Here is a 144,179-nt window from a genome sequence, read left to right on the forward strand (position 1 = left end):
AGCGCAGGCGGAAGGGAGGAGGGACAAGCGCCTGGACCGGGCACTGCCTCAGCAACCGGTGGGGCTGCCGGTGGGAGCAGCGTCTGCCCGCACCTGTGTGCGCCGGGCCGCGGGGAGCCAACTGCCGCCGCTGGTGCCCGAGGGCAGGCAGGGGGAGCGCCGGCCAGGGGCCTCGGGCTGGGGGCTTGCCCCCCCCCACCGGGAACTTGGCCACTGGTGAGCGCGGCCCGGCCCCAAGGGGGGCGGCGGCGCCCAGGGGAGAAGGGGGCTGCGGAACCGCCCGAGAACCCTTGGCCAGCTTGGAAGCTCCCAGTGGCTAGGCTCCCTTCGGAACTTGGATTCGCCCTCTGGGGGCTGCTGCTGCCCTTTGGGGGGAGGGAAGCCACTTGCCTAGGTTTTCTGCCGCTTCCTCCCCTTAACTCAGTGGGCTCCCTCCCCGTCTCCAACCTGACTCCCACTCCCCGCCTCCCCAAGCCCAGCCGCAGCTCCCTCGGACGCTAGTGATTTCCATTGGGTGAAGGAGGCAGGGGGAGGGAAGGAGGCGGGAAGGAGGAGGAGGAGGAGGAGGGGAGGGGAGGGGAGAGGAGGTGGGGGGAGAGTTGGGAGCCTTTCAAAACCCAAAGCTCACGCTGAGCCTCTCTCTCTGTGGACACTCCGCCTCAGAGACAGGGTCTGCCTCTGGTCTCCAAGATGTCTGGCAAACTTCTCCTGCTCTACCTGGCCATCTACCCGGCCCTCCAGATCAGGTGAGAGGATCGTCTTTTCTCTTCCGACCCCAGCATCCCGTTCCATTCCGCCCATCTGACCCCTTCCATCGAGGAGAGAAATATCTAAATGAAAAGCCAATCCTTCTCTCCTATCATCCCCCTCCATTCCCATCTCCCCTACACTGCTCCTGTTTGTCCCGAGTCCTTCTCCATTTCTCCTAGCACGTTAGTCCTGGAAGAGACCTTAATTTTCCTTTCATTTTGACCAATGGGGAAACTGAGTCCAGTCTCCCCGTTATCGCCTCCTTGCTTTCCTAATGAAGGGTCTGCCTGATGCCTGGGGGAGGGAAGCTGCGCGGGGCCCCAGCAAAATTCAGCTGGCACCAAGTAGCCCGCCCCCTTGGCTCTTTGAGAGCCCCCAGCTTTGAAGGCAGGGGATTTGGACGAGGGGAGGTCGGGGGAGCCGGGGGAAAGACTTGTGCCGGAGCCAGGCTGGGGGAGTCGGGGGACCAGCCTCTCGGCTCCAAGAAGTCCAAAGCTGAGTTGGGAAGGGGATGCGGGAGGAAGAAGGGGATGCGGGAGGAAGAAGGGGATGCGGGAGGAAGAAGGGGAGTGCGGTAATGTCACCGGGCGCCGGCTCCCTCTCTGGCCGCCTGGCTTTTTCCTGCCTGCGTGGCTGGGGGACCTGAGCGGCCAGCCACCCGGTCCCTCGCCCCGCCGTGCCCGCCCCCGTGCCCACCGGCGGGCCGGCTTTGGCCGGTCTCCGGCTCCCGTGCCATGTTCTTAGAGCCTCTCTCCCCGAGCCTCGGGCTGGGAGGGGGCGGGAATGTGCATCCTTTCTGCTTCCTCCAGCACCAACGGCGGCGCCCAGAATTCATTTCCACGTTCTCTAAGTGGGTGCACTGGCAGGGCTTCCCTCCGAGTTGGGGGGGACCGGATTGACCCCGACAGCCTGCGTCCCCGCCTTTAAAAAGGGACAAAGACGGGCTCTGGGTGCAAGTGGCGGCCAAACTCACTCCCTTGCGCCCTGTCACTTGTCGTAAGCCTCAGTCTCTCTGGCCGGGACCGGCCCCCACGCTGACTGGGGGGGAGGGGACGTGGGTCTCCGGGCCTGGGCTCCCCCTCCGATTCCCCGAGCATCCTGAAGGGAAGAGTGAGCCAGGGGTATTTGGCTGCCCTCCCCCGGGCAGAGGCCCCCAAGTTGGGGAGCGTGTGGGGGCTGAGGCTTGGCCGCCCCGGGACTCTGCAAGAGCCCCGAAGGGAGGCCGAGGTGCTCCCCACTCCGCCAGAGGCTGGCTGCCGGCCTGTTGCTCCCCGGCCTCCCCCCTCCCGCTTCCCCAGCAGCGCCCCCTCCTCCTCGGCTCTCCCCCTGACGTCCTCAGGGTGGGGCTGGCGGGTGCAGATGCCAGCTCGATGCGAGGCCGGCCTTTTGCCTCGCCGAGGCTTTGCTGTAAACAGCTCCTAGAGTCCAGAGCACACGGATTTTCAAGTTTTTTCCCTACTATCCCTAGCCCCGCTAGTGAGCTTAATGGCTGGATCGGGGAGAGAACATGTTGTCAGCAGATCATTACCCTCAGGGCTCCAGGGAAGTGGGATTTTACTGGCTGGAGCTAATTGGCAGAATAAGGCAACTTAATGCCCATCAAATCCCATTACCGATGCAGGCAGAGACTGGGCTGGGGATGGGACTGGGCCGGGGCCGGGCAGGCTGGGGGCTCCTCGGGTTGCGACTAGTGCAGCAGGCTAGGCTGTGGCCCTGCAGCCCGGCTCTTCCGGGCGGGCGCCCGTTGCCCACTGAGAATCCTCTCGGCTCTGGGCTCGCCAGCCCTCCCTCCCTGCCCTTGGCCCTCCCTCTGCAGTGCCTTTGCTCAGATTGATTTTTGTCCTGTCTGGCCCCAGGCTGGACCGTTGACTCCTCCGATGCCCTGCTCGGCATCTCTGGAGTGCTGGGTTTCAAAACCCTGGAGAGACCCCGGGAGACTTTAGGGAGGAGACCCTTCCAAGCAGGGCGTGGAGAGTGGAGAAGGCTTTGCCTCCCTCGTCGCGGGTGCTCTCTCTCTGGTTTGGGGCTACCAATGGTCCACCCAGCCCCGAATCTCCGATGGATCAGATAGAGCGTTGCCCAAGAGCCCCGGAAAAGAAGACCCGGTGCCCGGCTGCTGCCCGTGCCCCTGGCCACCCTCCTGCTCTTGCACTGACCCTTTCCTCAGGGGCTGCTGCTCACACTTGCCCTCTTTTCTGCGGGGGTACTTGAGTAGGTTCCCACATATCTACTCAGCCTCCCGGGCCAGAGATTTGAGTTGGGAGAATTCCTCTTGGCCATCTCTAGAATACCGACTGACAGTCATTTTGGTGAGGGAGAACGAGCCCATTCTCTCGTAGAACATGGTATACCACTAGTGGGCATTCTCTCCACGATAGCAGAGGGGAGGTCCGGGGATATAGCAAAATTTGCTTTGAGGTCTGGTTCCTCACATCCTAGGTATCGTACCTCTTCTACCCGAGCTCAAAACGCTACGCCAATTTGGCTTCTCTGGCCAGCTCCTTTCTTCCCCCTGCCAGGGACGAGGAAACAGGTACTCTGAGCTCCATCTGGTTTGCCATCCCTGAAATAGGTTGGGTTTGCAGAGTGGTTACCCCCCACAGCTACTGATTTCCTCCTGCCAGTCTAGGCTTGCAGTTCTGCTATCTGCCACCAAATGGGTAGACCCACACCAATGATTGAGATCTCCAAGATAATGTACATGAGCTGGCTAATTACTGCTTTTTACTAATAAAAGAACAGGATGACTGAGAGAGCAGATCCCTCCAAGAGATGAGTGACACAGACTTCCAAAGAGTCACAATCTCTCAGTGAGGGCATCCTAGCAAAGGAGATCAAAAGCCTTACGAAGCCTCGGGAGATGGATCTCGTGAGTGGTTTTGAGCCCAAACCTTCATCCCCTGGTAATTGACCTGCTGCTGCTGATCCGCCCTCGCATTTTGCCAGGCCGGTCTGCCGACCACAAGGAGTGTGGTCCGTGGCCAAGCTGGTAGACGAACCCTTCCCAGACGGGTAAGCTTAACTAGGGCTTCACTGTGGTGGATTAGCCTTCCTTTACCCAGGCCTACTTCCAAACTACAATGAGGTATTGGAAAAGGCCTTTAGTATCATAAAGATGAAGATTTCAACTAAAAAACTTTGAAAATTAAAAAAACAATGGGTATTCTTTCTATAGGAGGTTCTTCACAGCAACTGTTCCAACCTTCTTCATCTTTCTGCAAGCTCTCTCAGCAAGGGGACTCTTCTCCTTTACTGAGAGAATAAATCAGCGGTCTCCCAAATGGGGCTATCCCACCCCGGGTTGTGGTAAGACCCCAAGGGGTACGTTGTTAACCAATCACAGAATGGGGAGATGGGTCACAGCTGTATCCTACCGTGAAAGCCAATGGGGAAGGGGGCTTATCTCCAACACAGCCGTGCCTTCCAAAATCATCCCTCAACACTTCTTCCCTCTTCTCTCTCCTTTTGCTATGAAACCTCCCATCCCATCCCTTTCTGAGCTGGTCATTGGCCCCTCAGAATAGTTAATATCGAATTTTTCTCAAGAGCCCTGCCACATCAGCTGTGCGCATGCCATAAGAAAACCCTTCCCTCAGATCACCTGGCTGGCACGGTGTGCTATGGGGACTCTGGTAACTGACCCAATCAGGACAGAGTAAGTTACATACAATGAGCAGTCCCAGAAAGGGTGTGATCTGCAAAGAACTCTTTCTGTTCCTCCCTTCTCCATCCCCCTTCCAAATTTATCTCTATCCTGCAGCTTCTTCATCAGACTCCTAGTCTCTCTTTCTCCCTCTCCTCTAATCCATCTCCAAAACAGCTGCTAAAACAATCTCCCTAAAACCCAAGTCTGATCCTATCACTCTCCTGCTTAAGGACCTTCTAGAGCTCCCTATTGCTTCTAGAATAATATACAGTGTTCTTAGTATGGCATTTGAAGCTCATCACAAATTAGTTTCAGCACTGTATACCTTTTCAGGATTCTTTCATCTTATTCCTCCTTATATAATCGCCATTCTAGGCAAATTGCTGCTTTGGAAACTTTGGTGTTCCATAGCTTGCCTTCGTTTGACTGTTCTCCCTCTTTATTTCTGCTGCTCAGAAGCCCTGGCAAGGCTCTGTTTGGTGCCACTTCCTGTGGGAAGTTTGCCATGGTTTCCTCTTCCATCGGGGATGGGAACCTTTTTTCTGGCAAGGGCCATTTGGATATTTATAACATCATTTGCCGGCCATTCAAAATGATCGACTAGAAGAATTCAAGCGCCGGGAGGTTATTGTACCTAGCTTTCTGTTCATCACTGCCCACAGTTGCCTCATCCAATGATTTCGAGGCCCAGATGTTTCCTAGCCCTGCCTTAAAAGCTAGATTCCCCCTTGAGGGAAGAGAATAGTATCCAGCCAGTTACTTGCACATAGTAGTAGCTCCTAAATGCTCATTGGATTCTTATAAATTATCAGTGGACTAAATCTCATCTTAGGGTTTCTCTTCCTAGAGGCCCGGAGAAAGGCTGTGCTCACCTGCAGCTACTGAATATTTGCCTTTACCCTGATTCCTTTCTCTCCCGAGTCCATTTTGGGGCTCCCAAAGCCTTTAGAGGTGGTCCTTTAGTCTTGTTTAGAGGGAGGCAAGACCTTAGCCTCCTTCTCGGCAAGAACACCGAATCCCCAGGGTATCTGCTCCTTTGGCAGAGTCACTAAAGCCTGGCTGGTCTAAGTCCTCCCTATGATTCAGTGGAAAGTGTGAGAAAACCTCATGGTTCAAACTGTAGAAGACAGACAAGAAAGGGAAGGTGTGTGTGTATGTCCAAAAGCATTGCCTTTTTCTTTTGCCAGGGAGGCTCCTGCTTGCTCTTGCTACTAGGCCCTGACTTTGAAAGCCCAGAGCTGGGGTGAAAGTAGTTTTGCATACAATTGCTAGAAGCTACCTTGGGAAGCAAAGGGAGAGTGGACTTTAACTGGGGAATTTGGGGCTAAAGAAAGGTGATCTTTCTGGGGAGGGGCATTTGGGAGAGAGCTTTCAGGGAGGGGACCTTACACTCATTTGCTCTTTCTTGATCCTAGCTCTGACAGTGCCGAGGAGTATGACTATGACTACCTTGGTGTCAACAAGACTTGGGTCCTGACTCCTAGGGCCCAAGAGACTGATGCCACCCAGATCTTGAATACCCTTCTGAAGGACTATGACAGCAAGCTGAGGCCTGACATTGGAAGTAAGTATCAGAGAAACTCCTGTCCTTTTTCCTTAGATCAGAGTAGAGGGAGAGATTGGGGAGAGAAGAAAATGGTGGTGCGAGCAGATCCAAGAACAGCACAGGAGAGTGAAAGAAAGAACTGGGTCTGAGTAATAAGGACTCTGACCATCCGTATACAGAAGTCACCAGGACCTGATGGAGATCTTCTAGACCAAAAAGCCAGGTTAAAATCCAGGCCGAGGACCATCTTCTACATGAAGCCCATCCTGATTCCCACTCCCATGCCTAAATCCCTCCCCTTGGATTGACCTCATATGTGTTATACAGACACTTGTCAGGGTACGAATTGACTTTCCTATTGGAATGAAAATTGATCAAAGGTCGAGGAGACGCTTTTGTTTTTTGCCTTTGTGTCTTCAGTGCCTTAGATATAGTAGGTGCTTCTGTTCAAGTCAATATGTTTTCTAACTTGAATATTGGAGGGACCGGTACAATGGCTTAAGTATACATATGCGGTCTTCCTTCTGGCCATCTCCCCTTCTGAAGTTAACATTGCTAGCTTTTTACCTTCTTCTGTCTCTCTCCCCTTTCAGTCAAGCCTACGAACATTGATGTCGATATCTACGTGAACAGCATTGGGCCCGTTTCTGTCATCCAGATGGTGAGTACCAAAGGCACCAGCTGGGGGCTCCCTGGTCTGGCAAATCCATGTTCGTAGAGCTCCTATGCTTGGGAACAAGGTCTTTGTATCTAGAACCACACCGGAAGTGCGTGTAGGGATTTTAACTAACTTCTACCACATAACAATACCACACAAAGCAAAGTTACTGACCATCGATAGTCGCTTAGAAATAAATGTGAGGGTCTTTCTCAAGGGTATATTGGTAAATATTTAACAATCAGGTACCCTCCAAAAAAGTGTACTCCAAGAAACACTTTTTTGCTTATTCTGAATTGTTACCATTTTCTTCACTGCTTTCTTAGTCTGGAAATCAACAAAATAAATCAAATTCTAATTTATAGAATTCGCTAATTTTGAGACTTAAATATTCACATGGAAAATTTCCCAGTTGGCTCTCAGGAGCCTGTTGGAGCTGGTTCCAGCACACCCCTACTCCATTTATATTGCCCACTTCAAAAACGATTCTAGACCCTCCACTAAAAACAATTCAATTCAGTTCAGCACCTAATTATGTGAGCTACAGAGTGAAATATCAAAGATACAAAGAGAAGAACAGATGTGACTGCCAATGAGTCATCTTCTGAAATCAACCTGGAAACGGTACCTATGTTTTCATTGAGAAATTCTCTTGGTTTCTTTGGCTTTTGATCTTTCTTAAACTTCATTTGATTTTTATTGTTATTTTACGTTTTTGCATCACCTTAATTTCTGAATCTATTCCTCCCCCTCTCCTACCCAGCAAGATATCCTTTGTAACAAAAAGTGACAAAGAAAGTGGGAAAAAAAATCAGTTCAGTGAAACTAATCAACGCAGGAGCCGCATTTAACAGCATATGCAATGTTGCATAACCACAGTCTTCTATCTCTGCAAAGAAAGGAGGGAGAGAGGTATATATTCTCCTCTTTAAGTTAAGGGCACATATAGTCATTGTAATTACACAACATTTGATTCCTATCTTTTTTATTGTTTTTGGTTGGTTTTGTTTAGATTGTTGGAGTCATTGTTTTATATTGCTTTCCCGGTTCTCCTTACTTAACTCAGCATTCTTTCTTATTCTTCATCTTCATCGTGTCTTATGACACAATAACATTCCATTACGTTCGTGTACCACAACTGGTTTCGCCGTTGTTATTCAATGGGTACCTATACCATTTCTAGTTCTTTGAGCTGACATGAGTATTTTGGTACATAGGGTATTTTTGTTTTTGTCTTTGACTTCCTTTGTGCATAACTAGCAGTGGAATCTCTGGATCAAAGGATATAGACATTTTAGTTGCTTTCTGAGCTAGTTGGACCAATTTGCAGCTCTCTTGGTGTATTAACGTGCTGAGTGTTTCATAGTCCCTCTAAGATTGGTCAGTTTTTTCTTTTGTCACCTTTGCTCATTTCTTTGACGTCAGGTGAAATCTCTGGGTTGTTTTGATCTGTATTCTTATAACTAATGATTTGGAGCCATCTTTCACGTGGGTGTTGAGTTAGCAATTGTTTTGAGAAATATTTTTTCATATCCTTTGACTACTTTTGTACTAGAGAATGGTTTTTGGTCTATGTGTGTTTTATACATTTGGGTTTCTATGCATATAATTATCTATAAACAAATATGCATGTATAATTATCTAGCTAGTAAATGGTTTTGTATCCTGGATACCAAATGCTTATCAGAAAATTGGTCGCAAAGATTTACTCCTCAATAAATAACTTTCTTGCCCTAGCTGTCTTGATTTTATTTGTGTTTGAGCACTGCAACATCAAATAGTTGAAATTAGCTATTTTATCTTGGTGATGACTTCTATCCTTTGTCTGCTTAAGAACTCTTTCTCTAGCCATGGTTTTGAGATGTACTAAATTTTGTTCTCTTCTAATTTTATTTTTAATGATGTCAAGACAACAAACATTTATGTTCCTCTTCTAATTTTTTTTAAGGTTGTCAACAAGCATGTGTGTGCCAAGCACTGTGCTAAGCCCTGGGGATTCAAAGAAAAGCAATTAATATTCAGATTGTACATTTATTTGGAGCTTATTGTGGTTAGATGCAGGTTTTGTCAAATGGAGTGTTTTTTCAAGTAATTTATGTTTGCTGGTTTATTGAACAGTGGGTTATTAAATGTGATTGTTTCTGGTTTTCTTATGTAACCTGTTCCATTGATTTGCTTTTCTATTTTTAACCATAACCGAATAGTTTTGCTAATTACTGCTTTGTCATATAATTTGAGGTCCAACAGTGCTAGTCCCCCTTTATTCTTACTTTTTGGGCTATTATTTCCTGTGAAATTCTAGACATTTTATTCCTCCAAATGAATTTTGCTATTATGTTGTCTAGCTTCATAAAGTACCCGCCTTTGCAGTTTGAGTGATATGACATGAAACTTCTAAGTCAATTTACTATACCGGTACAGTCCAACCATGAGCAATTACTAGACGTCCAATTATTCTTCAAGTCATTATTTATTTATGATGTGTTCTTTAATTATATTTATATTTCTCTTAAATGTGTCTTGGCAGATTGACTTTTTGATAGATTGATATTTTATTCATTTTGTAACTATTTTGAATGAGACTTCCTTTTCTATCATCTTTTCTTATATTTTAAGAATGTATACTGACCCCTTGCCTAGAACTCTTGCAAAGTCCTTTGACCAAAAGCAAAATCATTCTGACCTGACCAGTCAGGAGGCTGTTAGTAAGGGGAAAAAAAAAGAAGGCCCTTGAAAAGAGAGCTCCAATGACCCTGAGAAGTAATCTAATAAAAGACCCTTATATGACAAGCAAAGAAAATGAGGTTAAGGGAATTGCCCCGTGTCATGCAGATAGTAAATGGCAGAGCTAGGATTTGAACCCAGACTTCCATCTCTCAGTTTTTCCACTGCACCATAGGCCAACCAGGCTTTGGAATTATTGACTATGCTTGAGGAATTTGGTCTAGAAACTTCTTGGGATTAATAATTCCTCTTCCTACCCAGCTAGATGGTTTGGTGGATATAGTGGCAGGTCAGATTCAGGAAGACCTGACTTACTATTAGCTTATTAACTTGTTAGGTATGTGACCCAGGGCAAGTCACTTAACATGTTTGCCTCAGTTTCCTCATCTGTAAAATGTGGATCATAATAGCACCTATCTCCCAGGCTTGTTGTGAGGATCAAAATGAGATTAAATAATTGTAAAAGCAGTTAGCACAGGGCCTGACACATAGTAAGGGCTATATAAATATTAGCTTTTCTTATCACTGTTGGAAAGATCCTTAGAGATCATTAGTCCAAGCCTCTTGTTCTCAGAGAAGGGAAAGGATTTGATTTAGGACATTAGTAATAGACCCAGGAACTAGAATCCAAATCTCCTGGCTCCCAGAACCAGGCACCCTCCTTAAGCTGAGATTCTGGTCCAACTTGGGGGTGGCAGAGGGAGAAGTGAAGGAGAGAGGAACCTGGCCTAGACCAGAGCCACACAAAGCTGGAATAAGGAGCAGGGCAGGAACCTGGTATTCTATAGGTCCCCCCATGGCTGTTTTTCCATAGCACCGTGTAATGTTCTAATAATTGTACGGGGCTTAGTGCTCATGATGTAGCATCAGGGCTGTTAGGGACCTTAGAGACCGAATCCATTCCCCTTCATTTTAACGAGCTGTCGTCCAGCCACATTTCTTCGATCCTCTATTTATGTAATTGATGCTTTGACCCCAAGTGTTGAATTTTACATTTGTCCCTCTTCTATCTCAGCTTCTTAGATTAGGGGAAGAGGCTTGCCTATAATCACATGGTGGGTTCATGCCCAAGGCCCGCTGAGTAACTCAGAGTTAAGCACTCTTTCCACCACCCAGTACCATCATCTCAGACTTCTCAGTCTAGTTAGAGGGAAGATATAGCACCTCCCCAGTTTCTAGGAGGATATTTTCTTTCTTTTTTAAATTATAGCTTTTCATTGACAGAACATACGCATGGGCAGTTTTTCAGCAATGGCCTCTTGCAAACACTTCTGTTCCAACTTTTCCCCTCCTTCCTCCCACCCTCTCCCCCAGATGGCAGGTAGTCCCATACATGTTAAATATGTTAAAGTATCTGGTAAATGCAATATATGTATACATATATATTTATACAGTTATCTTGTCACACAAGAAAAATCGGATTTAGAAAGAAGGTAAAAATTATCTGGGAAGAAAAAGAAAAATGCAAGCAAACAATAACAGGTAGAGTGCAAATGCTATGTTGTGGTCCATACTCATTTCCCAGTGTTCTTTCGCTGGGTGTAGCTGGTTCTGTTCATCACTGATCAATTGGAATTGATTTGGATCCTAGAAGGATATTTTCTAATTCTTTACTTAAGAGGCCCATTTAAGCCCTCTAATAAATATCTTAAAAATCTTTCGGGACCTCTCAGTTTTGTCATTTGTCAAATGAGGAGGTTGGATTAGATGTCTTCAAAGGCCTAATCTAACTCTAAACCGATAATCCTATCAATCAATCAAATAATATTGATTAAGTGCCTATTGTGCGCCAGGCACCATGCTGAGCACTGAGGATACAAAAAGAGGCAAAAGACAATCCTCATCCTCAAAGAGCTTACTATTTAATGGGGAGCCCACCTGCAAACAAATAATAACAAGGCAATCTATCCCATGGCCCATGGTCACTGACCATTTTGTATGCTGCCTGGTTTTCCAGGCCTTCTGGGAAGGAGGAAGTACTTCTAGATTCAACACTTCTTTCTCCACCCTCTCTTATACAAAGATCCTGGCCCAGCTCAGTAGAGGGAGTAGTGGTAGGGAAGCATATGTTTAAGAGAGAGGGACGTGGGCCAAGCCAGGGCCACACAAGGCAGGAACTTGGTATTCTCTAGGCCCTCCCATTGCTGTCTGTGTTCATCGTGCCCAGTGAACATCAAAGCAAAGGGCACAGCTTTGGAGGGGAAAACATGTTATAAGAAGGTAGCCTGGGTGTGAGCAAAAAAGGGCAGGGAATGGGAGAAGTACTTTGCACATGGGGATGCATCTAAGAAGATGAGGCTTTTTTTAATTTAAAAAACTGCCAATTCACCAAAGCTGATTCCTCCCTAGTCACTGGCCCCTTGCATTCGTCCAGCTACCTGAACTCCATAGTGTCTCGGAGGTCCCCTAGACTCTGCCCCTATATTTGCTATTCTCTAGAGCTAGCTCTGGCACTGAGACTATCCCCTTCTGCTCCCTTTGATTTAACTGCTACCAATAGTAGTGTGAACAGGGGAAGGGGAAAGAGAACAAGGCAAGGGAACGAGCATTTGTATAGGATCTACTATCTATACTACGCGCCGGGCACTTTGCTTAGTGCTTTTAACAAATTTCATCTCATTTGATCCTCACAATACTCCATGAGGTAGGTGCTATTGTTATTATCCCCATTTTACAGATGAGGAAACTGAGGTAAACAAAGATCAAGTCGTTTGCCCAGGGTCATATAGTTAATAAGTATCTGGGATCGGATTTAAACTTGGGTCCTCCTGACTCTTAGCCCAGCACTCTATTTATTGACTTTGCCTCTCAACTTCCCTTTGGACAGCTAGGAGATGTGGGGAGCAGGCAACGTGGAGGTAATGGGACTATATCTCCTCTAAATCTTGGGGTACACATAAGCTGTATCTATGTGTGTGTCTGAGGGGGATGATGAGTCTGAAGAAACACTAAGAATCAGGAAGGGGAATAACTCGAAGGCCTATCTTCTTGCCTATCATGTTATTACAAGAAATGCTACTCCTTAATCATCTCTGGGTCCATCACGGTGCCTAGCACAGGGTGTTGCCTATAGCAAGTGTTTAGCGAATATCTGTGGATGGATAGATTATTAAAAGGGATGTTTTATGAACATTAAAAAGGAAAAATAGTGATTACACAAAGCCAGCATGGCGGCTTCATCAAGAGCAGGTCCTGCCAGACTAACCTCATTTCCTTTTTGATAAAGTGACTAGATTGGGATCAGGAGAATGGCACAGATGTAATATCCCTCAATTTCAGTGTGGCATTTGACAAAGTCTTCTGCAATATCCTTGTCAACAAGGGGGAGAGAACATGTGATGATACAGACTTCAAAGCTGAGTGACCTTAATGAATGTCTGGTCAAACTACTACTGTGTTTTACAGATGAGGCCCTGAGGTGAAATGATTTGCTGAAGGTTCTATAGGTATTAAGTAGCACAGTTCGAATTTAAGCGGTGGTACTCTGACTCCAGATACAATGCCTTTTCCTGCTGTACTGGACGGGGATATAGTCAGATATTGGAAAACCCCATCAGAGAGCTGGAACCAAAGAGCGATGATCAGTCTTAGCCTGGTGCAGGATCTTTTTGCGGTCCTGTTCCATTAACCAGTTTTTAATCAATGACTTGGACGAAAGCAGAGGTGATACCCTTATCACATTTTCAGGTGATGGGAAGCTGGGAGGGATTGTTAATGCACTGAACTGGTATCCAAATAGATCTTGACTGGCTAAATCGATGGACCGAGTCTAAGAAGATACGATTTAATAGGTATAAATGGAAGATCCTATATGGGCTCAAAGCATTCATTTCACAAGTATAAGATGGAAGAGATGTCAGTAGACAATAATTCATATTGAGAAGCAGAATGGTAGAGTGGGAAAGAAGACCTGGATTCAAATCATGGTTTTGCCATTTATCACCTTTGAGATTCTGGGCCATTTTCTTCACCTCTTTTGACTTAGTTACCTTTCCTTTTTTTCTTTATTGAAGCTTTTTAATTTTCAAAACATATGCATGAGCTACACCCAAAGAAGGAATACTGGGAAATGAATGTGAACTATTTGCAATTTTGATTTTCTTCCCGAGTTATTTTTACCTTCTGAATCCAATTCTCCCTGTGCAACAAGAGAACTGTTTGGTTCTGCAAATATGTATTGTATCTAGGATATACTGCAACATGTTTAGCATATATAGGACTGCTTGCCATCCTGGGGGGGGGGGGGGAGGGAGGGAGGGGAAAAAACGAAACATAAGTGATTGCAAGGGATAATGTCGTGTAGAAATTATCCTGGCATGGATTCTGTCAATGCGAAGTTATTATTAAATAAAATAAAATTTATTATAAAAAAAAAAAAAAAAAAAAAACATATGCATGGATAATTCTTCAACATTAACCTTGCAAAACCTTGTATTCCAATTTTTTCCCCCTTCCCCTATCCCTTCCCCTAGATGACAAGTAGTTCAATATATGTTAACATAGTTACCTTTACTATACAATGGGGGAGGGAAGGTTGATGACCTAGATGATCCCTATGGTTCCTTCCAACACTAAGTCTGGGATCCTGATGAATCGCCCTCTTGTCACCTTCCCTCAATCCCTTAAGTCCAGAGACAGGCCCACTCAAGCTTCCATGTACTTGCTGAATTAGCACGTTCTATGGGTGGTAGAATGGGGATGGCTATTTTAAAACAACGATAACTAACATTAATATAATACTTACTATGTGCCAGGCACTGTGTTGAGCACTTACAACAACTCTGGAAGGCAGGGGGTGCTATTGTTGATCCAAATTCAAAAGACTGGATATTTTGGGGGACGACAACCACGACATGACAGCCCCAAACCCAAATCCAGACTTAAGCTGTAATGAGAGATACAGTGTCCATAATGAAGGAGGTTACAATGTACCCTGAGCTGACTACATCTAGAGATTTATGTTGGGTCCTTAGGGCCATGTTTTAGGAAACAAATGGACAAATTGAAACATGTCCAGATGAGAATGCGAAGCCTATTACTTGGGCCGGAAACCACATCACACGATGATCAGTTGAAGAAATTGGAGCTGTTCAGCCTGGAAGAGATGAGACTGGGCAAGGGGTGTGGTGGGGAGGCAGCAGGATGAGACATGATTGCTGTCTCCCAGCATTCTAAGGGCTATTGTCATGTGAGGTTGGCAGAGTAGATAGAACTAGGAGAATTGGACAGATGCTATAGAGAGGCTTGTTTTAACGCCACATAAGGGAGGGAAAGTGCTCATTAGTTTTACAAAATCTGTCCCAGAAGGTAGCGAATTCCCCATCTTTGGAGGTCTTCAAGCAGTTTAGTTGATCATCCCCTGAGTTTTTGTCCTTTTGCAGCTATGAGTTGGTGCACATAAGAGGTGCCAAACTCGTAGCCTAGGGCTATACTCTTCCTACTAGGCCTGCAGAACTCCTGAGGCCTAAACCAGACTAAAATGCAGTTGGGAAAGGGTAGCTTAGCTGGTGCAGTGGATAGAGCACGGACCCTGAAGTCAGGAGAAGCTAAGCATTCAAATCCGGCCTCAAACACTTAACATTCATTATCTGTGTGACCCTGGGCAATTATTTCACCAAGAAATGAAGTATAATTGGGAAATTTTTGACAAAATAAACGAAAATGTAATGCGACATGGAAAAGCATAAGTGAGCATTATCTAAGTCAACATGCAGCCCTCGGGGATCCTTTTCTATTCGAGTATGACCCCATGATTGTAAATGGCCTCTGAGGTCCTTCTGGAATTCTTCAGTTCTATGGCTGAATGAATAAATTATCATTTCATTCTCCATGTTCCTTGGGGATTAGGATATGCTGGCAACTCCAACTCGGCGGGAGAGAATCTCCAAGCCTGGGTTAGTACAGAAGTAGAGGGTGGGAGAAATTCTGTGTGCACCTCCGGGTTCCTGCCTTTGGGATTTTGGTATCGTTGGCAAATGTGTGATGACATCATAGAAATTTAGAACCAGAAGGAACTCGGTGATGATGTGGCCAACGCTCTCCTTTTTATAAAACAGTAACCTGAGGTCCAGAAAGGGGAAGGGGACTTCTATTCAAGACCACGCTGCCACTTAGCTGAAGAGCTGGCACCGGAGCCCAGCTATCCCAAGCCCATCCAGAACAAGGATAAGGACCAGTGTGGGGATGAGCACAGTGGTGGGGGCTGGGGAGTGGTTAAGGGAGGTGCCGGCCTTGGTTGGAAGGATGCCGAAGCCCTTCACAACCAGACAGGGAGTGGCCACTAGGTCATGCTAAGCCGGCTGCCTCTGTATCTTTTGGTTTTGAAGAGCCCTCACAGCTTCCCAGCAATATGTGGCATCCCGGCTGGCAGGAACACCACACAATCATAGGCTTTCAGATACCAGAATTAGGGCTGGGGAGCCATACAGACAGCTCTCCGGCTGGACCTTCAGGTGATAAATCATGCCAGGATGGGAAACTCATTTCGCTCCCCTTAAAAAATGAAAAGAAGATGTGATTTAAAATCTCCTTCTTAGAAGCTAGGCACCGGATCCCTATCATCCATCATCCAAATTGAACTATATTAGTTAAGAGCTGTTCGAAGGGAGACGAGCCGCAAATGCGGATTGTTACACAATGCCAGAACAATTGCCACCTAAGTGGCTCCTTTTTTTCATACTTGCCCTGTTAATTGTGTTTTGTCCTTGGAGTTGTTTTCTGTAGTAAGGTAGACCACCTCCACATAAAACTCCAGAGTTGAGATCCCTCTCCAGAAACCATCTCTGTTGCCAGATTCATGGAGGCAAGGCAGTTGAGCTCAGGGAGGAGAAAGACAGCTATTTCTGCCAGTGGCCCGAATGGGTCTGCCAGTTTCTCTCTCATTTTGCTGCTTCCTACAGGCTTCAGATAGAAGCAGAGAGAGAGCCCAGGCCTCTGAAGCTTTATATTGTGGCTGCAAAACTGAGCGTGTGTGGCAACAAGAAGGAGAACAAGATACCTGGGGGATTTCTGTGGAGTTTCTGGTTAGCTAAGGGGTTCATCACTATGGGTGTCTGTGCCCCTGTTCTTCTGTGTCATGTGTACCTCCTGTTCTGTGCTATGCAGTGCGATAAGCCGACTGAGGTCTTGGGCACAGGATTCATCAAAAGACTGGATGATGATAAGTCAGTCAAAAGCTCAGAGCTAGGTTCATCCTCAGTAGTACCTTTCTAGCCCTTCCCTATTCTCTCTGACACGATTGTATTAAAGGTCTTGGGATCCAGACAGCTCAAGTTAATGATATCCCCCTTCCTTTGGCTAACAGCCGCCTAGCAAGAAGGAACCTTCGTCCCATCTCACCTGCAGGAACTGCTTTCTCAAGGTCATGCCCAGTTGGCTTTAAGGGGGATACTCAGATACTCTGCTCCTTTCAGCCTGGCTCACCCTGTTACTTCGATCATAGAATGCTGTTTTGGGATAGATACCTATTTTCAGTATCTTCTGGGATAGCTATGCTAGGAACACAGAAGGCAGGCTCCTTTTTTCTCCCAGAAGGCCTTAAGGTTCAAAGAGATTTTGAGTGGTCAGCTAGAGCTATCCTCTTGCCTCCAGGCAGGAATGATCCTTAACTACCTCTGAAAAAATGAAAGACAGTGATACTGTGGCAAAGCCAACTGCAAAAGGCATCAGAAAACCTCTCTCTGAGACTTTTTATGCATGTAAATATGGTCAGGTCTATTTACTTCTCTGAGACGCATTTCCTCATCCATAAAATAGGGCCAATGGCATCTAGACTAACTACTTCTCAGAGGGGCAGCTAGGTGGCACAGTGAATAAAGCACCAGCCCTGGACTAAGGTTCAAATTTTCCCTTGGACGCTTCCCAGCTGTCACACAGCCTGGATTTCATTGGAAATGCGTCTGAGGTTTGAAGCCTGTTTAATCAAGGTCTTGAGTGCCATTTTAAATGAGGTACCTGCACTGGGCCTTATATCCCTGTGAGTCAGCTAAGTGATGCTAGAGATGTAAGCCGTGAAAGATAAGTCCTTTTGTTATCAGGCCCAGGTAGAAACTGTCGCGGCACAGACCTGATATGGATAGCTGTCATCTCAGCGAAGGAGGCGGGACAGGCTATGAGAACGAGAAGACAGCAAGTGCTGCCAGAAGCCATAACTAGGGGACAGTATCTTCCTTCCTCGGGCTACCTAGAGTTACACAGCAAATCAGCCCAAACTTCTTGGTTAGACATCATAGACACACGGTGGTTTAGATCCGATTTGATTGCTTTAGAGGATAAAACCCTGCTGCCAGAGCTCCCCAGGACAGAGGGCTAGGCCCAAATGGCCACCGATAGTTCAGTACTTAGGAGTCTGCCTCTGTTCTCAACTTTGCAGGGGTCATAGGACCATGAAAGGAATTCAGAGACAGCAGGGTGAAGGGGCTGGTTCTTCCTTATTGCCATGCATACCTAACAGGGGCCAGCGAGGGCATTTGGGAAAAACCCAAACTGAGAACACTGAGGGGCATGTAGCTGGCCCTTTCTCTGTCCCTCCAGGGCTTAGTATAGAACCTGGGTGCTTAATAAATGATCGTTTCCTCAAAGTCACTTTTCTTTCTTTTGGAAAAAAATGCTATTTCTTTTTTTCCAAAGATGTATAAAGACAATTTTTAACATTCACATTTATGAAATTTTGAGTTGGAAATTTTCTTCCTCCTTCCCAAACGCTACCCCTCCTAAAGACAGTAAACAATCTGATAGCGGTTTTATACATGAATTCATTTTTCTAGAGAAGCTTTTCTAGAAGTTTCAAATCTATCTAATGGAACTATCATGTAGGTTTCACTTCTCCATCTTTTCTACAAGATAACACAAAGTGCTTTGTCAAATGTTTTGACATCAAGGACCTTTAATCAAAAGGAGCCAAAACATATCACCTTGCGAAATCCGACCTCATTTCCTCAGATTGGAATAGGTACTGCTAAGTAAAGGGAGTGAGGCTGTGAATGCTTCTAAATGCCTACAGAAATAGGGAAATAAACAGGCCTAGAGGGAACAAACATCTAGCCTGAAGACAATCCCAATCCTCTATTTTCTGGGGCCCAGGAAGATTGGATCTGAGCTCTACCCTGGGGTTACTTTTGAAAAGCTCAAACTTGTTTCTTTTTTCTTTTCACCAAGACATTTCACCTGATACTTGAAGGAAGAGGTGTCACCAGGGACATATCATCCCCTGCTGATTCTGGCCACGCGTTGTTGGCAAGTAGGATCTGCCAGGGGTTTCTGGCTGATGAGAGGCTGCGGTAGAACGAGTCAAACCTTAGGCTCAAATCCCGTTCTGCTGCTTCCTACCCTGGGCAAGTCGTTTCACCTCTCTGGGCCTCAGTTTCCCCATGTGTAAAATTAAGTGATTGGGAAGTAGATGATATTTAAGATACGATTGCGTTCTAAATCGACAGCTCCATGTTTTTATGCATTTAACCGGATACCGAGTTTCTCAGTTGTACTCTGAGCATTGACCCCTCCGACTCAGAAACTTAATCATTAGTCATCCAGCCCACAAGAAACAATCCTCCCCTCCACAGCTATATCAGTTTAGGTTTTAGTGCTCTGTTTTAAACAGCAACATGTGAGTATATCTGAAACAATCAGTATTTTGTTAGCAAGCAATTATCGTCCCAGGAATTGCAGACAGTCCCAGCATGTCTAGTCGCGATAAGAAGTCTATAATGCCGCATCTAGCTGCAATAATTATTGGAGGGTGTACTCATTGAGCCAGTTCTTTAAAACAGAATCCCCAGGATTTCAGCTGCTTCCATATAGATGTACATTCAGGGTCCCCTTGTCAAACCCACGGCGGGGGGGGGGGGGGGGGGGGGGGGGGAGGGAATCGATCCATTCATTATCGGTTGATGTGTAATTAACTTACAATTGTTATCTTGTTAAATAGAAATTAAATCCTTGTTTGAAACACTTTATAATTTAGAATCTAAACACAGCATGAATGTAGAATCAATGCCCTGCTGGATGACTTAACAGTTCAAGTAACTGGGGAAAAAAGGTTTTTGGTTTCTAAGTTGGAGCTGACAGCAGCAGTCCAGTTCTGCCAGGCCCCTTCAGGAGCAATAAGGAGTCCCCTGATCCTGCAGGGAGAGCTCCTGATTGGAGGAGGGGCAGAGGCCAAAGGGCTCCTTTTGTCTTGTTCCACTAGCTATTATAGTCTTAGGGTTCCACCTACCAGCACTGGGGGAGGCTTTATACTGCTCTGTCCCTCTCCTCGATCTTTCTTTGCCTGCCCACATCAATTTGCTTAATTCACCACTGAATTATGTCTGAGTGAGAGGCAGCCAAGTTTCCTCCCCTAACAGGAGTCTTCTGGCCACGTAGGGAGTGGATGTTAGCATGGTGCTTTTGTTGTACTCAGATTAGCTCAGGGATTTTGCAGAGGACAAAGTGCTTTAGCTTTTAAAAGGGATGTTGGTACACATGTGGGTAGGTTGACATTTGCATCAAAATAAAATATTTGCATTATATTATATATTTAACTCCTCAGACCTGATTTAAATTCATATTTAAATTGTTCTCTAAGATTTACGAAGTTCTTTCCTCACAGCAGTTCTGTGAATCAAACAATGCAAGTATCATTAACCCCATAATACAGATAGCAAAGGAAAGATCAGAGAAGCTAATAATAATAGGTTGTAGTTATATGGAAGTTTAAAAAAATTGATTGTCTCTTTTTTTTTTTTACCATGACATCAATTTCCAAATCCCTTTCCTCTCCTTTACCTAGCAGGCCTTACCTTCTAAAAAAGATTTTGTTTTGAAGTTCAGAAAAATCTATGGATAGGTCCCCATAGCATCTGACAGCATATGCAACATTTGATTTGTATTACTTCCCCCAACCTTTCATCTGTCTTCAAGGCCAAGATTCAGTATCATTTTAATATTCTTTCAGTTTACATTGTCAATGTGTTAAATGTTGTTTTCTTAGTTCTTCATTCTGCATTAGTTATTTTAAGTCTTCCTATGTTTTTCTGAATTATTTATATCTATCATTTCTTCCGGCATCACAATTTGTTTAGCCAGTCTCCAATCTGTTGACATTTACCACATTTCCCATTATTTTCCGTCTCACACACAGTTGCTATGATTAATATGGTGTAAATAGAACCATTCTTTTTGTCTCCCACCTCTCTGGGGTCATTGGGATAGTTGGGTAAAAGGTATGGAAATTTCAGTCATTTCCTTAACAGAATTTGAAACTGCTTTCCAGAATGGTTGGATTAATCCACAGTTCCATCAATAATATATTATTTTGCCTTTCTTTCTACAACCCTTTCAATATTGGCCCTTTCTCTCTTTTGTCATATTTGTTGATTTGCTGGGTTTGCAGTGAAACATCAGATTTGTTTTGATTTGCATCTCTTCTCTTAGTGGATCGGAATATTTTTCATATGGCTGTTAAAAGTTTGAAAATCTTTTGATAACTGTTTATTCATATCCTTTGACTATTTATCTATTGAAGGAGTGGCTCTTGGGCTTATATATTTATGTAAATTTCTTAATTATCTTGTATATCAGACCTTTATCAGAGATCTTTGATGCAAAGACTTTCCTTAATCAAAAGCTGCATTGATTTTGTCTGTATAAGAGTATTATCATTTCCAATAATAAAAATTGTCTAGTTTATTCTAATTCTTGTTTGTTTAGGAATTCTCCCTCTAGTCGTAGTTATGAAAAAAGTCATCTCCATCCATTTGCCCTAGTTTGTGAAAAAATGATCTGGATGTATGTATATATATATATATATATAGTGTACATTTGGGACAATATGGTATGTAATATATAGAGTAATGATGCAGAGCAAAACTTTTTTTTGGGCCAAATCGCTTTCTAATTTTCCAGTTATTCATGTCAAATTGGGAATCCTTAGTCCTTGATATTCTTAGGGTTGTAGAACTCTGGGGTTTAATAATTTTATCCTTTCTGATTCTTGCTTATCTAGTCCATTCCACTCAAAGCAGCTCCATGTTGTTACTGGGAATGGAGTCAGATGAGGCTCACATGAATTAATAGATGCACAGCACTTTGCAAATCTTAGCTTTAGAAATGTCATTGATATTATTTGTACTATCGATGTTACTATTTATTATTTGACCGGTTCCAAAGTGTTTTCAGCATTACTTTGTAATTTTTATAGTATGAGGTCTAAAAGTGCTATTCTTCCTTCGTTCCTATTGTTTTTCTCATTCTTTCTTTTGAAATACTAGACCTTTTTGGCCCTTCAGATAAATTTTGATATTCTTTTGTCAAGCTTCATGAATGTAGAACTTCTCAAAAAGTTTTAAATTCGCTCATAATTCATCCCTATGGCAATCCTTCAAAAAAAAAGCTATTATTATTATCCCCATTTGATAGAGAAAGAAATCAAGGCTCATGAAGGGAAAGTAATCAGTAAGTGCCTGAGGCCACATCCAAATTCAGATCTTGCTTGTTTTAAGCTCAGCCCTCCTCTATCTACTAGAGCAAAAGGTCCCTTGGACTACTAATTATCAGGCTCTGAACTGGAACTCAGATCTGGATGCCCATATTCCAAGTGTGGTTCCAGGAAAGTTGTCTGACACTGAAACTCACAAGGAAACCTGGGTTCTAGTTCAATCTCTGTCACCATTTGACCTTGTTTAAAGTCACCTTTCCCACTCTGGGTCTACATGACCTAGGGGGTGAGGTAGAGAAGTGTCTAGCTCCTCTCAAAGGCCAGCCTAGCCTCTGACAGTCTTGGAGTCCAAGTTTTCGGGCTTTAGGCATTTGCTCCTCAAATTGCTTGCTGGCCTTTGGATGCCTGCTGTTTGTTTTATCTTTCCTTGTTATTGGTGGAATAAATCATCCCTTTCTCCTATTTCCTCCAGTTCAACTTCCTTGTCAAGATCTTTATAGGCCATTTATGGGGATGGAAAACATCCTTATCATCTAAGGTTTGTCTGTGCATGCATGCGTGCACACATTCAGGGGACAGCCGCCCTAGGTAAAAAAAAGAAAAAAGATCACCTTGCAAAACAAAAGCTGAATAAACCAGGAGTTTCTCTTGTGACTACAAGTTCTTCACTTCACAGTCTAGTTCTGAGGAATGAAGGCCTGAGCTTAATTGACATCTGAGCTCCTCAATCAAAAGCTGAAAGAGAAACCTTGAGGCATTTATCATGGGGGTGGTTTTATATGATTTGGAATTGGGTGGGTTTCCCCCCCTCCCCACTGGAATGGGTCATGGCAAGGGGGAAGCAACCTGGCTCATATTCCATCAGTGTCTGACACGGCCCTGAAGACCAGGGCACCCTGGATCAGGGGGTCAAGGCGACACCAAGCAATGATGCCAAGCGCGCGCCACTTAGACATATCTATGGAAATGGTACATCCTAGCCCCTGGGGATTGTACCTTTCCTTGCATGAGTGACTGAGACCTGAATTAATTTGGGATCTGGATGACAGAGACTCCCAGTTGTAATAAAAATGCAATCTCATGCCCCACAGAGCTCTAAGCAATAAGAGGAATTTACTTTGGATGCACAGAAGCCCTGACCATTCAGACCCTATGCTGGTCTCCAGTTTTGCCCCGTATTTGATGTGTGATCTTCAAGTCACCTCTCTATTACATCTAGGATCATAAGTGCTTATATATGTCAAGTTATATAGGACTTTAGAGGATATCTAGTCTATCTCCTCATTTTCCTCCCTAGACCTCCATTTCCTCAACATAGTTAAAATTCTGAATTCATAATATCTCAGTTCAAATTTGAGCCCCATTACTTAGCATCTGTGTGACTTCGGGCAAGTCGCTTTCTATCTCTGTGCCTTAGTTTTACCACCTTGAAAATGAAGGAGCTGGGCTCCGTGAGTTCTGTCTTTGAGTTCTGATGGTTCTTTATGTGATTAGAAGGTTGAGCTCAATGACCCCCTCATGCTCTTGATCATTCTAAAGCTTGAGGATTCTATAAGCAAGGGTTTCCCTTCTAGGCCAATTTCCCTTGGATATTGATGAAAGGCATCCATATGGCATTTTTCTCCATGGTGAGAAAGCAGAAAGGAGACCTTTACCCCCTTAGAACTGCCTTGAGTAGGAAGTGGTAGCTCAGCTGTGCTTCTAGAGAGGTGGGAAATGGGATGCTCTTCTGTCTGTAAACTTTGACATGAATGTGTTCCTTCAGCTTCTGGTCTAGTGATCAGAGCTTCTGGCTCTAGTTGGTGAAAGGAAAGGAACACACGTAAACACAGCACCTACTGTGTTTTTGGCACTATGCTGAGCATTTTACAGAGATGATCTCATTTGAGCCTTACAACCACCCTGAGAGGTGGGTACCATTATTACCTCCATCTGACAGTTGAGAAAACTGAAGCTGAGAGAAAAAAAATCACTTAAATGATTTGCTCAGGGTCTCCGAACTAGGAAGGGTCTGAGGCTGCATTTGAACTCAGGTGCAGTGCTCTCTCCCCTATGGCACCACCTAGCTGCCTAACATCTCATTAGTCCCACTGACCAGATGGTAAAAAGATACCAAAGAACACCATATAGAGGATTTCAGGAGAGCCTAAAGAGCAACTGACGGCATGCGGTGAGAGGGATCGTTCTGGCGTGGATTGTTCATGGCAAACAAAGGACCCACTGGACATTCAACTCAACCTAGTTCTTTTCCTTCCAAACCTTTCTCCTGCATAGGATCAGAGGTTTGTGGCTAGCTGAACTGTTCTAGTCATCCAATGCTATCTTATCATTTTCTAGATGGAAACAATTCAGCTCCAAGGAGGGTTAGTAAGTTCCCGATGTCATCCAGCTGGTCAGTGGCAGTGCCAGGATTTGAAACCAGATCCCATGCTCTACTTCTAGTTCTCTCTCTCTGCTCATATTACTCTACCTCCATCTTCCCCTGTATATATGTGTGTGTGTGTGTGTGTACATACATATACATACATACATACACACACAAATGCAAAGGCATACACACAGGAAACACGTATATGCAAGGAAACATGCATACATGTATACAATACTGAGTATACATACATGCACACATACACAGAAAAGTATGCACACATGCAGGAAAATGTAGACATCCATCCATCCATTTTTATATTACCTTAACTAATGTGTAGCTTTTTTTCCCCTTCCTACTTTGGGGACATTGTCCACATAACCAGATGACCTTGGGCCAAGTCATTTGCCCTGTAGGAGCCACAATTTTCTCCTCTTTAAAAGGGAGAGGATAGCCATTGGCCAGGCTCAAAGGATTATGGGGAGAAAACAATCAGAGAATGGGGCTTAAGCCTGCTTACTAAGAAGCAGAGCACTGTATCAGCTGGCCCAGAGGATGATGCCAGTGGACGAAGGAGCTTCCTGGCCATGCTCTTAGTTCTCAAGTGATTCCCTGTGCTTCCTGGATAGCCGGCTCCTGTACGCCGCTGGGGCTATTCCTAGTTTTTCCTCACTGTACATTACACTGCTATCGAGGTGTCTGTACAATTAAGTGGTGAGAGGGGAAGGGAAGGATGGGATGGGACAGGGGAGAAGCGTCAAGTGAACTCTTTCCTTGGAGCATCTCCCCAATTCTCCGAAAACACCAGGAAGTGACCCTGTTTTCCAAAGCCTATCAGCGGGATTCAAAAAAGCTTAGAGGACCTACAGAGAGGGGATGGTTCCAAGCACAGGCCTTACAGCAGAATGCGTATCTGGACATCACTTTAGCAAAAATCATGGATATTCAGCATCAGGGGAAGCATTGTTGTGGCTGCAGTCAAGGAGGAAGACTGTTTTGGGAGGCAAGGGTGGCCCATCTGTAGACAGCACTGTCATGAATCTTTTAAAGTTACAGGACAGAAACAGCTGTGTAGCTTTGCTCTATACTGTCAGATGACAGTCAAGGAAGACCAGATCCCTTTAGAGAAGTGGTTCTCAAATTTCTGTTCTTGGTATCTTTATGCTATTAAAAATCACTGAGGATCGCTTCTCGGCCTTTTGGCTAAGATCAAGTGTAGTAAAAATCACTGAGGATCTGTCCAGAGGGTTTTTGTTTATATGGGTTATATTTATAGACATTTACCAGAGGAGAAATAAAAATTAATTGGGAATTTGTAGATCCTCCAAAAGGGTTTGAGACCCCCAGGATTCTCTGGAACACACTTGGAGAACCACTGCTTTAGAGTAGGGCTTCTTAAACTTTTTCCACTCGCAATCCCTTTTCAGCTGGCAGATCTTTAAGTGACTCCAGGTTTATACATATGTAAAATATGTGTACAAATCAAGCATTTTCTGATAACAATTCATCATTTTGCAACCCTCACGGTCATTCTCGTAAATGAACGTATAGGGTCACAACTCATAGTTTAAGGAGTTGGGCTTTAGAGGCTCCTGAGTAATACTCTGGAATATTACATTAGCTTTCTGATTAATCTCCCTATCTGGAGTCCTTCCCTTCTGCAATCCTTCCTCCATAGAACTACCAAGTTTATATTCTTAAGGCACAGTCTGACCATTCTACTTCCTTGTTCAAAAGTCTTCAGAGGCCCCCTACTGTATCGAGAATAAAAGAGAAACTACTTATTTGATATTCAAAGCCCTTCACAATCTGACTCCTGCCTATCCTAGGCTTCCAACCAAACCAGCAACCTACCACATACCATTTGCTGCTCTCCCTTGGCGCTTCTGCACAACTTGACCCCAACTCTAGAACACTAACTCTTCTCTATCTCTTAGAATCCCTAGGTTCTTTTGAAGCTCAATTTAAGTACCATTTCCTCCACAAGGCCAAGAAATATTTGTTCCTATGGGAACATGCTATTTCCTCCAATAGAATGTCAGCTCCTTGACGGCAGGGATTATTTCAGGTCTTTGGTCCCTGTCTCTCCAGTATCTGCCTAATAAGTGATTATGGGATTCTTGCTTATTTAATATCCCAGGGTATCTTCTTCCCCAGATCCCGATATTGGGTTTGCTCATTTTCCCTTTCCTTTTCCTTAATAAAAAGAATACCTAATGTTTATACAGCACTTATTAGGTGCCAGCACACAATGTTATACACTTTACAGTTATTATCTCATTTGATCATAACAACAATCTTCTTGAGTCGGGTGCTATTGTTATCCCCATTTTACAGATGAGGAAACTGAGGACAATGGAGATTAAGCAACTTGCCCAGGGTCCTACAGCTAGTAAGTGTCCGAGGCTAGATTTGAATTCAGGTCTTCCTGGCTCCAGGCCTGCCGCTCTCTCCACTGTGTCATCTAATTTAATAGACTGATGACAATGCCCTAAAAAGTATTTTAACATGCACTCGTGGATGTCTGAAGAGACTCATCAATTCCACTACAGTCCCAGAAATGGGTCTTAGGGAAAGCTTAGGAGGAGCTTACACGTCTTGGATTTAGAAATTGGGAGGCCCAGCTCCCTTACAACTTTCCCCTCTCTGAGACTCATGTGCTTCATCTGTAAAATGAGGCATTTGGGCAAGACGGTCTCTAAAGACAGAATCCCAGGCACAATCCATTGAATGGAGTATCAAAAAATAAGACCAATCATTCACACAAACTAATAACCAGGCCAACCAAAAAACAAACCAAAAAAAGATCTCAGATGCTGATGTCAGACTGTACCTAGTGTCAGCAATAGAGATGGTGGACCAGAAATATTAATGCAATGAAGTGAATTCCCTGTCATAGTCTCATTGCAACTTGATGGGACGCGTGTATGTGACTGGAATATGACACCTGAATGGTGTGCCTTCTTCAGAAGGAACCCAGATCGATAAAGGGGGTGAGGAGACCCAGGAATCAAATGGAAAGTGTTTGTGTGAAGGTTAATGGAGAAAGAGAAGTGCTAGGGCAGGAGTATGGCCTTAGATCGTTTTGACAGAAGGAGGAAATGGATGAGGCCTTCAGAAACGATTGCAGACTTAGTATGGGGACATGCTACGATATCAGCTATTTGAAGGCCTCCTATGGATCTCTCTCTCGCTACTAAAAGCAACTGTTACCTTTCCACTTACCAAAATGATTGTTTTGTTCTTCCAAAGATGAAGGAAGTGATGAGGGGAATGTTATTTTGGAACAAAGTGGACCTGATTGCTGACATTGAAACGGTGGGAATCTTAGAATAAAGTGACCCCTACATCCTAGGATTGGTGAAAGAAAAGGTGGAGAAAGGCAGGTATGATACGAGATGTACCGCAGATCTGAGGAAGAGAAATCTCAAAGGGTTTTGGACTTTTCTGCCAAAGCAGGCTCAGGAAGCTCTTTTTCTTGTTCTTGGGTTTCATCATTGGCCTTGGATCCTCGTGGGCTTTAGCGCCACTTATACCGTTCTCACAAAATCATTCCTCCGTTACTTGACCACGCTTCATTTTCTGTATATGTCTTTATAAAAACTGACTTGGTCAGTGAGGTCCCTGCATATCTCTGCACACCAATCTGTTTGCCTTCTGCCCCTTGACCTCGTGATCGGCATTAGAATTCCATCCTTGAGAGCTGTCGGTCAATTTGCCCTGTAGTGTTTTAGGTCATGAGTTAGATTCCTTCTCACTGAGATAGCCTTCATGCTCTAAAATTTCATTCTGTGAACCTGGATCCTGATCCTCTGATACATCGTCTCAACCAAGTTCACTTTTACTTCTTCTGTGGACATCTCTCCCGAAAGACCCCAGAGTGACTGAACTCACTGACTAGGATCTTCCAGACCCTCCCAGGAAGGAGAACGTATTGAGATGTGTTTACCTCCAGGCCTACAAACGACACTTTTGCTTTGGCTCTCCAGGGTTCACCGAGTTTTGGCTAGCATATCAAACCAAGAGCTTTGAAATCCTCCTCTTCCCGAGAACTTCCATACTTCTCCTTGGCAGCTAAATCCAGGGAGAGCAAGGTGAGAGAAGACCATTTAGGGGTACGTTCTCACAGTTAGCAGACTAGGAAGGAGCTGACTAAGAGCACTGCCTCAGCTCTCCGGCCAAGATCAGGGGAGAGAAGGCCCAGGGGCAGCCTTCCACCAGATCTTCGAAGTACCAAAGCACACGAGGCTCATCGTTTCCTCAACAACCCGAGGGGACTGGCTGAGAATCCTTAGGGGAGACTGGTATTGGCGAAAGCCCTCCAGGTTCCACAGGGGGAAAAGAGGCTGCAGAACCATAAATATTGACTCTGTCTGCCCTACCCCCCACAACTTTTTCAAAGACATTCATTTGGATTGGAAAGACCCCAAGGCCACTGCAATGAAACCTGATCTGGGTGAGCAAGAGAAGGAAGGGCATTCTTTGGCAAGGCACTATTTGAAGACATTTAGGCAGTCACTAGCCGTGTGACCCTGGGCAAATCAATGAACCTTTTGTGTCTCAGTTTACTTATCTGTAAAATGGGAATAAGACCTCCCAGGACTGTCACAAGGATTAAATGAAAATTAACATGGAAAATGTTTTGCAAACCTTAAAGGGCTGTCTAAATTCTATTATTATTATTTGAATTATTCATGGCAACTAAGAGCTAAGCTCAGTTGTTTCCATGTGTGCTGATATACTGTGTCCTGTGTCAGTGCCCTAGGCTTGCAAGGTGGAGATGGTCAGAGATTTTCTTTCTTTTTGTGTCTCAGAGGGAGGCTGGTCGTTTGGTAATCTTTGTCGTGTATCACTGATCTCCCTTGGACACTCGGGCTGGTGAACGAAGCCTGTGGACTTCTCAGAATTATTTTTAGATGGAGAAAATGAAATATAAACAGTTATAAAGGAAATCAATTACGTTGAAATACAGATGGAGAAACATTTATCAGAACGGTACAAACAAATAGATAAGTCACGTTAGAATTGTTAGAACAATAAATTGCTCGTGTTAGAAACCATGATCTTCGCTCATCAATTCAATGGGAGAATGGTGAGCGTTATTATGTAGAAGGGGTAGTCACAAGGACAGGGGGAAGCTTGAAACCCACCGGGTATCTCCTGCTGCCTCTCTGCCACGTGTGTTGCTGCTTTAGCCACTCTCCCCTTCCCTTCCCTAACTGTCCCCCATCAGCATCCCTGGAATTTCTTGATTCTTGAAATCAAAGACTCTTAGCTAGGCTCCCTTTGCTGTCCATAGAAATTATGAAAGCTAATATATAGTTAGGTACCTAGGACATAAGAGATACTGGAGTGGGCCCAGGGGAAATCGGGCACCAGAAGCAAAGGAAAGGGATTTCAAGAGATCATCCTGTCTGGCGTCTCACCTTCTGCCAGACCCAGCATCAAAGCAATCCTATGTGGTCCTGGCAGTATCCATTGAACTGGGGGCCCAGAGAGGCGGGGGCTTCTACAGGGGAGGGAGGACATAAAAGCTATCTGTTGCGAGCAGATGCTCAAGGGCTCTTTAAGCTAAGCGTACGAAATGTAGCAAAGGCAACGAGGATGTCGGCAGGGCCATTGGGCGGGGCCACCGTCGATGTTCGATGGATCTTTAGATCTAAAGACTCTGCAACAGCATTTTGGGGAGGCCAAAAATGATGCCTCTTATAGTATGGGAGGCTGGATCTAGGAGGGAGGATCTATGGGTGAGCTCTCTGAAGTCATAAAGAGCAAGGGTTAGGGACATAATCAGCTTGTTGTAAGAAAGACCTCTCTGAATAATAGCTAGTATTTACATGGAGCTTTAAGATTCACAAAAACACTTTCCACTTTCTCATCTGATCCTTCTACAATGCTGGAAAGTTCTATTATTATTCCCATTTTATGGATGGAGAAACGGAGGCAAGGTTAAGTGACTTGCCCAGGAACACATAGTTGGTAAAAAGACTGCGGCAGGATTCCATTTCATATCTTCCTGACTCCAAGTCCAGTGCCCTTCCTTCTTGCACCATGAAAGACTGTGGTACAGTGGGGAAAGCTCTGGCTGGTTCCAGATAAGGTGGTCCCAGACAGGAACTCACCGATCGTTAAGGATTCCCTCGCCACCTTCCCAGAGCGGAATCATGTTTAGGTGGGCAAGGCAGATGATCAGACACAGGATAGAGCAGAGAGTCAGAAGACCTGACTAGTCTTAAGCTGGTAGAGCTAAATTTCAGCTCTACCATTTCTTACCTATGTGGTCTTAGGCAAGTAGGTATCATCTCTGGGTTCTCACTTTTCTCCTCTATAAAAAGAGGGTCGAACTGGATGGCTTCTAAGCTTCTTCTAGTTCTAGCTCTCTGATACTCTGATCCCATGCACGAGATCTCTCACACTTGGAATGGAGCTGTGTAAGAAGGCTCTCGAATAGGGACAGTGCATCTAATAAAGGCAGGATAGCTACTTGCTGGGGATGACTTCTAGGAGATTCCTGCAGCGGTAGATGATCTTTGAGATTCCATTTCGTTCCGAGAGTCATGACTTGGATGGAATTGAGTCAGTCCCTTTCAGTCCTGTTTGAAATTGCATGAGTCTGAGATGGCACAGGCAATGGGGGCTGTCACCAGATGACAAGTTGCTAGAATGGGGCAGCCCTCGAGACTTGAAATCGGTAATCGGAAACCCCTGTGACGTCCCATTTCTTTCAACATTTCGAGGATCCACTCCCTCTACCAACACCCTTCAGCTCCTCGGTGACTTAGTAGATCGTTTTCAAGAGCTGCTGTGACTAGGCGGGGTACGACCTCCCAGTCGGTGAATGTCCTGATGCTTCTTGGTAATTTGCAGGCAAGTGCTCCATCACTGGATCCAGACTTGAAACCTTTTCGGTTTCAGAAAAGCTGGAGAAGGCAGAATCTGAGAGCTCATGGTCACCTACAGAACATGATGAGACACCAGAGAAGGACTTCAGAGGAGCAGAAAGGAGAATGCTTGAAATAGATCACCCTCAAGATGGTGAAAACTCAGAGAGGTCACATGCTTGAGACAACTTGCCAAATATAGAACAGGGAAATCAAGAGGCATCTGGGACACTTTCTGGAACAACACGATTGTTCTCCTACAGACTGTTCCTTGGCACCCCACGATAGACAAGACATTTGGCTGAATGACTGGCCCACTGGGTCACGAACCTAGTTTGATCCCTGGTTCTGTCACTAACTATATGACCTTAGCCATATCCCTTCCCCTTTCTCTATTTTTTCAATCAATTAATATTTCTTAAGTACTTGCTACGTGCCGGGCACTGTGCCAAGCTCTGGGGATATAAAAAGAGGCAAAAGATAGCTCCTGCCCTCAAGGAATTTATGATCAAAATTAGGGGACTGGACAAGATGATCTCCAGGGACTTTTCCAGCTCAGACTTTCTAGATTTGTGACCTACAATGTCCTTTTTCTGTGAGAGCCGGTCACTATGGAAAATCCTCCTCTCCATATGGTTCCAAAAAGCTCCCCTAAGATTGTTATTTGGCCTAACATGCCATTCCATAATCTCCTCCAGAGTTAATTCGACTCAGCTTTTTGTTGGAGAACAATGGTTGTGCACACCATAGGTGATCTCGGAAAGAAATGCATCTATGCAGGTAAATGCTTAAGGGTTTTTTAATGCTGATGATAGAGAAGGGAGTGGTAGTACACTAAATGTACAACCGAGCCTTTTGAAACTGAATTTTCAGAAGAACATGAAATGTCATTATGTATGTAAAGCTCTTTGTAAACCTTAAAGTGCCACATAAATGCCAGTTATTGTTATTATTAACATAATAATGCTTGTTCTCGCGGTCATGGGGTGAGAAAGAACAGATTCACCCCATAATAAGGCATACCCCCCCATCAATGCCATGTCCCCACTAATGTCACGAATACATTATAACCAAACCCCACCAGGAAGTCCCTGTAACATCAGTCAGATGGTTGCCCATTTAGCACATTGTTCCCACAGTCCCCTGCAACGTTATTTTACCTAATGCCATGTTTCCTTGGAGCCAATTAAGAATATTAAGTGGGGTATACTTATAGGTAACTCAGACAAATTCAAGTGGAATGCACTGATCGATAGAAAGAACTCGTGTGCATATTAGAAACAAAATTCTATCATTGTGGCCAATGTTATCGTGAATTAAGTGTTTTGTAAAGATGGATGGATGGATGGATAGAAAGACAGATATGCAGGTAGATAGATGAATAAATGGATAGACAGATAAATATGCAGCTGGAGAGATGGAAGAATGGATGGATAGCTATGTAGGTAAATGGATGGATAGATATACATAGCTAGAAAGATAGATATGCCGGTAGATGGATGAATGGATGGATAGATAGAGATGCAAGTAGATAGATGGATAGACGGATGGATGGACAGATAGATATGTAGGTAAATGGATGGATGGATAGAAGATATAGACAGATAGATATGCAGGCAAATAAATAAAGGGATAGGTAGACATAATTGATAGATCAATGAATAGATAGGTGACAGATGACAAATGATAGATAGATGGATGGACAGATATGTAGGTAGGTAGATAGATCTAAAGATGTTAGATTGATGGACAGATGGATAGATGGATGAAGAGACAGATAGGATAAAGCATTTATGAAAGTTTGGCTTTGTCCCAAGCCTTTTCTAAAGGAGCTCGCATTCGAATTAGGAAAGACAAAGCGCTGAAAGGGGAGGGATGAGGATACCAGCATGGGAAAAGGGCAGCCAGTTTGGAGGCAGAGTACCTCTGAGAGTGAGCACAAAGTGAACTAACGTATACATGTTAGTTGTTTTTACTTTTATTTCGTTTTCCCACATGTGTTCAAATGAAACCAGATTCCTTACAACATGCTGCAGTAGAGAGAAGTCTGAATCATAAGCCTGACTAGGAATATCAGATGAGGCCTGAAGTAGGGAGATGGAAGCTCGCCACCCCTGTCCCAGAGGAAGTCCAACAAAACGTCCAAATGGAAGAAGGATTGTCTAGAGATGCTGAGGTCTTGCAGATGTTTCTGTTTGCAAATGACATTGTATTGATTGTATCAAGGCCCGGGACACTGCAGAGCCTCCAAACTGAGATCTGTAATTACTCAAAAAGGTGCAGCTTAACAATCTCCCCAGGAAAAGCCAAGTAGATGACAAAACGGTTGTCCAGGCTATGATTTGCAGTTGTTTCAACGACCCATACAACTGATACAGCTTTATCTCTGTCTTTGTCTCCAGCTCTAGCTCTGGCTCCGATCAATGGAAGTTCATCGGCTTTGTAATTTTCCAGAATCCCAGAAGGCTAAAGTTGGAAGGGACCTCTGGTAGCATTTTATCCAAAAAAGAATTGCCACAACAATGCAACCCCACGGAGGCCAGCTGTCCTTTCTTTAGAAAGAAACTCTTCTTAGCTGAGGTAGTGAAATCTTGATTGGGTCTGCCTCACGTCCTGCCTCTCTTGGGATATATGTATTGAAGCTGACAAATTAGAAGGTGGAGGGAATATCAGGTACAAGGGAAAGCCAAGGGATTTGGGTGCTTAGGTGCATCTTCAAGGTCATATACACTACTTCTGGTTCTCATCCTAGAGAGAGGAAGACTGAGGCCAGAGAGTATATGTTTGGTTAAGCTGATATAAAAATAAAGTTGTGTAATTTCTGAGACAGCGTGGCAAAACGGATAGACGGCCAGTCTTGGAGTCAGAAAAAACTAGTGCTGCCTTTGACACATACAAGCTGCATGACCCTGAGCAAGTCACTTTACTTTTTATTGGCCCAAGCAGCTCTCCAAGATGGTAAGTTACAGGCAAGTTGTTCATCTATATTAGCAATTGGAATGACTTTCCACACGGGGAGTTCTCCTACAAAGAGAAAATCAGAAGTCCAGCAGACCATAACATTTTTTAAATAAAAAGATGCTTTAAAGCACTTATCAACTGGCGTAAAGGCCACCCAAAAGTATCTGGGAAATATCGCTATGAAATTCAGATTTCATCCCATCAGATGACAAAGAGAACACCAAGGCAATCAAGACGAAGCAAAGCAGCTAGAATGGTAATTGGGCATTTGCTGGAAAAATCAGGAGCAATGCTAGAGATAAAGTAAAGAAGTAGCATTTTGGGAAGCACCGTCTTCCTATTCATTCTCTCTTCTGCCTGATTATCATTCCCCGGAGGCTCCAGTCACCTGAACAAAGCAAAGGGAACTTGTCCAAGGCCAGTGAGCCCAGTTAAGTGGAGAGATCCATTTGTCTTTCAAACTGCTTAGCCAGTGTCCATTCCTATGTCTGTCCTGGTCATCTTGGGAGTCAGAGAGCAGGGGGCGGTATATCAGAAATGAATTTCAATGGTGGCTCTCTCGGCCTGCTGAATGCTGTGCACGGAGGAGTCATGGGCAAAACAGAGACCCAAATATCACTGAAATGGTGAAGTCCATTGAAAGAAGATCAATTTTGTTTATTTGTGTAATAGCTAAAGGTGATCTTTATACAGCCTTCACAGTTTCGAAAGCACCTCCCAACAATCATGTTGTAGTTCTCATTATCTCCATTTTTCAGATGAGGACACGGAGGCTCAGAAATACTAAGTGACATGACACGTCCACAGTCACGGGAAGTATTGGAGGAGAAATTCCCGAGTCTCTCCTGACTTCCAAATTCAGTCTTCTTTTTTGTGGCCTTGGTAAGCTGGCTCTGTCTTGCTGTTCTCTCCATGCCAGGAACGTGTTCACTCAAAGCCCAGCTTAGATGGTATCTCCTACAGAAGATCTTCCCTGATTCTTCTCTCCAATAGTCCTCTTAGCACTTTCTCCTTCTCAAAATGACTTTGTCTTACTTGTACCTCTCGCGTCTACTTATGAATACATTCTAGCTTCCTAGTTGAATGAAAGGTCCTTGAGGGCAGAGCCCGTCTAGCTTTTGCCTCTGTATTCTCAGCACCAAGGACAGTGTCTGGTACTCAGGAAAGGCTTCATAATTGTTCATCAGGCTGAGCAGAATCTTCTTCCAAGGTCCATCAGATTTTAGGAGAGTGTGGCATGGAATGTATTTCTCTGTTTAGGAGTTGAGAAACCCAAGTTCTCCATCCCCACGCCCTCCTCTGTCCCCATTCTCTTCTTCTTCATCCTCAGCCTCAGCCCCATCCCCATTGTTCTTTTGTGTGACTGAGATACAAAGACCTTTTGTCTTTTTTCCTTGCCCAATTATGGAGTTTCAGGAGAAGTTGGCAGATGGGAGTTTGGCTCGAGCAGGAGCTTAGAACAAGCAAGATGGGGGGGGGGGAAGGGAGGGAGGTTTTTGAGAATGTCAGAGATGCCAAATGCTGAAGGACAACCAGAGTTCATATGTGGCAGTCTGAAGAACGCAATTACCACCTTCTCGCGCCATCAATCCATCAATCAACGAGAGCATTGGGGGTGCCCACTCAGCACACCATGCCAGGCAGTGTCAAAGGAGCAGGGCTGAGAAGGGAGGTCACCCTGGGCTTGTCTAGCCATCCCCACCCCCACGCATCCGAGCCACTCTGGGGAAGCTGGTGAGCAGTGCTCACCCGAAACCAGAAAGCATCCAACCGCCACCCGGGGGACACCGGCAAGGGCAGAGTGGCTCTGCCTTCGAGACTAGAAATGACTCTTGCCCTTCTTCACTAATAACAAGTGCCCATTCTCTTCCTTGAGAAGATTTTGCAGCTCACAGGGGCCTGAGAAATCCCATTTACTTCCTAGCCAGCCAGAGGGATCATAAGGAAATGAACCAAAAAGATTAAGTACCCCCTCCTCGAATTATGGACGGTTTCGGTGGCAAGCAGATCGTCTCATCCAACTATCTTGCAAGATGGGGACACCGAGTCTCAAGGAAGGAAAATGAGTTGCCTTAGGGGTCCCAGAGCTAATCAGTGGCAGAGGTAACCATCACATAAAAGCAACCTTACTTTGGCCAAGCAGAAGCAGCCAGCTTGGACTCTGTAGAGTCAGAACAAAATTGTCCTTTGCAGGAAAACTGTGAGCTTCAGGAGAGTGGGTGTAGAATCTGAATCCATGTTTCCTAATGTGGGTACTCAGGGGCATAGTAGCCCAAGCAGGCTGAAGCGGGCGGAAGCCTGAGCCTGGAGATCTTTCTGTGGGATGGACACATTAGCCTGAGAGCAGCCTAAAAGGGGGTCTGTGTCGGGTATCTGGAGAGTTTCTGAGCTTGCCCTCCAAAGGCATGGTTAAATAGGAGGTTAATGCTTTGCCTGCTGGAGAGGGCAGCTGATAGAATGGCCAAGAACGACTAGAACTCACCAATGAGCCTTGGCAAAGATCATCAGGGGGAGTGGCTTGCTTCTCCAGAACTAAGAGAGGGCCAGGAAGGCCCCAGATTCTTGGACTGTTACCTCTGCCCGGGAAGGAGTGGTGAGCATTGGCATCCCAAAGTTTCTGTTCCTTTGGACTGAGTAACCAAGGGTGAGTTTCACAGGGGACAAGGGAGAAAGCGCAGGGACTTGTCTGTGTATTAAAACAGAAGTATAGGAGACCCAACCCAGAGTACTGGATAATTGGCGTCCACCAAGCCTGGGCTTAGATCTTGCCTTGGACATCGCGTGACCCTAAGCAAGTCCCTTCATCTCTTGGTCTCAGTTTTCTTATCTGGAAAATGGGGATAGTAATGGCCACAGTGTCTACCCGACAGGATTGTTGTAAGGGGCAAAGGGGATGATGTATATTGAGCGTCCCGCAAACCTTCGAGTTTGTTGGCTGTAACGATAATGGTGGTGATGGTGGGTGGTGATGTAGCGAAGTGTCCAGTAAGAAGGGAGGAGCCGCTCCTCTTGTCTCACTGTGTTTCTTTGACCTCAGGGATACCTCTTCTTCAGACCTAAAATCAGCATGGGAGAAGTGGGTTTCTGTTCTAGGGTACCAGCATAGGACAGGCCATGTTTCTTCCCTGTGGCATCTGCTACTGTGGTGCTTTACCTCAGTATTCTGGAGGCAGAAGGTACGGACACCTCCAGAACTCTCCAGCGAAAGGCTCTCCATCCCTGTCCCCATCTTAACAGGACCCCACCATCAGACCTCAGTCTCATACTGTCCCCTGCACCATGACAACCCCTCCCACCAACTTGCCCCCATTACCAGTTGGGCTAGTTGATGACACTGCTTTTCTGTGACTGTCAAGTGAACAGAATGTCAGTGCTGGAAGGGCCTTTATGGATAGCACAGTCCAACCTTGCCATTTTCCAGAGGAAGAAACCGTGACCCTCCCCCAGAGTGGAGGAGTTATTTGGCCAGGGTCACACGGCTAGTCGGCAACAGACCAAGGATGGAAGTCCAAATTTTCTGACTCATAATTTTGTGACCATACTACTTCCCCATACTGCCTCTCCCCAGAAACTGTCACAGAAGAACTCTGTCCTCAAAAAAAGCCCAAAACCCCAGCTTTCCCTTCGAATATCCAAAGGGTCAAAAGAGAAAGGCAACGGCCAAGGAACTGGCCCCAGCAGGCCCCATTTTAACTCAGGGTCGACCTGAACTATGGCAAAAGGCCTTGTAGAGGTCACCATCGCCACTTCAAGTCCTTGCTGGCTTTCTAGGACTACTTACACTCTGGCTTCTTCTCAGCTTGGCACCTCAGAGTGACAGAAATAACAAAGCCTGACAATGGGAGGGCAGAAGTCAAACAGGCAGCCTTGTCCTGGGGATGCGCGAGCTCTGGCCTCAAGGTGTCCAGAAATCTCCTCCTCCATTTTGGCGTTCCACCTGCTTTCTTAGCATCCTCTGGCCACAGCTCGGTTTTAATAACGACCTCGTCAGCGAGTGCAGACAGATGGGTCTGCCGGCCACCAGTTGCTTGCAGTCTGGCTGATGTCATGTCTAAATTCAAGGACTCTCCGAATTCCCTGGACACTACTGCTGCTAAGCGGAAGCTAAAAGCTTCAGAAGTAGGTCATTGGGCTTGTATGCAAAAGACAAGAGCTCAATGACTTTCTGACTCTGGCAAGACCGGACACCGAGGGGTAGGGACCAAACCTGGGCCCCAGATGCAAGACGGAAGTGACCCCATTGCTGAAGGCTCCAGGGGACAGGTCTTAGGAAGCCCCTCATCTGAGCTCCCCTTGCATTTAGGCATCTCCCTGAGAGTCTCCCCTGACAAACAGTGATTTAAACTTCTACTGGAATACCTCCAGGCATGGGAACCTTACTCTCTCACGAAGAGCATCTCTTTCCCATCTGTGGCAGCTTATCACGAACACTTTTATCCTTAAATCAAGCACGATATCCTTAGAGATTCTACCCACTAGCCCTCATTCAGTCCTCTGAAGCCCTAGAGATCAGTCGAAATCTTCTTCAGGTACCCGAAGGTAACTTTCTCATCCTTCAAAGGTTTTTCTTTGTGGGGCTACACAACTCTACCTCCTCCGACTATCTCTTCTATGCCCTGGTTCTCAGAGACTTTACTTTGCTGATTGCTTTTCTCTGAACGATCTCTAGCTTTTAAGTTCCCTTCTAGAGGTGCCTCCCCCAACTGGAATCTAGAAAGGACTTTGGCTCTGGAGGCTGAAAGAGACATCTCAATAGGCCCCACAAAGCCCTGAGATACAAGGTTTGCCTCCATCAGATTCTGCATCACGTACAGAGGCACGTCTGAACAGATGTCGCATTCTGGAGATATCCTCTCAGAGCATGTATAATAAATCTTGCCTTGCCCACGAAATGAGGCATAGAGGACCGGGCCTAGTGTCATGAACTCTTACCTTCTTCCAGATTGCTGCAAGAGTGCAGAACGCTATGGGGCTGAATTGTTGTTCTGCTTAATCTCCTCTCCTCTACTGGTCCCAGTTATATTCAGGGGAAAAGCTGACTTCTCATCCCTCCTTATCCGTAGAGGTCATAAAAGAAACATGAAAACTTGAAGGGACTTGTCTGCTTTGGTGGGCTCCACGAATGCATGCTGACATCAACTTTAAACATTATCACTTAGCTATGTGAGCCAATTAGTAACAGCTTTCTGATATGGGGAAAATACAATCTGGGTTTCAAAACCCTCTCTATGTAAGAATGTTGTGAGAAATAGGACCTCAGAAAGATGATGAGCAGGTGGAAATGGGGATTCATTCAGGTGCTTGGGATGAGAATGAGACCATCAGATGGTTCTCTTTTCAGCACTTAGAGCTTCAGAGGGAAGGCCTTAATGGGAGGGATTGAGATCTCCTATGGCCACGTGACCTTAGCTCCCCAAGATATCTGCGGGCGTCTCAAATGGAAAGTTTATGTGGACACCACTGGCCTTTCTACAAAATATTCCCTTGTCATAAATCATCTTCTGGTTTAGTTACTAGTGAACAGCTCAAAGCCTGGATGCTAATTCTGAGCTATGGCTCTTGGGGAGCTAAGGTCACATGTCCACAGAAGATCTCAAGAAGAGCCAGAGTCATTGGAGGTAGTAGGGCTTTTGAATACTCATATTCAGGAAATGCTGAAGCTAGAAGAACTCTAAGTGATCACTTCTGATCCAACTACTTTGGGGAAACTGGACAAGTCTCTACTTCTCTGAGGTTCAAAGTCAATGAATTTGTGGCAGAGGACAGACTGGGATTCAGAACTCCACACTCCCAGGCCAGTATCTGGTGTTATTCCAGTCTTGGATCAATTACCAGTAATACCAGTAATAATGGTCCTCTCCCATCTTCTCCCCTTACTCTTCTGCTTTCTTCTAAGTCAAAATTTCCCCCATCTACTTTTCTACCTTCCCTCAAGAAGGCTCTTGAGTACACTAATAAATGTGCTTGTTGAATAGGTGAGATAATAGGGAACAAGCTTAGCCATTCAATTTTAACAGGTTGCAATTCGACTGCTGTGTTTCAAATTATATTCAGAGCCTGTGTCTTTGAGGCATCAAAACAAGCGATGGAAAAATAACGCGTTCAGGAACCCGACTGATTGTTTATCTCCATGATACCAAATGGGCCTGATGGAATCCACGAGCCTCAGTCAGGCAGCGGCCCTGGCTTTACAACTTACTGCATGACCATGAGGAGGTTAGGTTCCAAGAGTCCTGCTCCCCAGCTTGCCACGTGGCTACGAGTTTCAGACTATGTATCAATCTTTGCTTGACCTATGTAAGATGAAACCCGCCACATGGCCACATGAGATTCCCAATATGTCACTTCTCCAGAAAAGTGACCCACTTGGAAGAAGGCCCACTCCATGTGGTTGAGCGAGGCTGCTTGTTTAGCATGAATGGAGGCTTGTAAGACACAAAAGAGAATTTTTTTTGGTGTGGCTAACTCAGTGGTGTGAGATATGCCAATGGTCATTCCATTCCATGATAAAGAAATTCCCAAAAGGATGGAAATGTGATCTGCCCTGTCATGAGAAATGATAGCCATTGGATATACACAACATACATACACAACAGACCTCAGAGCACTCTAGGCAGAAGACCACATCACATGTAAAAGCAAAAACAAAAATAGACTCAGACCCCACCCATTTGACACTTGTTAGACTTAGCTCCCAACTTGTCCCTTTTCAGATCAAACTCAATCAAGGGGGGAAAAGAAGAATCGCTTCGAACAAAGGTTTGAATAAAATGGTGAGTTGTAGGTAATTGATGAGACAGCCTGTGAATATCTGAATCTAGAACTCGGTCATGAGTATGGCATAATGCCGGCAATGTTACTGGCAATTCATGAGCTCTGAAGGTCTGAACAGAGTGCAAAGGCCTGGGAGGAATTTGAAAAAATTTTAGCATTTGTAATAATTTTGTCTCTTTTCAGCCCACTGCTTTTTTATTTAAAAATACATTGATGTCTTTTGTTATTATATCAATCATTTCTATAAAAACAAGCAAAAATAAATCCCCAAACTTCCCTAATTACACTGACTCATCTTAGAACAAAGAAAAGCTTAGTAAATACGATGAGTTCAGTGGCCCCGTTGGAAATGTATATATTTTTATACCCTTGCCAACCTGCTACGAGAAGGGAGGTGTTCTGTTATCTGTTGGCCAAGATCATCATGGGATATCCAAGTCCTTAGTTCACTTTGGTCTTATTTTCATTTATGTTGATGAGGCCAGTCAGTCAAAGAGCATGTATTAATAATTAAATTAATAAATAAGTGCCTGCTTTGGGCCAGTCTAAGCCATAGACCAGGTTAAAGCCCTGGGATACAAAAAAAGGAGATAGATAGTCCTTGCTCCCAAGGAGCTCATAATCTATTGGTTTAGCTTATTTTCATTCTTTCCAAGGTAATTCAGACCTTCCCCTATTTTTGTGAATTCATTGAATTTGTCATTTCTTTCTGTAAAACATCCTATAATATCCAATATAATATAATAATTTCTTTGACCATGTCTGAGATGATAAGCACCTGTCTTGTTTCTAGTTTGTTTTTGTTGGTGGCGGCGTGGTTATGAAGAACACCACTAGATTATCATGGCATATATTGGACCTTTGTTTGTCATAGACTTTCTTGGGATAAAGGCCCAACAGTGAGGTTGTATGGGCACTGTGGTGCTTATTTACAAATTAATCAGAATCCTTGGACAAATTCACAGCTTTCCCATCAGTGTCTTCCCATAGCCCTTCCAATATCGACTAGTTCCATTTGGGGGGATGATCTTTGCCAATTTACATGATGTGAAGTGAAACATCAGAGTTGTTTAAATGTCTATCTCTCTTATTATTTGTGATTCAGGGCATGTTTTCAAAAGGTCACTTATAGTTTGCATTTCTTCTTCCGAAAACTATTTATATTCTTTGTCCACTTATGTACTGATTGAACTATTCTTGGTAATATATATTTGGGCCCATTTTCTCTATATCTTAGCCATCAGACTTTTCTGGTAATGTTTGGCACAAAAACAATTTTATTCATTTTTACCTCCTTATCTTCACTGATTTTATTCATGCAAAAGCTCTTTAGATTTTTCTTATAATTGAACCTGGTTGTTTTGTCTTTATGTTCTCATAAACCTCTTGTTTTAAGATTTCTTTCCTTGAAATGAGTGTAAACTGTTTGCATTTTTGTTTTTCTTCCCGGGTTGTTTACACCTTCTGAATCCAATTCTTCCTGTGCAACAAGAGAACTGCTCGGTTCTGCACACATATATTCTATCTAGGATACATTGTAACATATTTAACATGTATAAGACTGCTTGCCATCTAGGGGAAGGGGTGGAGGGAGGGAGGGGAAAAATCGGAACAGAAGTGAGTGCAAGGGATAATGTTGTAAAAAATTACCCTGGCGTGGGTTCTGTCAATAAAAAGTTATAATTAAAAAAAAGATTTCCTTCCCTGATTCTAGCAGTGAAAGGTACTGACTCTACATCTGTTATTTCTTTTCTTATGATATGACCATTTATATCAACAAGCTTGTTGTAGCATATGGTAGAACATGCTGATCCATACCCAAATTGAGACAATTTTTTTTTTCAGTTTTGCCCAGTATTCTTGGCAAAAAGGAATTCCTTCCTTGGTGTTCTTAGGTTTATCAAACAATAGGCTATTGTTTCTGGTCATCTCTGTTTCTTATTTATCTAATCCATTCTACTGATCCACTTTTCTGGGGTTTTTTTAAACCAAAAACGGAGTTTCATTCTTTGTTATACTTTGAGATCTAGTAATGCCAGGTCTGTTACATTTGTACTTTCCCATTATTTTCCTTGAGATTCTGAGCCTTTGGCTCATCCCGTAAATTTTGTGATGGCTTTGTATAGTTCTGTAAACTGTCTACTTAGCAATTCAACTGGTTTGGCACTAAATCTTTAAATTAATTGAGGAAGTATGACAATTTTTATAATATTGACATGGCCTAGTCATAGAATTGACTATTTATTTAACTGTCATCCTTTATTTCTGTGAGCAGAATGTTACGGTTACGCTTGTAAAAATTATGTTTGTATCTTAGTCTCAACCCCATATATTTTATGGATGTTGTCATTATTCTGAATGTAATTTCTTGTATGATTGTTTCTTTCTGATCTTTCTTATTACTGAATAGAAATGCTGATAATTTCTATCGATTTATTTGGCATCCTACTGCTTTATTGTGGCTATTCATTATCTCAGTTTCTTTTCTGATTCTGCAAAGTTTTCTACCTATGTCATTATGTCTTCAGCAATTAGAAATAATTTTGTTTATTATTTTCTGACTTGAGTTTTTTCTTACCTTTTTTTCTGTGTTTCCAGAATTATGTCAAAAACTGAGTGAAATAGCTTTACAAGTAAATGCTAATAAGCATTTAAAATTCAGTTATTACTTATACTACCATTATTATTATTTAAGATATATAGAGAAGATAATCTGCCAAACTTATTTTATGAAAAAATATGGTCCTGATACCCAGACCAGGAGGAGACAAAACAGAAGAAAAGCCAAACACCAGGCTCACTGATGACAAAATTCAGAGAATAATTCACTATGACCAAATGGTATTTGTACCAATGATGCAAGAATGGTTCAATAGTAGGAAACAATTAGCATAATTATTGATACACACAACACAAAATAAGAAAAAATCTAATTATGTTACTAGATGCAGGGGAAAGCCATTGACAAAATCTAATATCAATGTATGTGAAAAGCACTAAAAAGCATAAGCATTGGAAGACATCTTTTCAACCTAACCAAATTTAAATATTTACCAATATTTAAAACCAAGAGCTAGCTAGGAGGTGGAAGTTACATCCCATCATTGGTCTTTGGAAGTCCTGAGAGGTCACAGCTTTGTTCAGAGTTCTGAGGTCTTTCAAAATTGTTTTCCCATTACATTATTGTTGTGCTCTTGTTGGAGTTGTTGAGAACATATGCAGAACCCAGGGGGCATGTTATAGAGGGATGGCACACTGCTACAAATAAGGGTAATTCCAAGAAGCCCTTGGATTGAGTCTCTTCTTCCCTTTTCTCTCTCACTTCTTCCATCTGCCTACTTCTAACACATGTCACGGTCTTTCAGTTTTCTTTTCCTGGTAATTACTGATCTAATTGCATTGGAGAACTTTCTGTTGATTGGGTTGCTGAAGGGAGACCCCTTACTGTAAATTACCTTTTTTGACCATCTTCCCAGGATTCCCACCACCATATATTAATCATCTACTATGTTTCAAGCATCATTTTAGGTTCTAGAAATATAGAAATGAAATGAATAGAATCGAAGATTTAGAACAAAGGGTCTTTGAGGCCATTCCCCTAATTTTTCAGTGGAAAAAACGGAGGCTACAGAGGTCAAATGGACTGTTACACAATCATTCTCTAGATGTGTGAGCTTTGTTTTGGGGTAGCATTTGAACTCTGGTTTCTGGACTCCAAGTACAGTGTTCTATTCCAAGCTGCTCAGGATCTTCACATTCTACTAAAGGAACCTGCGTTCAGTTGCATCAAAATGAGACCCAGAAATATGAAGACACTTGTGAAAGGTCACACATATAGAGATCAGATTTGGATCCAGGTCTCTCGATTCCAAATGTAGCAATATTTCTACTGCTCCAAGGGTGGCCAACATCAATATTTTTCTTAGAAAAAATTTAATGACACGCACGAGTATAATTTCTTCTATTATTGTATCCTTTCTTGAACTGGTGATTTATTCTTATAGATTTTGAGTCCTCCCTGATGCCCTGCTGGGCACATGATGATGTTTTGTTTTGTTTTGTATTCCTTTTCTGTTTTTCTTTTTTCTTATTGTGCTTTTTAATAAAATAAACACAAATTTAAAAAAGAAATTTAAAAAAATAGTTCTAATGTGAGAATAATGCAGATCACTAAAATCTTTTGTTAACCATAGTGTCTCAGAGTGATTGCCCTCTTCCCAAAGGTGAGATTGGCGGGTTTGTCTGAGACTCAGACTATCCTTCCCTAGGTTTCTGTCACATGCTAGCTTCTTTCTCCTTCCTTGTTTATGCAATAAACAAGTGGGAAAAAACCAGAGAGTTCATGACATCAGGTGCAGATTTTTCTTCTAAAACTCAGCATTCATTTATGTTTAAATATTGGAATAGTATGAGGTTCCTTACTATGATGAAGAATAGATTTGAGACCACAACCTAATATCTTGTACAATGGAAAAATCTGAAGTGAAAAGCATCCCCATTAAATAATAGGGATGTCCACCCTTGTCTCTATTGTTTATGAGATCTTTAAAATCTTATATTTAATAAATGAGGCAGGGGAGAAGGAAAGGGGAGGATAGTGGGGGGGAGGGAGGGAGGAAGAGAGAGAATATTATATATTGAATATTATTCTCTACTTCATGATTTGTATGTTGAATATGTCAGAAATGCTGGAGATGAAATTGGTCACCAGACTCAATTAGCATTTCATACATATGCAAGACAAGATGCATTCTGTACGGCAGGGAGACAGTAAATGCAGCCTTGAGTCCACTCACTAACGGGGAAACGCCACTTCATCCCACTGGCTTTCCCTGCCTCCTTCTTTCTCACCTTGCTCTGCTCTTTCCCATGACCCCCCTTCTCCTCCAGTCTTGCCAATGACTACTTGAAAAGCGGCCTACTCATACCCCACTTCACCCCTAGGCCAGCCACCTCTGGTATCTAAAGTTCACCATATAAAGGAGATAAAGACAGAGACTAAGAGAGAAAGTGAGTTTCTCTCTGTCTATGCTGCTCTGAGTCTTCGCTCCGTCTGCTACTTCTCCCTATTTCATATACCCACAGACAAATGAAAAAGAAATAAGATCACTGAATTTCAAGCTGAAAAGGACCTTAGAGAAAGTTTTGCAGGGGAAGAAAGTGAGGCTCAGAAGTTTAATCACTGACCCAGGGATCATAGCGATAGTAAGGACTAGAGGAAGGATTGGCACTCAATACTCTTTTCAGCTTCCAGCGTCTTCATTGATGCAGTGAGGTAGAAGGGTAAAGCCTTAAGAACAGGGAAGCTGAGCCAATGGTGTGACTAAGAAAGCTCACGCAGACTCGGGCTATATGAGAGGAGCCCAGAAGCTAGTGATTGGCACGGGGCTCCAGCATTTGGGAAGAAGGCTATGTCCTCATCTCTTCCCTCTGGATTGTTTCAATTGGGGATCTCTTTTGGCTTCAAATATCATTTCTATATCAAATATCATTTCAATATATCATTTCTATGTCCACTCCCACATTGCCAAGCGCCTATTTGATATCTCAACCTCCAAGCATGTCATATGGAGCATGTCTGAAACAGAACTCGTTATGAAGATCAATTAAAAGAACTGGAAATGTTCAACGGAAATGCAAAGGCTTGGGGAAGGGAGGGGAGCTGCCTTCAGGCATATGCGGGGCAATCACATGGGCGAGGGGTTAGCCGAAAAGAGGGTTTGAGCACGGCCTTAGAGGGCAGAATGAAGAACAGCGGGTGAGTGCTGCCCAGAGGCAAATTTAGGCTTGATATAAGTGGAGGGAGACGTACTTCGCTCTGAGAGCCGCTCCAAAATGGAGTTAGTGGAGCTCCTTTCACTGGATGCCATCAAGGAAAGGCCGGGTGATGGCTTCTCCAAGAGGTTGGAAAGGAGATTTCTGATGAGTTATGAACTGCTTCACAGTGAGGTCCTCCAAGATGGAAGGCTCAGCCAGGAGATGGCGCGCTGCATATTATTCCCTGGCCAGGCCTTGTGCTCCCTGACTAGGCCCTTGATGCCAAGAGTGGACTGACTCTGGAGCTTCCCGCTATACTTCATCTTGGACTGAGGGATAGAGCCCAGGCTTTCTGGAAATACCTACTACTGGCATCAGGAAAGCCCGTGTTCAAATCCCACCTCAGACAGTGACTATGCCGGTCAAGTCATTTCACTTCTCTGTGATTCAGTTTCCTTACCTGTAAAATGAGGGATTGAACTTGTTGACTACTATCTCTTCCATCTTTAAATCCATGCTACTGTGATCTGCCATCTACTACTCTGTGCAGTCTGAAGCCAACTCCTTCATCTTACTAAGAAGAAACTGAGGCACAGAGAGATGAAGTGTCTTGTCTCGTCACAAAAGTAAGCAAATGACGGACTAGGATTAGAGCATTGTAGGCAAAGTTTCTAAGTCACCCCACTCCCCCTGACTAAACAGATTGAGAGAGAACAGAATGACCTTCCTTAGGGTCACACAGGTGACTCTAAGTACCAGACTCAGGCATCAAGCCTCCCGGGCTCCTGTCCAGGACTCTTTCTACTGTACCACACTGCCTCTTGGGTGCCTTAAGCTCCTGGCTGGCTGTCCTGGTCTGCTCTCTCTGCCCTGCCCACTCTGTCAGGCAGGAGAATTTACTGAACCTTTCCTTCCTCTGTACTAGGAATACACCATTGACATCTTCTTTGCCCAGAGCTGGTATGACCGCCGCCTCCGCTTCAACAGCACCTTAAAAGGCCTAACTCTAAACAGCAACATGGTAAGCCGCATCTGGATCCCCGACACCTTTTTCCGGAACTCTAAGAGGGCCGACTCGCACTGGATCACCACACCCAATCAGCTGCTGCGCATCTGGAACGACGGGAAGGTTCTCTACACCCTTAGGTATGAGAAGTACTGGTGGACTCAGGGACAGGTTCTCGCCAACAGAAAACAGTTCAGAGTTCTTGGTTTGCCTGCCTGCCCTGGCGGGCCCCTTTTTGTCAATGTGCTGGGAGACTTGGTCTCGGCGTTCTTTCCTATAGGGAGTGGGGCCAAGGAGCGGGCCGGCATATGCCCAGAGTGAGGAGTCTGACTCCGGTGATGGTCAAGGAGGGCCCCAGAAGTATGGAGTCAGAAAAAATCTGAGAAACTATCTAGTTCAATCTTCTCACATTATAGAGGGGGGAATGGACACCTAGACAAGGGAAATCACTTACCTAAGCTCATCCAGGTGACTTTCCACAGGCTGTAAGCAGCCGAACCTGGATCTGGATCCTGTTCCTCTGCCTCCTAAGCCACTACTCTTTCTAATCCAGTCAGGGCTCTAAGCCATTATGTGAATGATAAGGGGCAATTCTGGGGTCCCTTCCAGTTAAAATCCCATGAATCTGTGATGCTGGCTAGCTAGAAAGATGAATTCTCTCTCTTTCTCTCCCTCTCTTCTTCCCTCCTTTCCAGGCTGACCATAGAGGCTGAATGTCTCCTCCAGCTCCAGAACTTCCCAATGGACACTCATTCCTGCCCTCTCATCTTCTCTAGCTGTAAGTACCTGCTGTGGAGATTTCCAGATCCTTTTTGTCATCCTCCCCTTCCCTCTTACTGATTCCTGGTGCCTGGATGTGAGAGCTTTCCCATAAGTTACAATTCCTGTTGAGTCATTCTGTCAGCACTGGCCTCCTTCCCCTATGCAGAGCACAACGTTCAGACCCTTTTCCCCAACCCCTCTGACATTTTATCACATAAACTGAAGCAGTCCTCAGTGGGAATCCAGCAATCCCCTCCAAGTGATCGCGTCTGCCTGGGCTCCTGGGGGCTAGCACCTCCAGAAAACAAGGGACCGAAGCGGAGGCGGAGGGACGTCCCAGACCTCACTTGGCCGCAGAGTCAGTGATGACGATGACGGGGCATTTTCATGCCTTCAGGGATTTTCTAATGAGGTCTGTTTCACATCCAGAAATCGATTTCTCTGTGTATTTGATACCCATCACTTTAGGGTGATGGCAGGCCGATCGAACTCAAACTTCAGAGACGGTAGAGAGAACTGCACAACTAGAGACGGGAAACAAATATTGCTTGGGTACCTACTTTATTGTCAGGCTCTGTGCTCACCACTGTGGAGGGGGGGCCCTCAGATGAGAAAGATGCTGCTATGTGCCCTTGGGGAGTGGACATTTAGCTGAGCAGACAAAATTAATGCAGAGGAAAAATCGAATAAACAAAAGGAGAGACGCAGAGATAGAGAGAGACAGAGAGAGAGAAGGAGGTAGAGAGGGAGAGAGAGAATATCAGACAGACCTTGTCGGGTGTCTAGTCCAACTCTCCCATTTTACAGAGGAGGAAACAAATGTGCAGCAAAGTTCATTCTTGCCCAAAGGTCCCACGGACAGTGACGGTGTCGAGATTCAAATCTGGGTCCTTGGTCTCCACATTAGCCACTCTCACATAGGACAAGAGGCATCAAGGAGCAATGTATGCTTAGTGCCAAGGGAATGGTACAGCTAGCGATTATGGGAGGAACTAAGGGAGGTTTATCCTGAAGCTGTGGTAGCGACCCCTCCCCCACACACTTATACTGTCCCGCATTGCCCAGAAAAAAAGCGGAGTGAGAATGAGAGTGACAGAGAGAAGTCTTTAGCCCAGGGAGGATCCAGCAGAGGGATGAGAGAGTGACAGAGAGAAGCCCAGGGCCACCTACTGAATTTGAAGGCGAACCTGAATTTTACTCAGTTCTTCTATTTCATTCTTGGTTAAATGATCTTAAAAATGCAACTTTCACAACATAGTATTTTTGCTTTTTGCTGCTGCTGCTTGGGGCTTGTTTTTTTCTTTCTCATTTTTCCCCTTTTTGATCTGATTTTTCTTGCGCAGCATGATCAATGTGGAAACATGTTTAGAAGAATTGCACATGTTTAACCTATATCAGATTGCTTGCTATTTAGGGGAAATGGGAAGAAGGAAGAAAATTTTGGAACACAAGATTTTGCAAGGGGGAATGTTGAAAACTATCTGTGCATACACTTTGAAAAGAAAAGGCTATTGTTATTTTAAAAAAAAAGAAATGGCAAAAACAAACAAAAACCCAACTTCCATGTTGGAGGAGAGGGAGAGTCCTCTCATTTTAAGCCCCAAATGTTGCAGAATCATGAAAAGGGCCATAATGTGGAGGTAGAGGGTCTGAAGTCCAATTCCAACAACCTCAAGGTTAGAGGACGAATAAGCAGCAGTCCCTTAACCATGTGGGCCTTGGTTTCCTTCTCTGTAAAATGAGGCCTGGATTCCTTGAATGTACTGTAAAATGCTCTAGAAGCAGGAGCCAGCACCATGATTTATTCCCATGAAAATGGAAGAAAGTCTCTGGGATGTGTGGAAAATGGAGGGTCACTAGACTAGAGGGAGCCAGACAACCAAGCAGGCTTCATATAAAAAGCCCCTCAGGGCTGTGGCCTTCAGCCTCTCTCTGGGTTCTCCCACCTTCCAGATGGTTATCCAGCCGAAGAGATCGTTTACCGTTGGAGACGCTACTCCATTGAAGTGTCTGACCAACGCTCCTGGAGGCTCTACCAGTTTGACTTTACTGGACTGCGCAACACATCTGAAGTCCTTCGGACTGGTGCTGGTAAGGCCATCTCGTAGATCCAAATACAGTTGACAATGGGGAGAAACGAGAGCTTGCCGGGACTAAAAGAGGGCTAAGAGAGTCCAAAGCTGGGGAGCTGGAGGGGAACCACCCACCATTGCCCCCTCCCCCCAGGTGAACTGAAAGGCCTCAGAAAAAAGGCCAAGAAAAAGACCCAAGTACTTTGGTGAAATAAGGGTGGGGGAGGAGAAGGAGGGCAGCATGGCACCTTGAAAGAGGAGACCAAGGACAGGGAAGACCGTCTCTTGTATCTCTACACAGATGACTCCCAAGTCTGCGTTAGACATCCAGCCCGAATTCCCCTCCTGACCTTCCATCCTACATCGCCAACTCATTGCCTGCTGGACATCTCTACCCAGAATAGGCACACCCTCTAGGCATCTTAAAGTTAGCATTGAAAGTCAAACTCATTATCTTCTCCTGAAAACTCTTACATCTTTGAAAATTCCCTTTTTCTATTAAGGACTCCACCATCTTTCCAATCACTCAGGTACGCAACCTTGGAGTCATGCCTGATGCTTTCCTCTCTCGCAATCCCCATATACAATCAGTTGCCATATCTTATTAATCCTACCTTCACATCAGTTTGTACATCTGTCTCTTTTTCTATATTCACAAGGCTCTAGTTTAGTCAGATATCACCCCTCAGCTTCATCATTGAAATAGTCTCCTAATTGGTCTCCCTATCTCCCATCTTTCCTCTCGTCAATCTGTCCTGCATACAGCTGCCAAACTGATCTTCCAAAAATACAGATCTAACTGTGATATGCCCCTTCTCAAGAGTCATTAATGGCTCCCTATTGCCTCTAGCAGAAAATCAAAACCTCTCATATCTTGAGATTTAATGTCCTCCTCTACAATTTGACTCTTAACTCAGGCTTTCCACTTTTATTTCAAATTCCTCCCATGTATTTACTTTCCATTCTAGGCTAACTAGCCAGCTACCTCTTTCTCCGTATGCAATATTCTATTTCTTGCCTCTGTGTGTTTGCACAAGTGGTTCCCCAAGCCTCGAATGCACTCCCTTCAGTTCCACCTGGTAGAAAGAAGAGGAGCTACCATCTAGATTAGAGAACTGAGAGTTGGAAAAGTTTTGCCCAAGCGGCTGAGTTTGAATAAGGAGGCCGACTCCTGACTCAGTCTAGTAGTAAAGAAAAAGGTTGGCTCTGAATCATTTGGAAATCAAGTCAAATAATGAGATCGCTAAGACATTTAGATGCCCCACATGGTCCTTTTTCAGCTGGAACCTAACCTCTCAACTCTATTACTTATTTCACCAAAGTCAAAGTTTTCAGCAAGACCCAGCTTGAGAATATTTTTCTCTGACCTTAAGTCTCACGCTTCCCAACCGACTCCCAACGATTGACGGGTACTGTGAATGTGCATTCCAGTCAAAGAAGTGGCCCAGTCAGCTCTCTGGGAAGGCTTCTATCTTAGGAAATGCTGAGCACTGAACTTTTTTTAGAGATAGGATGAGCTGGGACCACTAGCAAAGGATCTGTGAAGTGGGTTGTGACCAGTGTCACAAACACCAGCCTACTGAACTCCCCCGACTCTCTGATGAATCCTCCATTGACCTTAAATAGGTAGAATTCAATTCTCTATAATGCAAAAGTAAACCCATTTTCATTTTCTTCAACACAATGGAAGAAAGGAGAGTTCGGAGTTCCTAGGTCTGTACTCCAGATGGGTGAATACCTATTATGGGACTTGAAGCCAAGACCATCAATCTCTATGGATTGATCCACAATCCCTAATTCCACTTGTGATTCTATTAGTTTATTAGGAGAAAAATGTTTTCAGGGGCACATGGATGGTTTAAGAAAATCCAGTGCAAAGTACAAAGGTGACAGTACATGGTGATGGGAGTTGGAATGTCACATATGAAGAACAGTAAAAAGGCCACCATGACAAGACTATGGAGCAGCTGGGAAGAACTAGATTATAATAATGCTGGAAAGAGAGGATGGGGCAAAGTTGTTAAGAACTTTAAAATGGCAAACAGAGGAGATGGTACTTGATACTAGAAGTGATAGTAAGCCACTGTGTTTTATTGAGTAGGGAAGTGACCTGTTCAGGCCTGCATATTAGAAAGCTTAAGGATGGATTTAAGTGGGATCAAGAAAGACTTGAGGCAGAGAGACAAAATAGGAGGCTCTAATGAGAATGCGAATTAGGATGAGTGAGCGTGAGGAGTCAAGATTGTCATTGTCAAGATTGACATTGTGAACCTGGGCGATTGGAAGGATGGTGGGCCCCAGATGAGGAGAATGACTTACCCAAGATTATAGAGTGGCAGAACAGGGATTTGAACCCATTCTAACTTCAAATCCAATGTTCCTTACACTGTACCACTCTGAGGGAAAACATTAACCAAAGAAGGCAGAGATATAAGGATATCTACCATCGGCAGAAACCGTGTCCATGCTCATTGTCCGCTACGGTCTTAAGGGTGGTTTCTCATTCCAAACTGCAGCTAATGAGCTATGGTTCCCAAGCTTTCTATCAGAATCCTGGTCTGGCAGGAAAGTTTAATATGCTACATATCAATTTCCAAGAAGCTGTACCGGTGAAGCTTCCTGCTATCTGCACTATTTATGACTTATTCCTAGCTACTTGGCTTTTTTTGTTCACCCAGGAAGCACAGAGTAGATATACTGAGTTGCCTTCCTTCCCTAGATCCCAAAGAAGGATTTCCATGTCTCACCTTTTCTAAGCAAACAAGAAGAATTAGCAGCAGAAGCAGAAAAATCAGAAGCAAAAGAAGAAGGAAGAAGGAAGAAGAAAGAAGTTGTCAAAATTATCAGTTTATTCCAGAAGACAAAGCAACTAGAACCAAACAGTGAACAATGCGATCGCTGGGATAGCTTGAGGACAAGCGATAGAACAAGAATGAGAGCCTAGTCCTACTAGACAAAGATCCAAGCCTTCTAGCACAGTAGTCTGAAATGCAAAGGAGGGCTGAGATTTGAAGGAGACAATGTGGGGATCGGAGGGAGGTTATGTTAAGAACTAAGGACTAGCAGTTAGGAGACCTAGATGTGTGACCCAGATAAAACATCTGGCAGGGTGACATTGGTTAATCCGCCTCCCCTTTTGGATCCCCAGAAAAGAAGAAAATGATGGTGGTAATGATGGTGGATGATGATGATGATGATGATATTGGTGGTGATGATGATGATGGTGGTTGAATTCCTTTTCCCTTTTACCATACTACGAGTCTGAATACTATGCTAGAAGATTTGTATTTATCTAACAACTTTGCCACTGAGAGGAAAGGAACTTAGAAGATGGCCCTTTCCCAAAAGATGGATAGGGACTAGAATTGAGACCAATATTTTAGCACTTTAACAAAGCCTGTGTCTTCCAGGAGATTACATGGTCATGACGGTTTCTTTTGACCTAAGCCGGCGGATGGGCTACTTTGCCATTCAGACCTACATCCCTTGCATTTTGACTGTGGTGCTCTCCTGGGTTTCCTTTTGGATCAAGAGAGACTCCACTCCGGCTAGGACATCTTTGGGTAAGTTGAATTCCTTCGATCCAGTGCAGCATAGCCATGACCCTGGTCTAGCTTCTTCGTGGGGAAAAGGACAAGTTCTGGGCTGTTGCTGGGGAGTAAGAAAAATGGCTCAGGAGTTTGGCTAATTGGGTTCTACACCTAGCTCTGCCATTGCTCTTACCCTTACTTACTGTGAACCTCAGTTTCCCCATTTGTAAAATGAAATAGCTGGATTTGACGCTTTCTAAGGGCCTTTCCAGCGAAAACATTCAAGAATTCCATTATCCAATCACGGGAATCCCACTTGAATTATCCTAGTTAGAATACAGCCTTCCATGGAGGTATTTTCCAGGGTTGAAGATCCCAGAAAGTGGTAGGGGAAGGAGTATTGGCAGGAAGAAACAGCATCCATCATATTTTTTGATATGAGATAATTGTTTGCTGTGGCAAATTCTGGGGATTTTTGGTACTTCTACATTTCCATTATTCATTCTATGATAATTCTCCATTTACATAATTTAAAATTATTTGAATTTTTAATTAAGTTCAGATGGTCACAACATGGTGTTGCTGAAGTCAAAGATAGCGATGAATCCTCACATAGGCCGGTTAGCTATAAGCTCACCCTCCCCTTAGACAGTTTATCTTAGCATATGCAAGAATTATATAAAGATCTTTCATTTACATCCTCAGTTACAAGAGAGGAAGAGAACTGAGTGTGGAGTGGGTACCGAGCAAGAGGTAAATATGAGAGAATGAGTGCTAGGGACGATGAAAGTACAAGGCACCAATACCTGGAGCTAATTCCCTGGAATAGACCTTGTTAATGAAAATGTTTGATTATGGACCCTCAGAGTGATTATGTTCTTAAAATGAGTCAGTCTTTCAATTGTGGGTCCATGGGGAGAGAGGTCCATGGCCTTTTGCCTGTAAAACCTGCTAGAGAAGATGTGCAGCCATGGGTCCTAGTGCTGATCCCTGAAGAATGGTACAAAGGTTTGAGAAGCAGTGACAAGAGAGCCCTTGTAGGTGGTGAACATCTGAATGGCCCAATTCTGAACCCCTGTTAATTTCTGCAGAACAAGAAACAAAGGGGAGAAGCTCAGGGGCCAGAACCCTCAAGTGAGAAGGAGTCATGGCCAGTGGTAAAGTGCTTAGAGGATGGGACTGTCACAGGAGGAAAAATGGAAAAAGTGCTATCTTCAGATAGTATCAATGAACAAGCAGTTATTAAGCACTTACTGTGTACTAGGCACTGCTAGGCTCTGGGATCACAAAAACAAAGAACAAACCAGTCCCTGTTCTCAAAGATCTTACATTCTAGTGTTTCATATTTCTTCCAAGCCCATGCAAATGGTACAGATGTTTAGAACTCAGTCTCATTGTCTCTCTCTGTTTTTCTGTCTCTGTCTCTCCTAACACACACACACACACACACACAAACACACTCTCTCTCTCTCTCTCTGTTTCTCTCTCTCTCACACACACACACACACACCCTCCCCCTAGACTTGTAACTAAGTGATTGGATGCTCAGTCCTCTTCCCTACCCAAACTCTTTTTTTTCTGGGATGAATCACTAGACCTGGCAGATTCAGGAACGGTTTGGAAGAATGCATGTGATCTGTGACATTTGTATGGTCCAGGATCTCTGGCCATCACCTGGATCCTTTCTCCCACCCCAATGCCAGGCCTTTCCTCTTGATCGATGCAGCGATATCAGCTGTATACCCTTTTGCTGCTGCTATTGTCCCCTGCCTCCAGCGGCAATGGAAATTGCCTGCAATCATCACACTTGGCTAATTGGCTGCTCCCCATTTTCTCCAGAAGCCTACTGTCTCCTCCCTCCCCCCATTGCCATGGTGATCACCTGCAAGCCTAGGGCTGGTGGATGAGGGTGACAGGATAATTCTCCTACAGGTGCCATTTGAGAGCAGGAATTTGGACAGAGTCCCAAGGGAGGAGGAGTGGAGGGGCACTGGGTAGGAGGGCAGAGACTAGAAACAAGGCACAATAGGATCTTCTCCAAACGGGTCCCTCGAAAATCCACAGCCCCATAGGACAGCTGAGGATGGGAAGGCTCCGAGCCCATTTTCTCTTCGGGGGGATTGACATTTCCACCTACCCTCTGCTCCCAGCAAGGACCAAGGCCTCCAAACTCCCGAGGCCACACAGCTCTTCCCTCTCTGGTCAATCAGCTGGTAAGTTCTGAGGCCATCCACATGAGCTGGGACTGGGGTCAGGGCAGGCTGGAGAGCTGGAAGATGAGACCTAAGGCCAGAAAGGTGAAACCGTATCCATGGGCTTAAGGCACGGAGACAGAAGGAATGGGGAAGCCAGGAGGGGAATGGACAGGGTAGCAGGTCAGAAGGAGAGAGGCCAGGGGTCGGGGAGGGAGTACCCAATTCTCCCCACTCCAGCAGCTTCTGAGCCCCTCACTGAGGACTCCAGACAGGGCTACTCCATCTCTGGAAAACGGCAAGAGGAAAAGACTCGGGAGACTTCTGAGATGTGCAGGAGAAGGAATACTGCCCGTGGAATCTGGGGTCCTAGCTGGAATCCTGGGATTACTGCTGACTGCCATGAGAGCTTAGGCAAATCATTTCCTATTAGCACACCTTGTTTAGCTCACCCGGAACTATTGTATTCATAGAATAGAATAATTAATATCCCATACCTGTAATAATAATATAATCATCAACATGATATGTAATCTAGAATCATTAAACTAATGTAATGAATATACCATATCTATAATGATTAATATAATCTGTAATTATTATAGTAATATTATAACAGTAGTGATTTCTGCAGCCCCATAAGGCTCACAAAACACTTTCCTATGCTATCATGTTGAATCGTCGTTAGGTGCTATTATTATCCCCGTTGAAAGATGAACAGGGTGACACTCAGAGAGGTCGTACATCTTGCCTGAAGGCACACAGCAGAGCTGCAACTAGCAGCATTCATCCAGTGCCAAGAGCAACGTTCTCTTTTCGCTGGCTCTCCCTCACTATCCTGTGCCCTTTCGGACAGCTTCTATCTTCCACACGGTCATGCGGTAGCCGCCTTTTGTGTCTAGCTGGCCCGGGCCATTTTTGGCCTAGTTTCCAGCCTCTCCGCCAGTTGCCCCCACGCTGGCACTCCACTCCTGCATCTCACGGCGCTCATTTTAGTCTGACCCAGTCAAGAATGGTGATAATGTAAGTTAGGGTGGGTGCAGAAGTCACCGGGCCCATCCCCATTCACTTTACAGACAAGGAAAGAAGGGGCCAGAGGGATGAAGTGTCCTGCCCACAGTCCTACAAAAGGAGCATCAGGAGGGAGGTTCCAAGCTGGTCTCCTCTGGCCCAAGGTTGAAGCACAACCCACTGCCCTGGGGCTCCAAATAATCGGGTTCTATTTGGCTCCAGAGAGCAGAGCAGAAGAGGGGCTTTCCGAGCAGGCGGAGTCCAGCTGGAACCAGGGAAGGCCCGTATAGCGAGGCTGGGTAATGGGGGGGGAGGGGAGAGCGGGGGGGACTCTCGCCCGCAAGCGGGAGTGGTTGGCACTATACAGCTTCCGAGGTGCAAGTGTCTAGGATGCTGCAACCTCCGAAGACCGAATCCCTTTCTAAGGTTAAGTAGAAAGGGGATGGGCTTTTGGGGGCTGCAGTATCTGGGACGGTCTATGATACCATTTGTCATTTCTGATCTGGTGAGCCCCTGGAGACTAGGTGTCCCAGTTGTGCCCAACTATAAAATGAACTGGCTAAACTGGATGTTCTCTAAGGTCTTCTGAGTCAATAAACTCATTTTAAGGAGGAGGAAACTGAGGTTCAGAGTCCTTGGGGCCAGACTGGGGAGGTCAGTAGCAGAGCCAGGACTCAAAGCCATGCCTTCAGACTCTCGCCCCCACCCCGTTCGCCCCCTCTCTTTGGACACAAAGTCATCCCCGAGCTCTGGTGACACGAGAGTGCTAAGTGGGCTGTGTAGTCACCTTCATTATGGACTTCCCCACCCCCAGCTTGGCACTGGATGGGGTTGGGCAGGCTTCTTCCCCACCTAAGAGCTTGCTTTCCATTTGCTCCCAATGCCCCGCTTGGGGGCACGCCCTGTCCCGTGAACTACCGCTGACATTATTCCCCCTGGCCTTTCAGGGATCACCACTGTGCTCACCATGACCACCCTGAGCACTATTTCTCGCAAGCACCTCCCTCGCGTCTCCTACGTCACCGCCATGGACCTCTTTGTCTCCGTGTGCTTCATCTTTGTCTTCGCCGCCCTGATAGAGTACGCCACCCTCAACTATTTGGTGGGGAACAGGAGGCTGCTGGCGGGCGGCAACACCCGAAGATCCAGACCCGTAAGTTGGGTGCCGGGACGGAAGCGTGTATGTGGACGGGGCATCGTTGGCGAGGCCACAAAAGGATGGGGGGAGGTCAGGTGAGAGGGTCAGGTGTTCCCCGCCCATCTCAGGGGGTCTGGCCCAGTCTAATGGAGTTCCCCCGATATCCCCACCCACCCCAAGGCTATCCCCCTGGATGATGTCCCCAGCCCAAAAGCAGGGGAAGGACGAGTGTGGCGGCAGTCCCGTCTCCTGATTGGGCATACTAGAGGGAGGCAGACGAGTGCCTGAATTCATTGCCTCTAGAATTTAAGTGGTAGGTTGGAGAGGGAAGAAGGAGAGCGCTGCCCCGACAGAGAAGGGGTTCTGTGCCTTGTGAGGTAAAGGGCTTGCCCTCACTGGAGGCTTGGAAGCAGATCTGAGAAGGCCGCGTTGAACGTTATGTTCTGATGGCAATTCCCTTTTGAACTGAACAACTGGGCTACCAATGTCCCTCTCGATTCTGCCATTTTGGAAGAAGGAGGAGGTGCTTTATCAAGTTTCTGGCTCCGAGTTCCAGGGGCTTTTCTCTCCTTCTCAAAGAACCTTGATTTGCTTTTACACCTGACAGGAAAGCCCTTTCCAGCCCTCCTTATCTTTTTCAAAAGCTGAGCAAACCGAATAGCGAGTGTTAAATGACCTGCCTAAAGTTTGGTAAAAATGTTTTTCTAGCTCCCAGGGAAATCAGTTCCAACAAATCCCATCCCATCGAGTAGCCCCATGGAACACAGACGGTTCCAAGCCCTAGGTAACGATGTCTTAATTCCAAGCAATTCCAAACGCATCCCCGTCAGAGCGGGACTGACTCCTTAGAGTTCCTGTTAATGGCAGCTGGCCGGTACTGGGCCCTGGAGAGAATGTGAATTCTAGGTGTGTCTATTAACCTGGTGTAAGAACAGAATAAAAGAACTAGTCTTTTGCTACTGACTCAGAGATCTAGCCAATGGCAGCCCCCGAGAACGCAGCAGGAGAAAAGGTGCCTTGTTTAACCCTTTTCTCAACCCTTCTTTTCTTAGAGGTCTCCTCCCCATCCACCCCCACTTGATAGATAGGAAATCTAGAACCAAGAGCCTCTGGTCTTGGGAAGCACTAACTGATTCCTTTGTCATCTGCTTGGTTTCAGCGTCCTGCCAGCACCTTGGCCAGTGCCAGTGCCATTGCCAGTGCCCGGGCCAGCCCCAGGGCCAGCCCCCTTGCCGGCGCCAGTCTTAGTGCCACTCTTGGTACCAATCTCGGTGCCACCTCTGGCCCTACTCTTTGTGCCAGTGCTGGTGCCAGTCTTGGTGCCAATGCCACTTTCGGTACTGGTCCTGGAGCCACTTTCAGTGCCGGTCCTGCCGCCACCTTTGGCGCTGGTCCCGGAACCGCCTTTGGTGCCGGTCCCGCAGCCGCCTTCGGCGCCGGTCCCGGAGCCGCTTTTGGCGCCGGTCCCGCCGCCACTTTTGGCTCCGGTCCCGCCGCCTCTTTTGGCACCGGTCCTGGGGCCGCCTTTGGTGCCGGTGCCACTTTTGGTGCTAGTCCTGGCGCCGCTTTCGGTGCTAGTCCTAGCCCCACTTTTGGTGCCAGTACTGGTGCTAGTGTCACCGGCATGCCCGCCTTCACTGCCATCACCATCACCAGCAGCATGCCCTGGGTCCCAGATCGAGGAGAGGAAGAAGAGGATGATGACGATGAGGAAGAGGAAGAACAAGAGGAGAACACCTGCTGCCCAGGCAAGGAGTGCCAGCAGTTCTTCTGCTGCATTGAAGATTGCCAGAGGGGTACCTGGAGGGAAGGCCGTGTCCGTATCCACATCTCCCGCCTGGATACCTACTCTCGCGTCTTCTTCCCCACTGCGTTCCTGCTGTTCAACATCGTGTACTGGATCGCCTATCTGTATCTCTAAATGCCCTGTCTCCATGGGGAGAGGCTGCCGATGATGATCCAGAGGGGCCTCCCAATCGTGGCTAAGGGGGAAAGAAGCAGCTGGAAATGTTGTCGTCTTGTATATTTTTTGCTATTCCCCAGCTAACCCTTCCTAGATCTTGCTTTTGCTCGATCTCGACTGCCTCCTCGTCCCCTGGGGTGGCCCAGACACCTCCTGAGAAGGCTCCTTGGGCCCTTTTCCCTCTCTTGTCATTTCTTGATCTCGGTTGATAGAACCTGGGTTGATAAGTCCCTGGTGTCTCATGTGATTTGGAATAAGGACTTGGATTTGAATTCTAGTTCACTTACTACCTGGATGACCTTGGACAAGTAATTGCCTCACTTCTCTCTTCTGTGAAATTAGGGATCGGGATCAGATGGCCTTTGATGTTCGGGATCTGGCAAATGAAGGTCTTGGTCTAGGGCGGTGGACCACAGATTTTGAGATAGAGAGCAGAAACCTCAGAGGCCATGTTGTCCAATCCCCTCATTCTACAAAGGGGAAAATGAGGTCCCAAAGAGGAGAACGGTCTGCCCAAAGTTACCCAAGTAGTAAGCTACTTACTTACTTCTTCAGACTTTAGTCCTCCACCTCCAAACCCATCACTGTCCCCACTGCCCCATGATGTCCCTGGGTGAGCCCCAAAGTCCCTTCCTGCTCAGTCTAGACCAGAAGTCCTGAAACTTTTTAAATAAGGGGCCAGTTCACCGTCCCACAGACTGTTGGAGGGCCGGACTATAGTAAAAACAAAAACTTGGTTTTGTGGGCCTTTAAATAAAGAAACTTCCTAGCTCTGGGGGAGAGGGATAATCGTCCTCAGCTGCCGCATCTGGCCCGCGGGCCGTAGTTTGAGGACCCCTGGTCTAGAGTCTTGAGGTCACAAGTAATCAGAAGCAGAGAGGAGCCCAGAGAAGGGCCTCCTGAGAATTCAGGAACAAGAAGCCAGGAGAAGCTGCACTTGCAACTGTTTTGGGCTGAGCACACCATTTTACTTCTGAGGTCAAAAGACAAGAAGGTGCAGGGTCATTGACATGTCACTGAGGCAGGCCACTGGGCGCTTTGCTCTTGGCACTGCCTGGGATCCACCGAGGGACTTTCAGCTGAAGGGTTCTCACCTACCACTTTCCAAAATAATCATCTATTCCCTCACTATGTTCCTAAAACAAACCATGCACTCTAGTCTTGAGGATTTGAGGTTCTCAGAGCCCAGCTCCCCACAGTTCTCCTCAGAATCAGATGATTCAGATGGTGAACACCTCAGGTCCTTTCCAATCATGAAGCTCATCCGGCTATCCCATTTGAGCTCCTTTGAGCATCTCCCTCTGAGGGAGGCAGGGTAGGGATCATTCTCCTATTTTCGAGACAAGGAGACTGAAGCCAGATGAAAGGAAGCCCCATAGTTGAGGTGATGGCTCGTGAGGTCAGGGGCACCGTGGGGCATGCAGACACCTAGAACATTTGCAATGCCTCAGCGTGGTGTAGATACCACAGCGGCCCGCCTTCTGAGACAGGCAACAGGGCCAGGTGTCTGGAGAGTTCAGAGTCCGGTCGGCAGTCACTTCAGCTTCTGGATTGGGGCCGCGAAGTAAGCACCAACCTGCCCGAGTAGCACGATGAGATGCCCATTTCAGCACCGACCAGGGCACAACCCAAGTCCAACCCTTGTATAGTGCCTCTGCCGAGACAGAGTGACACGCCACACCCCGTCACATTTTGCAAGGGTCCCAATCGAAGCTTTGTGTCCGACAGAGTCACCCAAACAGCCTCCTCTGGCTCCGGGCCCCCCAGCAGTGACCTTGGATGATCCCTACCGCTTTAAGCTGTGAAAGAAATGTGTTGGTGTATTTATGTTGTTGTCATGGGGTGGGGGGTGGGGGGTGGGCAAACAAACCAGTCTGCTTTCTTACAACTAAATGTCAGGGCAAAATATTAAATGTGTTATTGAAGACCGCATCAAAAGTGTCCGTCGTGTGTTGGCTTCTGCGATGCGGGGACCGCGTTGGTGTTTGAGATCTGAGGAAAGTGGCCTGGCTCATTTCCGGCCCGATCCCACAGCCGGGCCCTCTCCCAATCTTTGTAAGGCGCATTTCCGCCAGCCCAGACTCGGCTGAGAGTGGAGCATCTCTAACGGGAGAAGCCACGAACATCCCCTGAACTCCCATCCTTCTCACGTGCCATGGGCTTCTCCCTCTCTCTCAGTGATTCCCCAGCGTCCTAGAGGCTCCCCTGTTCCCCCACCGCTCCCCTCCTCTGCCCTAGGGGGAATTTTAGGTGTGGGGTCTGTGGGGTTCAGGCAGCATCCCCACAGAGTCAGCATCAGCTCCCCAAAGTCTAGAAAAGGGAGGCGGTAGAAGGAGAAAAGGTGGGAGGGGGTGCGAACAGGGAGAAGCAACTACATCAAAGAATCAAACATGGCATCTAGAATGTTCCAAACTGCTGGGCTTAGCTCAGTCCACTCTACTCCCTGCCAAAGAACAGAGCCGCTTAGGAACATAATACAGATGGTGTCGTTGGGAATTCCCTGTGGAAAACCATTGGACTTGGGTCTGACGCTCTAGAGTGCCACCTCACTTATCCAGAGGCCACGCATCTTCCAGAATCATCTAGTTAGAACTTTGCCAGTTCTAACCCAGAAAGAAGTGAAAAAGGTCTCTTAGGTGCTAAGAGAGCAGTTGGAAAATCCATACACTGGAGTTCATACTGTTTACTCAGAGTGGGAGATAGATGCCTTCAGCTTCTCCCTCAGAACCAAATCATTCTGAGTTTGCACAGAGTTCTAATAAACGGCTTTGTTGTCCAGTAACCCCTTCATAGCAGGAGAAAAAGGTTGTGTTAGAAGGGGAAGAAGGCTATCGCTGAAAATGGATGGAAAAGGTCAGTCTGATAGAGAGAAAACAGGAAAACTCTCAAAAGCCCCCACAGGATGTCATCAAATCCAATGCTCTAGGGACATATTGCAGAGAAGAAAATGGCTCCTCATACCTCAATGTGCTCTGATGACATCCCCCAGGGCAACACTCACAATGAAGATTCCAATTCACCAAGAATGTTACATTCAGTGTCCTCCGTTTAAGAGATGTGTTCAGATGTCTAGTGAGATTTCACTCCCCAGTGGTTAAAATGTTAAAAAATATTACGTTCACAGGGAACAATTTCTTTATGCAAAGTCCAAAGACATACAATCAGAAACTCAAGCATCTGACCCTTCCCCATTGAAAGTCAGTAAACGAGCGGTCACCACGTAGAGATCTATGACTATCGGCAAGGCCTTCTTGGTCCCGGGTCCAAAAGATTCTGGTATTCTAACACAAGGGAGCAAACTCCTGGCTGAGGGATCCGGCGAGATAGAAGTGAACACTCTGTAAACAGTCAAAAATCTTTTCTCGTGGGTCCCACATCCCCCACTGCATTCAGATCTGAACCCAGGAGAGCATCTTTATCATAGATAAGAATTTCTCTTAGGACTGATAGATCTATCCCCTGAAAAGATGGAAGGGTAGAATGGGGAGAAGACTGGCTGAAACACAGCCTCAAGGCAAAGGATCACATGGAAAGGGGCCTTGATGGCACTCACCGTGACCTAGGTGGTATTTATGCTGTCAAGTGTATGCTGCCCTGGGGGGTTACGGGCCAGGCATATTCCTAGCCCCAATTGACATGTGTGGGTCCCGGGAAGTTACAACGGCCCCTGGCACAGGCCTATTTTAACAACAGTAGGAAACTTCTGGTGTGGGAACGCTCTCCGGCAACACAGATGAGATTGCAGTCTGTGTCTGACTCGGCAGATGAATACTTGGGAATCCTAGAGAAACTCCCGAAGGCCAATAAATCCTGGACAGGTAGGCAATTCAGGCAACACTTGATATCCATTTTAATAAGAACCAGGCAGAGGCAGGTGCATTTGATGTTCAGCGAATTTCCAGACCTTGTTTTATTGATTTCGCCTCTTTCCCCACAAGCTTTTCATGGGGTCAGAACTGCTTCCGAGGAATCAAACCGATCGGTTTTTGGATCGGCAGTGCTGATGAGCAATGAATTTGCTGACGGTTTATGAAGTGGTCAAAGAGCTAAATAAGAGAAAGGAGGGAGAATCCCTTCCCCTCTCTATGCCTCAGTTTCCCCCTCTGCAAAATGAGTTGGGTGAACCAGATCCATTCCAGCTCTAAATCATCCATGCAACATAAGAGAGGAACATATTTGCAGATGATATTATATAAAGTAAATAGAAAATCTCATGTGGAAAGGAGCTGTGATTTCATCATTATCAAAGGAATCTAATTGTGGACATTGTTAGACTTGCAACTAAATGACTAGAGGCAACTAGGAAGCACAGTAGGTAGACCAATGGACATAAGAGTCACATAGCCCTGAGTCTGAATCCCGGTCGCAGACACTTGTTAGCTGGGCAACTCTGGGAAAATCACTTAAACTTTCTGTGCCTCAGTATCCTCACTCGTAAAAAAAAAATTGGACTCGGTAGCTTCTAAGGTCCCTTTCAGCTCTTAACGTAGGATCCTCTGAGTTACCCATGCTCACACAGCTACTGTCAGAACCTGGGTCTTCTTGACTCCGAGGTCAACAATTTGTCCATCACACTCAGGGTTTCTTGAAGTTCCATTGACAGATTCAAACATTCATCCACACGACAATGAGAAAGGGGAATAGCTAGGTGACGATCCGTATCAAAAATGCCTCAGTGGGTCGTGATCCCGATCGAAGTCAACAGTGTGATGGAGAGGCCACAAAGAGTTCACATGAACTTGCCAGAGAGGAGAAGTGATAGTCCAACTGGGTAACATGTTTTAAAAGGGATTTTGACAACTTAAGAGTTCAATCTCTAAAACAAAAATCTAGAAGAATGTGGCCAAGATGACTAGGCGATACAGTGGCTAACATCGGGACTTGGAGTTAGGAAAAAGTGAGTTCAAATCCAATCTCAGACCAACGTACACTAACTGCGTGATCCTGGACAAGCCATTGGACCTCTGCCTCAGGTTCTTCAACTATAAAAATGGAGATAAGAACACCCATGTCCTACGATAAAATGAGTTAATATTTGTAAAGCACTTTGTAAGCCTTTTTTGGGTGAGGCTTTTGGGGTTAAGTGACATGTCCAGGGTCACACAGCTAATAAGTGTCAAGTGACTGAAGTGGGATTTGAACTCGGATTCTCCCAGCCCCAGGACTAGTGCTCTCTCCACTGGATCACCCAGCTGTCGATGTAAATCTTAAAGCGCTACGTAAATGCTACCTGTCGTCATCCTCCTCCTCACCATCATTATTACTTCATTAAATACAATTTCTGGTGAAATAAACTAGGGATGTTTCGTCTGGAAAAGGAGAGGCTTAAGGAGGAACTGTCTTTAATTCTGAGAAGCAGAAGGATTAGCCTTATCCCGCTTAGCCCCAGCGGGCAGAATGGACACAATGACTGGGAGTTGCAAAGAGGCAGATTTAGGCCTGATGGTGGAAAAGACTTCCTACCAATCCCAGCTGCCTAGAAGCAGCCTTGGCTGCCTGCCTTGGGATATAGTCAGCCTTTAACCAAAGGCTGTCTGCCCATTTGCCCAGAATGTGGCTGAAGGGATTCCTATTGCCTTTGGACCAGCCTGTCCCTGAGGTCTCTCCTGACTGTGATGCCGTTAGTCCTGTGAAGACCGAATAGAGAAAAACTCTTCTTAGTAAATATGCTCAAGTTCTCCAGGGAGCCCAGGATGCAACAGCCCACGGAGGTGACCTTTACATTTCATAAGGTCCAGTTTGGCTGCCTTCACATATGGGGCAGGGTGCGGCAGGAAAAGATGAACGCTGTTTCTACTCTCAAGAGGCCAGCTGCAAGCTCATCTTCTATGTCAACAAAGGTTTATGGGGGATCCTCCTCTATTCTCTGTCATTAGGAGGCTTGAGAGAAAGGCTTTAAGACTTGTTGAATGATAGTTTTCTCCCTAGTCATCATTGCCCGTTATGTACCTGAAGCGGGTATTAATCAGCCTGGTCTAGGGCATCCCAGTCAACTCAACAAGATTGAATCAACCCCTTGGGCTGTGAGGTATACCAAGAAAAATGAGCTTCCTCCCATCAGCACATTCATTAGTGTCCCAATATTATGATAATTCATGGCAGGAATTACCCATTTTTTTCCCGTGGCAGGAAAAAAGGCACAAAAACAATCAGTCCCATAATATCATACGTTTAGAGCTGGAAGTGACTTTAGAAGTCAATTATCTGCCATTAGTTTGCATATGAAGGTAGTGAAATCTTAAGAAACGATGTTACTTTTTCAAGGTTATAATGACAGGAAGACATAGATCTGGGATTTGAACCCAGGTCCCCTGGGTTAAGTTTTCTTTCTATTGTTTAATGATTCTGCAGACTAGCCAGAGATCCCAGGGCCTGGAGGGTGGGAGAGGCTTCCTGAGAGCTGCGGGTCTATTCTGGCCCCTGAACAAAGGGAAGTGTAGAGTATTATTGGATCTTAGACATTGAGGTAGAAGGGAAAGAGAAATTATCTATTCACTTGCTCTTCTCAATGGGTAAGGGAGGGCCTGTCAGAAGAGAATTTAAAACTCAAAATTAAAAAAAAATAAAAAAGAAACCATCTACTCCCAATTTTGGTACGGTGCAGATAGATGTTAGGGCCTCAAGAAGAGATGAGAAAATCTGTTAATGTGGTGCAGCTTAAAAGCGGCGAAAAATGGAGTTACACTTGGCCCTTTGATACCAACCCCAGGCCTGATGTAGATGATCTAAAAAGAGGGAGGGAATTCTGATTTGGGGGTAGGGGGTTAAGCAGCAGGAGCAAAGGCATAGCGCGAGTGCACTTGCTATATTCGGAGACCCATGTGGTTACAGCGGATAAAGGCTCGACCCCTTAGACCCAACACAAATAGCTTCAACATACAGAAGTCTGTGGGAAAGCCGGATATGTAAGGAGGGTGCCCACTGTGAAGAGCCAAACTGATGCCCTTCTCCAAATCACATCCCTGAAAGGAGAGCTTGTCTGAAACAAACACTGGAGTTTTGAGCTCATTTCAGAACCATGGACAAGTCACCTCTCAGAGGCAGTTTCTTCCAGTGTAAAACATGGAGATTAAGAATTGTCATTCTTAATCTACATCCTAGGGTAGAGACTGACAAATCAATCAATCGACAAGCATTTATTGAGCACTTACTGTGTGTGAGGCACCATGTCAAAGAAGGATGTAGGGGAAAAGTAAAAATAATGCCTGTCCTCAAGAGATTTTATATTCTAATGGGAGAGGCATAAATAGGAGATGGAGTATCGCTGAGGAACTGAGAGAAGTACAGAGTGGTAAAGGGGAGCAGAATTTATAAAGATTGGAAAGTCAAGTTAACAAGCATTTATTAAGCAGCTCCTACATACCAGACACCACGCAAAGTCCTGGGGATACAAAGTTATAAACAGTATCCGCCCTCAAGAAAATCCCATTCTAATGAGGGAAATGCCATTCAAGCCAAAGAGTTGCATATAAGAGATGATCAGGAAGCACTCTCAGAGAGAAGCCACTGGCGTAAGTGGGACCAGAAGATAAGATAAGGGAGCCTGAGCCAGAGCTTTGAGGGATATTTAGTTAGCAGGCAGAATGGATATCCGGGAAAAGAGATTGTTAAGGAGGGATCAGACAGGTGGGACAACCAAGTAAAAGCAAAGTCACAATAACTCAGAGAGGAGAAAGTACAAGAGAGAGGTGGTCGATTGTGCCAAGTAGTCCAGAGAGGCTGAAGAGGAAAGTAGAGAAGAGCATATTGGATTTCACAAGAGATCATTGCTAATTTTTGAAAGAACAATTTCAGTTGAATAATCAAGTTAGAAGACAAAGGATTAAAACAGAATGAGAAGATGGAAAGTGACACCTATGGGAGATGGCGTTCTCAAGGAGTTTGGCTGAGAAAAAAGAAAAGAGATTTAGAATGGTAGTTAGTGGGGGTCAAGTGGTAGGTTGTGTTTAACTAGTATAACTTGTAGTTGATTACAGGAATGGCTTTGTGATTTTGGCCAGTTCCGTTCAGAAGCAAAGGCATACGAATGAAGGAGGCGGATGATAGGAGTGACTCAGAGTGGGGAATTAGCAGAACATGACCTCCAACAGGACAAGGGACTGAAGGTTTTGGTGTCGAATTGATTCACCAGGAAGTCAAGTTTGGAAAGGAAGGTGAGTAGCCAGAGTTGGGGGGATGTCTTGGGATAGAACTGAAAGATTAGAGGTCACCATGAGGGTGTCTTTTCTTTTGTTCACCATGAAGACAAAGTTGATTTTAGAGGAGTGCAGGATAGAAAAAGGCAGAAAGATAAAAGATTGTGATCAGATAAAGGAAATTCTGAATTCTTGACTGTGGAAGAGGAACACTTGTGGATAATGGCAATATCTTTTGATCTCATCATCTGTGTGTGACTGAAGTGGAGTGGAGTAGGTAATGAGGAGCTGAGTAGATTAAGGAACTGGGGAATGAGGATATGTCAGAAAACATCAAAATACATGTTGAAATCCCCTAAAATAATGGAAAGCATTAGGCTGAAGATAAAAACTGTGAGCCAGGAACTGAACTCATCAACAAAGGAGGTAGAATCTCCTCCAGACTGGTAGATAATAGCTGCCAGAATTGATAAACTGAATGAACCTCAAAGGAGGAAAGGCTGCTGAGTGACAGTGGTAAGAGGAAAGATTGGAAGCGATATTGGGGGTAGCAAGGAATTTTCAGACTCCCCCACCACAAGGACTGAGTCAAGGGGAATGAGTCAAAGTGTAATGAATATTGGAAAGGAGTTCTGGAAGGATACAATGATCAAAGAGGGGAGAAAGGGGGAAGGGGTGAGGTAGAGAGCAATGAAGGATCATAAAGATGAAGGTGGAGAAAGAGGTATATTCATCGGTGACTACGAGGAGGGTTATTTTCACCGAGATGGGGAGAATAGGAAAGGGCAGGAGTATGCTAAACGACTGAGGGAGGAGTCTAGGCCGAGGAACAATGATGTCTGATGATGATAGGTGACTCAAAGATTCAAGGTTAATGTCTAGGTGTCAACGTAACTTTCAACTGCCAGCCTTGTCATGTCGCACTGACCTAGATGTCTCCATTTGAACCCAGATTAGATCTTCCAAGAGCTGTGTCCTTCCCAGATAATGCTGATAACCAACTTTGAATCCTCTTACTTATCATTAGAGACTCTAGGGAGAAGACATGATGTCTAGACATTTCACTGACCCAATATAAGGTTCTGGCTTCCTCCAGTCATAGAGTCTTAAGTTTAGAGCTGGAAGAGACTTTAATGGTCATCAAATCCAAACAACTAATGTTACAGAGAGAGAAACTAAGGATTGGAGAGTTAATTTACTTACCTAAGATGCCATAGGTATTGAGTGACAGGGGCAGAACTCGAATCTAGGCCTTCCAACTCCATATCCTGCACCCCTGCCATTGTTCTATGAGGCCACTGATCTCCAAAAGAAGCAGCCTCCCTCTATTTTCCCCTGGAGCCAAAGCAGCACAGATCATGACTCATCCGCTGATCAATAATTTGCATTCCTTCGGCCTGGGAAAGGGACTAGGGAATCTAATTAAGGACAGATGGGACACCAGAGAAAAGGAAAGGGACTGGACCCGAGCAGCAGCATGGTGGCTCTTGGGTGCGAAGCAGGGTCTACGGAGTGTTCCATGAAGGTTCAGAAAAGGCAGCCACAGATGGAAGTGAAACAAACTTAGAAACGGTGCTTTCCTGGAACATTCTGAAACACTGGAAGCCTCTAGATGATAAAAAGGCAGGACTGGGGAAGTGCGAATGGAAGGAGGGGAGGAGAGATGCCCCATATATCTGGTGAGCTTTGCCTTTTGAAAGAGTTTAGGGGGCCCTGGAGAGAGGCCACAGATTCATTGTAAAGAATGACCATAACTTATCTTCTAATAAGGTTTGAAAGAGAATCACATCTACCCTGTGAGAGAGGTAAGACAGCATCCCGATTTTGCAGATGAGGAAACTGAGGCTCAGAGAAACAAAGTGACATTAATTGTCACGTAATAAGAAATGTCCGTGGCAGTCTTTGAACTCAGGCTTTCTCGACCCCAAGTCTAAACAATGTGATCTCTCCTGATTACTCAAGAGGAACTCTCTGATCTAGTCAGGTCAACCTGTTACCCCGCAAAGAAGCCTCTCTACCTTTTCATTTCTCCTTCTTCCTATCAAAATTAAGGTCTCACTTTGAACCCAACTCAATGCCAAGTATGGCTCCTGTCCCCATCTCGCCTCCTAGAATTGAAGGAATGGAAGGGAAGGATAGTGTCTTCATAGTCTCTATACTCAGCTCCCTCAGCACTTGACACCATGGGCTGGTGCCCAGGTGTTCTCTGCCTGCGGGGCAATTTCCATATTCCTCTCAAGAGTCTTGTGAAAATATGGCTCGTGTGGCCATGAGCTCCAAGGAGCCTTGTTGTTGAAATCCTTTGACCCCAGGCCTTGATTCCAGATGTTTGAGCAAAGAGCTACCCTCTTAGTACCTCCAAGAATCCAAGCACATTAAGACATGGAAAGAGGCAAGCACCCTCTCAGACATGACCTAGTTGTTAATGATCCTCCTCCTGAGGACACTCGTTCCAAAAGTAACGTGAATCTGGAATGTGGCCTATTGCAATGGCCTCCACATCGGTCTCTCTGCATCCAGACTCTTCACTCTACAATTCACCTTCCACACAGCAGCCAAAACGATAATCCTGAAAGCCAGATTTGACTATGTCAGAGCCACACACATCTGCCCACTCAAAAATCTTCAATGGCTGCCCATCACCTCTTAGGAGAAAATACAAAATCCTCAGCCTGAGAATCAAAGCCTCCACAGTGTGGCTCCCGCCCACCTTCTAGTCTTGTTTCAGGTTTCTCCTCTTCTTCACTCATTCTCCATTCTAGAGGGAAATGGGCTTGCTGGTTATTCCCTATACAGAGCATTCCTTTTGCTGCTGAGCAGGTGGTCCCCTGAATCAGGAATGCTTACCTCTACCCTGTTCTTGGTCAGCCATTTCAGTTGTGTCCGACCCCATTTGGGGTTTTCTTGGTAAAGATACTGGAGTGCTTTGCCTTTTTCCTTCTCCAGAAAGTTTTCCAGATGAGGAAACTAAAGTGAATAGGATTAGGTGACTTGCCCAGGGTCACAGAGCTGGTAAGTAGCTGAGGGCAGATTTGAACTCAGAAAGAGGAGTCTTCCTGACTCCATACCCAGTACTCTCTCCACCATGCCACCTAGCTGTACCTCCACCCTAATTTCCTCTAAAATACAACCCAGATGCCATGTCCCATATGAGAGCTTTCCTGAGTTTCAACTGTTCTTGGCCCCAGAACTTAACACCATCTCCTTTAAATGACCTTGTATATAGACTTCACATTAACTTGTCTGAATACTTCATATATTTCCTTCCACTCCCATCCCAAATGTTAACCCCTTAAGGGGAGTTCATTTTTTGAATTTCTTGGACTTAGGACACAGCAGGTGCTTAATAATTGCTTGTCGGATGGAGTTGAATTTTATTTTATTTTATTTTTTTAATAACTTTTTATTGATAGAACGCATGCCAGGGTAATTTTTTACAGCATTATCCCTTGCATTCACTTCTGTTCCAATTTTTCCCCTCCGTCCCTCCACCCTTTCCCCCAGATGGCAAGCAGTCCTTTACATGTTGAATGGGTTGCAGTATATCCTAGATACAATATATGTGTGCAGAACCAAACAGTTTTCTTGTTGCACAGGGAGAATTGAATTCAGAAGGTAGAAATAACCCGGGAGAAAATGCAAGCAGTTTATATGCATTTCCCAGTGTTCTTTCTCTGGGTGTAGCTGCTTCTGTCCATCTTTGATCAATTAAAGCTCTTTTTATCGAAGAGATCCACTTCCATCGGAATACATCCTCAAACAGTATCGTTGTTGAGATATATAATGATCTCCTGGTTCTGCTCATTTCACTCAGCATCAGTTCATTTAAGTCTTGCCAGTCCTCTCTGTATTCATCCTGCTGGTCATTCCTTACAGAACAATAATATTCCATAACATTCATATACCACCATTTACTCAACCATTTTCCAATTGATGGACATCCTTTCATTTTCCAGCTTCTAGCCACTACAAACAGGGCTGCCACAAACATTTTGGCACATACAGGTCCCTTTCCTTTCTTTAGTATCTCTTTGGGGTATAAGCCCAGTAGAAACACTGCTGGATCAAAGGGGATGCACAGTTTGATAACTTTTTGAGCATAGTTCCAAATCGCTCTCCAGAATGGCTGGATGTGTTCACAATTCCACCAACAATGGATCAGTGTCCCTGTTTTCCCACACCCCCTCCAACATTCCCCATTATCTTTCCCTGTCATTCTAGCCAATCTGACAGGTGTGTAGTGGTATCTCAGAGTTGTCTTAATTTGCATTTCTCTGATTAATAATGATTTGGAGCATATTTTCATATGTCTATAAATAGTTTCAATTTCTTCGTCTGAGAATTGTCTGTTCATATCCTTTGACCATTTATCAATTGGAGAATGGTTTGATTTCTTATAGATTAGAGTCAATTCTCTATATATTTTGGAAATGAGGCCTTTATCAGAACCTTTGATTGTAAAAATGTTTTCCCAGTTTATTGTTTCCCTTCTAATCTTGTTTGCATTTGTTTTGTTTGTACAAAAACTTTTCAATTTGATATAATCAAAATTTTCTATGTTGTGGTCAATAGTGACCTCTAGTTCTTCTTTGGTCATAAATTCCTCCCTCTTCCACAGGTCTGCGAGGTAAACTATCCTATGCTCTTCCAATTTATTTATCATCTCATTCTTTATGCCTAGGTCATGAACCCATTTTGACCTTATCTTGGTTGGAGTTGAATTTTAGCTTTGGCAATAGTGTTTCTTCACCAGGGATGCAACTTCTCAAAATTTTCCCTCTGAAAACTAAAGTGTACATTTATTAAGCATATGGGATAAAAATCTACGGAGGGAAACTTGACCCTAAGACAAATATGCTAATCATTGAGCATCAAAGTGGGAATTAGCTCCCTAAGCTAACTCTTGCACACGAGGCAGTTTGCTTTACAGGTCTCATGGTCTCATAGTCAGACAGAGGGGGCACATGAGCAGAAGGTTCTTAGCTAGGGTTGAAGTTCATCAGAGTATAATCCCACACATATATGCAAACAGGCTGTGAAGCAAAAGAGATTTAACACTCAGAAAAGTGACAGAGCTCTGAGAAAAAGAAGGGGACATAAAATTGAGCTTCCCTCTGTATGTGTAGAAGAGCTTAAGGGATGAGTGAGAAAAAGAGCCATAGTCAGAAAAGAAACATTCTCCCCTTTAAAGAAAACCTCTCTACCTTTACTCATAGTATAACTGGATTTTTCATACTGCAATATGCAAAGATATTATTGATATGAGCATCAACATGTTCCTGTAGTAGAAACACACAAAATTATCTTTGCCCAGATAGGTCTTTTTCCATTCCAATATAGCCTTGCAAACATGTGTCCCTTCTCTGCATAAAGCACTTTCAAATCTGCACAAAAACCCACCATAAAGCATTTGGTACCTTCTTTAATTTCACCTGATTCTTTAATTTAGTGGAGAGGAGAACACCTGGGAAGGATGCGTTGTAGATGGTGGGGCAAGTCGAAGAATCAGACCAGCCTTGCACAGTCTGTATAGGCTTTGGTTCTGGGTTTTGAGTCTGGGTAAAGTTCAGTTACAGAACTGCCGATTCCTGTAAAACGTCTTCATACTAACCGAGGACTAAAATAATCTAACCTATGGTCATTTGAGGGAGAAAAGCAATGAAGTCTTAATATTCTTAGCATTTAATATTTTGGTTTTCCCCAGTTACATGTAAAACGTTTTTAACATTTGTTTTTACAACTTGGAGTCCCAAATTCTCCCCCTTCCTATACGCCCACCCTTCATTGAGAAGACATATGTGAAGCTCTGCAAAATTAGGAATGAAGTCTTCAGAGAAGTCCTTGCCCTCCGCCCCTCTAATTCATCAGGGACTAATCCAAGAGATGGAGGACTCTGTCATCACCAAAGATAAGTACTTCACGAGTTCATCAGTTGTCAGTGTAGTCCAATTTCATTTCTTTTATCATAAGAAAACTAAGGTAATGAGAAGCTAAATAGTTTGTCTACTATTAATAGCTACTTTATTATAAGAGACAGATTTTATGGCCTTTAAATCTAGGAATTCTCCTCTTATATCATGCTGTCTCCCTTGCCCAGCCTCCTAGTGTCCAGCTCAGTCTACCTGACCGTGCTCTTGCCTTATCAGTAGGGTTTAATCCATGATGATCCAGTCTAGTGACCTAGAGTGAAATTGCTGGCCAGAATCACCAACTAGAAGGCATTTATTAGAAAAAAACTATGTACAGAGAGGGGTGGGCAAGCACTGAATAATACAGATTGGAAGTTAAAAGGTGGAAATGAGAACTTAAGGCAAGACCCCCTGTTCACAGGAAAAAAGTCAGTCACCTCTAAGATGGAAGGAAGTATGATATGTCTGTCTCAGATTAGGCCAAGAGTAAGCTATGTTTCATAAACAGAGTGCTAAACTGATGATTTCTTTTGCAGAGTGAGATAGGAAGAGAAGGGAACCACAACCCATATGAGGTCAAGGGCAGCAGAAAGGTCATCTCACATTTCCCTGGTACACTGAGTGGTGTGCTGGTAAATGTTTAACAGGCTTTGGGGGGGGGTGTTACGTACACATGACATTTTAAAAAATGAATTTGTTATCAATATTTTCCCCATCACTTTCTTAAGTCTAGACAAGCAACAAAACAATAAAACAAGCTTTGACTTGTAGCATTTGCTGATTTCCAAGATGCAAATGCTCACATTGAAAATCTCACAATTGGATCTCACTAGCTAGGCCTGGAAGACTCAAATATGATCTTGGACACTTCTCAGCTGTGTGATCCTGAGCAAGTCACTTAAGCCTGTTTGTCTCAGTTTCCTCATCTGTAAAATGATCTGGAGAAGAAAATGGCAGACCACTCCAGTATCTCTGCCAAGAAAACCTCAAATGGAGTCATGAAGAATTGGACATGACTGAAAAATGACCGAACAGTTACAAAGATACATTGGATGGGCTACTGTGAATTTGACATTTTGATCTCCCAATTTGACATGCTGTTTTCCTTTTGTATTCATGCAGCCCATACGCCATCTTCCTTTCTTCTCCTGCCTGCCAAAATCTTTCTCTTCCTTCCAGACTTAGCTCAAAAGGCCTCCTCTGCTTCCTCCTAGCTGAGAATGTTCACTCCCTCTTCAAATTCCCTCTGGACAGCACTTTCTCTGGATCTCTCCTTTTCCCCATCACATCTTTCCTTGGTATCATATCTATCTGTGTACATGTCACATTCAGGGTGGCTAGGTGACACAGGCTTTATCAAGCACAGGGCCTGACAATAGTCAAGAAGATAGGAATTCAAATCCAGCTTCAGATACTTACTAGTGGGGTCATTCTGGGTAAGTCACTTACCTCTGTTTGCCTTGGTTTCCTCATCTGTATAATGAGCTGAAAACGGAAATGGCAAACCACTTTGGTATCTTTGCCAAGAAAACCTCAGATGGAGCTAAGGAGAATTAGACACAACCGGATGACAGCGGAAAAAGCCAGTTTAAGCTGGCTCTAGCTTTCAACATATTGGATATAATCCCGAGCAAATATGAATGGGAGACCCACAGGAATGGTCGATAGGCGTCTGTACTGTTGGAGGGGGAAACCACGGATCTCTCAAAGCGCCAGGCCACAGAGCCCTCAGAGAACTTCTCTTCTAAAACAGGACCGCAAAGAATGGCTGAACAAAACTGTGGCAGCTGAATGAAATGGAATCTTGTCACACTGGAAGGGATGTGTACTGTGAGCCATTCAGAGAACTACATGAAGACTTGGATCAGCTGAGCAGATCCAGGAGAAAAAGAGGTCCAGAGACCACACCGTACTGCAAGAAAGGCCAGCACTTTGCTATTATAATGTTTGATCCTGACTCCAGAGAAGAAATGAAGAAATGCATTATGGGCACAGAATGCTTCATGGAGAGTGTATCCGTTTGCTTTGCTGAAGAAAAAGGCTCACTGTGTGTGGGGGTGGAGGGCAGGGTAAGGGGTGAGGCCACCAGAAATGAATGTTGTAAAAACAAAAGACCAATGACCTTTGAATTTTTTTAGGCATTAAAAAGAAAATGTAAAGGGTGTATGTCTCTTAGGAGAGACACCATGACTTCCTTGGATTGGTTTTCTTTCCTTAGCCCTAATTGGAGGTCATCAGCAGAGGCAGCACAGTGATGGCACACTGGGCAGAGTGACTCGTGGGACTTGGAATCCTATGGCCAACACTAACTCTGGGATGAAGGGGCCTTTGGGTAAATCCTTTCAGATTCTCCATTTTATTCAAATTGAGATCGGCTTGCACCTACCAATGGGCTGTCATGGGATTCTACCAAGAGAGAGTATATCAAGAACTTTATAAGCTCTAGGGTTCTTTATCAATGCCATTCCTTATTTTCTATGAGTCATTTCAGGAGAAAGGCAGAGATCCAATTAATGCTTGCCAAATGGGCATTTGGGTTGAGTGAGCAGAGAGAAGGAACTCTGAATGAAGCTTGCCATCCATTTGGGTGGGGCTCCAGGCAGACCAGGGAAGAACCACTAGGAGCCCAGAGCGGCAAGGTGGGAGCCTCAGTTCACTCTGCGGCTTCTTGTGGGCCCCCCGCCAAAACAAAAGCTACAATCTCATTCCCCCAACCTTGCCGGCACCTTGCCCGAGCTAGACATCTGGTGGCTCGTGGTATCACGAGCCCGGACAAAGTACCCACAGCACAGAGCAGGGGCTCTTCACAGGATGAAACAAAGGGTTGCCAACCCAGTCGCTCACGTCCAATTTTTACACGCCCTGCTAACAGCTTCCCTGACAATCATGGCATTAAGATTGAGAACGGAAATCAGTCAGTCAAGGAATCAGATGGGCCTCGAGTTCCAAGGGTGCCTATCGTGGGCTAATTAGGAATCTCCCAGGGTCTTCTTGTCGCTCCCGCCACGCAAATGGAAGGAAACCGGTGATGAGCTCCATGCCCACAGTGCAAATCACGCTCCAGGAAAGCAGAATTGCCTTCCTCCCATCGGCCCGTTGGGCAACCGCTCGCCTGCCTCCTCCCTTGCCTCTCCCCCGGTTCTGTGGCTCATTACAGTCAGCCTGCCACCAGCTTTCCTGCTGAAACCTGTGATTAGGGGCTGCAAAGCCCCCTCCTGCAGGCAGCCTGGCAGATGGCCTCCACCCAAGCTTGTCCTGGCCCTCCTCCTGGTGGGAATTCATTCCCTCCAGCAGGTCAGTGTAGGATTATTCTCTCTAGCTCCTCTCTGATAGGAGAGAACTGGGGAAGAGCTACACAAAGGCCTGCGAGCATGGTTTGGGTTTGTAGGCAGCCCCCCAGTGTTGTTTTTACAACAACACAGTCTGCCCATGTACACGCCCCCTCCCACCCCTCCATTGAAATGACTGACGTCTCCAGCTGAATTAACTGATTGTTTTGGCATCTATAAGACACAGACTGGCGACTTGGCAGTAGAGAGGCAAAAAGAAGCGTGGGGCTGGCGGGCTGGCCGGCCGGCCGCTCGGCTTTCTCCTATCCCAACTTGCTGTCCTGGCAGACTTGGGGCCAGTTAGCTAAAGAAGCTCCGTCCGCCCTCCCTTCCACGTCCCTGACTTCTTGGTGCCAAAGTCTGAAGCCTCAATATGGGAGGGAACTTTAACAGCCCCTCTGTGTCATTAGAATGTGGCTTGCTGAGATGTTGGGCCCGGAAGTTTCCTAAGGTAGCATTAACTCAACTCTAAGAAAAGTCAGGGGAACCTCCGGGATCTATTTTGGAGACTACTGGATTCTGTCTGCACCAACAACCATCCTACTCCTCTGTGGGGATACCTACAAATGACAGGTGAAACTAGGGATGAGGTGACTGGAGTCTTGTCCCCGTTGTCACCACACGGAAGGACACACTTCTTTGCTGATTGTGCTTGGTCTTCAGCTAAGTCTGGAGACCTCCCGCCATGAGTGATTGTGATTTAGAGGCCACAGCTCTAACAAATGAGTTACACTGTCACTCATGTAACTGTACATGTTACAATTTGTAACGTGTCTACATGTTAGACTTGTTACAACTAAGTAACAAGTTGTTACTTGTCACAACTCTAACAGATGATGAACAATGTAACTTGTATCCAAGTTTCTCCAAGGCTGGCAGCCCAAGACTTTACACTGGAAGAGTTTGAGTCACACACAGGCTAAGTGTCTCTATGGTGCCTTTCAGTCCGAGATCCCCAAGTGTTTTACGGACCACACTAGGGGAATGTGGGTGGGGAACAGGATGAAGGAAGTGGAATCGTGGGGACAGATTACACTGGGGGAAGGAGAAAGAAGGCTTCTCAGTAAATTGGGAACCAGGTATAAATTCTAGTTCTACCTGTAGTTTCAGTCCATAGCCTATACCCTTCTATATCCTGACCATCTAATCTTCTAAGCAAAGCAGGGTCAGGCCTGATTATTACTCAGAAGAATCATAAATCGTCAGGTGCCACAGGCTTTAACCTTGGGAAGCTAGATCACTCCATGGTTAGAGCACTAGGGCTGGACTTGGGGTCAGGAAGACCCGAGTTCAAATCTATCCTCACACATGTACTGGGTGTGTGACCCTGGGCAAGTCACTTAACTTAGCTTCCCTTAATTCACTGGAGAAGAAGAAAATGGCAACAACCCCTTCCCTCCCCCAGTATCTTTGCTAAGAATACCCCGTGAACAATATCTACATGATATGGTCAGATGTAGCTCAGTGGATACTGACTGTGAGAAGGATGCAGTCAGAGCCTTGGGGGGGGGGGGATGGCTGCCTTAGCCCTTCGCTAAACTTTCTGCATACTTCTCCCACCCCTTCCAGTTCCCCGTTAGTATATAAACTTCCCAAGGACAAGAACTGATCTCCAGTGCCCTTAAAGCTCTCTCTCTCTATCTTCTATCCATTTCCTTTCTGCATCATAATGAATAAGTAGCTGTGTTGCACAGCTGTTTTCCAAGGCAGAGGGGCCTGAGTTCAAGTCTCACGTCTGAGTGGCTGGTGATTCTGAGCAAGTTATGTAGCCTCTCAGTACCTCCAACAGCTTTCTAGGAAGCAAAGCTATCAGCTCTGGTGAATGGGTTATTCCCAATTTCAATGAATTCACACACCTCTGGTTCCTCTCCTTATATCTGGTGGCCCCACCCCAAATCCTAATAACATTAACGAGTCCTGCAATTTCAAAGTCGAAAGGGACTCTGGGATACAAAGTCAGGTTTTTCTAGAACCTTACAATTTAGGGAAAACTTCCATGATGCAACCTCACTCTAAGATGGGAAGAACAAGGAGAATGAGTACAGTTGAAGAAACTGAGGAAAGGAAATAAGCATTGATATAGCACATGCTATCTTCCAGGCACTGAGCTAAGTGCTTTGACAAATATAATCTCGTTTGATTCTCATAAAACCTCCCAGGAAGTAGATGTTATTATTACCTCCATTTTACAGATGAGGAAAGTGAAGCCAACAGAGTGAAGTGATTTTCACAGGGTCACACAGCTAGTGAGTTTCTGAAGCCAAGTGTGAACTTAGATCTTCCTGGTTCCAGGCTGAGAGCTCTATCCACTGAGCTACCTGATTGCCCGACTCCCAAGTCCTCAGCTAGTATCCGAAGTAAGATTTGAACTCACGTACCCTGCCTCCAAGTTCAGAAGCCTTGCACTGTGCAGCCAAGGGGCTATCCAAAAATAGAGCTTGGAACTTTCCACTGACATATTGCTTTCTTTCAGCCACCAAATTTCTTTGGCTCTCCTGAAATGGCCCTGGCATAACCCTGAGGTGACTCGGCACTGAAAAGAAAGCCCAAGGACTGAATCTGGACTACAAAGGACACACTTAAGCATCTCCAAAGTAAGACTGTCGAAACACAAAATGGCGGAGGCAATGGTGGCAGTTTAATGTGCATTCCCACCAGCCCCTGATACCGATTCCCCCAGAAGCCCTGCATGGGCTCCTTCCACCAGCCTTCGCGGCAGAGAGTTGCTATGAAGCCTCACGCTCTGCTTCATTAGTCTCCGACAGAACCCTGCAGGACAGTTAACAGCCTTCTCGCTGAGCTCACAAAGACTGACCGTAAACTCTCCTCATTTTGAGCAAATGAACACAGAGCTACTCTGAGCTAAGGGCTAAGGCAGCCATCCCCCCAGGCTCTGACTGCATCCTTCTCACAGTCTGTCTGTGGGCTCTGAGGAAGGGTATAGGACAAGTCCTCTACACCACCATCATCATCACTATGACCCTTTAAAGTACCTTACAAATATCACTTCATTTGATTTTCACAACAATCCTGTGAAGTGGAGCTATTATTATCCCCATTTCCCAGATGAGGAAACTGAGGTAGTCAGAGGTTAAGTGACTTGCCACGAGTCACACAACCAGCAGTGTCGGAGGCTGGATTTGAACTCGGGTCTTCTTGACTAAGGTCTACTGCTCTAGACCCTGATGGGGTGACACATTTATGTTTAAAAATATTTTTGCACAATCTTTGGTTTTGCCACCACTTGCATTTGCCGATACTTCTCCCCTTGCCCCTCCCACAGAACCATTTCTTATGCCAAAAGAGGGACTGTTTTTGCCAACAAAACTAACACATTAAACAAATCCAGCATTCTATGCACTGTTCCACAGCCATAGTCCTCCATCTCTGCAAAGAGGGGTGGGGGGTGCATTCTCAACTGTCTTCTTCAGGGCCAAGCTCGGTCACCATCTCACAGCATTCAATTGCAGTTACAAATCTGTTTCCACAGTGCATTTAAATTTATGTGATGTTTTCCCTTTCTAACAATCTTGGGAAGCAGAGAATGCAAGTACTACCCCCGTTTTATAGATGGGGAAGCTGAGGCTCAGGAAGGGGAAGTGGCTCTGTCACCAAGTCAGAGGCAGGATGTGAAAAAATAATTCAATGTACTTTCCCTACATCATGTGGTATGAAGCAGGCTTCTCTTTTTCCTCCTTCCCTGCATCCTAGGGCCTTTCCCTGGAGATATCTCCCCAGTCAGGTTTATGACTCCCTCACTAGGCCTTTGTAATGGATGCCTCTGTGGATTTTCCCTTAGGTCTACACCTTTCTATCATGGTGTGTGTGTGTGTGTGTGTGTGTGTGTGTGTGTGTGTGTGTGTGTGTGTGAGGGAGGCACTGTTAACTACCTGAGTCCTCCAGGTTTGGGTACCAATCTACTTTTCCAGCCTCAGATGTCCTTAGAATCCTGCTACGTCCCAGGTTAATGGCCTTTGTGGGCCAACTTAAGCCCCACACTCTCTGTGAAGCCATCTTTGGCTATTCTCTTCTTTCTCCCCTTCCCTGCTCTTCTGAGAAAAACCCATGTTCACTTGATCTGTATTGCCTAGTACTGTTTGCATACAGAGTGTGGCCGTGTGCAAATGCTAGCTCCCCTTCCAGACTGTAAAACCCATGAGGACAGAGTCAGTGACTGAATAACATTTGGCATTTCCCATAGTGCTTCACAAAGCACGCAAAGCACCCACAGATGGGATCTTATTTAAGCTTCTCGACAACCCTGAGATGCTGATCCTGCAGGCAATGTCATCTTCATCTTATAGGTGAGAAAACAGAGGCAAAGACAGATGTGTATGTCAGGACATGGTCTCATAAGCAAGTAAATGACAGAGATGAGATTCCAGGCATACACACACACACACACACACACACACACACACACACACACACACATACACAAAGTCAGTGTCTGAGGCACATTTGAATTAAGGCTCCAGGCCCAGCAAAGTCCCCGGTTCTGTATATTTACGGCATCTGAGTGTCTCTTTGTATCCACCCCGCCTCCATGGTTTGCATGAAATCCTGCTTATACAAGAGCCTCAGCATTCCAAGTGGCTGTCTTTTACTGTTCTTCATTCTCAGCACTTAGACAATTCCCGGCACATAGGAGTATTTACAAACGGATAATTTAAATAAATAATAAATATTTATATTTGTGTTAAATTAATAAAGATTTATTGACTGGCTGATACTTTGAGTGAGTGTAAATAGCAATTGTTTCAATTTTGGCCAGAAACTCCAAGAGTCTTCCCCTCCCAGAATGATTCTTTTATGAAGGTAAACTGGGCCACTTTTTGCCTCAATTCTTACCTAGCCTTCAATTACTGAATGAGTATCGCCTCTGATGAACTGAGACCTGGGAATGACCTTAGCTTTAAAAAGCCAAGGTTTCCCACATAACTGGGGATAAATGATCAAAAGATATAATCTGATCCGGGGCCATCAGCAGTCGTCTCAACCTATATCTTGCTGATGACTCTGCCCAGTCCTGCCTCACCTGTCAAGACATCACCCCATGATGCCACTGGTCCTTTTCGAGAATGAAGAACAACCACGATCTGATGTTTTGGCAATCGCAGTGTCAAAGTGAGCGTGTCCAGAGGAGAGGAGCAAGAATGGGAACATGTTCAGAGCCCTGGTATAATAAGTAAAGAAGAAGACTGGTGGGGTAGGGGAGGGGGATTAGGGGTTTTCCGGTAGGGTCTTAATTGTTCTGTTTGTCCTCAGTGGACAGAACCAGCAGCTCTGGTGGGGGCAGTGGGCGAGGATCACAGTGCTGACAATTGTCTCAAAGTTGTCTCTGTAACCTGAGACTCGTGAGGAAAGCTCTAGGTTCAGCCAGACTGGCTCAGTGTGATCACTCTGGCTAATGTTCCCACTCATGAGAGTATCCAACTTGTACTCAGCCTAGGCTTTCACAACCACCACCAATGACTTCAGTTGTCACTAAAGCCCTCAGGCTAACTAAACGGGACAAAAGATGCAACGGGCAGCCCAGTTCCCCATCTTACTCTGGTGAGGCTGTGCCTTTCCCAAAGACCTCTACCCTTCTCCAGATTTATAAAGGTCCCTGGGTGTCCCTGCCTTCACCCAGCAAACAGGGAAAAGAACTGGGAGTTGCCAGAGAATTAGGAAACCCCTTCTTCCAGCCTCAGCCCCACCAGATGGGCCTCTTCCTTCTATCAGATAACCTTGGACTATGTTGATGACACTCTTTCTCTAGATCTTTGTGACTCTGCTCTCTCCTCTTTCTCCTCCTATCTGAATGCTAGGCTTTCTCGGCCTCCTTTGCTGAATCTTCATCAGGTCGTATCCAGTACTCACAGCTGTCCTCAGAGCTCTGTCCTGGGCCCTTTTCTCCCTCTACACCATCTCCCTTGGTGATATAATCAGCTCTTTGGGATTCAATTATCACTTCCATATAGGTGATTGTTAGAACTTTACACCCACCGCTGATCTCTGAACTGTACCCCAGTCCCACGTGGCCAATCATCTTTTGGACATGTTGAATCGGATACCTTTTTGGCATCTCAAACCTAATATAGCCAAGCTCATTTCTTTCCACCCTCAGTCCTTTGTTCTGCCCATATTTCCTCTTACTGTCGAGGGCACCACCATCCTCCCAGTCACTCAGGCCTGGAATTTGTCACCCTCAACTTTCTCACACCTAGGGGACATATGCTGTCTGTTATCACAGCTTGTGATCTCTACCTTCCCAATACCTTCGGTGTGCATGTCCTCCTCTTTACTCACACAGGTCCCACCTGGGCGCAGACTCTCATCACCTCACAGCTTACTGATTGCAATAGCTTTATCATGGCTGCTTCATCTCTCTCTCTCCTCCAGTCCACCCTCCATGCAACTACCAAAGTGATTTTCCTTAAGTGAAGATTTGACCATGCGACCCTCCTACTCACTCAACTTTAGTGGTTCCCTATTGCCTCCAGGAGCAAACGTCAACTATTCCGTCATTTAAAGCTCCTTGCAATCTGACTCCTTCCTACCTTTCCGGACTTCCTACACTTTACTCTTAGCCACATACACCACGATCCAGTGACACTGGCCCACTTAGTCTCTTGATGCTGAATCTCTCGATACCGTAACTTTTCTCTGACTATCCCGTGCCAAGAATTTTCTCTCTCTCCCCACTTCTGCTCCCATGGTGGGCATATATCGTAGCCTTAAATCTATCGTCATGGATATGAAGGAAGTAGATCAGTCAGTCACGTAGCAAGAAAGCGAGATAACAGATGGGCGGTGTGAAGGATGAGCCATCGTTCTGGACTCCTTACTCTCTCCTCCTCACACCCCTCCCACCTTGTCTCCAATATCTGCCAAGACATAATTGAGTCTATCTCCAGAATATCCACCCCCATCCCAATGACACAGCCACCAACCTGGTGCAGGCCCTCGTTACCTCTCCCTTGAACGCTTCTAGTACATCTTAATTGAACTCTGTGCCTCAAGTCTCTTCCTACTCTGATATATTCTCCACTCGGCTCCTGAGGTGATTTTCCTCAAAGCCAGGTCTAACCATCTCACTTTCCCATTCAATGACCTCCAGGGCTCTTTATCATCTAGAAGGTCAAGTACAAATTTCTTAACTTGGGCATTTTAAGCCTTTCACCATATGGTTACAATCTACCTTTCTGGTCTAACACTAACCCTAACTCTAACCCCAAATTCTACCTCTAACCCCAAGTTAGTCTTTTTCATTCGCCATTTAGTCTAGCCATCTCTCACCTCCATGCCTCGTGAAAGCCTGGAATGCACTCCCTCCTCACCCTCACTCCTTAGAATCCCACACTTCCTTTTAACCCTCAGCTTCAACATCCCATCCTACTTTCCACCATCTGCTAAATGTCCCTCTCACACATGCTACCTTTTGATTTTCTCCATGTGCATTAAGATGGGAAAGGCAACACGGTATGCTGTTGAGAGCTGATTTGGCACATCGTGGTTGTATGACTTTGGATCAGTAACCCTAACTTTTCAGTGTTCTAGGTGGCTCTGAAAGACTACGTTCCAGAGGACTACCTACTGGCATCGGGAGCAGTAATGTCCTCGCCTTGGAGTTTCCTTTGGGGTGAAATCACAGGTCCAGTCTTTATCCACATACCAGGATGTGTACCTGTTGTGTCCCCAGATAAAACGTACATTTCTTGAGGAGAGGAACTGTTTCATTTTGTCACTCCGGTGCACAGTACAGTGGCTGGCACAGGGTAGGTGTGGTTTTTTTAAAATTAAACTTGGCAATTACTTGAGTGGAAAAATAAAATTAAATAATCGATTAATCGGAATTTGTCAGGCCACCAAGAGGCTTTTGCTTCACGGCTGAAGTTATTTAGTTCACTACATTTTGACCCCAAAATTAATTAGAAGAATTATTTTGCCATCTATACATCTGTGAAGTAAGACCCTGGACCATCCCAACGATGAATCTCAGTCCTGTCCAAACTGCACTTGTCTACTGATTGCCTCCAATCCAGAAGCTCAAAGTGTCTTTTATCTCCAAAGTAAGCTCAAAACATTTGGTTCAGGTGTTCAGGAGTCTGTAACTCTCCTAAATTACATGTAAAAGACAGAAAAGGATGCAGCTCCAGCAGCTGGTGAACCGGCCACCCCAGAAGAGCCAGTACAAAAAATGAGAGCCACTGAGTGAAGCCACTTTGGATGATTACTACATAAAGACCCGAATCATACGGAATGAGATGATGCGAACCAAGTTCAGTCTCTACCGGTGGAGAGATTGCCCACATCGGTGAGACCGACGACCTTCCAAATGTCTGAGGAAAACATCGTCTTTCAATTAGAGCCATGCCGATGGGGAACGGGCTGTCTCAGGACTAGTGGCACGCTGGGAAATGTTTCACAACTGCTTCTGCGAAAATGTACGCCACGCTTCTGGCTTTCATCTGCACTGCTAACATTTTCTCCCCCACTTTTTCGAGTATAAAATAGCATCAAAACAGCAAAGAAGCCAGTGTCACTGGATTGTGGAGTAGAATGAGTGAAGAAGTCAAATAGAAAGTTAGAAGAGAACAAGGAGCAAGGAGCTTTAAAAGCCGGACATTCTTTCTTTTTGATCCTAGAGGTAATAGGGAACAAATGAAGTTCACTGAGGGGGAGGGAGAGTAAAGAGTGATATGAGGAGACCCGCACTTTTGGGCAGCTGAATAAAGCATGGATTGGAGTGGGGAGAGACCCACCAGCACCTCCTGCAATAGGCCAGGTTTGAGGCGCTAAGGCCTGCACCAGGTGATGGCAGTGCCAGAGGAGAGAAGGGAGCATGTCTGAGTGATATCACAAAGGTAGAATTGATAGGACTTAGCAGTTTAATGGATACGGCAGGTGAGGGAGATTGTGGAGTGAACAATAACATCTAGGTTTTCAGCCTGGGTGACCGGGAGGATGGGAGCACCCTTGATAGTTAGAGAAAATTTCAGAAGAGGGGAAGGTTCTGGAGAAGGAAAGATACGGAATTCAGTTTTGGACCCAGGGAAACAAAGAAAGCGAAGTCCGCAATAGGGAGGGGTCAAGAGAGCTGGGGCTGGAGTCAAAAGGATCTGACTTCAAAACCAGGCTCATCCACTTCCTAGCTGCATGACTTTGGACAAGTCACTTCACGCTGGTTTCCTCAGTTTCTCCACCTGTCAAAAGAGTCGGAGAAGGAAACGGCAAACCACTTCAGTATCCTTGCCAAGAAAATCCCAAATGGGGTTGGGAAGAGGCAGACTTGACTGAACAACTCAACAACAAAAAGGTCCCTCCAATTCTACCCTCCTCCCAACTTCACCAGCTCCCTACCTCAAGGCTGGAGTCTGTGCTCATCTTTCAAAAGTCAACAGCTGAGATGTTCCATACACCGAGGGGGACCTCCATACTATTCCTGCCAACACTGAAATCTTTTCAGGTACGGGCCCTGCCCCCCCATCGCGTCCTCTCCTCAGAGCCTGCTGGTTTTTGAGGAGGCGACGACTTACATTATAATTATGTTAGAAGAAGCTGTCAGTCAGCTTTCCGATCCATGGCTGCAGCTGTCAACACCTCAGGAAAATCCCCCATATACATGATTCTTAGTAAAGGGAGGGAGGATTTGTGCACAAGCACAGATCTTCCATGCACTGTCTAAAGATGTGAAAGACCTTCACTAATCTTTCAGGGCCGACCTAATCTTCTTTCACTCAACTTGTGGGCAGAGACTGTGAATTTGCTCTCCATTTACGGAATGAGCTAAAAAGTCATCTGACATTACGCGCCCTCAGGCCCACTCTGTTCTAGGCAAACTGACCTCTCTTATGGTCCCTGGACATGACATTGCATCTGCCACCTCCAGGACTTTACACAGGTTAGTTATCCTATGTCTAGCTGCTCTCCTTCTTCACTTCCACCTTTTTAGAATTCTTAGCTTCCTTCGAGGCTCGGGTTAAATCCCACTATCTACCTAAGACGTGTCTTCTGACCCGGATGCTCTTGAGCTGTTAATTTTGCATGCCCAAATCTCTTTGAATTTGCCTATCTCTGTACTTGCTTACTCTTCACCCCCACCCCCCAAATGAACAAACTCCTCGAGGAAAGAGACTTACTGTTTTGTATTTCTGAGTCCCGGTATGCCACAGACATTCAGAAATGCTTGAGGAATGATCTCTACGCCTGTCTCCAATCACTCTCCTGCCATTGTGAAAATGAGCCCATTGAGATCTTTGCAAGAGAACACTCATGAAGCAGCTAGGGCATTCCAGGAACCATGCTAAGAATGGTTAGAATTTCACTTGATCCTCACAACAATCTTGGCAGGTAGGCATTATTATTTTTGAAGAAACTGAGACTAATGGAGAGATAGATGACTCGATCAGGTTCATTTAATTAGGAAGTATCTGGGATTGGATTTGAACTCAAGCCTTTCTAACTTCAAGCCTTGGACTCTATACATTGCTGATACACCTTCCATCTGAAAACACATCTTCCTCCTTAGTCTGGTGCCCTGGAGAGAAGAGAGTTTCCCTTTTCATTCCTGGACCCTTGATCAGAAAATTTCCAGCAGCACTATCCTATGGAGGTTTGGTCAAAGCTCAGGATGCCCTAGAAGTACAGAAATGATCCTAAAGATGTAAAAAAAGGATTTTTCCATCTCCAAATGGCACTGCTGACTGCTGCCTGTCTCACTTTCCCAAAGAGGTTGGAAATACAGAGAAGGATATTGTGGTGTGCAGGGAAGGGTACAGAAGCAGGGATCAAGAAACTTGGGCTCAATTACTGGCCCTACTGGTGTGAGCACAATCTTGCCACTTTTCCCATCTATAGGCAATGAGCATCCACCACCTGGGGAGACTATGAGGGTCAACAAAGTGCCCCGTTCCTCGGGGCAGCTTGTCACTCACTGAGTCATATCCCCGGCACGCACTACACCCGGGTTCTGACAGCTATGTCCCGCCAAGCCCTTTGATTAGGTTTCACCCTACCCCACTAGCCATTCCACTTCCGTTCCCTCCCATGGGGAGTGCTTTGCTGAGAACATCACTACTTTATGAGACATTTAATCGAAGGGCAAGACAATCTTCTATGTGACATCTAAATACCAAGCTATACCCGTCGGTCTCCGCTCTGACCTCCTGGGCATCCCCGCAGCCTCAGCTCAGAGCTGCTCCTGGCTGGGCGTTGAGTGAACTAGTTTTCATTCCCCAAATCGGGAGTCATTCAAGCCAAGGAACACAGGAACTGCAGGGCACCTAAATAGCTTTTGTCAATTCTGCCTCCTCCGGCTCCAAGTCATCCTTCTCCCTCACTTGAGATCCATTCCTCTTTCCCTTTGGTAGAGCAAATTCTATTGAGTTTCTTGGCTATCACTGAGCCTTCAATGGCAAACTGCATGGAGGGGATGAATGTGCTGGTTCGGGTGGACTGCCACTGTGTAAGAGCTCTCTTCCATATGTCCTGCCCCAAGCTGTTACCATCACAGGTGTACTCTAAACCTGAGTAATTAAGATGTAAAGTAAGGCACTTGGAGTAGATGGCCTTGAAGGTTCCCCTCAGCTCCAATTGTATATCTATAATCACAGACTATAGAGCCATAATTTGTCTCCTACCTATAAATAATATATTAATTAGCCCACATCCAGAAACTAACACAGGATTTTAGGTATGAATTTTAAAGTGTTTTTTTCCCTTTTTTTTTTTTTTTAAGAAAATGTAGTGGAATAGAACCATAACAAGTCAATCAGTCCTATCGATCCTGCTTTTTGTTAAGATTGACGACACAGTAGGGTCCTTAATAGAAATGATCCCAGAAGCCAATGCAAAAAAGTCTTTGGGTTTTAAAAATCTAAATTTGTTGTTGGATTCCTTAAATAGACATCCCTGTCTCCTTAGGTAATTTCCCCTTTCCCTCCTCATCAGAATTATTTCTTTCTGTGTCTTCAGACTTGTTTCTTCACTAAGGCAAGGGAAGTTGCTCTCCCCCACTCTCCCGTAGCTACGTGTTGGAGCTCCGCTGGGGCATCCTCTCCTTAAGTGTCATTATAGGCTTTCGGATTCAGCCAAGCAACAGTCTAGTCCAAGAACTAGTATGGTGAAGGGCAGTGAGGGTCCATGCTAGGCTGACCACAGGGCGACAAATTTTCTGGCCATAATTCATCCAAGAAGGCTAGGGGAAATATATCCAAAACAGTGGAAGGGAGGCCCCCAAAACAAGAGTATGAATGCTTGGAATATTGAACTAACCTACTGGATTTCAGCCTCTTATCCAATTGGCTTCTTGCCACCAAACAAGCCTCACGCTTCCCCCTCAATTTACCATAAACTGTGAAGACAGGTCAGCCAGGGTTCTCTCTTTACTCCGTCGCTCTCACAGAGGCTCTGGGATCGGTCCATTTCTGTTTAACAGTCAGCCACTAATGATCTCTTTCCACTTTTTCATTTGTTTGGCTTTGTTGGGCTTTTCCATCCCAAGAGAGTTCAGGTCTGAGTGCTTTGGCTTTGAAGTTGGGACTTTAGAAGTGGCTGGTTCCTCTGTGCCTGAAGCCCATCGATGGAACCCCTGTGGGACCGTTTGTATTTCTTCAAGCCCATCTGGCTGTTTACAGCCCCGGGCTGGCTGAGAAGCTCTCCGCTGGGATGGAAAGTACTGTCCTGATTGCTGATGAGGGGCTATCTTTGCTAGAAAACTTTTGTTTTGATTTCCATTGAAGGAAAGAAATAAAAAAAGAACTCCGCTCGGCAGTGGTGCCCATTCCCCTACAAGAAATTCAAAGACCAGCTTGACTCCGTTCTCATTGCCCATTATCTTCATTTCCTCTGTTCTAAAACTAGGAATAATATTTGTAATACCTATCTCATGAAAGGTGTACATAAAGCAAACCTTTAAAGCACTCTCTATTATTCTCATATGATTGTTGGCCAGAGCTGAATCCTGGCCCAGTCCTGTCCAAGGTCCTAAACCAAGATGGGGATCAATTAAGTGAGAGATACAAGTCTTCTTGGATCCAGAGCTCAAGAGTTCACCATCACCAACTTGGCTATCGATCGCACTCTGATCATAGCATAACTGTATTGAGATGGTCTTTAGAAATCAGCTAGTTTGGGGGCAGCTAGGTGGCACAGTGGATAGAACACCAGCCCTAAAGTCAGGAGGACCCAAGTTCAAATCTGGCCCCAGACACTTAACGCTTCCCAGCTGTGTGAACCTGGGCAAGTCACTTAATCTCAATTACCTCTGCAAAAAAAAGAAATCAGCTAGTCTCACTCCCTTATTTTCCAGTGGAAGGAAAGATGTTCCTAAGACTCAATACAGTTAGTCAACTGGCAACCCAAGTTGCAAACTCTGGTCTTCTTACTTCAAATCCAGCCCTTCCACCCCCAACATTACAATTCTGTGGTAAAGAGCAGAAGTCCTCCATTTCCCACCATAGGGGTTATTTTTCCCTAAGAGGCAATCACATTGCCCCTAGTGCTTTACTGATCATGCTTCTCTTGATATAGCTTCCTGGTCACCTCACGGCACTAACGTCCTCTCAATATGCAGTAGAGGTTCTTCTGACTCTGCATATTTCTGAAAACCAAGAGTATTACCATTTCTCTCACCATATGCTGCCCAGATGGTCAGAAAATTTTCCATATGAAGATGAGCCCCAGTCTCCTTGCAAAGGAGCCAAGTGGTGCACTATCCTTGTTGCTTGTTCTCACTGTGTTAGGGCAAAGCAGATATCCTTCCATTAACTGCTCGATGACTTGTGAGCATCTCTTTTCATCCCAACATTGAACCTGAGCTGAGGATGTTGACTTTGGAGACACTTCCCCCAGCTTCTCTCAGCCAGCTCCAGTGACTAGGCCTCTGCCTTACAAGTCTGTATCCACTGCCTGGCACTCCTGTTCCTCAATGCCTAGAGTCCAGCCTCGCCTTTCCTTGTTTTTCTGAGTCCTGTTCCTAAGCTCGAGACCCTGAGACTGAATTCCAACTGACTGATGCAAAACTCCACTTCTACCCAAGGCCTGGTTCCTGCTAGGTCCCACGATGTCCTGCGATACCCATGTAATGCACAGTTCAGGGAGGTGAAGTTGCTCCCCCATGGTCACACAGCTATTACGTAGCCGAGGTAGAGTCTGAAGCCAACTCTCTGCAACACTCTGAGGACACCCCCTGCCCGTCTGGAATCGGCCCCATTCCTTATAAGAACGTGAGAATAATCGACGGCCGTACGGCAGTTTACGTATACCGACTCTCACCTGAGCTTCGCGACAACAAGCCTTTGAGGTCGATTCCACAGAATTTCTCGCATTCTTCACATGGGGAAACTGAGCCTTAGGGAGACAACGTGGCTAATAAGTTTCAGGGGCAGGGTTCAGGAATCATCTATCTCTGCCCTTAGTCTGGTCTATCCTACCATTAGCCAAGTTCCAGTTCTGACGAGAAACAGAAAAAGACAGAGATCGAAACGTAGACAATCTTTTCGGTTTTCAGCCTCGTCTTTCTTGGTCTCCCTTCCTACCTGGGATATCCTCCTTTCCATCATGTTCCTTCTCTGGAATGTCTATCTAGAATCTTCTCCCCCAGATCAGATGCTTCCAGCTTCCTGGATTTTTGGTGTCTACTTGTCTACTGCTAAGGGGTGGGGAAAAATCAAGTCCAACCGAAGCTGGATACCTTCCCTTTCTAAAAGACATGTGAACTGCTCAGCTCCCGGTAAATGGATCCAGGAGTGTCAGCAAGGGCTTGGTGTGGTCATGTGCCAAGTCCTGGGGAAATCCTCCTGAAAGACCATCAAGAGTCTCGTGCCCCAGCAGAGCCCCAAGATCATCTTGCCCAGTGTTCTCGTGGCCAATCATTACAATTTGAATCCCTTCTGCCTTAGTTCAGTCATGGTGCTGGTCTGACAATGTCGCAAAGCAATCCTTGTCTAGAAATGAAAGTCTTGGTCTTGGGCTTCCCTCACCTCCTTCCACGTGTTGTCCTGCCTCCCTTGACTGTCTCCATCTAAGCCATGAGGCTTTCTTTTTAACCTAGCCCCCAAAAGGATCCATGATTCTCAGCACTGACTGCCCCCTCTAATTCTTCTGTAAAGCCCCTTTTTCCAAAGTCCCAGCTCTTACAAATAGATGACTTTTGAGAGGAGGGGGTGAAAAGAGGGAGAAGGAAGAAAGCCAAAAGTGAACTCCTGAATGGAACATTTGAAATGAAAAGGAATTCATGAGAGCCTAATTAAACAAGAAGACTTTTCTTTAAGAGGAAAAATTGAGAAATATGTGCGATTGGTGCAAAGAGGCTTTTCCACTTCATCAGAAAGGCGTAGGTTCACCATGTGGCTTTCTCTTCAGTTGTTTCCGTTGGGTTAAATTTGGCTCTATGGCCTAAAACTGCAAAGGGCTCAAACTCATGAAAAACCTTAGGATTCTATGGGAGCAGTATTAACTCGGAGTGGAGTAGAGCAGAGATGTAAAAGCCAACTGAAGGAGTTCTACCAAAGGGGCAGTTGTGAACAGCAAGCCTTTCTGGCAGAGAGGATAAGAGAGCTGATTTGGGGTAACCATTTGTCCATCTAGGGCCTGAGCCTGTGAGAGCTCAGACTTGCATATCTGCAATTCACTGCCTTCTTCAGAAACATCAGGCCATTGGCTGCACAGAGATGAAGTTTTCAGGTCTGCCAATTCATAAAAATCAGCCCCTGGGGTACAGTTTGGGTTCTGCATTAGCATAGGGAGGGAGTCCTGGATCCCTGAAATAGAAAGCATATTGAAATCCAGCTTTATTGTCAGACAATGTTCTCCACATCTCACCTTGCTGAGCTACATAGTAGCCCTGCAAGGTAGGAAATAAGAATTATAATCCCGATTTTATAAAGATAATGAAGTCTAGACAGCATAAGTGAAGTCACTTTTCAGGGCCACACATTATGGTGGAAGTGGTGTTTGTCGGAAGTTTTTTCAGCTTCTTTTCAACTCACATATCACCCAACTCTGGGAATATGCCCGGTACTTGACCCTACAGTGTCTCTTTACTTTAAGGTTAACATCAGCTGGATCAGATTAAATTCAAACCAAATCTCCTGTAAATATGCTCTTTGTTGGTGATCCTTAGATAGTCACAAATCCTCTCAAAATGATAGGTTCCTCAACTCTCAGAAAAATCCCCATCTCTGTGTACCAAACTCTAAGCACACATGACCATATCACTAAGGGCTGAAACATTACAGGGTTCAGGAGAGGCATCCAGAGAAGCAATGGCTATCACGAGCCTTTTAGAGTCCCCTTCAATAAGCTTACGCAAACAACTAACCAGGAGCTTCATTCCAAGCTCAACTCTTTCTCTTGTACTGTTCCATTTCCTCCTCCAAAAATATCTTCCTTGGAGCCTATTCTCCTTCACTGGTGAACTCCTGGAAAGGATCACCATTTCAAGAGGGATCCCCAGCAATGCTCACTTCATTCCCAACTCAATTCATTCTCAGCAATTCACTCTCTACCTCCTCTGTGGCAGCCTGGCCCGTGCATTATTCTCCTCCTCTCCACTTTCCAGCTCCCTTTTATTTTTTGTCTTAAGAGTTTAAAAAAACAATTGGAATTGTCAAAGGTGCCGTAGGTTTGCTAAGTTAAATAGATCCAAAGGTTGGCTACTACGAGCAAACTTAAAACCCTTGAAGTGGAATGCTATCCATAAAGGTGGAGTGATCGTAACATTTTCAGAAATTCTTGAAGGTAACATCTTCTTAGATGGACAGAGCTGACTTCACGTGGGCAAGCAGTATCTTGTATATCTCCTTCTCCCTCTGGTAATACCGTTGTTCTTTATTGGAGCAGGGGGACAGAGCAAAGCTGCTCTCAAGGACAACTGATTATGGGAGATTCGGTCATGGGACGGCACTAAGATTCCTCACTGATCTTTGGTGATATTCTCTTTCTTTTTTATTTATTGATCTAAATACAAAATAAGAAAAACCAGAATCAAGAAAAACAGAAAAGGAAAACAAAACATAACATTGTCATGTGCCCAGCAGAACATCAGCTAGGATTAAAAATATTAACAATGAATTTTCATTTCAAGAAAGTATATGTAATAATAGAAGAAACTGTGCTCATGAGCGTCCATCTTTTCTTTGCTTCCTTGTAGGTTATTCTTTTGTTCTCTGCTGAGTGCTTTTACTTTATTCTTCACCCCAGCCTGCCAAGACTACAGTTAAGCACAGATATTTACACACACACACATCCATACACACGTACAGGTAGATATTTTCTAAAAGCTCAGAGTTTCTGTGTAAGAATCCCTTGTCCAATGTACCTGAAAAGTGATCATTCAGCATACCTCCAGTAAAAGGAGCTCACTAGCCTATTCCACCTTTTGACAATTCCAGGTTTTTTTTCCCACTTTTTTAGGAAGGCCTTTCCCCTCTTAGATGGAGCCCAAGTCTTTCACCCTGCCTCTTTGACCTATTGCTCTTCTCTGCCCTCTGAGACCAACCAGTTCTAAGTTCTATGACAGTCTTTCAAATATTTAGCACTAGCATAGAGCTAGATGAGAATGTAGAGACCAACTGTTTCGACCCTTTCATTTGACAGATGAAGAAACAGAGTTGACCCAGTGATGTTCTGACCTGGGCCAAGTCAGGTAGGTGGCAAGTTGCAGAACCAGAATTCCTAAATAAAGGGCTTTTTACACGTCACCCTGCAGCTTTCATGTTCCCCACAAGTCTTCTCTTCTCCACTGTCAATATTCCACTCACTCACCCAATTCTCACATTGTAGGCCCTCAAACTACTTCACTATTATGGCTGCCTTCCTCTAGGTGCTCTTAAGCTTCTGAACTTCCTTCCTATAATGTAGGGACCAGAAGTGAGCAGAATATTCGATATGTGTCTGGCCAAGGCAGAGGACAGTGAGATTTTCAGGATCTTAGTCCTGAGATACTGTACCTCTCTCTAAGCAGCCTAAAGTCATATTTGCTTTTTTTGGCTCACAGTGCTGGTTGACTCATATGAATCTCACGGTCCACTCAAACCCCAGATCTTTTCGGGAAAGCATGCCCTCCCCAGTTTGATCATGTGGTGTTGATTTTTTGAGCGAACACGATTTCAACACCTATTAAACTTCATCTTGCGTTTGAATCGGTGAGCTGGATCAGATTGTGAGGGACACAAATGAACAATTGACTTGGTGGTGAAGCCCATGGTGGTGAATGGGAAATTTCAGAAGAATGGAGGGCTAGAGGAGGCAAATTAGGAGATCGGAGAGATGGGAATGCTTTCCTCAGGACCCAGCCAACATCATTCAGGATGACTGGAGACGATAGCAACAGGAAAAAAGTTCTCACTTTGCCCTTCCCTCAATTTGTCCAGCTTGGTATGTGAGCCAAAGGGCAGGAATGGGGGGGGTCAAAGGCTAATAGCCAATTAGCAACCTGCAGCACTTTAGTACAAGAAAAGCCGCTGGCGTCAGACAGGGTCAGGCAGGGCTGGAGGTGACATTACTGGCAGCCGGCTGACACCAAGGAAGAAACTGACTTTCTGAAGCTCTGAGATGTGAGGATGCTCTTCGTTTTTCAGAGGGATGCCATGACAGCCATTAGCTGCTTGTGTCATTCCCTGCATCATTCTGTTTCCATGGCAACTGGATTAACCGGGTGGCCGGGGGAGGATGCATTCCCCATCCATCATCACGAATGGCTCTTGCCTTTCATGTGGCCTTTCCAACTGTCCTTAATATGAATATGTGGCTGTCTGCTCCCCTGATGCCTTTGATCCTGTTATGTCCTGTGTATATGTTGAGGCCTTGCAGGGAGCTGCCCAGATCCGGAGAAGGGCATTGGACTGTCTTCTCATAACTTATGGAAGCAATGATCTTTCCTTCATGTAAAATATTCACACTGCTCCTCTAGTTGACCTGCAGACACCTCTACCGCAGGTGGGACATCAATGAATACTAGAGCTCATCTGTCTAGCAGCCCTCTGCTCTCTACTGTTCCACAGGGGAGAGAAACCTAACGGTTCAAGAATATTGTAGGCCAGGGCCTACTCGTCAGGCACTCCCTGAGTAGACACGAGGATGTAAACTCAGGGCATTCCATCCAGTCCTCACCATTGGGTTCTTCTGAGCACAGATATGAAAGAATGCTTTGTTTTTAATTTCGAGTCCAAGGAATCGAGTTGAAATTCATTTTATAGCTGGGTGATCTTGGGCAAGTGCCTTCCCCCCCTCTGGGTTTCAGTTTCCTCTTCTGAAAAGTGAAAGGATTAAAGTAGATGAACTCCAAGATTCCTTCCAGCTCAAGGCCAGTGATTCTCTATGTGACTTTGGGTTTTGCTTTTTTTGGGCCTCAGTTTGCTCATCTGTCAATTCAGGTTCAATGCCTCTGCGGTCCTTCCAACTCTAAGTCTAAGATCTTGTGAGACCCTCTCCCTCTCTAAATTCCTGAATGATCTTAGCAAGCCACTTCACCTCTATGGGCATTGGCTTCCCCATGTTTAAAAAGGGGGAGTTAGACTAGATATGTCCTAATATAGATACTAAAGTTTAGGCACCAAATTCTATTCTGAGGAAACAAATTAGACTTCATAGATATCGGTGACCTGGTGGAATGGATCCCACATTTGGGCATCGGCTCTAGAGGGGTATGTAGTATTCAAAAGAATAGGTGGGTATGTGAAGGGGAGGAGCATTGTATGTTAAAAAGATGCACTCATATCAGTAAATTCATGAACCCAGGGGTTGATGGGTAAAGCATGACAGAAATTATTTGGGTGAAGGTTGAGAAGGGAAGAAACAGAAGCCATCTGGTCACTAGAGTATACTACAGATCATCTGGGGGAGACAGAAACTAGGTAGGGATTGTGGGAACTAGATCACAAGCCTGGCATGGACATATGATATAGTATTGTTGGGAAATTTCAATTATCCAGATGATTACTAGAGCATGAGCTAGATCTCTCTCTCTCTCTCTCTCTCACTCTCTTGGTCTCTCACTTTCCTCTTCTTCTCTTTCTGTCTCTATCTTCTTCTTCTCCCTTTCCCCATTGTCAATCTTTCTGCTCCCCCCACTGCCTGTCTCTTTCCCTCCCTTCCTCTTCTCCTTCCATCTCTGTTGTCTCTGTCTCTCTTCCTGTCTTCCCTTCCCCCCACTCATGTCCCTTCTTCTCTCCTCTTTTCTTTCTTTCTGTATTTCTATGTCTAGGTCTGTCTCTCTGTGTGTCTCTTTCTCCTTCTTTCCCTCCCTCTTTCTCTCTCCCCAAAACAGAACAGCTAATGATTTCTTGGCATCTGTCTCTATAGTAACTAGATGGTAAGATAGAGCCATTAGCCTATCACACAGAAGTAAGTGGAACCTGCCTTCTCCTTGACCCTTCCTATACTGTCAAGTAGCCTGTAAAAGATTTCAGGGGAGGCAGAGTGGTACTAGCCAGAGGACACTCCCAGCAGAACCAGGACAACTCATGGTTGTGCCCTTGGTGAGGTTTTAAAATGTCACCCCTGGGCATCATTATCCAGAAGGCTTTGAAGGTTCACAGTAACACATGGGACTTTGCTTAATGGATTTTCTTTGCCATGAAATATATGTGCAGTCAAACTGAGTAATATGCTAAATACTCCTTGCTTTCTCCCCTAACCCTGGCTGCCGTCTGTACCTTGGACAGCCACCTGCCTTGTCTAGCTCCCACTCCCCTGTCACACTTTTCAGCTGTGGTTCCTGTTACGTTATGGCACTGGATACAATACCCAGAGATATAGAATAAAGCTGGTTCTTACCAGGTGCCGGATCCCAAGGGGTAAGAAATTTAGTAGGGTTAAATGGGTAGGTACAGTGGGCATGCTCCAGCTCTCCATCAAAATGAGTCTACTGGTTTTAGCCGGAGGAGAAGTATCATTTAGGCAAGGACTTTGTTCTAATATTGGTCAAAGGAGGGAAGAAGCCATTGGCCATGAATCTTAGGAGTAGGCAAGCTAGGATAAAAGGAAGAAAATAAATATTAAGCACTTACTATGTGCCAAGAACTGTGCTAAACACTTGAAAAATATTAATTTCTTCAAACTAGAAAACTAGGGGAAGAGAAAAAAGATTCTTAGGAAGACTTGCTGGAAGAAGGACCTGAAACTAGAGGCCACCGATCTTTGAAAAAGTCTAGGAAGGTATCAGGAATAATAAAACACTATACCGTCCAATCAGAATGGGAATGATGGATGGCCTTAAATCTCCCTTAAATCTGGAAGTTGTAAAAATATCTTAATTCTTCTCTCATGCCTGAGGTCACACAATTTATAGAAGATTATGTCCTCATATTCTTTAGGAAACATTGCTCTTCTCCTCTAGAAGAGGAGTCATGCCCCAAGGCACCAATGGTTCAGACTGATTTTTAATGCTTTTTGATGATGGCAGCTAGCTAACATCTTCTGCCCTAACACTCAGGACCTGTCAGATTATCAGAACATAGACCCTCAGAGTTAGATGGAGCTCTAGAGAACAAGAGGGACTGCTCTGCCAAGATGAGGATGAAAGGGGAAAGTTGACTTAATGATAGTCACATGGTAAGCGAATAGTTCAATAGAAATTCAATTCAATAAGCATATACTGATAATAATATTAATAACTAATGTAGATGTAGAATGTTTAAAATTTTCAAAGCATTTTACATATTATGCATCTAATTACATCAATTACAATTTAATTATATCTTCATAATAACATAAGGGTGTAGCTGGTATTATCTAGATGAAGAAACTGAGTCAAACAGAAGTCTGAGTGACTTGAACAGAATCAGACAGTTAGAAAGTCTCTAAGGCTGAATTTGAACTCGGGTCTTTGGTACTCCAGGCCCACTCACCACACACTTTAGCTGCTTAATTTATCAACAGTTACTATGTTGTGCTAGGTGCAATGACTAGTGCCCACTCTCAAAGCGGAATATGTTTTTCAACATGGACACAGACGGGTGCATGCAACGTAACACACCATCCTTTGTGAAAAGCAGAACATTAACAATGGGGTGGAGGAGGGCCTTCCGTGGAGGCTGGCATCCGAGGAAAGCTTCAAAGGGAGCCAGGAATCGTGTGAGGCAAAGGGCATTCCAGGTATGGAGAAAGGAGGCACAGAAAAGTAATAGAGGTTTTTCTGCTAGGACATGTTCTTCCAAACATATTGGGGGGAAGCATCTCTCCCCAGAACATCAGTCAGTCCCTTCAGCCAAAAAAGAGCTGATGGTGAGACAGGGAGTATTCAGAACAGTGCTGGGCAGAGTGCCACCCAAAATATCAAGAAACCTGAATTTTTTAGTGGCCTCTGTCAATCCCCGGTCATTTTGATACCTGGCTAAACCATTTCCCACTTTTCAGCCTCAGTTTCTTTATCTGCACAACAGAAATGCTTCTCCCTGCTCTACCTGTCTCACCAGGCTCTTCTAAGTTTTCAGTGAGGCTCTGGATGCAGGACACGATAAAATGAAAAGTCCAGAGTTCCAAGTGCATTCCTAGGAACCGTTTCGCTTGAGCAGATGCCTCTGAGATACTTAACAAGGAAAGAGAAAGAGACAGAAGCTGGGGAAAAGGGGAGCCACCTCTGCAAAGAGTAGAGAATGAATCATAGAGCATGAGAATGTCAGATTCGGAAGGGACCACTAAGTCCCAGATCCTGGGACTGCCAGGAATATAACCTGCCCAAGAATTCTGTCTATAACATTACTGACGGGTGAACTTCTAGCCTCTGTTTGAAGTCTTCCAGTGTTTGGGGAACTCGGGACCTCCCATTCCACTTTGAGATAGCTCTCATTTTTAGGATGCTTTACCTTAAAGATGAATCAAGTTACCCCTCTAAAGCCTCCAACTGCCCCTCTCATAATTGTTCTATCCTTTGGGGCCAGGCAGAACAAATTGCATCTTTTCAAATGCTTGAAGGCAGCTATCACCTTCTCTGTCCTGCCTTTAATTTTTTTCTCTCTGGACTAAAGATCCCAGTTCCTGAAGTGACACTGATTTGATATGGTTTTAAGTCTCCTGACCATTTGGTCCTTGCTAAATGGACCTTTCCATCATTATATTCACTTCCTCCTAGACAGACTCTCTTTTATCAAAGTCCTTCCTAAAACATGGCACCCAGACCCAAACATCACTCTCCAATGTGCTTTGACTGAAGCAAAGGGCAGTGAGACCATTACTTTCCTTATTCTGGATGCCACTTAAGCACTTCAGTGCTCTGGTAGGTAATCAATAAATACGGCTTCAACCATGCAGATTGCAACTCTTTTTTAAAATCCCATTGATAATGGAATAGGTTAGGTTCAAAGGACAAAACAGCCAGTAACTTTAATAATCTAGTGTTTAACAAACCCAAAGACCCCAGTTTTTGGGATAAGAATTCACTATTTGACAAAAATTGCTAGGAAAACTGGAAATTAATATGGCAGAAACTAGGCATTGACCCACACTTAACACCATACACCAAGATAAGGTTAAAATGCGTTCATGACCTAGGCATAAAGAATGCGATTATAAATAAATTGGAAGAGCATAGGATAGTTTACCTCTCAGACCTGTGGAAGAGGAAGGAATTTATGACCAAAGAAGAACTAGAGATCATTATTGATCACAACATAGAAAATTTTGATTACATCAAATTGAAAAGTTTTTGTACAAACAAAACTAATGCAGACAAGATTAGAAGGGAAGCAATAAACTGGGAAAACATTTTTACAGTTAAAGGTTCTGATAAAGGCTTCATTTTCAAAATATATAGAGAATTGACTCTAATTTATAAGAAATCAAGCCATTCTCCAATTGATAAATGGTCAAAGGATCTGAACAGACAATTCTCAGATGAAGAAATTGAAATTATTTGTGAATATGTGAAAAGGTGCTCCAAATCACTATTGATAAGAGAAATGCAAATTAAGACAACTCTGAGATACCACTACAGATTGGCTATCATGATTGGCTAAGATGACAGGAAAAGATAATGCTGAATGTTGGTGGGGATGTGGGAAAACTGGGACACTGATACATTGTTGGTGGAACTGTGAATATATCCAGCCATTCTGGAGAGCAATTTGGAACTATGCTCAAAAAGTTATCAAACTGTGCATACCCTTTGACCCAGCAGTGTTACTATTGGGCTTATACCCCAAAGAGATACTAAAGAAGGGAAAGGGACCTGTTTGTGCGAGAATGTTTGTGGCAGTCCTCTTTGTGGTGGCCAGAAACTGGAAACTAAGTGGATGCCCATCAATTGGAGAATGGCTGAATAAATTGTGGCATATGAATATTGTGGAATATTATTGTTCTGTAAGAAATGACCAGCAGGATGATTTCAGAAAGGCCTGGAGAGCCTTACAGGAACTGATGCTGAGTGAAATGAGCAGGACCAGGAGATCATTCTATACTTCAACAACAATACTATATGATGATCAATTCTGATGGACGTGGCCCTCTTCAACAATGAGATGAACCAAATCAGTTCCAATAGAGCAGAAATGAATTGAACCAGTTACACCCAGCAAAAGAACTCTGGGAAATGACTATCAACCACTACATAGAATTCCCAATCCCTCTCTTTTTGTCCTCCTGCATTTTTGATTTCCTTCACAGACTAATTGTACGCTATTTCAAAGTCCGACTCTTTTTATACAGCAAAATAACTGTTTGGACGTGTATACATATATTGTATTAAACTTATACTTTAACATATTTAGCATGTATTGGTCAACCTGCCATCTGGGGGAAGGAGGGAAAAAGTTGGAACAAAAGGATTTGCAACTGTTAATGCTGAAAAATTACCCATGCATATATCTTGTAAATAAGAAGCTATAATAATAATAAAAAAAAACTATATGCATGGATAATTTTCAACATTCACCCCTGCAAAATTTTGTGTTCCAAATTATATCAAATTGAAAAGTTTTTGTACAAACAAAACTAATGCAGACAAGATTAGAAGGAAAGCAATAAACTGGGAAAACATTTTTTACAGTCAAAGGTTCTGATAAAGGCCTCATTTCCAAAATATATAGAGAATTGATTCTAATTTATAAGAAACCAAGCCATTCTCCAATTGATAAATGGTCAAAGGATATGAACAGACAATTTTCAGATGATGAAATTGAAACTATTTCCACTCATATGAAAGAGTGCTCCAAATCACTATTGATAAGAGCAACGCAAATTAAGACATCTCTGAGATATCACTACACACCTATCAGATTGGCTAGAATGATAATGCAGAATGTTGCAGGGGATGTGGGAAAATGGGGACACTAATGCACTGTTGCATGTTCCAACCATTTTGGAGAGCAATCTGGAACTATGCCCAAAAAGTTATCAAACTGTGCATACCCTTTGATCCAGCAGTGCTATTACTGGGCTTATACCCCAAAGAGATACTAAAGAAGGGACAGGGACCTGTATGTGCCAAAATGTTTGTGGCAGCCCTGTTTGTAGTGGCTAGAAACTGGGAAATGAATGGATGCCCATCAATTGGAGAATGATTGGGTAAATTGTGGTATATGAATGTTATGGAATATTATTGTTCTGTAAGAAATGACCGGCAGGATGAATACAGAGAGGCTTGGAGAGACTTACATGAACTGCTGAAATGAGCAGAACCAGGAGATCATTATATACAATATCAATGATCCTGTATGAGGATGTATTCTGATGGAAGTGGATTTCTTCGACAAAGAGAAGGTCTAACTCAGTTCCAATCGATCAATGATGGACAGAAGCAGCTACACCCAGAGAAAGAACACTGGGAAATGAATGTAAACTGTTTGAATTTTTGTTTTTCTTCCCAGTTATTTTTACCTTCTGAATCCAATTCTGCCTGTGTAACAAGAGAACTGTTTGGTTCTGCACACATATATTGTATCTAGGACATACTGTGACATATTTAACATGTATAAGACTGCTTGCCATCTGGGGGAGGGGATGGAGGGAGGGAGGGGAAAAGTCGAAACAAGGATAATGTTGTAAAAAATTATCCGGGCATGGGTTCTGTTAATAAAAAGTTATAATTATGAAAAAAAATAATTTACCATCATTAGATGAAGCCCAGGCAGGACCAAGAAGTTGTCTCTAGGCAGGGCAAATACATTTATAAGCAATCACCAGCCAGTAACCACTGAGAAGATGTCCTACTTGAAGAATAGAACTGTATAAATCAATCTGCAAACTGTTATTTAGAGCCCACTATGTGCTTAGCACATGAATTCTGAAGAAACAAAAGCAAACAAATTGTCAGCAATACTAAATTTATAATTAAAGGGAAACTAGGAAGTGAGTAGTAAAATATGCCAAATGCTGGTCAAATATCAATGAAAATGAGGATTACATGTAATCCTCATTTTCATATATATAATATTTTAAAATCTACCTTGAATAGATGAAGTTGAGAGTAAGATTAAAAGGAATGAAGTGTAGTTCAGTAAAATACTACATTCAGAATATTTGCCTAAAGGAAAAACCTAGATAATAGATGAAAAAGTGGTTAATGAAAGTATATTAAAAATTTTAATTGCATATTTCTTTTCCAGTTTGAAACTCATATTTGGGGGCCATAACTTCCAAGTTGCCATCATTAAAACCTTTTCTTTCTTTTTTTAAGTATGAAAATTTGCTTTTATCTTTGAGAAATGGTAAAATTATATGTATACCAAAGAATTATGTTAAAATAAACTTCTTTATGACTTAAAAAAAAATCCCATTGATAGTCTTAGAGAGTTGCTATAGCCAAAATATTTATCCCCCTCCATGACCAACGTGGTGCCAATAATAATTTAGAGTCTCTCTGAGTAAGTAGGGATGACTCTGGATCAAAAGACATACATTCCCAGGCCATCCTTGGGACATTTTCAGTTGAGTAGGATCTGCTTGCATTGGCCATCCACTGACATGCTCTTTAAGAACCCAGGATCACTTTCATGCCAAGATGGGGCACATTATAAAGTGGAAGGCTAGGTGCCATGCTTATATTAACCGAGCCTAACAGGTAGTGAGCACAGCAGCTTGGAGGCAGCAAGTACGAGTTTAAATGTCCCCTTAGACACATCCTGATGGTGTAATCGTAAGTCACTTAACTACCCAGTGCTGTAGCCAACTCTCTCCGAGTACAAGTTGCAGGGCAGTTGCCTACTTGCATCGGTACGCAAAGTTTCCTTATTTGGGAGTTCCCTATATCAGTGAAATCAGAGTCTCTTTCCTTAAGATGTCATCAGCCCACTTGAATGCCATGTTGCAATGTTGGATGTGCCATCCATTAAAGCTTCCAGTTCTTCCCAGACGACTCGCTCCCCAGCCCCATATGCTCTACTGCTGCAGCTGAATTTTGAAGCTAAGTATACACCTTCACCAGGGACTCTCAGGGGTCCCAAAAGGCTCAATTGACTATACTGCTAAGAAAATGAAAACAAAATCGGGCACCAAAAATAAAGTGGTATCTCTTTTTAATTTCTTTCACAGACATATTTTTGCTTTTCCAACTTCTTTCTGGATAAATGCATTATTTCATTTAAATTAATGTTGCACTGATGTGTTTTATATTTACCTTACAGTCATTTCCAGATATACCACAATCCAATTATGTGTACACACATACACACATGTTAATGTGCAAGTGCGCGTACGTGCACACAGACATACACAGAAACATACACAGAGACAGACACAGACACACACACACACCTTGTAACAAAGAAATACACATCTTGAGTCTTTGCCACAACAAAGAAAAGTTAAACAAAACCAATCAAGACAGCAACCACATATGAAAATTTTGCAGCCCCTGTCCCCTTCTTCCCCCCACATATATCTCCATTTCTATAACTAAGGCTGTGTCAACTACATTAATTACTGCAGGAAAAATTTGATTTCCAGCAATGTCACAGATGATGTTGAATTTTATCTGATAAACTGGAGGTCTCCTTTGAACTAACAAGGTCCAGGAAAGGACGCTTTCCTAGATAGCTCCTCTGATTGGTCCTAAAAATTAGACATTTCTTTTCTATTACTTTAATGAATTTTTGATATCATCAATACGGGTACTGCTTGTCTTTACTAGGTCTGTATCCCAAAAAGATCATAAAAAAGAGAAAAGGACCGACACGTGCAAAATGTTTACAGCAGCCCTTTTTGTAATGGCAAGGAACTGGAAACTGAATGGATGCCCATCTGCTGGGGAATGGCTGAATAAGTTATGGTCTATGGATGCAATACTGTTCTATAAGAAATGATCAGCAGGGAGATTTCAGAAAGGCCTGGAGAGACTTACTTAAATGGATGCTAAGAGTAAAACCAAGAGAACATTGTACACAAGAGCAACAAGATTATATCATGATCAACTGTGATGGACTTGGCTCTTTCCAACAATGAAGTGATTTGGTCCAGTTCCAATAGATTTGTGATGGAGAGAACCATCCAGAGAGAGGATTATGGGGACTGAATGTGAATCATAACATAGTATTTTCACCTTTTTCAGTTGTTGTGCTTGTTTTTTTCTTTCTCATTTTTTCCCTTTTGATCTGATTTTTCTTGAGCAGTATGATAAATGTGGAAATATATATACAAGAATTGTACATGTTTAACTATAGTGGATTACTTGCTGTCTAGGGGAGGGGGTAGGGAAGGAAGAGAGAAAAATTTGGAAAACAAGGTTTTGCAAGGGTGAATGTTGAAGATTATCCTTGCATGTATTTTGAAAAAAATGCTGTTATTATTTTTAAAATGTGGGTACTAATTGAAGTGATACAAATTGTAGCTTATCCTGTATGACTCTTGTTTATCATCTCCCTTAAATCCAATATAAGGTCAATAGGAGCCAAATGTTAAAATTTCAGTATAAGTATGTCTACTTCAGGGATCAGTAAACATTAAAAACCAGGGCTTAAGTTATTATTGTGGTGATTGTTTATAATTAATAAATGCATGCAGCCATCAAATTTAATACAAAATCAAATCTAACAATATGTTGAATGTACTTTTCCCCACCAGAGAGCCATTTCTTAAATGTCTGCTATCACACACCTGCTCAAACCCCTCTCACAAGATTCACCCAATGTGTTAGGAGCCTTCCTTACATCTTTTTGACATTGGAGGAATTCAAATGGAGGCCATGGGTCATAGTTATTGAGTATCGCTTATTCTGATATATGATCAATCCATCTTGATGTGTTTTATATTCCTGACCAAATATGTCTCTGACACCATGTTTTGCACCACTTTTCCCATGTGATTATTCCTTTGTAATGTGTCACAACCTGCTCATGCCTACCATGGGCTTTCCATTATCCTTTGAGTAATCCTCAATTTCATTCTGTTAGAAAAGCTAAAACACCAAAGAGCATAGGAATAAATGGAGTTTCTCTTAAAATCATAAATAGCATCTATCTAAAACCATCAGTAAGCATTATATGTAATGGGGATAACCTAGAAACAGTCTCAATTAGATCAAGAGTGAAACAAAGATGCCCATTATCACCACTATTGTTCAATATTGTACTAGAAATGTTAGTTTTAGCAATAAGAGAAGAAAAAAGAAATAAAAGGAATTAGAATAGGCAATGAGGAAACAAAACTACCACTCTACAAATAATATGATGATAGATTTTGCGAATCCTAAAGATTAACTAAAAACTATTAGAAACAATGAGCAACTTTAGGAAAGTTGCAGGTTATAAAATAAACCCACATAAGTCATCAGCATTTCTATATGTTACCAACAAAGCTTAGCAGCAAGAGATAGAAAGAGAAATCCCATTTTAAAAAATTGCAGACATTATAACACATCCAGGAGTCTATCTGCCCAAACAAACTTAAGAACTATATGACCACAATTACAAAACACTTTTCATTCAGATAAAGTTAGATCTAAACAATTAGAAAAATATCGAGGGCTCATGGGCAGGCCGATCTAATATAATCAAAATGACATTTCTACCTAAATTAATCTACTTAGTCAGTGACATACTAATAAACTGCCAAAAATTACTTCATAGAGTTAGGAAAAAATAATAACAAAATTCATCTGGAAGAACAAAAGGTCAAGAATATCAAGGGAATTAATGGGAAAAATGCAAAGGAAAATATCCTAGCTGTACCAGACCTAAAACTATATTATAAAATGGCAGTTATCAAAACCATTTAGTACTAGCTAAGAAATAGAGTAGTATATCAGTGGAATAGGTTAGGAACACAAGATGTAATCATTGATGACTACAGTAATTTAGTTTATCAATTTATTAATTGATAAACCCCAAAACTTCAGCTTCTGGGATAAGAATTCACCATTTAACAAAAATTGTGGGGAAAATTGAAAAATAGATGGCAGAAACTAGGCACACCCAATGCCAAGATAAGGTCAAAATGGGTCCATGATCTAGACATAAAGGGCAATACTGTAAGCAATAAGGAGAACAAGGGATATTCTATCTCTCAGATCTGTGGAGAAGGGAGGAATTTATGGCCAAAGAAGAATTTGAGAACATTATGAAATACAAATGAATTATTTTGATGAAGTTAAATTAAAACATTTTTGCACAAACAAAACCAATGCAGTCAAGATAAGCAGGGAAGCAGAAAGGTGGGAAATAATTTTTACTGCCAGTGTTTCTGATAAAGGTCTCATTTCAAAAATATATAGAGAACGGAGTCAAATTTATAAGAATACAAGTGATTCCCTAAGTGATAATCAAAGGATATGAACAGAGAATTTTCAGATGAAGAAATTAAATTAATAGTAAGTTACTATTGACTAGAGAAATGCAAATTAAAACAACTCTGAGGTACCACTTCATACGTCTCAGATTGGCTAAGGTGACAGGAAAAAGATAATGATAAATATTGGAGGGGATGTGGGAAAACTGGGACACTAATGCATTGCTGGTAGAATTGTGAAATGTTCCAATCATTCTGGAAAGTGATATGGAACTCTACCCAAAGGACTATAAAACTGTGTATATCCTTTAATACAGAAGCATTACTACTGGGTCTGTTTTCCAAAGACATCGTAAAAAGGGAAGAGGACCTGCATGGGCAAAAGTGTTTGTAGCGGTTCTTTTTGTAATAGCAAGGAATTGGAAATTTTATGTATTCTTATCAATTGGGGAATGACTGAATAAGTATATGAATTCAACAATATTATTATTCTACTACAAGAAATGATGAGCAGGCTGATTTCAGAAAAGCTGGAAAGCCTTACATGAACTGATGCTGAGTAGAGCGAGCAGAACCAGGAGAACATTGTACACAACAACAGCAAGGTTATGTTGTGATCAACTATGATAGATTTAGCTCTTCCCAGGAATGTGGTGATCTAAGACAATTCCAATAGACTTGGGAAGGGAAATGCAAACTGAATGCAAAGAGAGAACTCTGGAGACTGAATGTGGATCAAAGAGTAGTATTTTCATCTTTTTTTGTTTGCTTTTTTTTCTTGTGTTTTTCTTACTTTTTGGTCTGATTTTTCTTTCACAACACGACATATATAGAAATATGTATAAAATGATTGTATATGTTTAACCTATACCATTGCTTGATATCTTGGGCAGAGGGAAGGCAAGGGTGAGAGGAAAAATATTTGGAAGACAAAATCTTACAAAAATGAATGTTGAAACCTCTTTATATGTATTTGGAAAAAATAAAATATTACTGAGAAAAAAAGAAAATTTAGTGTTCCAGGGCTCACAGACATAGCATCATTGCTTCCAGGAGAAACTTGGTTATCAAAAAGTACTACACAATTTCTCAAAAATGGTTTCCAATTACCCCAAATCTAATACATTTCATTTTATTGGACATCACCCAATCTTCAATCCCGTGGATACTTTTTTTGAATTCCAACTGCATCTTCCAGTATGTTAGTGATCACTCCTATTTTTTAGTTGTAAAGTTATGTTTTTTTGTTCCCAAACATGAGACTTTATATTATTCCTACTAAATGTCATCTTCTCAGATTCAACCCAATGCTCTACTGTCTATTAAAACCTTTTGGATCCTAACTCCATTATCCACTGGGCTAGCCATCTTTTCTAGTTATTATATTAAGTAGCACAGAGCCAAGCAGAGATCACTGGGACACTCTACTACAGGCTTCCTTCCAAGTTGTCATTGAACTACTAAATATCATTCTTTAGAGTTAGTCAATCAGTTCAAAAGTCACTTACCTAACTGTGGTATTGGTGCAGCCATGTGTCCATCTTGTCCCCCAAGATTTCATGAGAGATTTTGCCAGATGTCTTACTGAAATGCAGGTATATTGTACCTATAGAATCCCCTTGATCTATCACTTGAAGAAGCCTGTCAAAAAGGAAAACATCTTAAGGTTACCACCTATTCTTCTTGGAGCCCAATTGCCCCTTAATAATCCCTTCTCCACAAAGCAGTTTTTAAAAGAATCCCTTTTTGTTTTCTTCTGTACATTCTTGATCATAGTGGTCTATTTTTTCTTTTTAAAAATTTTTTATTAAAGCTTTTTATTATAGGATAGTTTACCTCTCAGACCTGTGGAAGAGGGAGGACTTTATGACAAAAGAAGAACTAGAGATCACTATTGACCACAAAATAGAAAATTTTGATTATATCAAATTGAAAAGTTTTTGTACAAACAAAACAAATGCAGACAAAATTAGAAGGGAAACAATAAACTGGGAAAACATTTTTACAATCAAAGGTTCTGATAAAGGCCTCATTTCCAAAATATATAGAGAAGTGACTCTAATTTATAAGAAATCAAACCATTCTCCAATTGATAAATGGTCAAAGGATATGAACAGACAATTCTCAGATGAAGAAATTGAAACTATTTATAGACATATGAAAATATGCTCCAAATCATTATTAATCAGAGAAATGCAAATTAAGGCAACTCTGAGATACCACTACATACCTGTCAGATTGGCTAGAGTAACAGGAAAGATAATGTGGAATGTTGGAGGGGATGTGGGAAAACAGGGACACTGATACATTGTTGGTGGAATTGTGAACACATCCAGCCATTCTGGAGAGCAAATTGGAACTATGCTCAAAAAGCTATCAAACTGTGGATACCCTTTGATCCAGCAGTGTTTCCACTGGTTATACCCCAAAGAGATACTAAAGAAGGGAAAGGGACCTGTATGTGCCAAAATGTTTGCGCAGCCCTGTTTGTAATGGCTAGAAGCTGGAAAATGAATGGATGCCCATCAATTGGAGAATGGTTGAGTAAATTGTGGTATATGAAAGTTATGGAATATTACTGTTCTGTAAGGAATGACCAGAGGGATGAATATAGAGAGGACTGGCGAGACTTACATGAACTGATGCTAAGTGAAATGAGCAGAACCAGGAGATCATTATATACCTCAACAACGATACTGTTTGAGGATGTATTCCGATGGAAGTGGTTCTCTTCGATAAAGAGATCTCATTCAGTATCAATTGATCAAAGATGGACAGAAGCAGCTACACCCAAAGAAAGAACACTGGGAAATGAATATAAACTGCTTGCATTTTTCTTTTTCTTCCCGGGTTATTTATACCTTCTGAATTCAATTCTCCCTGTGCAACAAGAGAACTGTTCGGTTCTGCACACATACATTGTATCTAGGATATACTGTAACCTATTTAACATGTAAAGGACTGCTTGCCATCTGGGGGAGGGGAGAGAGGGAGGGAGGGGAAAAATCGGAACAGAAGTGAATGCAAGGGATAATGCTGTAAAAAATTACCCTGGCATGGGTTCTATCAATAAAAAGTTATTTTAAAAAAGCTTTTTATTTATAAAACATATTTATGGGTAATTTTTCAACATTGACCCTTGGAAACCTTCTGTTCTGACTTTTCCCCTCCTTCCTCCCAGCCCCTCCTCTAGATGGCAGGTAGTCCAATACATGTTAAACATGTTAAAATATGTGTTAAATCCAATATATGTATACACTTTTTACAATTATACAATTATCTTGCTGCGCAAGAAAGATTGGATCTAGAAAGAAAAAACCTGAGAAAGAAAACAAAATGCAAGCAAACAACAATAGAGAGAGTGAGAATGTTATATTGTGGTCCACCCTCAGTTCCCACAGCTCTCTCTCTGGATGTAGATGGCTCTCTTCATCCCTGAATAATTGTAACTGGTTTGAATCATCTCATTGTTGAAGAGAGCCCCGTCCATCTTGATAGTATTCTTATGACATCATCCCCATCATTTGTATTTATCTAATGGATCTATCCTTGCTTTGCTATTCTCTACATGAAACATTTAAATCTGAACTGATCAATGAGTTCCCTGTGCAGCCACTTCAGTCTTTTTTAACTGGGGGTTCTTAAAAGTTTTTGTGTGTCATGGCTCCCCAGTGGCAGGCTGGTAAAGCCTATGGTGTCCTTTTCAGAACCATGTTTCTAAATGCAAGTAAATACAAAAGATTAGAAAGGAAACTAGTTATGGCGAAATAAAGATTTATTTCTTGCTATCCAAATTCATGGATTCCCTGGAATCTATCTACAGACTCCTGAGGTCCATAAATCTAAATTTAAAAAGCTTAACTTCAGATAGCCCCCATTTTTTCCTCATGAGAAATGTGTTTGTGTCATAAGAATGTTGTTCTAATTTGGAAATACATTTAAAAGAATCGCACATATTTAACCTATATCAAATTGCTTGCTGTCTTGCAGGGTACGAGGTAAAGAGGGGAGGGAGAAAAATCTGGAACACAAAATTTTACAAAAATGAATGTTGAAGACTATCCTTTTGTTTATTTTGAAAATAAAATACTATTGAGAAATAAAAAACGAGTTTTATTCTTCAGAATCTCTCCTCCCTTTTGATTGGATTTCCTTGGACTGTATACATTTTGCCCATAAAATCCTACCTTGTCTTTTTCTGAGTGTATATGTCACCCTGTGCCCAATTTTCCCCTTATTTATCAACTAAAAAGGAATATTGAACAGCTAGATGGTGGTGTAGTAGACAGAGCAATAATCTTGGATTCAAGAGGATGAGTTCAAATTCTGCCTCAGATACTTACTAGCCGTTTAACCTGGACAAGTCACTTAACTCTCATTGCCTCAAAAAAGAAAAAAATGAAAAAAGAAGGAATGTTCACCTTGTCCCAAGGGCCCTGACACTTAGACTTGAAGTATAAACTAGAACTCCCCTGGAGGAGTCTAGGGAAATAAACCATCTAATATCAGTTTTCTAGACCCAAGCTCTTCTTCCTTGATTGGGACATCTCTCTGCTTGAGGATAATTCTTTTCAAAGCCTGGTAAAGACTGATCCCATAGTCCTTTGCAATCACGGTAGCTAGAGAGCTGGAAAGCATATACAAGGGATACAAGGCCAGACAGCACAGTGATAGCCAGGCATCTTGTGCCAGGGCACAAGATTTAAAGGGTACTGATAGTGCCTTCAGCCCTTTAGCTTTGCCTCAAAAAAGACAGACATGGAAAGGTCTTCCCCCTCCCCAGCAGTGATGATACACCAGCATCCCAGAGTCTCTCCTCCACCCCAAATGCGAGTGTGCTTCCTGCCTGCCACTTTCCCTGGGGTGCTTTGTGGTACTTGCTCCAGATTAAAAAAATACTATAAATTATGACCCTGTGCAACAGCTCGGCCACCTTGGAGAATCCTTTCAATAGGCCCACTGAGGAGATCTGAAAGAAGCCATTTGCAATTTATTGAGAGATGTTAAACTACCTATGCATAAAACTCTTCACACTGGATGTGCTAGTAAAAAAACAATCAATGAAATGAATTTTAAACATCAAGGAGAACAAGGCAAAAAATAAAATTTTTAAAAATCCAATAAACACGTACTCTTCTATTTTGGACTAGTCACTCAATGGAACATCGGAAAAGGTGCTGTGCTCCAGGAGCACAGCAGAATTGAATTAGCCCGAAAGAAACATGAGATGCACAAAGTTAGAGAGTGCACCCCAAATTTTCATATAGACGATTTGTGTCTGATCTGTGGCCGAGCTTTCCAAGCTCATCTTGGTCTGATCAGTTATAGTCGGACAAGCTGTAACTTGACTCTAACGAAGTGATGTCATTGTGGTCCTCCTCGAGTTCAAAGGGCAACAACCAACCAACCAACCAGTAGACAGAGTTGAGGACTTTGAACAAGGACCCCTGGTTTAAATCTGAGCCCTGACATATGCTAGCTCTGCTTTGTTGGGCAAATTACTCCAAGGTTCTGAGGCTCAATTTCCTTCCCTGTATCACGGACCTACTTTGCAGGGATGCTGTGGGGAAAGTGCTTCGGAAATCACAAAAGCCCAATGGAAGAGGAGTTGTGATGACATCTAGGAACATGTTAATGTGACAGAGAGGCATTTCTTGGCTTTGTTGAAGTCAGATACTAGAACAAGAAACTGTCCAGAACATCTATTGAGAATGGAAGAAGAAAGCAGAACTCTCGGCGTGAGGAATGGCTTCTCATTAGAATGGGTCTGACTTTTAGGACCTGGAGAGTTGTAATAAAGGTCTCCAGAGTGAGTGTCCTTATCAGGGTTAGACCTCTGCTAGTGCTGGGCCTGTGATTGAATAACTGCCTCTAAGACTAAGTTTCCTCCTTTGCTGAATGGCAAGAATGATGCTAGTCCAGGATTTGCTAGTCTTTCTTCTGAGATTTATACCATATAGATGTCATGTGTGGTTGGGGTCATTTTTCATTTACGTCCAGCTCTCTGTGACCCCATGTGGGTTTTTCTTGGCAAAGATACTGGAGCGCTTTACCATTTCCTTCTCTAGCTTATTTTACAAATGAGGAAACTAAGGCAAACAGAATGAAGGGGCTTGCTTAGATCACACAGCTAGTGAGTGCCTGAGGCTGGATCTGAACTCTGGGCTTCCTGACTCCAGGCCCAGCATTGAACCCACCACTGTGCCACCACAGTCATTTATATGTTGTCTTTCCTAATATGAGCTATTTGAGGGCAGGCGCCGTATTTCTTTTCTTTGTTTTGCCAGCACTTAACACAATGTGTAGCATTGTGTAAGAGTTAAGAAATGTTTGTTGACTGGCTGGCTGGCTTAAGCACCTTATAAACTTTGGCTTCTCTTAGAAAAGTGGGCAGCCGGTTAACGAAACATAGATTAAGAGATGGTCCAATGCTATGCTTGGGGGAAAACACAAATAAGGCGGTCCTTGGCTTTAAAGAGTTTCCAGTCTAATGGACTGCAGCCAGTTCAATTATATTTATTTAACAAGCATTTATCCAGTGTTAGAAGTACCAAGACAAAAACGGAACTGTCCTCAGCCCCAGCAGGCCGTGAGGATGCAGCATGGATGCAAATAAGTAAATGTGATACACAGCGATTTGGAGGGAGTGGGAAAAAAATCAAGTTTAAGGTGATTAGAGAAGTGTTGGGTGCCAGAGCAGGGAGGGACCTTGGAGGTCACACTGGCCTCAAAGGCACCCTGAGACCTTTACATCTGGACATGTGGGGCCCAGAAGAACTGGCTGGGGCTAGGCAGCTAAGATACTGTAAGTTGGATTTACTGAGAATAGTGACGTAGATCAACGATCTCAGTAAATGCTGGAATTGCAGGCACCTAGAGAGGAAATATATGGTCTAGAGAGAGTGTGCTGGGCATCTGCCCTCAGTTTCCCCTTGTCCCATTCACATATTCAGTGTTCAAATCAGGCTAGAAAGGAAGAAGAAAATCTTCTCTGCTGCCTTCCGTAGGGAGAGCCGACATCCACCGAGCCCCTAGGAGACTGTCCCATGGAGGGCCACCCTACTTCCTTGTCTGAATGTAGGCCACAGTGCCACCTCAAGATCCTGTTGCAGTGGGCACACTACTTTCCTGAGGCCTAATCTGACACCACCATCACAATATGTAAACTGGACTCTGGCAGAGGAGAGGCGTAATGGGGGGGGGCTGTGGTCAAAATTACCTCTGTGTGACCTCTGCCTCCCCTGTCCAGATGAAAAAATTCCCAATTATGGTTCTGAGAGAACCTTCCATTTCCCTCCCTAGAGTTGAAAGCTTATTGAATGAATTCATGCGCATGAAACACTTTGCATCTCAGTGTATGACAAACATATACATACCCTGTTATGATTATGGGAACACTCAGGGGGAGCAGCAATCAATAAAAAAGGAACTGCTTGGGAGAGACTGAAATGGAAGAGAGAATAATGAATAATGAAGGAAGGTTGCCCTAGAAAACATGGAGTGATTTGGGAGAAGGGGGTGAAGCTAATTTCTGAGGACCAAGTTCCCTTGGAGCCTGAGATGAACAGCTGAGAGCAGCTGGAACAAGGACTCTCTAGCCTCTCCCCATCAAAACAATGATTGCACCAAAACAAGTAGCTGCAACCCCACCAGAGCTCACTGGTCCAAACCTCAAGGCAAAAACTAACACTCTATTATAAGTCAATGGGCTACCCTTCCAGTACCACATTAGCCCCTTCAGGAAAGGGATTATTTCATTTGGGGGGAACTGCAGCATCTAGCAGGGTGCCTGGCAACACAGAGACACTTAATAAGTGCTTCTTGAGGGCAATTAATTGAATCTGTCCAATTGAGGTGGGGGCAAAGGCAGGGGGGAAGCAATAGCTCATAGCATTAAATGGCAGCCAACAGAATCATCCCCGGATCTCTGCTGGCAATGAATCATATGGAGTATGCTGATGATAAGCTTCAGAGCCAGGATATTAGCCAGAATTGGGGGATGGGAGCAGGCAGTCAATGTTACCCAGTGGCCATCACTCCTGCCGGGAATCCAGATAGCACAGGGTTTGATTATAGCGATTGGTCCCAAGATCTTAAGAGACAAACTGATGGGCTCCAGGTTATTTCCTCTCTAAACCTGGGGAGAAAGCATCCTTCTAGCTCACTCTGGGGGACGATGACGGCCTGGTGAAATGAGGACTAACTGAGAACCCAACCATTCTCTGCAAAGAAAAGGGAGAGATGGAACAGGAGAGGACCAACATGGGGTCCGTGTTCAGGACCTGCTTCTGGCCACTAAGGAGGAACTGGTTGCCAAAGTCGAAACAGCTGGGATTTTAGGAGGAAGTGACAAATCCTTCTAAAACTCTGTGGCAGAGAAGAGGACCTTCTGCCATCATCTGATGTGTATCACCAAAGACTTCAGAGAAAGGACAGGATCTCAGGGTCTTAAGTTCAGTAGGGGAAGTTGATCTAAGAGAGATGGGAAGGTGTTAGGAATATAATTCAGGCAGCACAAAACAAATGATTTTAATAAGGAAAGGGAAGAGCTGTCTAAAAAGACTGATGTGGATGCACAGGGAACTCATCGACTAATTCAGATAAAGCATTTGCAAAAGCTGGATGAGAGGGCAAGGAGCTGGGGGTGAATATCAAAGAGTCACCAGTCCTGTAAGAAAACTACCAGGAGCACAAAACTTCAGAACCATCTGAAACTTATGTTGAATGCTAAGAACACCACTAAGGGTTTGGGTTTTCTGGAGCGACGTCTGGGTGAGAGGAAGCTCAAGGTAGGAATAGGACCGCTGATCATGGGGATGGGATGATGTAATGGCCCGCAGAGACAAGATAAAACTGCTCAACTTCTTTTTCTTTTCTTTTCTTTTCTTTTCTTTTCTTCAAAGATAATGATCTTCAAATTAAAATGAATAGAACAAAAAAATGACAGAGAGTTGAAATCAAAGATAAGTGAGGAGATGGGAACAGAACATGTAATTGTTTTCAATGAGTTCAGATCGCCAGGCACAGAGGAGCTGCATTTAAAGAGCCCTGAAGAACTAGTGAAGTGATTGCCAGGCCACTTTCCTCAAAACATTAAGGAGAATAGCCCAGAGAACTAAAGATGGGCAGGCATTTTGATTTTCAAAAGAAGAAAGAGAATGGATTCTGGCCCAATGTAGATTTCTGACAAAATTATCATTTAAGTTATTAGAGAATGGTTTGTGAGCCTTTAGAAAGGGAAGTGGTAATGACTGAAGACTCCACGTGAGATTTCAAGACCAAGTCTTTCCACACTAACCTAATCTTTTTTTTAAACCAGATTATTAGGCAGGCAAACCAGGGGAGCTCTGCAGAGGCAGCATACCCTCAGAATTTACTGAAAACCTGACAAGAGTCTCTAGAGATGTTCCTGTGGGCAAGTTAGAAAGATGGTGGGGGAAGATGATGGTTTAATCTCACAAATTTAGAATTGGTTGAATAAATGCAGTTGCTCCAAAAAATAATGACTACTGCATCCAAACAAAAAGAAAGTGAAATAGTGAGAGCAACTGAGTGAGCAGAAGGTTTCCAGTGATCCTTGGTCCTGTCGCATTTCTCTGTGACTTAAATGAAAAAATAGAAGACATGTTTATTTAAACTGCAGATGACACAAATTTGGTCAGGTTAAGTACCCTTTTGGACGGCATAACCAGGATCCCAAAACACTTAAACAGGTCACGATGGTGGTCCGATTCTAACAAAAAAAAGAAATTTAATGAGGATAAAATGAAAATCTTACATTAGCCTTAAAAAAAATCAATGATACTTTACAGGATAGGAGAGGTAAGGTTGGTCAAATTGTTGGTGTGGGAGAAAAATCCGGGGGTCATAGAGGACCATAAGCTCAGCGTGAGTCAATATTGTGATAGGGCAATGAGAAAATACTATTTAGGTCTTCTGAATTAATTTAGGTATAGACCTCAGAACAAAGGGGATGATAAAGTTCTTGTACACTCTCTCCTGATCTGTGGTAGGAAGGGCACAGATAAAGTGGGAAATTTACTAAATTGGTGAGAAGATTAGAGATTATTCCAAAGGAGGATCAGTTGAAAATGAATGATATTCAGCCTGACAAAGAAAAGATCTAAGAAAGAGGGACCTGCTAGCTATCTCCAAGCATCGAATGGACTGTTATGTTATTGAGATATGAGATTTCCTCTGCTTGGCCCCAGAGGCGGACCTAAGCCCATCCCTCTACGCAAAGGAATTGATAGAAGGTGCAAAGGGGCACATTTCAGCTCACTGTAAGGAAACCATTTCCTAACAAAGCTACTCCAAAATAGAGTGAGTCATCTTGGGTGACCATAGGTAACTTCCTCAGTGGAGATCCTGAAGCCAAGCCTGAAAGAGTATATGTAGTTGAATCACATCCTGTCTTTGAGCCTCGGTTTTTTCATGTTAGATGAAACATTAAGCTCCCTAAGGTCCCTTCTGGATCTAACAGTCGATGAGACCATTACAACACTATGATCCTGTTCTCTCAACTTCACCGAGTATTCGGCTTCTTTCCTCTGGGACCCCAGTAAAAACCATCACTCTGACTCAGAACCTCATTGATCCTCATTTGGACTATTATACTTACTTCCTACATGAGCTTCCTGATCCTGGGTTTTGCAAATAGAAGGTACTTAATAAATGTTCACTCAATCAAGTGGGATTGCAAGAGGTACTGAAAGTCTTTAAAAAAACATCAGTGTACGTGATGGAAAAAATTAAGAGATGACGGGCTCACGGGATGGAAGATCTCAGAATGCGTCACAGAGAAGGTTTTTGTCAGATGTCCATGGTAGTTAATAAATGATCTGCATCTCACTGAGTCAGAATCAGTGGAAATTGCTCTGCCCCCATTCTATTCTCAGAACAGGAAGGAGAAGACAAGGGGCAAACAGCAGACTTCTGTTCCTCGTATGATTCCAAGATCCCTTTCCAAGCTGATCACACATTACTCCCACATCAAGCACCTCCTATATTCTTGCCGATCCAGCCTACCTGCTGTTCTCCTCACACATGAAAATCTGACTTCTATCCATGATTTTACATAGGCTGCTCCCCGCAATGTTCATCTTCCTTATCTCTGCCTCTGGGTACCCCGATTCCATTCCGGTATCACTTCGAATGCCATCTCTTCCTGGGAGCCTTTGCTGATTTTAGGCCTCTCACCTAACATCAAAATCAATGGACACTCCTTGAGGGTAGAGAGGGCTTCGTTTCTGTCCCTCTTACTTCACACTTCATAAACAGTGATTGAATTGGGTATCAGGGGCCGCAGGCTCCCAATCACAGAAGATTGAGAAGTCTGAATCATTCTCTTCATTCTCTAAACAACTCCTCATCCTCCACGACAGGGCCAGCTACATACACTGGGCCAGTGGACTCAACTGGACAAGATCTCTAACTCCAAATGTCCAAATGACGATCCTATCCCACCCATGGCTCCCAGAGCCTCTCATTGGCCTATGAAAGAAAGGCAAGCCCCTCGGTGGGCTGACACCTGGGAACCCCCTCAGCTAATTGACTGTTCCACGTGGCCTGATGAGAAGGCTCTTAATCCTCAGGAACAGAATTGGATCTGTGTATTACTGAGCTGCCCCTGGAACAGCAGCTGAAGGCTGTAGCAATCATCCCATTACCTTGGTGTGTTTTTGCCAACAAGTTAAAGGGAAAACAAAACTGCAGCTCTTCCCCTCCCCCACTTCTGGCTACCTGAGTGCTGGGCCCCAGTTGCATTTTGCAGGAGGTCCACGGGTGGGGGAGGGATGCCGTTAATGCAGATGTGCCCTCGTGGAGAGCACCTGCATAAAGGTAAATACTAAAGAGAACCTCCATTTTCTAAAGGTGCTGAGGCCATGATGTAGTGACGAATCAGGGAGCCCAAATCACAGATGTTCTGGGTTGGGAGGGACCCCATCTGCCCCGGCACAAGCATCTCTCCTGACAAATGGGCAGCCAGATTTGCTAAATGACCTCTATTGATGGGAAACTCATTCCTTCCCCCAGCTGTCCACTCCACTTTGGGACAGCTCCAGTTATTAGGCAGTCTTTCCAAGACAAATTCCGTCTTTCTCCATCTTCCTCCTCCCCCACCTCCATTTCTCCTCGTTGTGCCCTCTGGAGCCAAGCAAAACAAATCTAATCCCTCTTCTAACAAATTTAATTTCTCTTCATTGGGAAGCAGCCATGGTGTACTGGAAAGAGTGTCCAACTTGGAGTCAAAAGAGGCAGAGTTTCAAATCCTACCCTATGCTAGTGACTGTGTGACCATGGGAAAGTAGCTCTGGTCCTTGATTTCCCCAACTATAAAATAGCTTCACCCACAGAGGGCAAACATTATTCCCAGTTCTTCTCCCTGGGAACAACCAGAATAAATCTCATCTGTCATCTATATGACAACCCTGCAAATATCTCTATCATTTCTGTCCTCCCCCCAAGTGTTCTCTTTTCCACGCTAAAGCTCCCTACTTTCCCCAGTTCCAGGGCGTGCAGTCATTCTCCTCTGCTTCACGTACCAGTTGTTCAAGGTCCCTTCTAAAATGTGGAGGCCACAATGAGCAATTACTCCAGCTGTGGTCAGACTGGAAGAGAGGATGCTGGGTCTATCACCGCCTCATTTTGGACATCCTGCTCCTAAATACAGCCTGAGATTGCTCTGGATTTTATAGCTGCCATATGGAACTACCTACTGCACTGGGTTATTATGACTAAAAAGCTCTGTAAATGGGAAAGCCCCATATCAATGTGAGCCATTACAAAATCCCACAATGTCAGGGCTGAAGGAGACCTCTGAGGCTATCTAGTGCAAAGCTGTACCTGACCGAGAATCCATTCTACAAAATTCTGTTCAATGGCCATCCGGCTTTTGCTTAAAGACCTCCAGCAAAGGTAAGCCCCTTACTCCCCAAGGGCAGACCATTCCGCTTTTAAGAGCTGTAGTTCAGGTTCTTCTTGACATCAAGCCAAAATCTGCCTCTCTGCAACTCCCTACACACACACCAGCCACATCCTTCTTAGTTTTGCCATCTGGGGCCAGGCTGAATACATCTGATTTTTTCCCATGTGATAGCTCTTCAAATAGTAGAAAGCAGTTAATCTATCCCCACCACCTATGTCTTCTCTGAACTAGGCATTTCCTATTCCTCCAGCCAACTCTCCTACCAAAGAGCCATCATCAGAAACTGATAACGAAACACTATCAGAAATGTCTGTTTGTAATCCTTTTTTGAGAAGCTTGGCTGATCTACTTCTACCCTTCGGCACCAGCAATGGCAGCAGTATATGCCCTCCTCCTGCCAATGCTTCGGATCATGACTCCTCTATGACTTGGAAGAAGATTTGCAAGAGCTGCTGTGATCTTCTTCCCATTCCCCACCCCACACCCCGCAAAATCATCCTCTTGCACTTGGTTCTCCAGAATGACCTAGATTTGTCTTTGGACACCATATATGCTGTCTACCCTCGGGTCCATAAAATAAAGCATTTCTGGGTTGCTGGGACCTGTCTGGGCTTGTGTTCCACTGGCACAGCCTTCTCAGTCAATAAACATTTTTTAAGCACCTACTATGTACCAGACATTACTAGAGATACACATAGAAATAGAAAAACAAGACAGTCTCTGCCCTTAAGGAGCTTGAAATCTAAAGGGGAAGACAAGACACAAAAAGGAAGCTGAAAAGTAGGAGGAAAGGAAGTAATGGTTTGCCGGGGGGGGGGGGAAGTGCAGGGAGAGATACCTGGAATGGTAGAAAAGTCCAAAAAGCAGTGTACTTGGTGGGAAATGGGGAGAATATGCTGAGTTCCCTTCTTAAATAGAAATCCTGGAGCTTATGGTGCCGCTTTCCAGTCAGAGGATCCAATTAAAGGATGAGAGGGTCTTGATGAGATGTGAGTACCAGGCAGATTCAATCTGACTGGATATTAAGATTTACCAGTAATGAATTTCTTGAGGAAGGAAGGGATGACGAAGAGGTCAAAGAAGTCCAGAAGCAATGAAGCTGGTGGTCTTGAACCCAAACGGCCCTCCTTGGTTGATGAGGAAGCCTCGAATGGGGACATCAGTGGAGATTGGGGCTTCACTCAAGATTCCATATCACAAGCCCCTTCACCTTGGGTTAAAAGCATTTCTCAGGGTTTTCATTTCATTGACATTTTCTATTTTGATCTGGAAGAACATCCACCTTGGCAGATAAGCAGTACCATTCACCTATCCTGAGGCTGATTCAGCTCTGGGCCAGTCTCCAGAGTGGAGGAGTGGCTGGGGGAACAGGCTTGGTCATTTGAATCTCATGTGAAATGAAGCCAGGAGACCACACTGGCCCAAATTGGTCTTGGGTCCAAGGACTCCAGAAAGGTCAGCCCACATCTTGGCCTGCCAGTACCCAGATCCCAGACCTAAACTAGCTGGGTGACAAAGGCCTAAAATGGGGCCTGTGGCAGCCAAGTTCTCTTTGCAGGCTTGTCTCTGGTATCTAGCCTGGTATCCTACCCTCCCTCCTTTAGGAGTTAGTTAGGAAGCGAACTGGCCTCTGTAAGAGCAATGGTTGTTTAGTTTCACCCCAGAAACAAACAGACTTTGGCCCGGAAGTCAGAAAGCTTCTATTCTAGACTTGGCTCTATCACTGCTTGCCTGTGTGACCTCGAACGAGTAATTTCTTCTTTATGAACTCCAGTTTTTTCATCTGTGAAAAGGCGAGCCTGAACTCAGTGAGCTCTGAGGCTCATTTCACTCTAAAAATGCTCTTATTCTAGGCCAGTCCATTTATGTGGCTAATGATCCACCCCCTGGGTCAAAGCTGCAAGTTTAGGCAGCCAACCAATCCTCACCCACTGCAGCCACAGCCCGCATCCTTCCTAAGCCCAAGCTTTGCCCGGCAGAGGAACGAATAGCTTCCAATTTTCCTGCTCTCTAATGACTCGGCCTGGGCAATAACTCAGGCCTACAGCAGGCACAGCGACTGCAGAGCCCTCTATAAAGCTCCAAGCTTCACGTGAAGGGAGAGACTTCTACAGCAGCATCCAAACATATTCCTCTGAGCTTCAGACAGTGGGGTCTGATGGACTGGATAAATTCAGAGATGCCTCCTGCAAACAAGCCATAGGAGATAAGAGATATAACCCCTAGGTTACTTTAGCAGCATCCCCCAGAAAATCCCTGGGTTTCTACTGCTTCCCATACTAAAGTTGAAATTTCCATTGACCTTATTAGAGGAGGGAGTCTTGGAGAGGACTGGACACCTAAATGCTGCATGTGTCCTGAGAATCCAAGTTTAGAGTTAGAAGGAGCATCTAGTCCAAGCCATTCAAAATGTAGAGGTGAAAACTGAGCCTCAGAGAGCAGACACAATCTGCTCAAGGACACACAGGCTAGTGTTTTAGGGATCCACATCCTCCACCAGTGTTTTCCCGCTATACTCTACTGTCTCATGTATAAAATGAGGAAGTTGGACTTGGTGCCTCTTCTAGTTCAAAATTTACAATATTATGATCCTAAAATGAGTGGGCTGGAATAGGTGATCCCCAGGGGTTCCTGAATCTCTGACATTCCAGGGATTCTGTGGTTCAGCCCTAAATTAACCAAGAGCTAGCTAGCATCCAGCAAGTTTGTATCTAAATAAGCCTTGCCCTTGGTGCTGAAACAGAGTATGACAAATAGGAAAAGAGGTTTCCTCACCAACATGTGCTCAAAAGTAGACTCTACAGTTAAAAGATAAACATTTGTTTATCTCAGCAATTACAGTAAATCCCTCAGCAATTACAGAGGGATATGGCTCATAGAAATCCCAGAATGTCTGAGCTGGAAGAGACCTTGGAGTCTGTTGAATCCATCTCCTTTCTTTTATAATGGAGGAAAGAAAGCAAGCAATTCCTCTCTATATTTCCTAACAAGGGGTCCCCCCAACTTGGCTTGAAGACCTTCAGTAGAGGAGAACCCATCACTTCTTGAGGCAGTTCATTTCACTTATAAATAATATCCATTGTTGGAAAGTTTTCCTTACGTTAAACTTAAATTTACCTCCTTGCAACTCCCACCTATTCTTCCCTGTAGTGTTCTCTGGGGTCAAGCAGAACAAGCCGATTATCTTTTCCAAAAGAAACCTTCCAAAAATAAAACAAAAGGCAGCTATGATCATACCCCCTCCAACCTTGAATCTTCTCTTCTCTAAGCTAAATATCCTCATTTCTTGCAAATGATCTTCATGTGGCTTGATCTCAAGACCCTTCACTATCCTGTTCAGCCTTCTTTGACCACTCTCTTTGCACCTAAAACACAACATCCATAAATGAAACAATTCTTCATATATATCCCGCCAGTCCTGTATGTATCTCTTAATAGCCCCAAATCCCATCAACATTTTTCGCTATCATACCACATTGCTGACACAAATTTGCAGCTGACTAAAACCAACAGATATTTTTCAGACTAATGTTATTTAGTCACACCTCCACCACTTTGTACTTGTACATGTGACGCTGACTTTTTAGCCCGAGTACATTACTTTTACATTACTACCATGATTATATTATATTACTACAATTACTTTACATTTATCTCTATTACATTTGATCTTATTTCAATTAGTTTGAGATTCTAGACCTTTTTAGATCCTGAGTTTTTTGTCATCCTAAGGGTCAGCTATCTCAGCCAGCTTTGTGTCATCTCTAAGTATGATAAGCATCTCACCAAGTACATTGTCCTAGTCGGCACTAAAAATGTTAAATAGCCCAAGGCCAACCAGGTCACTCCATTATAGATCTTCCTCCAGGTTTACATCAAGACATTAATGACTATTCCTTGGGATTGGCCATTCAACCTGTTCCAAATCTACCTCCAAATACTATTAGTTAGTCTACATTTCCAGATATTGCCCGTGAGAATAGCATAATAGATTTGGTTTCATGCTACAGATACAAATAAATCACATTGATGGCTTTTCCCTTATTTATCAGTGTAGTGACCTCAAAAAAATGAAATAATGTTCATCTGGCACAATGTGTTCTTAATGAAGTCCTACTGGCTCTTTGTGATCACAGTTTCCTTTTCTAGATGTTCATTAGTCATTCCTTTGACAAAACCTTCTAGGAGATTGCCAGGAATCAAAGTCAAGCTCACTGACCTATAGTTGAAAGATTCCAATCTCTTCTATTTTTAGAAGACCAGGACTGTGCTTACCCTTATTCAGTCCTGCCATGCCTCTACTAATTTCCCTCAAAGATCAGAAGTAATAGCTCAGAAATCATAGCTGCCAGTTCTTTCAGCACTTTGGAATGTAGTTCACTTAGAGGCAGCTAGATGACTCAATGGAAATAGAGGTGAAGTCAGGAGGCTATTGTTTTGTTCAGTCATGTCTAGTCTCTTGACTCCATTTGGGGTTTTCTTGGAAAAGATACTAGAGTGGTTTGTAATTTCCTTCTCCAGCTCATTTTACAGAAGAAGAAACTAAGGCAAACAGAAGGAAATTATTTGCCCAGGGTCACATAGCCAGTAAGTGTCTGAGGTCAGATTTGAACTCATGAAAATGAGGCCAACAACTCTATTCACTGTATCACCTAGTTGCCCTTGGAGTAAGGAAGAGCCTAGTTCAAGTTTCACCCCCGACAAAGCACTTAACCTCAATTTCCTTGACTGCAAAGTAGGGATGATAATACCTTTATTATTGTTGTGAGAATCAAATGACCTACTAGTTGCAAAGTGTCCTTAGTACGGAGTTTGGCACATAATAGGAACGATAGAAATTGCTATTATCATTAGTATATCTGGTGACTTGAAATCATCAAGGACAGGTAAAGATTCTTTTCTACTTCCCAACTAGCCTTTTTATTTTTTCTTTAGTATTTTACTTTTCCATAGTTATATGTAAAAACAATTTGTTTTTAACATTTGTTTTTAAAACTTTGAGTTCCAAATTCTCTCACTTCCTCCCTTTCCAGCTCCCTTCATTAAGAAGGCAAGCAATTAAATATAGATTATATATGTGTAGTCATGCAAAACATATTTCCCTATTAGTCATAGACCAAAAAAGAAAAACCTCAAGAAATTTTTTAAAAAATAAAAAAAATATATGCTTCGATCTGTATTTGGACACCATCGATTTTTTTTCATGGTATGGATGACATTTTTCACCCTAAGTCCTTCAAAGTAGTCTTAACTATTTTATTGCTGAGAAAAGCTAAGTTATTCACAGCTGATCATCTTACAATATTGCTGCTACTTTGTACACAGTACATTTCACTTTGTTGCAACTCATGGAAGTCTTTCTAGATTTTTCCAAGAGCATCTTACCCATCCTTTCTTACAGCACAATGGTATTCCACCACGCTCACATACCACAATACGTTCAGTCATTCTCCAATTGATGGACATCTTGTCAACTTTCAATTCTTTACCCCAGAAAAGAGCTCCTATAAATATTTTTATACATATAGGTCTTTTTCCTTTTTGTTTATCTTTTTTGGGATACAGACTTAGCAGTGGTATTGCTAGATCAAAGGGTAAGTATGACTTAATGGCCCTTGGAGCCTATCAACTGACCATTTTTATCCCATCCTTTCTCTTCCAAAGATCATTCTCCTCAGTAGAGAAAATACAAGAGCATCTTTGACTTCCTTTCAACGTTTGTTGCCAAGACCCCATCTCTAAACAACAACCCTATTCCTCCTTTGAGTCTCCACTGTAGAGGGCCGGAACTCTGGAAAGGTATACTTGAAACAAAGATACTTACAGCAGGATGTTTACTCAGTGTGACTGATGGGATGATTCTCTAGTTAAACATATACTTAGTGTGACGTAATGATGTAATCACTCTAGTTGGCATATAGTTAGTGTGATATGGTGATGTAATGGTTCTACAGTTGGCACATGCTCAGTGTGCTGTAGTGATGTAATTGTACTAATGTATTTAAGGGCCAAGAGGATTGAAGGCTCTAGCTTGACTCCAGATTCCATCCTTGACCAGCCTCGTGGTGGATCTTCTGCCTTCATCACTTCTCCACCTAAAGACTAAGGCCCGTCCAGAGAACCTCTAGAAAACCAGTCTGGAATTTCTTTTATTTAACTATGCAAATTTGTAACAGGGGTTCTTTTTCTTTTTCTTTTTCCAACAGGGAAATGGAAAAGGGAAAATGGTGGGGATATGCTACCACCCTCTTATTAAAAAAAAATAGAGAATCAAAGGAAGGGTAGAAGACATGACATATGTGCTAGACAACTTGAGCTGTAATGGGGGATTTATCATATACTTTAAAAGAAAGGTGACTTTATTATATACTTTAAAAGAAAATGGAGACTTCTTGTTCCATGTACAATCCTTACCTTCTATTCTACAATGCATATGGAAATACTTGTTTTTTCTGCTGCTTGTCAAATTTAGGAAAAAAATACTAATGGAAATTGATTTTTAAAAGCAAATCAGGACTCCACTACAATAGTAAATAGTAAACTTGACTTTTCCCTCTACTACTCATGTACCACGACTTATTCAGAAGATTTTTATGGGGAAATGGATTCTCTTTCTAGAAACTACAATTTTGATTCCCTTCCAAGGGGATTACAATCTTTTAGAGAGTATCCTAAGCCTGGAGGCCTGTATAGATACCTGGGATGCAAATGAGATCATCACAAAGAGGTAAAGAATTGTACTGATTGTTTATGGGTTACTGCGGATCTTTTGTATGGTTTTAGATGTTCCGCATCACACAAAAACTGTCCTATGCCTAATATTCACTATTATCATAAGAGCTCGTATTAGAACAAGGGACCCTTATATTCATCACTCTTTTTATTGTTGTTTGCCTGAATTTTTTTCTTTCTCATTTTTTCCCCTTTTTGATCTGATTTTTTCTTGTGTGGTATAATTGTGGAAATATGTATAGAAGAATTGCATATATTTAAGCTATATTGAGTTGCTTGCTGTCTAGGAGAGGGAGAAAAATTTGGAACACAAGGTTTTGCAAGGGTGAATGGTGAAAATTATCTATGCATATGCTTTGAAAATCAAAAAAATGTTCAAAAACAAACAAATAAATAAGTATGTCAAAGAACAAACAAAACATAAAGAGAGGCTATACAGACTGAGATGTGGTTGCCTGGAGAAGAGAAAGTGACTGCATAAAGAGCTTCAGGTATCCGAACGGTTATTCTCTTGACGATAGCAACCAGTTGCTTCCCATCTCCTCAAGGGCAGACCTAGAGAAAATGCCTCTGCAGATGTAGCACCAGGGCGTGAGGGTTGGCATAAGAAAGCATGCTCTGAGAGGGAAGGAGGTTTCTGAAGGACTTTAAAACCCTTATAGGCCCAGTGTCCTATTTAGGACACCTAATAAATGTTGTCTTGGGAATATAATACTACAGAAAGCAAATGATGCTGGGGCCTCATTATAGCAGACATGCCTTGAATTCATTCAGCTGTGTCCTTCACTCCCCAGTACCAGGAAGCTGTATGCTCTTTTACTTGGAAATTGGAGAATTGTCTATTTTCGTTTTCCAGATAAGAATTAGAAGACTTTATCTAAAAGCTGTATTCAGAATGTTTGCCTGTTTGTATTATCTACAGAAGGTGCTATTTACTGTTCCCGCTGAAAGAGAACAAAATCAGCTCTTTAACTACCATTCAACCACCAATTATGCCACCCAACATTTAGGACACCAGGTAATGATGCTGGCTTTGTGCCAACAATAATTGACAGATGTTTGTCATCCAGGCAAGCTAATGTCCAGCAAGAGACCCGCAAGATGATGAAGTAGGAGCTATTAAGATAATAGTAAGTATTGAAAACATGCAAAACCACAGCTAATCAGCCAGAGCGGGGATAAAATAATGGTTTCTGAGAAGTGTCAAAGATGTTCCTGATGCTCTAATGCTAAGGCATGAGACATGGAGCACAGCTGTCCCAAAGACCGTGGGATAACTCCAAAGTGCCTGTGACTCCCAACTCACCATGATCGTCTGAGGGATCGAACCCAGAGAAGGGAATCAGATGGTGGAAAGGACAGGGCACTGCAGTGCAGTTGAAAGGACCCTGGATTGGGAACCCTGTCAGCCTTGTCAGTGCCAAGGAACAGTTGGAGATGGTACAATAGTGGGGGTAGGACACTCCAAAGAATCGATGATCCGATCAATGTGGACGTCCCTTCTACTGAGGCAGTTCTCAACACCTTTCATCAGTACTCTCTTTACTGCCATCTGGTCCTTCCCATTCAGTGGGGGAAAACCATTAGAAAAGACAACTCTCAGTCACTTGAGAAGATCTAAAATGGATTTTGGCTTTGAGACGAAAGGCTTGGAAAGACACCAAGATACCCGTTCTCGTTACCTAGCTGCCTTCCTCTAAGTGTTTCTGTTGGGGTGGGCGTTGCCCTGGTTGAAAGCTCAGGCATTGGTCTGTAGTACAAGCTACTGGTGATCTTAAGACACAGCAGACGGCAAAGGGTTAGTCAGAGATGATGCTGTGATCCAAGGTCAGTCACAGTTTCATCTTTGACATCATTTTGCCTGTCTGGGCCAGAGATCAGAGGGGGCTGGTACTCAGAGGATGTGACTGACAAGCACTTTATGAAGGCAGATTATGAGTTTACAGGTCAATGGACCCCACTAGAAGCTCATAGTATAATGGGCAGTCTCAGGAAGTGATTGAGTTCCCCCTCCTTGGAGTTTTCCAGCAGAGACTAGAGGACCATGGGTAGGAGATATGTCAGATGGATACTTGTTCAGGTTCAAGATAATTAGGATGAGCTTCTGAGGTTCCTCTCAACTCTGAGATGCAGAGACTCTCTGTCTACCCTCTCACTCCTGGTGGGTCCTTAGCCTCTTCCAATAGTCTTCATACCAAGCCTTGGTTCTCAAGTATCTTTCTCTTTTTTCTTTTTATTTGAAAAAAAAAACAGTGAGAAAAAAAGGAAAATAGGAAAGAAATAGAAAGCAAAATAAAGCAAAATGGAAGACAACATAGTTATGTGTCCAGCAGAACATCAGGGTGGATTCAAAATATTATAACAACAAATTACAAGACTAAGAAAGTGTGCATATATATATATATGTATATATGTACACATATATATAAGAAGAAATTATATTCACGAATGACCATTTTTTCTTTACTTCCTTGTAAACTGTTCTTTGGTTCTCTGTTGATCGCCTTATTTACTTTATTCTTTTTTCTCCCTTTCATCCCTTCCTACTCCCAAGCAAGCTACATTTAAGAAGACATATATTTATGTATATAGATAGATATAGATATAGATACATACATACATACATATCCCTACTCACACCCACACCCACCCCACATACACACATATGTCTTTCCTATCCTTGCTGCCTCTTTAGTTAAATTCTGCTCCAAACTTGCTATAACTTAACCTCCCTCCAAGGATCCTTCCCTTGTCTTCTTCCCTCACTCTTTGCTTCCTTATCTGCCCATCCCTCCCTGCTTATTTCTTTACAGATTTTGGAGGGTGTTATACATTTCATTGTATATGTAGTGTGACCTAATGAACCCATTTCTCTTGTGAATAGGTTTTCCTATGGGCCCTAATCCTTCTCCCTCCAATACCTCTGTGTCTATTCTTCCTTTGTACCTCATTTGTATAACATGAATGTTATTGTTTACCTTAACTCTGCCAATCTTTCTTTTGAGCTACCCTATTGTTAATGTAAATCTTATATATGTATATATAAATAAATAAAAACATAAATAATTTGTCCATCTTTAAATCATTTGTCCATGTTAACTTTCTTAAAAGTGATCTTTCATATTAGCTCTTATATGTTAAATTTTCTTTTGAGTTCAGGTTTTTTTTGAAAATATGCAAGTTTGTTGAATGTCCATTTTTTCTCATTCAGGATTACAGATAATTTTGCTGAATATGATATTTTTGGCTGCAGGATTAGTTCTTTTGATTGTCAGTAGATATCATTCCCATACCTGTGGTCTTTTATTGTAAATGCTGATAAGTCTTGTACAATTCTCATCATAGCTCCAGCATATTTGAATTGTTTTTTTCTTGTTTTTTGCAAAATTTTCTCTTTGATCTGAGGTTTTCAAAATTTGGCAATAATATTTCTGTGTGTTTACCATACAGGATCTCTTTGAGGCAGTGATTTGGTGGATTTTGTTCTATTTCTATTTTCCCCTCATGTTCTATCACTCCAGGATAATTTTCTTGGATTATTTCCTGCATTATTGTGTTAAGGTTCTCTTTTTGGTCAGAACTTTCTGGCAGTCCAATTAGTCTTATATTTTCTCTTCTTGATCCGTCCTCCAGATCGGTTATTTTTTTTTATAAGATGTTTCACACTCTGTTCTATTTTCTCATTCCTTATAATCTGTTTTCTTATTTCTTGGTCTCTCATAGCTTCACTGACTTCCCCTTGCCCAATTCTAATTTTCAAAGCATTATTTTCATCTTTGAGACTCTGTACCTCTTTTTCTAATTGGTTAACTTTTTTTCATAAGCTTCTTGTTTTTCTTGGATGGTTTTAATTTTTTCTTTAGTTTTTCCTCAATGTTGCTCATTTGATTTTTGAATTCTTTTTTGAGTTCTTCTATAAATTCTGAGCAGGGAATCATTTCATATTAATCTTTGGGGTAGAAGCTTTTTTTTCTTTTACTAAAATGTCCTCCTCTGAAAAGGAACCCCAGTCTTACCTGTTCCCATGATATGTTTCTGTGGTGGGGTTCTTTCTTCTTTGCCAGTTCATTTTTTTAATAAGAGGTATTAGTGTAAGCACCTCTAACCTTAGGGTGAGGGTATGGTGCCTCAAGCTTCCCTTCAGCTCTCTACTCTAACCAGGAACCCTGAACCAAGAGCTCCCCACTTCTGCAAGTATGCAAGCCAACAAGATGTTTCTTTGCCCTGCTGCTTCTGCACTCACGGGTGCCGGTTCCTTCTTACCCAGGGCTGCATCTCAGCAGCATAGCTAGACCTGGCATTCCCAATTAGCCCAAGCTCCCTCAGTCTTCCCGAACTCAAACCCTGACTCCATGGACAGTCCAGGAGGTGAGAGTCTCTGTGGTTCCTGACACAGACTTCACCCACATCCAGTTAGCCTGATGGGTCCTCACTTGATATTTTGGTGGAGCTAGCTGGAAGGTGTCTGCACTTCAGACAGGTTAATCCCCAGCCCAGGTCTTTCTTCAGATATTCTCAGATTATATCAAGAGGACCCTAGTTCTGCCTCAAATCTTCTTCTGTATTTTTTACAAGTCTATGTTCGTCTTGAGGTACAAATTTGTTCTCTTTGTGGGGGAAATCATGAGAGCTTGGAATTTACCAGCCTATTCTGCCATCTTCCCAGAGTCCTCCCCCACCAAGTATCTTTCTCCAAAGACAGTTTACCAAAGTCTCTCAAAGGTATAGATTTGAGTCCTGAAACTCAGAAAACCACTTTTGTTGGATTGCCAGCAGGAGAATAATAAACCAAACCAACAAACAAGCTGTCATAAGACATTAACAAATGTTAATGTCGTAAGATATTAACAAATAGTTTTCTAAAGAAGAATAGCAAAAATATTTACAATCACATGAAAAAATGCTTCAAATCACAAACAACAAGAGAAATGCAAAGCAAAACCACCCTGAGATTTCACCACACGCTCTGCAGTTTGGCAAAAATAATAAAAATGGCAATTTTCAATGCTGCAAGGATTATAGGATGATGACATAGTAGCTACCGTTGTTGTTGTTGTTGATGATGATGATCCTTTATTTTCCAAGAGGACCAATGATATCACAGATGATATCTTGACTTGCCTGCGAATGGGATTTAAGTGAGACAGAGTAGCAGTCATCACTCGCACTCTCTCTTCCTGAGTCATCAAACTGCAGTGGCAAGACATAAACCAAGATGACTGGCAATGGCCCAGGATGCAGTGGATGACCTTGGCATCTTCCCCATGCAATGAAGCTCTAATTGATCCACAGCACCTATTTCAACCACCTTCATGCTATTGGAACAAATTGTTTTCATTCACTTATTCTTCCAGGAAAAGTCTTCACTGGCTTGGAGTAGACATCTCTCTAACTCACCCCTGGGTTTGAGACCTGTCGGTTACCCTCAACCTGGGTTAGTTCATCTGCTGAGATGGTTTACTGTGATGTGGTCACTGAGCACGCCATTGCTTCTTGGAGCCACGGGTGAGAGTTGAGCGAAGGTAGACACCAAAGGTGGATGAGCAGCCCTCAGGCCAGAGGTGCTAGTTCTTCCTCAACACCCCATAGGCACACTAATATATTGTTGAGGGAGCTATGAAATGGTACAACCATTTTGAAGAGCAATTTGTAATAATGCAAATAAAGTGACTAAAATGCCCATACCCTTTTTTTAAAATTTAATTTTATTTAATAATAACTTTGTATTGACAGAATCCATGCCAGGATAATTTTTACACAGCATTATCCCTTGCAATCACTTATGTTTCGTTTTTTCCCCTCCCTCCCTCCTCCCCCCCCCAAGATGGCAAGCAGTCCTATATATGTTAAATATGTTGCAGTATATCCTAGATACAATACACATTTGCAGAACCGAACAGTTCTCCCGCTGCACAGGGAGAATTGGATTCAGAAGGTAAAAGTAACTCGAAATGCCCATACCCTTTAAACCAGAGACTCCATTCCTGATCTTATACTCCAAGAAGCCACTAAAAAAATGAAGTCCTCATATATCCCAAAATATCGACAGCACCACTTTTTGTATCATAAAGAAATGGAAATAAAGCAGATGTTCAATCAATTGGGGAAAAGTTAAAACAAACTGCGGTCCATGAAATGAATGGAATACTACTGGGCTGTAAGAAATAATGGACATAATAAGTACACAGAAGCATGGAAAGACCTCTATGATACAGAGCAAAGCTTATTTCAAAAAGCAATATTCACACTAACTACAACAATGTAAATGGAAAGAACAACTATACACAAGAAAGCAAAAGTTAATTCAAGTATGTCTCTAATGAAGAGATGGGGGGAAGGACATCCCCATAACCTACCACTTTCTGAAGTTGGAAGGTCCATGAATGTTGCACATTTTTTGAACTTTTTAAATGTATTCATCGGTTGTGCTGACTTTTTTCCTTCCTTTTCTTTTTCTTTATCTTTCTATCATGTATCTATATTTTCTAAAAATGGGGGGCATGCGAATGATACTCATGGGGAAACCATGAGGATGTTCAAAACAGAAGAAATCAATAAAAACTTCTTGTTTTTTTTTTAAAGGCCGGGGTTCAAATCCTATATCTGATATCTGCTAGCTGTGTGACTGTGAACAAGTTCTTCAACCCATGCATCTATCCAGTCACCTCAGGCAAAGTTCAAGACCTTAAATTCCAAGTTGTGGTTAGTTTAAGAAAGGGACATGATGACGAAAAGGAGCTCTGGCACCAAGAGTTTTCATAGTCATGAGATCAGTCACATATCCTTTGCATAGTAAAGAAAATTTGCTGACTCAAAGCATAATTGAGGGATCTGCCAAAGTTCACATAAATAGTTAATGGCAGAACTGATTCCTAACTCTGTATCTCAGAAGTGGGGGGAAGTGGAAAGGAAGCAATTAACCCCAAATTAAAACTGAGGGGCAGTATAGTGTAGTCAATGGATTTAACACTGCAGTCGGGATCAGGAAGACCTGAATTCAAACAACACACTTTTTCTGCCAAGGGCCATTTGGATATTTAGATCATCATTAGTGGGCCATGCAAAATTATCAAATTATAGAACTAAAGCAGCGGGAGGCTGTTGTACTTAGCTTTCAGCCTTATATGACGCTCGAGGTGGAGGTACCCTGCCCTTGTTCTAGAGCCAAGCTAGAGAACAATTTTACAAGGACAAGAACTTTGTAAAGATAAGCAACCTTAAAGCTCTGAGCAATGCCATGACCAGCCATGACTCCAGGGGACTAGTGATGCTACCAATCTCCTGGTGAGGGAGGGGGGAGGGAAGGAATAGGCAGGTTAAGAGAAGTGAACAAGCATTTATGAAGTAAATGTGTTATACTATTGTTATACTATACACTATACTAAGTGCTTTACAAGTACTATTTCATTTGAGAAATGATGGACACATTATGCAGAATAAGACACACATTTTGAATATGGTTGTGGGGATTTATTTTGCTTAATTTTACATATTTGATGTAAGGGTTTTGTATGCCTTGTTTTCATTTTGAACTGAGTAGGGGACAGGGCTTCCCAAAAAGGAAAAAGTCAAGGAGAAGAGAGGAAAAGAAAAGAAGAAAGGGAGGAACTTTGCAGAGTTTTTGTAAATGCATAGGAGAGACTCCTTATGAGGAGTCACAAACAAACAGGATAGCTTGAAAAGTTATATGATGAGTTTCTAATTTACTTGAAAAGTGAGTTCTATAAAACAGAGTAGTAGTTTCACATGCAGTCATTTTTGTTCATTTTATTTGTGTTTGTTAAGTATGGAGTTTTTAAAAATATAAAGGGCTTTAAAATAAAAAGTAGGAGAAAAAGAGCACTATCTAGGTATATCAATCAAGCTAGATGCCACAGAGAATAGCTACAATGAAGGAAAAATAATGGTATTCAAGACCCCTGGAAATTCACAGGAGACAAATTTCAAGGAAAAAGCTAGTAGTAACCCTCCCTCATCCTGGACTCTAGTATCTCTACATAGAACACCAAAATTTAGTCAACAAAAAACAGGAAATAGAAGTCCCTACGTCAAGGAAGCTTGATAGGATGAAACCCATAAATTGAATATGGCTCTAAATTTAGTTAGCATTCATATATATATATATCTATATCTATATATATAGATATATATATATATATATGAATGCTAACTAAATTAAGCTATATATATATTTATATATATATATAAATGCTAACTAAATTAAGCTATAAGATATATCATATATATTAATTATATATATGATATATCTTATTCAAAAGAAACAGGATATGTGAAAAATGAGGAAGAGGAAAGAATTGTCTATTAGTAGAAATGTGTTTAAAAATGATTATATATGTCTAGCCTATATTGAAATGCTTGTTGTCTTGGGGGGCAGAGAAAAATTTGGAACTCAAAATGTTGCATAAATGAATGTTAAAAACTATTTTACACGTAATTGGGAAAAAATAAAATACTACTAAGTAAAAAAAAAAAGAATTATATATTAGGAAGGGACAGTTGTGTTAAGAATAGGCAGGAACCAGAATGGGAACTATTCAAAAATAAGTTTGGGCTAGTTCGGGCTGCTGCTTGGCAAAGTAGCAAACTCCTTTTCACTGAAAGTTTCCAAGAGAATTCTGGATATTCACTTGTCATGAATTTTATAGAGGGTATTTCTTTGGGATTAGGTTGGGTTGGATGAGTACTAAGGTCCCTAATATCTCTCACTTGACACAGGGAGGCTAATTCCTAAGATTTCCCAACATCTCGACTCTTAGGCTGACAACTCCCCAAAGCAGGGGCTTCTGAGCCTCCTCCCCTCAGCCTAGACCTCTTAGAGGCCAGGAGTCTGGCTCTCTTCCTTTAGAACCCCACTCTTTATACTATCTAGGGTTTCTTCTAATACTTGGGGAGAGTTTGCACCACATGATACAAGAACCAAAGAAGATTTTGGAAATTGCCTAAATTAAGTCTTCCTCCTCCTCACTCAATTGTCACTTGACAGCAAAGGAAACTGAGGCCCCCTGTAAAAGGCCTTGCCAAAGAACCTACTACTAACAACTAGAATTTTGGTCTCCTGACTTTCAGTCTAAGCATCATGAGCTATCACAGAGGGCTCTGCCCTTGGGATCAGAAAAACCTGTGCTTGTCCCTCATGCTGGTCACTTCCTAACCGTGCATCCCTAAGAGAGGCAAATTCTCCCAGTCTCAGTTTCCACATCTGTAAGCTAGGGCTAATAATAGTGCACACCTCCCAAGGTGACTGGGAAAACAAATGAGCTCATGTTCATAAAGTCCTTTGTAAACTTTGAAAGGCTAGAGAAATGTCAGCCGTTATCTGTACTGTTTCTCCTATATGATGCCGCTTCTGAGTTAATCAATAAAGAGCTGCAACAATGAGCCTCGATGGGCACAGAAATACCTTTTTTTTTTTTTTCACAAAACTGAAGGAGAATTTTCTCACACAAAAACAGACACATCTGGCTCTAAACACAGTAAACCCCTTAGGATCAACAAATGTGGCAAAGAGGGGCTTGGGATTTTAGTGGGTCAATCTGAAGGGGTCCTATCCTGGGCCCCAAAAGACAGAGAAGGGACGGAGGGAGGAGGGCATATCAGTAAGATGACTAAAGCTCAGCATCGGGTCTAACGGGTCTCATCTTGCCCTGTTCCTCATTGTTCCTTCCTCATCGAGCCTGAGAACAGGCATTTTTGCAGAGCATGGGCAAAAATGGCTATAAATACATAAAGGGAACACTTAAGCATCCCAAAGGGCATCATGTCCCTGCATAAGCAACACAAGACATCATCATGCAATCTAAATTCCCATTGAGCGGCTGCCAGACAAGCCAGGGTGACTGAGCCATTACAATGCTGAGGACTAGCTGGCCACGGCCTCAGACTTGGGGCCAAGCAGAGTTGTGCCTCGGTGGCCGGCTTTGGCTCGCTTGCTTCCTCAAACCGAGGCATGGCCAAAAGAAGGGGGAAAAAAGTCGGCTTTTCTCTACCTGGCTGCAAATGGCCATGTAGGCATCATTTCTTCTTGAACAGCAGCCTTTCCTTGTCCTTGGTGGAGACATAGCCACCTTATTTTTAAACCTCACCAAGAGTAAATCGTTCCCTCAGTCCGGGGATGCCACAGCTAGCAGCCTAGGAACGTAAACAGAGCCATTTCGGTCTAGGGCCAGAACATGCTGGCAAGCTAACACTCAACACTCCATTAACTTAGTCATCAGCATTCTGGTAGGAAGCAAGCGAGCCCTCCTTGGTTTGAAAAGTTAGAGCCAGTTGTGATTTCTGGAAGCAAGCCACAGTCAGAAAAGACACTACCCCTCCCCCAAAAAAGGTCCTTCCCAATTTTCTCAGCCTCTTTGCTGTCCAAGTCCTAGCTGCCAAGACAAAGTGGAGATAATCAAATCACATGCTTGGAAGGATAAGCCCACTCATCACTTGCTTTGGGCTCTGCAGAAATCCAGAGGCAACTCCCCTACACCTATACACACGCACACACACACACATACACACATACACACACACACACACACACACACGCTGCATTCTGGAAATTCACCTGGATCTCAGTTGACCCACAGATAGCAGGAGCCAGTGGCTCTAATTACAGGTTGGTGGTCTCCCTTAAAACTCTAGCCCTAGACAAAAATGGTAACCTGAAACCTAGAATCAGAGGCAGGTGCTAGTACAGGACCCAGGTGGCATATGGGCAGCCCCCGCCTATCCTTTTGCCACCCAACTGACTTAAAGTGCAACCAAGAGAGCTTAGCTTGGCCATCAGTTTCTATCACTTGGTATCAGCTGGGTGAATTTTCAGTTTTATAGTAGTAAGAGTTTGGAGAAGGATGGGGTGGGGAAAACCTTCATCCAGGGGGCAGTTCTCTCAAGGGTATCATAGCTCAATACTATTGTTGACGACAAACACAGTTCTAAAGATCCTCTTCTCCACTCCCCCTACGCACACAATCTGCCATTTTTCCTTCCACATGTTAACTAGAAAACACAAAACCTGTTAAATGGTTAATCACTGACAGTGGTTCAATCGCAGCACTCCAGACACCAGTTCTTTGTGTGGTTGACACTTGACAAGTACCCAAACTTGGCTGATCCTGATCAGTAGATCATGAGAAGGAGATACTTGAGACAGAAGTCAGGATATCAGCCATCTAGGCCATGGAATTGCTGCTCTGGACTAGGAAAATGCTACAGACCTGGCAGATGCTCCCTAAGAAGGACCGGCCATGGGCGTCCTCCAGAGATGGTAGGCTTCCATCCTTCGATGACCCGGGACGAGAAGTGTCAACAGCTCCCTTATAGGTACTCACAAGATATCATGACTCACACATTTTCCATGAAGAGCCCAGGTCTTATTCAAAGCCAACTTTTCTTTAGATTCTGCGCCATCAAGTCCACATGTCTCAATAGAATGTCTCTGGCTGGCAGATGCTGCAACTGAATTCGACAAACGTTTTTGAATCAGTAGCTATGGCAAGGCACTGTGCTAGGAGCTAGAAGTACCAAGACAAAATGTAAAGGGTCCCTCCCTCTAGGGATTCTAGCAGAGGTCCTTAGGCCTTTTTTGGGTCATGGACTCCTTTGGCAGTCTGGTGAAACCCATCACCTCTCAGAATAATGTCTTTAAATGCCTCAACTAAAATACGTACGATTACAAAGGACACTATTATATTGAAATGCAGTTGTCAAAGTAGTTCAATAAAATATTCAATTTTTTTTCAAAAAGGGGATGTAAATGAACACTAGGTTAAGAACCCCTATCAGGTGGGGGCTGGTTTAGGGGCCTGTATATAGCACATATCTTGTACTATTTTATATATTATTTGTATAACTAGGAGAGGGAACAGAGTCCTAATATAACCATGGGGAGGGAGAAAACCAGCAAAAGCTTAATGTAGGAAGTGGCAACTTGGGGAGGTTGGGGATTTTATGGGGAGATGCAGAAAAGGGCACGCCAGTTATGGAGATCCCCTTGTACAACAGCCTGAAGGGCTACAAGGTACCATATATGGGGACCAGCTAACGGGCTACCTGGACTGCAACAGAGAGTTTAGGGAAGGAAAGCGATATGAAGGAAACCTAAGGAGATGGGAGGAAGCTAGATTTTGGGGAGCTTTCAATGGCAGACAAATGCTTTGGGGATTTCCTGGGCTTAGCCTCTGGCTTTGCTCAGAGAAAAAGGTCAAACTTGCAGAAAGGATTCCTCTTCTTCCATGGCCTGTACTTGTTCTATCCTAAACCCCATCTATGCCAGAGGGAAGGGGCAGGCTGACCCCCTTTCTTCCCTAAGGAATCTCAAGTTATGAAGCACCTTTCCCCCCACAAACATTCAGGCCGACCAGTAGCTCTGCAGATTAAGGAAGAAAAAGGCTGAGTCATGGAACAGCTCAGTCCAACAACTTCCTGAAGGTGCTTGCCTTAGAGGGAGGAGAGGTGCTTGAGAACTCAAAGCAGTGGGCAGGGAGATGGGCTGGGGAAAGTACAATGATCAGGGAGGGCTGGAAGAGAGAGAGAGGGAGGAAGGAGAGAGAGAAAAACAAGAAATCCAGAAATGAAAATTCTGGGCAATCTGGAAATGTATCCTCTTAATCATATACCTCCCCTTTTTTTGCAGAAGGATAAATAAGCCATTCCTTCATTTATTTATTCTCCAAGCAATAAGAAACATCGGCTATAAGCCAGGCACGATGCTAGACCAAAATGAAAGGGACCTAGGTCCTGGGGAGCTTCAAAAGTGAAAATAACGATAGCCAGTAAAGCAAGACAACTGACCCATTCTTTCACGGTGCCCCTCTTAGCACTTAAGTTTTCCCCCGTAAGTCAAGGGTGCTCCACTAGACAATATCCAGGTTCTCTTCAAGTTCTAGAATTCTAGGCTTCTATCTCTTTTTCCTCAACCACATCAGCCAAGCTGCTCATATATGGTGCAGAAGTCCATTTCAATTTACAGACCTATTCATTGCATGCAGCAAGAGATGATTAAATTGGACAACCTTGACCTAGAAACTGGTGTCAAAACATATTTCCAGGCATTTGGGAAACTCATCCAACTCAGCAAGCTTGGAGAATGATCAAAAGTTCTGGAAACAAGTCATCCAGGAACTGCTTTACGCTGATGCTTGTGGACATACATGCTTGCTCACACACACACACACACACACACACACGTGTGCACACATGTGTGCACACAAGCAAATGCAACTGTTGCTGACAGAGGATAGAGTCATCAGTACAAAACTCTCTCATGTTCTCTGTGCCTGAGATCTCAGGTAGCTCAGCAACATAGTCTGGCACATTGGAAGTCTCCAGGGCTCCCACAAGACCAAAAAACTCAAAGGCAAAAGAAATATCATCCAGGAATACAAGCCCCACAGAGCTACACTGCTATAGCACAATAGCTCTCTCTTCCCTTTCTTCCTTTAACCAACTCTGTAACAGTTAAAGAATGGATCAGCCTTTAACACCATCAAAGAAACCCTGATTCTCCCAGCTTTTAAGTATTGCTGGAAGGCTACTCCAAAGAGAGGATGTTGCGCTCCTCCATTCTACCCAGCTGCTTCCTTGCCACCCCCACAGTTTAGCCGCCCTGGCTTCCTACCTTTTTCAGTCTTGTTCCACTTTATAGCCCTCCACATACTCTGTTAACCAGGATTATTTGTCTCCTCGCTAGTCCACAAGCCAGACGTCGCATCTCTCAGTTCTGGGCATTCTTCCTTGCAATTTCCCATGCCTGAAATTCTCTCCCTGCTCAGCCCCTCTTCCAGGCTTCTTTCAAACCCCAGCTCAAATCCACTTCCAGGAAGCCTTTCCCAATTCCTCTTCAGTCTAGTGTCTTTTGTCCATTGTCATTTCTCCCTGATCATGTATCCTATGCTTTGTTTCAGCCTATCTTTTCTTGGTTCATCTGTCTGCTCAGTGTGGTCCTCTTTAGATGATGAGTTTCCTGAGGTTAGGGACTGTCTCTTGCCTTTTGTTGTATCCCCAACACTTAGCACAGTGTCCAGAATGTGACAATTGTTGTGGTTGTTCAGTTATTGTTCAGTCCTGTCTGACTCTTCATGACCCTGTTTGGGCTTTTCTTGGCAGAAATACTAGTGTGGTGTGCCATTTTCTTCTCAGCTCATTTTACCAATGAGGAACCGAGGCAAATGGTGAACTGACTTCCTTGGGATTACACAGATAGGAAATATCTAAGGCCAGACTTGAACCCATGAAGATGAGCGTTCCTGACTCCGGGCCTGGCACTCTCTTCACCATGTCACTTAGCCCTAGAACATAACAGCCGCTCAACTATTGATTATCGATTAAGCCTGACCTGCCCCCAGGCAGCTAGAGATGGCCTCCAGTGAGAAAGCTGCTAAGAGTCGCCATCTCATTATGGAATATTGTGGTTCTGTAAGAAATGACCAGCAGGAGGATTTCAGAAAGGCCTGGAGAGACTTACATGAACTGATGCTGAGGGAAATGAGCAGGACCAGAAGATCATTCTATACTTCAACAACAATACTGTATGATGATCAATTCTCAGGGACGTGGCTCTCTTCAACCACGAGATGAACCAAATCAGTTCCAATAGAGCAGTAATGAACTGAACCAGCTACACCCGGGGAAAGAACTCTGGGAGATGAGTAGGAACCACTACGTTGAATTCCCAATCCCACTATTTTTGTCCGCCTGCATTTTTGATTTCTTTCACGGGCTAATTGTACACTATTTCAAAGTCTGATTCTTTTTCTACAGCAACATCACTGTTTGGACATATATACATAGATTGTATTCAACTTCTACTTTAATATATTTAAAGTATTGGTCAACCTGCCATGTGGGGGAAGGGGTAGGGGAAAGGAGGGAAAAAGTTGGAACAAAAGGTTTGGTAATTGTCAATGCTGGAAAATTACCCATGCATATATCTTGTAAATAAAAAAAGCTGTAATAATAATATAAAAAAAGAGTCACCATCTCCTGTACCTTGGACAACTCACTCCCTTAATGATGTACTTGCGTGACAAGGAAGCGAGCAATACAATGAAATCAAGGTGAAGCAGCATGGCATGCAAGGACAGGAGAAAGGCTCGAAAGGGGCCCACCTAAAGGGGCGCAGAGACCTCCTCTTGTATTAGGACCCAGGCTTCCCAAATAAACCAGAGGGCTAGACAACCACGGCATCTGGAAGGGAGACCATGAAGGGCAAACCTGGGAATGATCTGCCTCTGTGCTCAGGACCAAAAAGGAGGCATTGGTCTTTGCAGCTAGATCCATAGAAAGGAGGCCCAGTCTGGAGCAAGGGAGTTCTTCCCCTTCAGAGGCCAGCCCAGCGATCCATTCTGCCAGCCTCTTTGCTGAGGAAAAGGCTGGTACCGAAGCCTAAGAAAACAAGAGACTTGGCACCCAATCACCCTGGTTGCTTATCTTACCCGGCTAACATCTCCCGAATACTTCCTGGGTGTGCGCCAGTCACCGCACACATCACCTCTGCTTCTTTTCTCTACCTCCACTTCAAGAAGTGATTTGCTGCCAAGATAACCAGGTCTTGCTCTTAGCCCACTTCCTGCCCCAGCCTACTCTACTGGCCGAGCCACATAGAGCAGGACAAAACAGTCACGACTCAGTCCCGTAAGACAACATCATCAGTGATAGCCAGGATAGTCAAGGGAGAAATGAGTTCTCTACTGAAAGGGGTGTCTCAGTGCTAAACGCCCCTGGTCCTACCATTCCTTCCCATTATGGGCCAAACTTCTCCATATGCAACATTTAATCTCCCAGCCACTGGATTTAGTGTCTGTCAGAATCCCCAGTTTTCTTCAAGGCTCACCTCAAGTGGTACCTCCTAAAAGAGACATTTCCTGATTAGCCCCAGTAATTGCTAGCCCTTTGCCCTCCTCTAATTATTTTTCTATATTTTCTATAAGTGTTTGGAAAGTTGTAATGCCTTTTTAGGCACTGCTAGCTTCAAGGTGCACTAAAGCTTTTGGAACATCCTATATTTACGTATTTTAACTGTGATTTCTCCCCATCATAACATCATCTCTTTGAGGGGGGATACTGTTTTCCATTTTTTCATCTTTTTGTATGAACTTAGCAGAGTGTCTGACATATGGCAGATGCATAATAAAAAAAGGATTGATGAATTACTGAATGAAAAAATGAATTGACGATCCCTGGTCTCTTGGCTGGTTACAGCCTTCCCTTATGCTCCTTTCCTTCTGGCTTCTGGAGTTGTTACTGTGACCTCCACCCCATTCTGCCACTAACCTCTTGGGGGTCCATCCCACAGAGGAGAGGCTGGCAGGGGAAATTTTGGCTCCATGGCAAGATTGGCCA

General features: G+C 43.7%; 1 protein-coding gene and 1 pseudogene across 1 annotated transcript; both read left to right on the forward strand.

Moving 5' to 3' along the window:
- The first annotated feature begins 5,795 nt into the window (after positions 1–5,795).
- Positions 5,796–62,079, forward strand: LOC127542673 (gamma-aminobutyric acid receptor subunit gamma-4-like). The gene is made up of 8 exons (XM_051968429.1): positions 5,796–5,960; positions 6,536–6,603; positions 47,406–47,626; positions 48,182–48,264; positions 50,202–50,339; positions 53,731–53,883; positions 58,001–58,206; positions 59,351–62,079. Exons 2-8 carry the CDS (start codon positions 6,601–6,603, stop codon positions 60,110–60,112), a joined length of 1,566 nt encoding a protein of 521 aa, XP_051824389.1. The 5' UTR covers positions 5,796–5,960; positions 6,536–6,600; the 3' UTR covers positions 60,113–62,079.
- LOC127543296 (uncharacterized) lies at positions 25,291–25,450 on the forward strand (annotated as a pseudogene).
- Positions 62,080–144,179: the final 82,100 nt, after the last annotated feature.

The sequence above is a fragment of the Antechinus flavipes genome, chromosome X, assembly GCF_016432865.1.
Source record: "Antechinus flavipes isolate AdamAnt ecotype Samford, QLD, Australia chromosome X, AdamAnt_v2, whole genome shotgun sequence".
NCBI classification, from domain to species: Eukaryota; Metazoa; Chordata; class Mammalia; order Dasyuromorphia; family Dasyuridae; genus Antechinus; species Antechinus flavipes.

Coding starts and splice junctions, on each gene's coding strand:
- LOC127542673 (XM_051968429.1), top strand. Junction 47,627..48,181: donor AAGGTTCTCTACACCCTTAG/GTATGAGAAGTA, acceptor CCTCCTTTCCAG/GCTGACCATAGAGGCTGAAT. Junction 58,207..59,350: donor ACACCCGAAGATCCAGACCC/GTAAGTTGGGTG, acceptor GCTTGGTTTCAG/CGTCCTGCCAGCACCTTGGC.